At 38.9% G+C, this 144,179-nt stretch overlaps 1 protein-coding gene across 7 annotated transcripts; it reads left to right on the top strand.

The window, feature by feature from the left end:
- The first annotated feature begins 25,653 nt into the window (after positions 1 to 25,653).
- On the top strand, positions 25,654 to 134,422 carry CXXC5 (CXXC finger protein 5). 7 transcript variants are annotated; one of them, XM_087721870.1, is made up of 4 exons: positions 25,654 to 25,872; positions 93,944 to 94,065; positions 104,118 to 105,083; positions 133,345 to 134,422. In XM_087721870.1, the coding sequence occupies exons 3-4, from the start codon at positions 104,304 to 104,306 to the stop codon at positions 133,348 to 133,350; spliced, it is 786 nt and encodes a 261-aa protein (XP_087577996.1). In that variant the 5' UTR covers positions 25,654 to 25,872; positions 93,944 to 94,065; positions 104,118 to 104,303; the 3' UTR covers positions 133,351 to 134,422. The 7 variants fall into 7 exon arrangements, with proteins under 7 accessions (XP_087577996.1, XP_087577991.1, XP_087577993.1 ...); XM_087721865.1 differs by lacking the exon at positions 133,345 to 134,422 and adding an exon at positions 127,476 to 128,414 and having other exon boundaries at positions 25,682 to 25,872; XM_087721867.1 differs by lacking the exons at positions 25,654 to 25,872; positions 133,345 to 134,422 and adding exons at positions 26,599 to 26,782; positions 127,476 to 128,414.
- The last annotated feature ends 9,757 nt before the right edge of the window (positions 134,423 to 144,179 follow it).

The raw sequence follows: 144,179 nt of genomic DNA, 5'->3' as shown, positions 1-144,179 counted from the left end.
ACCTCTACATCAGTCACAATTCTTCAGTGACAATCGCATTAGAGTACCGTATATACTCGAGTATAGGCCGACCCGAATATAAGCCGAGGCACCTAATTTTACCACAAAAAACTGGAAAAGTTATTGACTCGAGTATAAGCCTAGGGTGGGAAATGCAGCAGCTACCGGTAAATTTCAAAAATAAAAATAGATACCAATAATGTTTTTGAATATTTATTTCAAAGAAAAACAGTAAACTAGCGGTGTATTCAATGAAATACTTCACTCACCTCATGATGCTGATGTCCCGCTGTGATGATGATGTCCCGCCTCCTATGACACACGGCACAGTGATTCCTATCATTGGATCACTGTACCAGAGGAGGTGGGACATCGCTATGTGGCTGCTTGCCATAACAAGGAGGAGGTGGGACATCGTTGCAGAGCGGCAGGAGGGGGAGGAAGGGGAATCGTAAGACAGCCCTGCATTACATTAGAATGTGAGGAGGGGGGATGGTGCGGTGCGCGCTGCGCGGCAAACTGACGCGGGGGAGGGGAAACTCACAGGGGCACTGGGCCATTCACGAGTGTCACCCAGCGGCATGGCCCCGCCCCTTTCTCTCCTCCATTTTGGGCAAATTTTTCACTGACTCGAGTATAAGCCGAGGCGGCTTTTTTCAGCCCAAAAAGTGGGCTGAAAAACTAGGCTTATACTTGAGTATATACAGTACCTTCCTTTCTGTTTTTACTTGTGCTGAACTGATGGAAGAAGTCCTTGGAAAAGGGCTAAACTTTCTACAGCCAGCAAGATGAGGGGGTGATGGGAGCTTCAGTCCGACTGGTGGCAGATTATCAGAATTATTATTTTTTTCTTGAATTTTTGGCTGAACTTCTGGAAGAAAGGGCCTGCCTGCTGGATTTCAATTGTCCAAGCTCATAACAGTTCTACCAAAGAATGCATCCTTTTAAGCTGCCTCCATAGCTTTCTACCTCTACATCAGTCACAATTCTTCAGTGACAATCGCATTAGAGTAAAACACTAATGGAAGCTGTTCAGTTCTTTAAATTTACAATAACTGTTGGGTGACAGGTACTTTAGGACAGTGTTTTTCAACCTTGGCCACTTGAAGATGTCTGGACTTCAACTCCCAGAATTCCCCAGCCAGCGAATGCTGGCTGGGGAATTCTGGGAGTTGAAGTCCAGACATCTTCAAGTGGCCAAGGTTGAAAAACACTGCTTTAGGATATATAGGGCTACATTTTCTTTAAAGAGAAAATGTAGAAAACAACTTTAAAAAAAAAAAGAAAATATCAAGGATTGCCCAGAACATCGCAAATAGGTGCCTAGGGGAATCATATAGCTACATTGCACATAAATTGGTTTTAATTATGTGAAAGTTATATTCAACAAGGACTCCTTGGTAATGATGGCATTACACAATGCTATACACAATTTTTACTTTTCTGAGGTAATAAACTGTTACATTCATGACATTTAAAAAAGAGAAAGTATGCTTCACTGAAATACTGCCCCATTAACTCAAATATTAAAGCATACTGCATTTTTACTAATTGCATTTTTACTACTATAAATTGATTACTATTAGTCAACGATCATGGTGGATTTTGGTAACACTCTGCGAAAGCCTGAATCATGAATGTGATTGAGATGTGAAAATGTTCTTCCTAAACTTTAGCTCTGATTGTTACCGTCGATCTTATGGCAATAAGAAATCTTACCTTCAGCTCTTGCTAAAAGAAGAAGAGAGAAACAGAATATTAAATAGTTAGGATGTACAATGGGAGAGCAAGAAATTGATAGCAGTAATAACTGAAGAGTGAAATGTTATCCTCCACTATTAGTGTAATATTATTCCAATGCAGCCCCCGAAATCATGAAATATGTCTGCTGAAAATTATTGTGGGTAGATTAAATTTATGCTTGTAGAAATATTGTAGTTGGAGTTGTTTAGAATAATGCAGTTAGTCAATCTAGTTCAGAAAAGGATTAATATTTCTAAATTGGTGCAATATTTCCTCATAGTTTTCAATATGAGATATCTGACATTCCATCAGCCTTGTGCTCACATTTTGGATATGCATTTGGATAATTCAAGGTTAATTCCCACCTCACCCTCAAGTGGGTGTGGCCTACTGGTTTTCAGAGGGCATTTTAAACCAGCCACTTTAGCAAACTCCATTGTTTAGGTCTGTCTTTGGGGAGTCACTGCTCATTAAGGTTCGGAAATGCCAGGAGTCATCTTAAGCAGCATATCTGGGATATTGGTTTCCAAGCCACTGTAAGCATAGTATCTAATCTCACAGTCCATAGATTCTTCTCAGATGGGTGCGTGCCACTATCCTATCTTTCCTCCATTCTTACTGAAATTTTGTTCATGGCCAGACCTTTACCTCAGATGCACTGACTTCTGCAGTCCTCAAGGGGATAACCCCTGAATTTAAAGCATGCACATTGCACAACTCAGTTTCCTACTAGCAATAGATTGTCATTTTCCTAGTGGCAGGATAAGGTCTTTCAAGATCAAGGTATGACTGCTTGCCCTGTCTGTCTATGTCTGCCTGTCTCTCTCTCTCTCTCTTTCTCCTTCTATCAATCCATCCATCCATCTTTAGGAAAATTCTGCTCTTAGGCATCCCTGACCTGGTACCCTAAGAGCCCATGGTATAGGGTATTCCCTGCATTGCTTTATCTGATGAGTATATCTGATAAAGAAAGTGAAACGTTACATTTTGATTTGATTGATTTGATTTTATTATATTTATATTTTGGATCATGTTTTGTGGTTTCTTCTTGCTTACTATGCAATTCTGCTATTTTAGTTTTGGCTAGTTCCCTATTTCAACAGACTTCTTTCTTTCTTTCTTTCTTTCTTTCTTTCTTTCTCTCTCTCTCTCTCTCTCTCTCCCTCTCTCTCTCTCTCTCTCTCTCTCTCTCTCTCTCTCTCTCTCTCCCCCTCCCTCCCTTACTTTCTTTCTCATAAAATGCACATATTTTGACAGATTAAACAGATATCTCACAGACAAAAGATAGGAAAAAAACCAAAGCAGATACCGACTAACAGAATACAAATAGAAGAATATCAATCCCCCGCCTTTCGGTAACCAATTTCACAATTTCCTTGCATTCATTTCCCTAATCGCTAATCACTACCAGTACCTAAATACTTGTGTTACATTTGGAGCCTTAACGTTGGAAATTATTATTGTTTAAGTCATGTCATCTATTTAATTGCTTTAGTTTGGACAAGACAATATTGTATATATTTCTCTCACAAAGTCTCATTGGGAATAGACTGGGATTCTTCACTGTTTGAGGGCTTGTCCAGGCCATGGATAGAAAACTGTGTTTGAAGAGTATCTTTTGTTCTGTACTTAATATGTAATCTGCCAGTAATAGATTGTCCACATATATACACATATTGCCAGATAGACTGTCTCAATTTTTTAATTGTACTGGAAAACAGAATTCCAATAGTGACTTGGGCTAAATTTCTGTCATTAACAATTAAAGTGAGGAAGTAACACTTCCAGTCCTGCCATTCTTATAATTCTAATACAGTACATTGAAGAAATATACATTCTTACCAAATTCCTTTCTCTGCTCTAAACTACTATATGCTTTTTTAAATAAAGATTTTTATTAACAAACATGTAAAATACACAAACACAAAAGTTAGACGTACATCACATTTATACAATACAGTACGAACAGGAACTTCCTGTTTTTTATAATAGCAATCATCAATCGATACCGCTCATCTTATATTATTTCCCCTTCTATTGTATTTCATTTGGATTTCACCATTCTTAACCCTCTTGTTTTACTCATAACTATTATTTTTGAGTTTTGTTATATTCTTTCATTGATTATTGTTTCTTTCCTCCATCCACCTATACCATTTATCCCATATCTGGTAGAATTCTGATTCTACCTTTCCCTGGATTTCTTTAGTTAGTTTATCCATTTCGGCACAGTCCATAATCTTTCTTATTATTTCATCTTTGCTTGGGATTAATTTGTTTTTCCATTTCTGGGCAAAGGCAATCCTTGCCACCGTAATTATATGTAGTATTAAATACTGGATTTCTTTTTTGTATTTCACAGACATAATTTCTAATAAAAACTTCAGGTTTCCATTCTATTTTAACCCCTGTTATTGCCTCCAGCCAATTTTTGATCCTTTTCCAAAAAATTTTTGCCTCCTCACAGGTCCACCATAAATGGTAATATGTTCCGTGTATTGATTCGCATTTCTATATTCTATTCCTCAAAATTATAGTAGTTATTCCTTGCAAAATTTATTGGATTGGGCATTCACACTCATTATTCTTAATATATTCCAAATTTTGGCATACCTACGTAATCAAAGGTATTACTGTAGTCAATACAACAAAGATGTGCTTACTTTTTTTTCTTGCTCTCTCTTTTATCTATCTATTGTTTGCATGCAATCTGGTAGATCCTTTTCCTGAGACCTGCTTGTTTGTTTATATTTACCCCTCAACATAGGCTCTTATTATTTTAGCAACTTAAACACCACCTTGCTTATTTGAAAATAGGATGAAATTACTTGGTCACTTCAACATGTACGTAATATGCAGTGGTGAAATTCATTTTTTTTACTACTGGTTCTGTGGGCGTGGCTTGGTGGCTATGGCAAAGGAAGAATACTGCAAAATCCCCATTCCCTCCCCACTCCTGGGGGAAGGATATTGCAAAATCTTCATTCCCACCCCACTCTAGGGCCAGCCAGAGGTAGTATTTGCCAGTTCCCCGAACTACTCAAACTTTCCGTTACTGGTTCTTCATAACCTGTCGGAACCTGCTAAATTTCACCCCTGGTAATATGTAAACAAACTTTCCCAATCTGTATGGATTTTGTTCCATATTGCCTGATACAGAACCAATGGCATTTCAGCTACTTCTTTTTCAGCAGGTTTGAACAGCCCAATATATTTTTATTGCTTCTTGTATTTCACTTTCAGGATGATTCCTGAATAGATTCCCTCCTGACATCTGCTTTGTTGTTCTACAATTCCATTTTTAAGACTTTCAGTGTAATGATTCCATCCCCATTTAAAATCATTTGGTTATTGGATCTCTATTATGATTATATAAATAATTTCTACCTTAACTCTAAAATTTGTGGGGATTTCTCCAATTTTCAGAAACATTTTTCATGACAAAAACATCTGTCATTTTCCTTTTCTTGTTATTTTCTTCATTTGTTGAGATCCTTAAGAAACGTTTCATTGTTTTTCATCACTGATATTGAAACCCTGCATTTAATCACTATATGTATTTCTTGCCCAAGGATTTCATCTTCTACCTATTCCTGATTATCATATATTCTCTTTAAATTCCAAACTTTACATATTTAACACCAATAATTTATGTTTTAGAAACCACCAGAAAATAATAGAAAATGCAGCTTACAGTTGGACTTGAGAGTAAAATTCCTGGAAGAATGTAATAGTAAACTACATATGTATTGTTGCAATAAAAAGGGGGGGATATATATGTATGAGGTTATCATGAACATAATTTTATTTACCTTGTGGTAATTTGTTAACATTTAAGTCATTTAACAATAGGAAACAAATCGGAAATTAAATACAAACTAGTATATGCAGTCTGAATTTTAAAATATTCTTCCACTTGTGACTTTGTTGATAAAATGCATGTCTAAATACAGAAATGGATTTCTCAGGCAATTATACAATTGTTAGAGAAATACAAATACTTAACAACTGTTGGTTTAGTGACCATTCAGAGTTATAATAGTACCAGTGGTGGGTTTCAAATTTTTTTAGAACCTCTTCTGTAAGTGTGGCCTGCTTTGTGGGAATGGCTTACCAGCCATGTGACTGGGTGGGAGTGACTTGCCAGCCATGTGACTGAGTGGGAGTGGTTTGGCAGTCATGTGACTGGGTGGGCATGGCCAACTTGTAAAATGTGGTGAAACTCACTTAACAACTTAGCAATCAAAATGTTGGCTCAGAAACTCTGGCATTTGAAGCACGCAAGTCTTAAAGCTGTCAAGTTACAAGACCCTTGGACCCCTAACCCTTTAGAAAAAAACTACCAGGGGTGTTCAAACTTGACAGCTTTAAGGCTTGTGGACTTCAACTCCCAGAATTCCTCCTCTCGCTCTTCATCTTGATGATGGGCGGATGGGCGGGGGGGAGTGAGCTGGAACTGGTTCTAAATGGCACTGTAGATTTGTGGAACCTCTTCTATAGAAGAGGTTAGAACTGGTAGGAACCCACCCCTGAATAGTACTGAAAAGTGACTTGAATTTTTTTTCACATTTGCAACAGTTACAGCATCCTCATGGTTACTTGATCAAAATTTAGATGCTTGGCTTGGCAATGCCTGTATTTATGATAACTGCAGTGTCCTGGGGCCATGTGACCACCTTTTGCAACCTTCTAACAAGCAAAATCAATGGGAGAAGCCAAATTTATTTAACAAATGTGATATTAACAATTACAGAGATTCACTTAACAATTATGGCAAGAAAGATTGCAAAATAGGACAACACTCACTTAGCAACAGTCTTGCTTAGCAATAGAATTTTTGGGCTCCATTGTGGTTGTAAGATAAGAACTATTTGTATCCTGCAATAACAACTTTCTTGTAGCTGTAAAAGTTTAGTTTACGGTATATTGCAATACCAAATTCATAAGTAGTTATCATAGGCATATAAATACTCTAGTACTAACACTACCAACTATAAGTAAATATAAAAATATCTTCAGTTTAAAAGATACTGCCACTCTGCATTTTCCACTTTCCATATTCCACAAATAATATTTGTGTTGCAGTTCTTCAATCTAACCTTATTAACTGCACTTAGATCTATGTCCAGAATTCCCAACAACAATTGCTATGCTATTTTGAAGCTTAGATTGCCCCATATTGTTAATTTAGCATGACAATCCTGGAGTACCGGAGAACTGCCAGAGGACTGCAAAAGAGCTGATGTAGTTTCCATCTTCAAAAAGAGAAAAAAATAGATTCAGGAAACTACAGACCTATCAGCCTGACCTCAATACCAGGAAGATTCTGGAAAAGTTAATGAAGCAACCAATCAGCAAACACCTAGAAGCAAACAAAGTAATAACCAAAAACCAACATGGATTTGTCAAAAATAGATCATGCCAGACTAAACTTATTGCATTCTTTGACAAAGTGACAAAAGTAGTGGACCAGAGGAATGCTGTCAATATAATTTACTTGGACTTCAGTAAGGCATTTGACAAAGTAGACCATAACCTACTACTTGATAAGATAGAAAAATGTGGGTTAGACAGATGGATTCATAACTGGCTGACCAACCACACTCAATGTGTAGTTCTCAATGGAACTGCATCTACATGGAGGGAGGTTTGCAGTGGGGTACCCCAAGGCTCTGTTTTAGGCCCAGTACTCTTCAACATATTCATCAATGATTTGGACGAGGGGATAGATGAGGAACTCATCAAATTTGCAGATGACACCGAGCTAGCAGGAATAGCCAACACTCCAGAAGATAGACTTAAGATATAGAAGGATCTTGACAGACTTGAACATTGGGCGCTATTCAACAAAATGAAATTTAATAGTGAAAAAAGTAAGGTTCTACATTTAGGCAAGAAAAACAAAATGCGCAGGTACAGTATATGTGGTACCTTGCTCAATAGTGGTGACTGTGAGAGGGATCTTGGAGTCCTAGTGGACAATCACTTAAGTATGAGCCAGCAGTGTGCTGCAGCTGCCAAAAAAGCCAACACAGTTCTAGACTGGATAAACAGAGGGATAGAATCAAGATCACGTGAAGTGTTAATACCACTTTATAATGCCTTGGTAAGGCCACACTTGAAATACTGCATTCAGTTTTGGTCACCATGATGTAAAAAAGATGTTGAGACTCTAGAAAGTGCAGAGGAGAGCAACAAAGATGATTAGGGGACTCGAGGATAAAACATATAAAGAACGATGGCAGGAACTGGATATGTCTAGTCTTATGAAAAGAAGGACTAGGGGAGACATGATAGTAGTGTTCCAATATCTCATGGGCTGCCACAAAGAAGAGGGAGTCAAACTATTCTCCAAAGCATCTGAGGGTAGGACAAGAAGCAATGGGTGAAAACTAATCAAGAAGAGAAGCAACTTAGAACTAAGGAGAAATTTCCTGACAGTTAGAACAATTAATCAGTGGAACAACTTGCCTTCAGAAGTTATAAATGCTCCAACACTGGAAGTTTTAAAGAAGAGATTAGATAACCCTTTGTCTGAAGTGGTGTAGGGGGTCTTGCCTAAGCAGGGGATTGGACTAGAAGATCTCTAAGGTCCCTTCCAACTGTTATTCTATTCTATTTACGGTATTCTATATTGGACAATGAGGATCAAACCAGAGATGGTGTGCTTTGGGTAACTAATAAAAGACTAGGAGTGGAAATTTAATATATTCTAAAGTACTTTCCTAACATGATCTACTAGCAATTGCAAAATGGTCCATAAAACAAACTCCCAATAGGCAAAAGATGCCATTCATTAATCTTTGAAAAAAAGCTCAGATACAAACTTAAACGTGGAGAATGAAAACCACCTTCTTTGGCAATTGAACCTGCCTGAGTAAAAATCAAAGACACAATTCTTCAGATAAACACCTATAACCATGCATTACATTTTTGATAATATAGCTTGTGTATATGTGAAGGAATACTACACATGGTATTAATTACCTAGGACAGTTTATTCATTTATAAAATATTAATATTATCCCAAATCCTTGTTTTTATTGAAGCCCATAGTACTACATAATTCCAATTAGTTCCATCTTCCTTTGCATCTAGTGAAGTAATTACAATAGGATTTATTTTAGCATTATTTAAATCTACAAGGTATACTAATCATATATTACACCCTTATGCATGACAAATGTATTCTGCTTGATCAAGAAATGTTAAATTTGCTAGTACAATCGGAAACTGGTAAGGAAGAATCCCAGACAATATTTTAACAGCTACATTCCTATACTACATAGGTTTATGGTTAGCACAATGTCTATAATATTTAATTTTTTGAAGGAGTTAAACAAAAGCTTCAGTAAAGACTCCTGGGCTTTCTTTTTCTGATTCTTTAGCAGTGCACATAATGTTACGTAGCTCCCGTGCAATTATGCTTCCAGAGTCAAAAGTTTGGATTGTAGCATTTCATCAGCTTTTTGTCATGTTTTTATAGCAGTTTCAGAAGCTGTTTATCTTTCAACAAATTGGAAGTTAACTACTGTTTTATCAATTCCAGCTGTAACTGTAACAACAGATGCCTAAAGCACATCCATCAAACCTTTTATTGCTTTAAACGTACTAGCTATTTTTTTAATTCATTCATTTAAAATCCTTAGGTAGATGAAGGCACATGGTGTCCTAACATGGGTTAGACCTTCTTATTTTGGGGCTTTCCTCTCTCTCCTTTCCTTCCTCCCTCTCCCTGCCTCCCTCTTTCTCTCTCTCCCCCCATCTGTGTGTAGCTAGACAAATATGGGGGTCTGCTAGGCTAGGGCAACACATTTTACCTTTATATTACATGCACATATACTCATACCCACCGAAGTATTCCTTGTTGTAGTCTGTAACATTATGCAAACACAGACAAAGAGAAAAATTAGTAACATAAATAAATTAAAAACAGGAGGAAACAGAGAGAGAGGAACAAAAGGACATTTAATTAAAAAAATCATATATTCTCATATTTTCCTTTTCTTCCCTCCTTGAGTACATAAATTTAAATACATGATGAATATGATCAATTCTAGGCATGAGACAAAAGAGAATTTTATAGGATTAGAGGTGATTAGGGATGGAAAAATCTATTTCTTCTGAATAAAAATTGGGACCTGAACTTAGTCATCTTAGAATTTGTTATGGCGTTCATTCCACTAAATTCTGCACTGGCTGCTGTCATTCCGAGCATTTATTCAACATGGTTTCAAGATCTATTTGTGTTTGTACTACACATGTTTGGTTCATACAGTGAAGTTATCAGTCTATGATGCATTGAGGGGTTTTGTTTATCAGCTGCCTTTTTCAGAGCCTGATACTACGTAATTAGGGCCAAGAGAAGAATCCTGTCTGAGGTTATTTAGGTGACTTCTGGGGCTAAGAGAGGTCTAGAACTTGATCTTCCTGTTCCAGGTCAATACTTCAACTACCATATCATACTGGTTGCCTCTACAACTTTAATTCAAATTTGGTGAATTGCATTTTTAAAAATTAATAAAAATAATTCATGAAACGTGTTACATTTGGAATTGCAATTGTATTAATCAGAGTATTTCCAGGTGTTTCCAGGTGTTAGAAGAATTGTAATCAATTTAGTGCATATTAGCCTCATTTGGGACAATCGTCATTGAGATAGTTATTCTGGTGGAAAGGGTTGGAGATAAATTACAATTTTGGTAACTAGAATCATGGATTGGAAGGGACCTGTTCTAGTCCAACAGGATACCTTATATCATCCTGGACAAATGATTGTCCAATTTATTCTTCAAAACCTCCAGTAGTGATGCACTTGCAACTCCAGGAGGCAAACTGTTCCATTGATTCATTGTTCTCACTCTCAGGAAATTTTCCTTACTTCTAGGTTGGATTTTCCTTTAATGAACTTCAACTCATTACTTTTTGTCCTGCTCCTGAGTTGCTTTGGAGAATAAGTTGACCCTCTCTTCTCTGTGATAGCTCCTCAAGTACTGGAAGACAGATTTATTAAACCTTCTCCTTGATAGGCTACACATTCCTAGTTCCCTTAACCTTTCATCACACAGTTTAGATCCCTTATAATCTTTGTTCTTCTCTGCACACTTTCTAGGGTCTCAGTATCTTTTTTGTATTATGGTAACCAGAACTGGACATCATATTCTAAGTGTGTCTCACTAGTGCAATATAAAATAGGACTATCATTTTTTTGTGATCTTGATGCTAGTTCTCTGTTGATGCAGCCTAGGACTGCATTGGCTCCTTTGGCAACTGCAGCACACTCCTGGCTCAAACTTAAGTTATAGCCCACTACCTAGATCCCCCTTGCAATTACTAATGTTGAACCAGGTGATGCCTATTATCTATCTATCTATGCACTTAACTGTAATGTACTTTTATTGGATAGATTTAAAAAATGATGCCACCTAAGAAATCAATTGTTATTGTTATCTTCAAGATTTAGCGTACGGAAACACTCGGAAGTTAAATACGTCTTTCTTTAGATTACTATTATTTAAAACTGTAGGAAATAGCATCGAGTGAAAAGTTTACATAGGAATAAAGAGTTTCAAAGCAAATTTAGGTAATAATTATTTTTACTAATTAGTTTTTATTACAGTTATATTAGAAAAGCATTTTATTATTATTTATTTATACATTTTCTCTTTACATACATAAGTGGTTTGTGAACAGTGTGCTGTCTGGGTTAATTTGCTTACATAATACTACTTTTCCCATTCCTAGTTTCTGCCTCTGTTGTCTAACCATTTGTAAAAAAAGTCCCATGTTTGAAAATAGTCTGTGTCTTCTTTTTCTTTTATCTTCAGTGTCAGTCTGTCCATTTCTGCACAGTCTAATTTTTTTTTATTAGTGCTTCTTTTATAGGTGTTTCCTCATTTTTCCATTTGGGTAGAAATATGGAATACAGATATTTTCATATCTTCCAAAAAGTACAAATGCACTTTTTAATATTTCCAAATTATTTCTGGAAAATGTTTTATTGACACATTTACATAAAATGTAAAAACTGATTAATTTACCCATAACAACTAGAGCAGAGAGAGAAGACAGAAGGGAGGGGGAGGCCTCATTAATAAGAGAGAGGCATGTGGAGGGAACCATTGTACTACACCAATGATAAAAAGGGAGAATAAGGAAGGATAAATGACAGGAAGAGATAGAAGCAAAAGTGAGGTCAAATATAAAATCTGAATTCATTCTGCAGCTGTTAATATTTTAGATCAGGTTTTCTGAGAGAGCCAAAATATGTAGGAGAGTGACATACAAATGGAAAAACCTATGAAGAGGAGTGCAAGAAACAGGAATGTATTATAGTTGAAAATGCAAGTTCAGAACACAGTCTGCAAGAAATATTAGTTTGTTAAGAAGGGAGGAAAGAAAATGATCCAGAAGTAATAGCTCTCTGAAAAAGAGGAAGCAAGAACAGAATGGAGCTGAAACTGAACAACAAAAATATGCAAGATGCCTGCTTTAACTGATGAACATAATCAAGGTAGATAAATGGCAATAATAAAGCAGACATCCACCAAGTAAGATTTGTGCTGACTGATTAATGCAATATGGATGCATACTATCCATTGAGAACTGTGATGGTCATGAGATAATGTGAGAATTGCAAATCCACAAGGGCATTACCTTTATTATGCCAACAATTTTTTTTATATAAAACAGTTGGAAATGTTCAAGTTTATTATCAAGTGAATGCTTTTTAAAACAAGGGAGAGGAGAATTTTGGCTGAGGTTACAAATGTTTGCTACACAAACAGTTGCATTTTTTAAGTGGAGTAAGAAAAAGTTCCAAGGAATTCTGTATAGATATTATCTGGTACAACCAGAGGTGGGTTCCTACCAGTTCGCACCTATTCGTTAGAACCGGTTCGTCAAATCTACCGAACCAGTTAGAAGAGGTTCCACCAGTGGACCCGGAAAGCAGGCCACACCTACAGAAGAGGTTCCAAAAATCTTTGAAACCACCACTGGTGGGTATGTAATGTCCCGCAGTTATCTACGCATTAATAATGATCTAGTAATATTTTCTTATACATTTTAGGGACCTTTCCTTACATAATTGGTGTTTTCTTTCATACTTTTGGATTTCTAATTTCTGTTTCCATTAGTTGGCAATTGCTAAAACCAATCCCACGTGAAAAAGTATTCAAAGCCTTCTTGATTTTAATTGTCAATTTATTTATTCCTGCACATTGTAATATTTATTCTTTTACATATCTCTGTATTTGCAAATGGACAGATTCAAAATAAAACAAAACAAAAATGTACGGCATAAACCTTTAGGGGTTTAGTCCCCTCACTATCATCTAGCTTGGTTGAGCGTCTGGCTCTTCCACCTGTTGCTGAGGGAAAAAGAGAACACCCAGGCACTGAGCAAATGTGGTTGATGGTTGGATTTTCTGTGAATTGTTTTAACTCAGATAAAAGTGTTACAACTAGCAGATTACTTGAATGGGCTCAGAATACTGAAAGTTACACTAAAATGTTTCAGAACTTTGAAGACTTTAATTAAAAATACTTTAGTCTTGTTTTTTGTATGAGCAATCAACTGTACTAAATAGGAAAAGGAAGATGTACTGAACAAATAATATCTAGAGTACAGTATGGTACAGGTAGTCCTTGACTTACAACCACAACTGAGCTGATTTCTGTTGTTAAATGAGACATTTGTTAAGTGAGTTTCACCCATTTTACAATCTTTCTTGCCACAATTGTTAAGTGAATCACTGCAGTTATAAGTTAGTAATCTTAAACCTTGGTTGTTAAGTGTATCTTGCTTCCCTATTGACTTTGCTTGACAGAACGTCACAAAAGGTGATCCATATGACCTTGGGATAAAGCAACGGTCATAAATATGAACCAGTTCCCAAGCATCCAAATTTTGATCACATGATCATAGGGATGCTGCAAAGGTTATAACTTTGAAAACGTATGACATGAATGTTCCCTTGTCAAAGATGATTCTACAGTTTGTCTTATTTTTTTCAAACTTTTTTTTAACTTGCCAAGTCTTTGCACTTGATTTGATTGATAAGGAAGCATGTACCTTTATATACAGTATATATGGTATATGTTCCATCAAGTCACTGGTGACTCCTGGTGACTGCAGTTTTATTTGAAGATTTTTGGAAGTGATTTACCATTACCTTCTTGAAAGAGAATGATTGGCCCAAAGTTACTCAGCAGGTGTCCAAGGCATATCTAAGGCAGCTCTAGAATTCACAGAATTTTGATTTCTAGCTTGGTACCTTAACCAAGCACCAAACTGGCTCTTGTCTTATTGTATACATATATCTTCTTTTAAAATATGTTTATAACTGCATGTGAGTATATTTGTTCTTGATCATTACAATTTACATCTGTATTCTTTTGTCCATGCCACAAAAAGCTTAAGAACTTCTGCTCTTGCTCCCACACAAGATCTCGACATGAAGTTTTACCTTCTGCAAACATTTACAGGTGAAATTAAGTTTTGCTCAGTATTTAATATACCATTGCAGCCACTAGCAATGCCTTTTTGCAAAACCAGGATTCTTTCCTACAATTTGCTTAAAAATTAGACCATTTAGTAAAGATTCCTTGAAACTTTAATTAAAACTTTCCTGCTTATGTATTATTACCTTTATATTGCTTCTGGATGAGCAAGGGAGCAAGATTGCTAATAAATTGCTTGTTCATTTTTCTGTGAATAGATTCTGTTAATTGACTCTTATTGTGAGTTTCTATTCCTGCTAGAGTAGGGGGATTTCATTACTTATTTCATTTTTCTTCACATTTCTAGCCAGCAAAAATATTCCAATATTCTGCTCAGTTGTTCAGTTATTCTGGTTCTTCATGACCCACAGGATAAAATTTCATCAGGATTATCTATTCACTAGCTGCTTCTTCGAGGTCTTCTATATTCATGATTTTTTACTTATTGCCTCTCTGTCTCCTTTGGCTTCTTTTCCAACTGTCTTCTATTTTTTACCAAGCAGTTTCCATCTTTGCATTATGTGTCCAAAATATTAAGATATTAGTTTTGTTATTAGTTCTTTGTGGGGGCGGGGGTGTTCAGATTTTATTTAGTGTAGTACCAATTTGTTCTTTTTGAGATCCAAGGTATTCTCAACATTTTCCCTCAATGCTATAGTTCAAAGGCATCAATTTTTCTTCACCAGAATATATATTAGAAATATTATTACCTTAATCATGAGGAAAAAGGGCAATAATTGCTTTTAATTTAAGATACAGGAAGCCCAAAAAGTCAGAAGTTTTGTTCATTTTGCTGTAGCAGACATGCTGTTATTAAAACTACCGTATTTAAAAATGTTTCTCAAATCACTGCAAATTATATCTAGTGATTAACTGCAAATCTAAATAACACACAATAAGAAGCAAGAATGAAAGTTGTTGCAACACTTTGTATTTCAGGCTACCTCAGAAGATTAGTTGGTACAAAATGTGACACTATATCAAAGCTATACCGAAAGAGTCCCCCCCCCCTTTTCGTTTTAGCGGTGTCCAATTCTCAGAGACTTCCTGGATGAGTCACTGCAATTTCCTTGGCAAGGTTATTCAGAAGTGGTTTGCCATTGCCTCTTTTCTAGAGCTGAAACAGAGTGACTGGCCCAAGGTCACCCAGCTGGCTTTGTGGTGCCTAAGGTGGGACTAGAATCCACAGTCTCCCTGCTTCTCATCTGTTGCCTTAACCATTACACCAAACAGGTTCTAGTACTGAAAGATATACGCTGATTTAAAAAAAATGGTTTCCAAACTCCAAATATTTGTTTTAAATTTTAATGTCCTAAATTTGATGATTAGCTATCTGAAGTATGGAACCATCTGTCTTGTTATGAATATCCAGACATTAAGTTTTACAAGATAGGTTTTCTAAATTTACTTGTTCATTTTCCTATTTACCAATTCTTTCTAAACCAGTTTGAATGAAATTGTCTGCTTATCAGTCTTGAATCATAGAATAGGCATGGAACACCATATTTCAGGAAATGCTCTTCTTCCAACCAATCAGAGAGTGCTCTATCTATATATCAGTGCCCATCTTCAAGCGACTACAGATACTGAGCAAATAATACTGTTTTATGCATCATATATGAGTAACAAATAAACTAGTTTGCCAGTTTTCTTTAGTTAGGAGGAAACATTTACTAAATTTATATAAGAGCACAACCATTAGGTTCTTGATATACAGTTGCAATAAAATTAAAGCCTTGTGTTAGCAATGGTGGTGAAATATGAAGGAGGCATCTGATTTGGGCTGCAAAGATCTGGATAACCATTAAATCATATTAGCAGTGATCAGGTGGGTTTTTGCAGCTTAGATCTCCTAATGTTTATAGAGAAATACTTGTCCCAATAACTGTAACCATGGCTGCAGGCTACTGTGTTGGCTGGAGAGAGGAAGATGATGACAGGGCAAGAAGAGAGAGAGTATGTCATGGAGTAGAAAATTTATCTTTCAAAATGGGGATAGAAAGAAACTGCTCATAGCTCTCCACCACTCACAGTTGTTTAAAAAAAAAGGCAAAGCATGCCAGCTGGTCCCCTGTTGAAAAGAGGAGGCAAAAACAGATGACAATTTACTTCTTCATTACTTAAGCTAGTGCAACTTTCAAAACAATTTAAACAATCTGCTGTAATGCTTGCCTTATATTCTCACCATACTGTCCTTTATCCATAGAGCTCTTTAGGAAATGTTAGAATACACAAGAGACAAGATTCAACCATTCTATAATCATAATTTGTCCTGCTTATGCCAGCAGAGGGGCCTACTTCAGATCCTGGCTATCAGAGAACTCCAACTATCGGGATCCAAAAGAAGAGCCTTCTCTGCTGCAGCCCCCATCCTTTGGAACATCTTATCCTCTAAGGGTAAGATCTTCCCCCACTTTCCTATCCTTCCCTTAAGACCCTGAAGGCCTGGCTGTGCTGGTTTGCCTGGCGACCAGATGGAAGGTGTGTGTGTGATAAACACTGGAGGTGGCTGCTGGATTCATGGCAGACTTCACCTCTTCCCCCTTGCTCCCTAACTCTCCATCCATCCATCCATCCATCCATCCATCCATCCATCCATCCATCCATCCATCTTTTTGAGTACAGTATCTTATTAATGTATTATTCTTGTTGTGTTCATTGCCCTTGTTCTGTTACTTCTGATTCTGGATTTGTTTTTTTACAGAATTGGTGCATTCTTTTCAGATATCTTCTTTTTGGACTTGATTTGTAATAACAGATCATTACTTCTTTGTTTTCAATCTTTGTACACTTGCAAGTCCTTTTTTTCCCCTACAGTCCTGTACCTCCTGGCCAGGGGTGGGTTTCAACCGGTTCGCGGCGGTCCCTGCGAACCGGTTGGTCGGCGAACCCGGAAGTAAGTAACTTCCGGGAACGGCGACTGGCCCACCCGCCCGCCCGCGCTCCTTACCCGGTTTTGACGAGTTCTGCGCTTCCATGCATGCGCAGGACGCATACAGTGCCTGCGCGATCCTCCAGGAGCAGCTGGAGCAGCGCACAGACGCTAGTACGCATGCATGCGCCGCGCGCGTGCACGAGGACGCCGCCGGCCCCGTTCCAACCGAACCGGTTGGAACGGGGTGAGAAACCCACCCCTGCTCCTGGCCCTGGTTGCTCAGCCCACAGTCCTGAATCCTGTAGCCCATTTGTCACCAGATATCTAGGAACTTCAAAACCTAGCATGGTTCTTGTTGACCCAGGCAATAACTGTATGGGTTTCTGTAAATTATATCTTACTATATTATTTATAGAAGAAATACTCTTTGTCTGGCTCCTCTGATGAGATCTGGTTAAACCTCTGGCATAGTTCTCATCTTCCTCAGAGCATACAACTTCACAACCATGTCAAGGTAATATTATTATTATTATTATTATTGTTGTTGTTGTTGTTGTTGTTGTTGTTGTACAATTGTATCACAGCGGCCAGTTGTTTTGCCGGATTTGGCATTGGTTACTAGTCGGGCCCCACCCAGGGGCCTAGGACGTCGTAACGTATTTTCGTAATATGCGTGCAGATCCAAGCAGTGCGGCTTTTTGCATTTGACTGATGGTGATTTTGTCAATTTTTAACTGTTTTAAATGTAATTCCAGTGCTTTTGGAATAGCACCCAGTGTGCCAATTACCACTGGAATTACCACTGCTGGTTTGTGCCATAGTCGTTGAATTTCGATTTTTAAGTCCTGGTATCTTGCGATTTTTTCATGTTCCTTCTCGGCGACCCTGCTATCACCTGGTATTGCGATGTCTATGATTGTGACCTTATTTTTTTCAACCAGTGTGATGTCTGGTGTATTATGCGCCAGTATTTTGTCGGTTTGTATACGGAAATCCCACAAGATCTTGACCATCTGATTTTCGGTGACTTTTTCAGGCTGATGTTCCCACCAGTTTGTTGCTGTTTTAATATTATAATTTTTGCACAAATTCCAATGGATCATTTGTGCTACTGAATTGTGCCGCAATTTATAATCAGTCTGCACGATTTTTTTACAGCAGCTGAGTATGTGATCAACAGTTTCATCAGCTTCTTTGCAAAGTCTGCATTTGGCATCATCAGAGGATTTTTCGATTTTGGCCTTAATGGCATTTGTGCGGATAGCTTGTTCTTGCGCAGCCAGGATTAGTGACTCTGTTTCTTTCTTTAATGTACCTGTTGTTAACCATAACCAAGTTTGTTCACTGTCCACTTTATCTTTTATTTTTTCCAGAAATTGGCCATGCAGTGCTTTGTTCTGCCAACTCTCCATTCTTGATTTTATCACATCTTTTCTGTATTCTTGTTTCGTCTGTTGGGCCTTCAGTAGATTTTTGTTCTTTACTTCGATTAATAGATGTTCTTGACTTTCTTTTAAATAATCAGCCAGTGCATGTTTTTCTTCTTCAACTGTTTGCTTCACTTGTAATAATCCTCTGCCACCTGATTTTCGGGGCAGGTACAGTCTATCAGTATCACCACGTGGATGTAAACTGTAGTGCATTGTCATTAGTTTCCTGGTTTTTCGGTCCAAAAGGTCCAAATCAGCTTGTGTCCAGTTAACTATACCAGCTGTGTATCTTATAACTGGTATTGCCCAGGTATTTATGGCCTTGATTGTATTTCCACCATTCAATTTAGATTTCAAAATTTTCCTAACTCTGTTGGTGTACTCTCGCCTGACAATAGTTTTTACTTCTCCATGCTTGATGTTATCCAACTGCAGAATGCCTAAGTATTTGTAGGCTTCATTTTCTTTGCATTTAATTAATTGGCCATTGGGCATTTCAATTCCCTCACATGCAGTGATTTTGCCCCTTTTTATGGATACAGTGGCACATTTTTCCATGCCAAACTGCATTGAAATATCGGTGCTGAATACTCGGACTGTGTTTGTCAATGATTGGATTTCTATTTCTGACTTTCCATAGAGTTTCAAATCATCCATATATAGTAAATGTGAAATTTTTTCAGCTTCTTTGGCTGTTTGGTAGCCTAATTTCATTTTTTTTAAGATTACTGATAGTGGGATCATTGCGATGATGAAGAGAAGAGGTGAAAGTGAATCACCCTGGAAAATTCCTCGCTTGATATTAACTATTCCGTAGATCTCATTCCCTACTGCCAACTCAGTTCTCCATTGTTTCATCGCCTTTTCAGTAAAGGATGTAATATTTTTGCTAATGCCAGTTGTTTCTAAGCATTTTATGATCCAACTATGTGGCAGTGAGTCAAATGCCTTTTTGTAATCAATCCAGACCATATTCAAGTTCGTTTTTCTGTTCTTACAATTTTCTAATATCATTTTATCAATTAGAAGCTGATCTTTGGTGCCCCTGCTCCTTCTTTTGTTGCCTTTTTGCTCTACTGGCAAGATGTTGTTTGTTTCCAAATAATCCATCATGTTATCTGCAATAATGCCTGTGAGTAATTTGAAGGTTGTTGGCAAGCATGTTATTGGTCTGTAGTTTTCAGGTGTTGTTCCTTTAGTTGCATCTTTCTGAATCAAGTATGTTTTTCCAGTTGTCAACCATTCATCAATTTGGCCCTTTTGTAAAATTTCATTCAGTTGCCTGGCCAATATTGCATGTAAACTGGTCAGATATTTGAGCCAGAAACCATGTAATTGGTCCTTTCCAGGTGATGTCCAATTCTTTACCTTTTTAACTCGATTTTTGACCATCTCAGTTGTTATTTCTAATACTTGCATTTGCTTGTTGCCAATGCTTTTCTCAAAGTCATGTATCCACTTTGCTTCCTTGTTGTAGTCCTTTGCATTTTCCCACAATTCTTTCCAGAATTCAACTGTGGCCTGTTTTTCTGGTTTTTCACTTTTGGTGTCACCATTTACATTAAGACTTTGATAAAAACGCCGTTGGTCTGATCGAAATTGCTGATTTTGTTTATATTGGATGATTCGTGCCTCATATCTTTCAATTTTTCTAGCTGTTGCTGTTATCTGCTGTTTTACAATCTCTACAACTTCATTGATGTTTCTTGTATCCAATCTATATCGTCTGATTAGCCGATCTATGATTTTGTTGTTTTTAAGCCGTTGCTCATGCATGTTCTTTAAGTTACTAGCATCTGCCCTTAATTTTTTGATTTTTTGTTCTAAATGGATTTTCCACTTTGGTTTTGATGCTTTTTCTGTTGTGTGACTAGGTACTTTAATTTTAATGCCTAGTTCATTAGTGACTATTACAGCTGCGCTGTACATTAACTGGTTTGTTTCCAAGATGGATCCCGGTTCAATTGTTGAAAACACTGCATTAACCATTTTCATGATAGGGGCCAAAATTTTCTTAGGCACAGTTTTTAGTGATGGTAAACGTTGCCTTTCCTCATTAAGCAGAAAATGCTCCATGATCTTATCCTTCAATTCTTTTTGTTTTTGAGTTAGTTCATCAGTTGGTTCAGTGATAACTGGTTCTAGTGGTGGTGATGTTATTTCCTCCCCGAGAGCTTCTTCTGGGAGTTCTACTATAATGTCTTTAGTTGTGTCTTGAATATCAGTTATTTCCGCTTGTGATATTGTTTTTTGGGTTTTGCAATTTGCCTGAATTTCCTCATGTTCAACTTCACTAAACACTTTATTCCGTATAATAAATCGCCTTTGATCTGCTAGTCGTTGTTCACTAACATTTGAATCTGGATATTGTTGTTTCCATAATTCATACATTCGCTTTAAATAGCCTCTTTTTTCTGGCTCTGAGTTGTAGTAACAGGCCATTATGGCACGGTTTTCATCTGCACTATATTTTTGTCGTTTTGTTGGCTGGTCCACTTGTAGCCCACTTGTCGACGGATGTCCAGGGACCCCAACATCCGCCGCGGCCCTTGTTAACCCGCGCGACGACCGATGCGGTATGGAATTCTTATTTGTTTTTTTCACCATATTGTATGGGTTGGCGGGGGGTTTTTTACGGGACCAGATGCCAACCTGACCCCAACCCTCCTCCTTTCTCATCCGGGCTTGGGACCGGCAACGGCGGAGTTATTATTATTATTATTATTATACAATTGTATCACAGCGGCCAGTTGTTTCGCCGGATTTGGCATTGGTTACTAGTCGGGCCCCACCCAGGGGCCTAGGACGTCGTAACGTATTTTCGTAATATGCGTGCAGTTCCAAGCAGTGCGGCTTTTTGCATTTGACTGATGGTGATTTTGTCAATTTTTAACTGTTTTAAATGTAATTCCAGTGCTTTTGGAATAGCACCCAGTGTGCCAATTACCACTGGAATTACCACTGCTGGTTTGTGCCATAGTCGTTGAATTTCGATTTTTAAGTCCTGGTATTTTGTGATTTTTTCATGTTCCTTCTCGGCGACCCTGCTATCACCTGGTATTGCGATGTCTATGATTGTGACCTTATTTTTTTCAACCAGTGTGATGTCTGGTGTATTATGCACCAGTATTTTGTCCATTTGTATATGGAAATCCCACAAGATCTTGACCATCTGATTTTCGGTGACTTTTTAAGGCTGATGTTCCCACCAGTTTGTTGCTGTTTTAATATTATAATTTTTGCACAAATGCCAATGGATCATTTGTGCTACTGAATTGTGCCGCAATTTATAATCAGTCTGCGCGATTTTTTTACAGCAGCTGAGTATGTGCTCAACAGTTTCATCAGCTTCTTTGCAAAGTCTGCATTTGGCATCATCAGAGGATTTTTCGATTTTGGCCTTAATGGCGTTTGTGCGAATAGCTTGTTCTTGCGCAGCCAGGATTAGTGACTCTGTTTCTTTCTTTAATGTACCTGTTGTTAACCATAACCAAGTTTGTTCACTGTCCACTTTATCTTTTATTTTTTCCAGAAATTGGCCATGCAGTGCTTTGTTCTGCTAACTCTCCATTCTTGATTTTATCACATCTTTTCTGTATTCTTGTTTCGTCTGTTGGGCCTTCAGTAGATTTTTGTTCTTTACTTCGATTAATAGATGTTCTTGACATTATTATTATTATTATTATTATTATTATTATTATTATTATTATTATTATTATCATCATCATCATCATCATCATCATCCAGGGTGAAAAGATGTTCTCTATAGCAGATATTTGTGGAGACACAAATTATTCATGCTGAGATGCTGATTTGTTAGAGCAAGGTGTATTAAATATAAAGTTATCCTTGCTAAACCTTCCCATTTTGCCCCTAGGCTGAGGACAGGGACTACTCCCTGACTTCATCCATCTGATTTTTAGATATTTGCCCTCTGTCCAGGTTTGTACTTGGATAGGATTAAGTGCTGTCTCCAAGATACAGCTCATCTGATCACACTTACCTGAAAAGCCTTACTGGATGAGTCTTTGTTTTACATTAACTAACCGATGCAGCTGTCTAGAGATACCATGTGGCATACTTGGAAGACTCTTCCAATCCATGAACAGCACTTGAGTGATGTTCACAGAGTATAAGATTTCATGTGAGTCTGTTCTCTGCACTACCATTAATAGTGAAAAGGAAATATGGTGCATGCACACGTGTGCACACGTACACATAAACCATACACATATTTTGGTCATACTATTTTTTATATAAATACAAACACTACTTCTACAGGTGTATTGTGTATGCATGTGTGTTCTGTACGTGTTTTTATAAACTGGTGTTGAGATTCCAGATGCTTTTTGGAAAAACTTTGATGCTATATATGTATATTGACTATGCAAAAAAATGGGAGGACCTTTCAATATACATCTCAGAAATTACTCCTCTTGGCATGAACTAACTAGGATTCATTTTCTGTCTAGCATATATATATATATGCTAGGCATCTATATATCTTAAATTTCCCTTTGCATTCAAGCTGACTCGAATGTCCACATCAGGGCAAATTACTTGTCAAGTTTGTAATTGGGGAGTTCTTAAAAATGTTTTAAAATAATCTTTGTCCATTTTTTCTGCCTTTTTTCTAGCTGTTAGCAGCCTGATTACTAGCTTATCTTGACTTACTACTCTGGAGCATTAAAAAAGAATCAAGGTTTTTTCTATGTTGCTATTACTTGTAACTGGAAAATTTAAAATGCTTTGTGTTCTATTCTGAAGGAAGCGTTTCCAGTTTTATTGTGATAAATTTCTATGTGTTGCATGTTGTTTTGTTCCAAAACAAAATCTTTGCTGTTTTATGTACATCCTTAGAAAATTCCCAAAAGTTAATATTATCCCAAATTAAGTTATATGCTCTCTTTCACATTCCTTCTTTCATTATTGTTATTTTTTAATAATTTATTTTTATATATTGAAAATTTTAAAAAAGCTTTTTTTATTTTCAACACCAACTTTTTAACTTTGGTCCAACATGAATTCTTTAGTATAATCTAGAGAGATATCAAATGCAAATTCTTGTTTTGCTACCTTAACAGAGTGGATGATTTGGGTGGTTATTTATGCTGTCATATATTATTTATATCTATGTCTATAATAACTTTAATTATGTTAATCTGCCTATTATTTCCCCTTCTCAGTTAATTATAATCATCTCTCCATATCATAAATCTGCAGATAAATCCCATAAATAAAATCTAGTTGATACACAGCAATTGGTTCCATGTGATCTGGTACAAATTATTTTAGCTTTAGTGACATCCATGTTTTCCTTTAATACATTCTTATTTTGATGTCTGTATTTTTAATTCCTCCCTGGCTTATGCGTTGCTAGTTTGTCCCAACCCCGCCACCACCACTGGACTACCAGTGAGTGAATGTATATTATTTTCCCTGTTTGCCCTTTGTTAAATGCATGTTCTGCAGTATAAATGAAGGAGTGTGGCTTTTCTTGTGTTACTGAACCACAATTCCTCACTACTGACCAGCTATTGGGAATTGTAGTTTTGTGATATCTATTTTCGAAGCTTCTCACTGCTGTTCTACATTATCCTGTGAAAAAGCATATATGTGATTCTGTCTTTGTCTAGCACCCAAGACATTGTTTCTCTGAATATAATAGGAAAAGGCTCACATAACCTGAAGAGAATTTGGTACATTTTCTTTTTCAGTCAAGTCAATAACTTCTGGCACCAGCCTTTATTGACTATTCCAGGTTTGCTTAGAGGTTTCCCTATGACCTTCTGACCCTACAAAATGAGATGGGAATTTAAAATGTAGTGCTGCAAATAATATTAACTTATTGTAAGAACAATGGGGTGGGGGGAAAGTAAAATTCTGGGTCATCAAATGAATTTAACTGACCTAATTCATGTCAATGGCAGGGCAGGGACATGAATGCTGCATTAGATATTCTTCAAAAGAATGGATGAAGTTTATGCAAGACAAACAACATTCGGTGTTACTCACAACAGCTAAAGGAACTTCCAGTTCAGCAGCAATATGGTTCCAATTATCAGATACTAAGGCAAACCACAGGAAATTGTGGTTTGTGCCTTCCTTGGACAACCCCTTAAAAGTCTCTGGCCAGTCATTCTTGGAAATAACTAGGAGATCTATCTCCACTCCTGTATGTGAATGCTGAGAACTTTGGGTTCTCAACCAAAGCCCTTTTTATTGCTCATCACTATTTGAAGAATGTTGAGTGTTTACTTGTGAAGGTGTATGGGGTCTTTTGGTAACTGCCTTCAGCCTTGGAATTTGCTCCCAGGGAAAGAAACTTGGTATTTTCATTTTAAAAAAACCAGACAAACTGATGGCAGTAATATCAGTCAATTTATTTACGAGCAAAAGGCTCAAATAGCAAGTTGAAACATAATCTAAAATTTGCTATTAAGTAAGACAGTTTAACAAGTGAAATATTTAGTAAGTATTACATAATATACTTAAAACTCTACTTGAGTGTGACATCAAGCGGAATCTGGAAAATCATGGAAGGGCTGTGAGTGAGGACCATCTGAATAGCACCCTTGTTAATATAGCTTGTGCACATCATGGCAACCAGAAAGTCCTGTATTAAAGGAGTATTTTTTTGTAGCACTTAGGTTCGTTTTATTAATGCATTGAACAAATGTTTTATTTATTTATCCAACAGCAGAAATTGGAATCTCTGAAGAGTTTCCAGCGCTTAAACTGAACGACACTGGCTCATTGATATCACTCCGAATTAAATTCACTTTTCGCTCCTGCCATCAACGGGGATTGAAACTAAATTTGGGTGGACTGGCTCCTCATTTCTGCACGCCTGAGATCAGCGGTGATCTCTGAGGCGCTTGTCACACGGCGCGGCACATTGCGGAGAATAAATTGCCCACTTCTGCCTCTCCCTCCTCATCCCACACAGATCCTCGGGCGAATCACGCACTCAATCCACACTGCCCGGAGCCGAGGCGCTGCGAAGGCTTCCGCTCCCCCCTCCCGTGCTCAAAGTTATGTGGGAAAGGGTGTCTGGTTCTTCCGAGCCCACCCATACTGCGCTCATCACGTCCCAGCCTTGAGGGAGGAGCCATGCTATTTGCAGCTTGCCCTGTAGCCTTTTGCGCGAGAGGAAGGAGAGGGTGGAAGGAAGAGAAAATGGCTCAAGTCTTTGGGGGTCACGCGGTTACTGGAATCTAAAGGGATCAAGGGTCCGCCCACGTAGCCGCTATGGAAATATGACAGCTGAGGAGAGTCCAGCCAAAAGCTGCCCAAGCGGTTGGCTCCTGCCTGATTCCGGTACGTAGGGGAGGGTTTGGGTCGCGCCGTGTTCTTATTTTCCTGCCACTCTAAAAAATAGTATTATTCTGAATTGTTGAACTCGCGTTCATATTCAACTGTAAACAAAATTTGATTTCTTCCTAAAGGCCGAAGTGGATGACCCCAAAGCTCACGTTGATCAGGCTTTTTGTTTACATCCGACGCTAATTTATTTGTTTACATCCGTTGTTTACTCCAAGCCTATCCCCTTTTCACCTCTTTCTGTTAGACGTGGCCCTACTTTGTGGCTGAAACCACCCTCCCGGCGAGGATCTGGAAACTTCATCTTTCTCCCAAAACATACTCCCTTTGCTTTGGTGGACTCGAAAACGTCTAAGTGTACCGGGGAACGCTGAATGTGGTGCAATCCAGCCCAGCTCCCTCCCCGCAACACTTCAAAGTTTTGCATCTCTACTTTGGGTCGCGTGCGTTTGCGTGTTTAAAGGGAAAGAACTTGCCACGGTATTGCTATCGGAATTCTCTCAGGATGGGGAAGGAGATTGAACCGCAGAAATAACGTCGGGAAGAAGGTGGCCAAGGAATCGGGTGGGGGAGAGCGGCGTTGTTTGGATTAAGCGATCTTAACCCCCCACATGAACGAACTCCAGGCCAGTGAACCGATGGCTACGAAATTGTCGACTTGTGGCTTTTAGAGAGGCTGGGGGGGGGGGGAGAGATTCACCGTCGGAGCGCTAAAGACAAGGGCAGAGGAAGCGGGAGCTGCAGGAGAAGGGGAGGAGAAATCAGGCAACCGAATGGGAGCCTGCTCTGAGAGTCCGGTCCGGGTTTTGCTTACAGCCCCGGGCATTAGCAATAGCGGCGGCAGCAAGAGGCAGCCCTTTGCAATGTGGTCCGCCTGTCTCGGCACTTGCAGAGCGAGGATGTAGAGGTGGGTTTGTCGTGGAGTTGCTGGCGGGGATCGAGGGAGGGAGGGAGGGAGGGCAAGAACTGTTCTCGTCAGCTATCTTTAGCGCGATCAACTTATTTGCAATTCTGACACTGCCCGCTCCGACCTCTTTCTTAATATTCCCGCCGCCGCCTCCTGCTTTAGCTTCGCTGCCGCTCCCGAATGTGTCCGGCGGGGAGTCCGCTTCGCCGAGGTCCCTTTTTGGGGCGAGGATACCTTGGGGCAGGTGTTAAGATCGCCAGCATCACCATTGGGCACGATCTGGATTTGCTTCTCTAATCCGGCTAGCGCCAGCTCGCGCACAACGCGCACACACGGACTGCCCGGGGTGGCGGGTGCAGCTCTCCTTCCTCCCTCTGCTTCACGGCTGCTATTCTTGTAGCTCCGGACCGCTTAGTTTTCTGGTAGGTGCAACAATCTGAAGAGGCCTTTTCTCTTGGTTCTATATTTTGAGGCAGGGCGGGAGGAGGAAAGTCTTGCGGAAAAGTTTGCGGCGATGAAGTAATTCCTTTCCCTTCGGGTGCTGCCGAGTGGATGGCGTAAGTCCCTCTGGCTTCCTTCCACCTTCCGCGCCGCCTCCCTCCGTCCCTCCCTGCTTTCCTCCTGGGGAGGTGTTGCTGCCGCAGCAGCACATCCACACTGGTCTCAGATCAGTGGCTCCAGACAAAAAGCGAGGGGGGATTTTGGGGTGTGTGCCGCGTGCGATTCTGAGCAGCGCCAGCGGCAAAAGAGCAGCTTCGGGAGGTCCCCTGAAGAGGGCGGGCTCTTCCCTCGATCCCGAAAGCCAACCCGGGGCAGGGACCTCGGCTCCTTTTCTGCTTCAGCAGGAAGAGAAGCGGCCGGAGAGCTGCCCGCCGAGGCTGTGAGTGGAGCCGCCAGAAAGGTTCGGCCGATTCTCGTTTTTTCTTGGTCCTTGGGGCTTTGGGGGGGGAGGTCGTAGGGGGGGGGAGTGAGCGCTTGGTTCTCGGCTGCTGAGCAAAGTTTTGTTTGGAAGATTTAGCGCCCCCCCTCCTTTCCCTGCCTTTAAGGCGACAGCTGCCAGCTTTCAGCGCACGGGATTTATTGCAGGGTCTCTTTCCGTTCTCCCCCCCTCTCGGGTCGGCCACTGCATTGAAGATCGAGAGCTCCTCCCCCCCATCCGCCCCCTGGGCCGCCTAATCGGTGGTTCGTTTCCCAGGTTACAGCCGTAGTGTCTGCAGCTAGCCAGCCAGGCGTTGAAGGCTGCTGGGTCTGGCTGACCCACCACGTCGTCCCTGCTCTGCTTGTGCGAGCAGGCGGCGGATTAGAGAGGCGCCCGAGCCTTGAGGAGCGCCTCTGTAGGGGCTGTCAGCTGTTTTCGCCTCCGCTTCCCCCCGCGAGGTCTTGCCGGACAGTGGGCGAGCCTGGCTGGCGCTTCCATGCCTGCCTCCTGCAGCGCCTGAAGCTGGGGGGGCGGGGGAAGAGGGAGGGAGGGAGCGAGGGAAGGAGGTTGGCTGGCTCTGCTACTGATGACCTTACCCAAAATATGCGGTCGGCAGGAAAGAAGAGACGTCCTAGAAGCTTAATTTCTTCGGCCAGGAAGGCTTCGTTTCACCTCCTCTTACTTGAGGTGGTTTCACGGAATAAGCAGCAAAAAAAGTTAGAAGTCACGGATTCACTTGAAGATTATTTTGTAAACAGCATTTGCTTCTGATTCCTGGTTGGTTTATGGGCTATCCATTTATCGTGGTGGCAGCCACACTTTTTCCTTTTCCTTTGCAGTTCGTTGCTTGGCTTTAAATCTGCAGACTTGGGAGATTGTACAGCTGCACCACTATGCAGCTGCTTGCTATGCCGGCAGCTAGAAGACTTTCCTTCCCCACTAGGACCCCTTTCCCTAACCCCACTAACCCTAAACCAGTGTTTCTCAACCTTGGCCACTTGAAGATGTCCGGACTTCAACTCCCAGAATTCCCCAGCCAGCATTCGCTGGCTGGGGAATTCTGGGAGTTGAAGTCCGGACATCTTCAAGTGGCCAAGGTTGAGAAACACTGCCCTAAACCCTGAGGGGAGAACCAAAGTTGCTGCTCTCTTCCCTGCTTAGTCAGCTTGCTCTGACACCCTTCCCCCCATCCTCACTAAACTGCTCTTTGGCTCCCAGCAGCAGGAAGGAGTTTCCAAAAGGTAACTGGGTTTGTTGGTGGCCAAAAGGATACGGTTCTAAGAAGCAGGAGCAGTTGGAAAAAGCAAGGGCTTGTTGATAGTTTGCCTTAATTAGGAAAATCAACACGGCTAAAAAGCAAACATATATTTTAAAGTAAACTTAATCCAAATTTGTTTCCTAATTGAGCCTGTTCATTTCAGGCTCTATCACGCATCAGCTCATACGTTCATGATGCTTAGTCCTTCCTATATTGTTGTTGGTTACAGGCTATGTGTTCTGATCTTTGCTGGAGTTCACTGCTTTATATGCTTTTTATAATTGACCATTTGGAAATTTCCGTCAGGAGGCGAGAGAACCTTATCAAAGGGCTCCACTGCATTCCATGCCACATCTGTTTGCCTTAAAGGCATGGAGAGTCTTAAGCAGTGATGCTGTCTGATAATATAATGGTAGTACGTGGGAAAGTCTGTGGAGTGGGCCTTTTCAGTTTGAGTGGGTGGGTGGGTGACTATAGTAAAGTCTGTAGGGCGAGAAGGAGAAAGAGCAGAATATATTGGTTTGCTGTGCCCAGAAAGAATCAAACCACCTCAAGGATTTCCTGTTAGCAAGACCTGAATTTAGTGTCAGATAGATGGCAAGTTTGCGCTCACAACTAGTTGTGACTCCAAGAATAGCATTACATTTATGCATGTGGAATGCCCCCCCCCCCACCTTATATTCCTTGTTCCCTTTGCAAGCTGGTTAATAACATGCTAACCACCTTTCTATGCACCAACTCCTATCAACTTTATTGAGTAGCAATGGCCCTTTCAGCTTGTTTGAGAGCGTATTGAAAAGCAAAAGGTTTATTCTATGTTCTGCCTTTCATTTTGTAAGTCTTTCTGACTTCTTGTGGTGTCAGGATCTATTCTGGAAGAGAAAAAGATGGCTGGTGATTAAAAGTGATTTTGCAGTCTGACTCCAAAGGTTTTTGTTTTTTTTGGAGTGTCAGGATCTTAATTCTGTGGATGTGGTTATGTGTCTGCATTCAGTATGGGTAATTCTTGTGTTTAAGCATCCCAGAATTCTGGGAATTACCAATACCAACCTTGCTTATTTTCCTGTATTATAATTGTGAAACAGATTGATCCTCCATTCAGCACCTAAACTTGGGAAATGATTGCGCCCAGGCCTGTGGACTGCATGTGGTATCTTGGCTGTAGCGCCCCATCCATTAGGATTAAATCAGTCATAGTGGTTTGTGGGAACAACTGACAGACTTTAAAAGTATATGTAAATAAATGTGCCTGATCAGTCATCCTGAAAAGTTTCTGCTCTCCGTGATTTGCTTCTGAGAACTGTGATATTAGGAGGCTTGAAATGATGTGCTATACAGCTGAATCTTTTGAGATGAGCTCTTTAGCACCCTCAGTCATTATCAGGTGATACTGCTGTAATTTAGTGAGTTTATTTTTAAAGGGAACTTGCAACAAAAATACAAGCATACTAATCACTCACTTCCCATTTAGGGTAAACAATGTTTTGTGGCATACAAAAAAGTAAAAATTAGTGAATGAAAATAAATTTGCCAACACCATTTATGTATCTTTTTTTTTTACAGTCCTTCTCATCTCTCTCTCTCTCTCTCTCTCTCTCCCTCCTCCCTCCTCCTCCTCTTCTCTCCCCCCCCTCTCTCTCTCTCGCACGCATACAAACACAGACAACCCCCCCCATACATTTCCTTTTTTCCTACTCAACCATAGTTTTTCAGTCTTCTTCCTCTCAATCTGCTTAGTCTTCCTGCATGTAATTGTTTTGCAATTACAATTTGCAGTATGTCGCTATACAGATAGTCCTCAACTTAATGAAAAAGTTCATTTAGTGACTGTTCAAAGTTACAACAGCACTGAGAAAAGTGACGTAAGATAATTTTTCACAGTTACGACCTTTGCAGCATCCTCATGATCAAAATTAAGATGTTTGGTAACTGGTTCATATTTATGACCGTTGCTTTCTCCCAAGATCATGTGATCACCTTTTGTGACCTGACAAACAAAGTCAGTGGGGGAAGCTAGATTCACCTTAACAATGGGGTTATTGACTTTATCAAATGCAGTGAGGGATTCACTTAACAACTGAGGCAAGAAAGGTTGTAAAATGGGGTGGGGCAAAAATCATTTAAATGCCTCACTTAACAGAAATTTTGGGCTCAATTGTAGTTGTAAGTCAAGGACTACCTGTATAACAAGTCATCTCTCTGTGTGTAAATACACATGCATGCACAGGTATATATGGTATATGTGTGCATGTGTACTGGTGAATTCACGTTTTTGTTTAGCTCACATTCATTACCTGTTCATGTTTGGCCTTATCACTTCTTGCTTATTCAGAAATTTATTCTAAGTTTCTCAATAAGAAGCTCAGAAGCTTATTCTTCAGTGATCTATTCCCATGCATTCAACTTCTTTTGTTTTTTTCTCAATTCCCATATTGCTCATTAGCCTGATATGGGATGATATCTAAGCCTGCCTACTAAAAATATTTAAAACTAGGAAAAAATGAATGCAATGTTCTTGGTAATGTTTTATTGCATGTGGTCTTCTCATTGTAATTTTTTTTAATTGTATCCAAATATGATCATGTTCTGGTAGAGATTCAAAAATGTTGTGTTTGTATTTTTAGAGATTCAGATAGATAGAATCTGTAATTCTGTAGCTTGCATGAGGCAAACAGTTGTTTTCAAGACTTCTTTTATTGTGTTCTGTGAGTCATATGCAAACCTTCAACAGTACACTTTGAATTCTTTTGTATTTAATTTGCATATCCGGTTGTGGCTCACTCAATTGTAATTCTTAATTGCAGCTACCATTGGCTGGATTGCTCTGTCCTTCCAGCTCCATTGGGTATCTGACTTAGGTCCATCTGCAAACTTTTGCCTTTTTGTGAGTTGTGCGCTCTTTATTTTATACCAGTTGCATGTATATGCATTACAATTATGTTACCGATCTGTTCATTTAAAGACATTTATGATAGGGTGTTTGTGCTTATATGTGTACACAAAGATGAGAGAGATAGTTTCATATTGCATATTTTATAACCCTCCAAAATCATCTGTTTGTTTCTGCTTGAATACTTTGCTTCTGAGCACTTCAAAATAATTTAAATCTCAATTCCAGAAGAGTCAGAACAGTATAATGTTTTAGTAGATAGTTCCATTCTAATATTATAACACAATTATTCTGATTTTTTTTATATGAGTTGATTTGAATTGTTGTCAAAACTGTTGTGTGCAGTTTGATTTAATTAGATAGGAGATCAACACAGTTCAAATAAGTACGCATACATGGTATACTAGTCGGTTGGATACCCATACTTTGCTATGGAACTGGAACAGCAGTAGGTAGCATTCTTTGCCATCGAGCTCCATTATCCTGTAGATGTCAAAGGCAGCAACAGACTTCTTCTTGAGAGGAACTTTGGTGTTTGGTTCGCACTGAGGTATATTGATGCAATACCATCTTCTTCACTGCAGAACATCAGAGGGTGCTGGAGAGCGTCATAGACATGGTGTGTCTCACTGATTTGTAACAACCTATTGTCTCTGCTGTGGAGAATGATATCTCTCTTCTCAAAATCCTGGCTGACAATGAGAACAGCCACTCCTGTAGTCATGGGGGCACTGAAACGACCTTGGTGCTCTCCAGAAGGCTTCCTATTGGCGTTAATCACCATTTGGAAGTCCTTGTGGCCCTTAGGAACAGAATCAACAGCAACCTTAAGTTCCAGAATATACTTGTGTTCATGCAACAACTTCTAAGTTGCTTAACCAGTTGTGGATTAATGCCTGGGTAGATTCCACAACTGATGTCCCACTCATTGTCATCATCACCAACAAAGTATATCTGGAGAAATGGAGGCCGCTGCTGAGGCCCCGCGATGATACTCCCTATCCTGTGGTAGACCTGCCCCTGCACTTTGAATGTTGGCATAAAATTTCCCTCCTTTACCTCTCTGGCTCCAAAAGATGTCATTTGGAAGCATCCGTTGTATTTCCAGACAGCAGAAAGAAAGTGCTTTGCCATTGGATACAGGTGGGTGAGAAGGCTGTGTAAGCATTCAGAATAGGGCTGAAGGGGAGGGAGGTGGAATTTACTGCCACTGCAGCACATCCCAGGACACTCATCCACAACTTTAGGGCACGGCACCAGGCCCAGGGTAACCGGGGTCCGAGGTCAACAACCTTGTCCCTGGAGTAATCAATCTGAGGTTCATATTTAAAACCAGACAAATACTTATTAGTCCAAGACATTGATCTCTTGTGACTGATTAACATAGGGGTTATTAGATGTATACCTTTTTACAACCTGTCTTCTGACTTGGGGATGAGTGACGATACTTGTGTGCAGCTTCCTTTACATGTGTTTTCCTTTCCCTTGTGTTTTGCATTTGGAACAGATTTCTTTTGAGGGGGGAGGGGGAGTAGAACTCCTTAGCATCAGAGCTGGAACAGATTTCTTTTCAGGTGGGGAGGGGAAGTAGAACTCCTTAGCATCAGAGCATGTTAATAATAATATAGGAAATACTAATACTCTGATGGCCATTTCAAAAAATCCTTTCTTAGTAAGCACCTCGAAGCCAAGAGGAAAATAAGTGGCAAATGTGAAGTTTGTATGCTTTACGGTTCTGGAGATTTTGTGATGATGCATGAGTGGTATTTCACTTATATATAGGTAGATATATTTTTGTAATGTGCTTGAACAGGCTTACACATGTGCCTACTTATTCTTAGTCTTTAAAATTAAGAAAACCCTCAAATTACAAATGGTTTTTATTCACAATGTTATGTTTTCCAATTTTTTAAAGAAAAAAAATTCAAAATATATTTTAACCAAATATTTGAAATCTAATTTCAATAGAAGAAAAAATATCAGTCTTAAAAATTACTGGTTTTGATCCTTGCATCTATCTAACTGAAACACCTGCTTAAGCTCAGTGCCCTGATTTAAGTAACACTTAGCTGTAGTGCCAATGTTTCAATACAATGTGAATAAGAATTTAGGAAGCCAGAGGTCAGTGACTGAAAATGATTGTGTATGGTCTAATTTAAAGTTAAGTAAACCAAAGAAATCAAGAGCTCACAGTGCAGTTAAAGTGTTGTGAGGACTCACCAAATACTAAACAGATTGATGAATTTGTGCTTTAGAAAAATAAATCAAGACCTACTTCATATTGATGAATATCATAATGCCCAAGACACAAAAAGTTGTTTTTCATTTCTTCATTTGTAGGATCAAAAGTCACTTTAAGTAAAGTGTCTTCTGCATCACTGCATTTCCCTTCATATAGCAGGGAAACATCTCAAGCTGCAATTTACAGTCCCCCCTGCCCCCTCCCAATTCAAACCTAGACATTGTAGTGGACAACTTCTAACAAACATTGTTTTGACTACAACATAATTGGATTATCTCTATATGGCCAGTGAGTGAACTTGTTTTAGAGGAGAAAGGGCAGTATAGCAGCTGCAGTTAAATCAAGGACTGGAAATAGTCAAGAGAGCAATAGCACTTAGACTTGTATACTGCTTCATAGTGCTTTGCAGCCCTCTCTAAGCGGTTTACAGAGTCAGCATATTGCCCCCAACAATCTGGGTCCTCATTTTACTGATCTTGGAAGGATGGAAGGCTGAGTCAGCCTTGAGCCTTAGTGAGATTCAAACTGCCAAATTGTAGGCCGCCAGTAAGCCTCAACTTACAATTATTTGTTTAGCAACTGCAGTTACAACTGAAAAAAGAAACATGATCTGTCCTCTCGCATAAAACTCTTCCAGCATCACTACAGCTGTATGGTCAAAATTCGGCTGCTTATATTTATGACAATTGCAGGGGTCATGTGAATACCATTTGCGACCTTCCCAGCTGCCTTACAACAAGCAATGTGGAAAGTGAGATATACTTAACAATTGTGTGAATCACTTGACAGCTGCTTTAAAACTGTGACAAAAAAGGTCATAAAAGCAGGCATGACTCACTTAACAACCCTCTTAACTAGGGAAATTCTGGTCACAATTGTCATAAGCCTATACAGATTATTTTATTGATGCTCTGAGTCTATTCCTTCAGAGATGTTGGAACACTTGAAACAATATTTTATCTCAAATATGAAGCAAAATTCAGAGTATCAGTTAATAAATGGAATAGACTAAAATAGAATTCTTTATTGGCCAAGTATGATTGGACACACAAGGAATTTGTGTTTGGTGCAAATTCCTAGAAACTGTTGTTTCGTAGTTTGGTACGTCTGCCACCTTTTACTTTCCACTATTTCAAAGAAATACTAAAATAATTTTTGATGAATAAATCTATCCATCCATCTATAAATACATCCCTTCCTTTACTGATTAAAAAAAGCTTAAAAGAGAACCAGAAAAAAACTATTTTAAGAAGAAACTCGGGAAAGAAAAAGAGAGTGCAAGAGAGAGGAAGAAAAGAGAAAAATAGAAAAGAAATGTCTTTCTTTGGTACCAATATAAGTAAAAATATATCAAACCCTTTCTCTAAGATCAACATTTGTATAGATTATTTCCATAATCACATTCATTCTAATCTTCAAATCCCAAAATCAGCATTTCATTTCTTTCAATTTCTTTCAAAATCCGAAAATGGTTTCCAAGTAAAAATAAAATCTCTCAAAGTTTTTTCTTTCATCAACACTTTCAATCTTTCCATCTCCACCAATCCTACCACCTTCACCATCCATGTTTTCATTGTAAAGGTATTTGTAATTCCTTGCACTCTTGAACCTGCAAAAGTTCCATTGGCATTAACATATATAAAAACAAAGCCTCATAAGAAGCCCCCATTTGTTTGTCCATTAAAATCTCAAAAGAAAGACCTCTGGTTTCAATTATACATTCACTTGTAGAATCTTCTACGTCAAAATACATACTTGATCCTAGTATTTTCTAGCTTTATTACATGTTCACCAAAGATGATAAAATGTTCCCTCCATATGATTAAATTTCCAACGAATACTGGAAATTCTCTTACATATTTTTGTCAATTTATCTGGCATCGTGTACCAATGACACATTTTATAAAAAATTCTCTTTCAAAATTATAATTAAGAAAATCTAATGTTATGAAACATTAGATTGCTCTAGAACAAACACAATTTCAAGGCTGGGTAGACGCCTTATTTATCGTGCTGCTTTGACTCAAAATTCTTAAGTTGGATATTTTTTGAAAGATGTGGAGTTGTGAAAGAAACAGTGATTTCTTATCTTCCTTTTTTTTTTTTTAGCAGAATATGATTTACACATATACTTACAGATATTGAAGGCAGCCAGGAGGACCCTATATCTTTGTTAAAGAATGTAGGTTTGTTTATGAAACACATCCTGTCATATTTTTTTCAGGACAATCTAGTGTAAAAGTCCACTTTGTTCCAGTCAATGATTTTGTATAAATTTAAGCTGGTAAAGTATATTATGAGAAACTGCCTGCTCAGAATACTGTTAAATAAAATTAATACAGCAAATAAAAACAATTATTTAATTATTTATATATAACTAGAGATGTGAATGGAAATAGCTTTTTGAACAAGTGGTTTGTTTTAAATGTGAAATGTGGTAATGTTCTGTGGTATGTGTTAGATGGTGATGAAACAGTGTTGACATAAGAATGTACAGCATATTTAGTGATGAACCGATATTTTATTTTAGGTAATTGATAGATTATAATCATCTCCAAGAAACCTAGGCATAACACACTCTGCTTGTGTTCCCTTTTAGTGGAGCTGTGAAGAACTTTTGCTTCTGTCTCGATTAATTTCAAATTAATCTAAGTTTGAGCCCATCAATATTATAAATCAAAATTTAAATATCATTAGTTGAACTAGACAGTTTGAACAGTGGTTTGTTCCAAACAACTCTAGTTAGGGTTTTATAGTTCGTTGGATTCTGTGAAACTACACGCTTTGGTGCTAATAAAAGCAGAAAAAGATCTCTATTTATGATATGGTTGCTGTAGGAAGGAGAATATGTGAGCCCAAATCTTGCTATTGATTATCCTTAACATAGGGCTGAAAGCCCTATGAAGCGGTATATAAGTCTAATAAATAAATAAATAAATATATAAATAAACATGTTACAGGTTCTGTACTTTGAAAGTTGACTTTTATTTGCCAAGTGATGTTCCTTTGGCTCAAGAATGGACCCTTGACTGGCAGCCACACTGGCCCATTGCTGTTTTCCCATAAAAATTTCCATAGGAATACTCCTGTATTCCCTTTCTAAACCCTTGTGCTTTACTATTGGAAGTAATTGAACCTAGATAATCCATAATTCAATTCAATGTAGAGAAAAGTTAAGTCTTACATTTAGGCAAGAAAAACCAAAAGTACACATATAGACTGGGTGAAACCAGATTTAATAGCAATAACTGTGAGAGGGATCTTGGCGTCTTAGTGGGCAACCAGTTAAATATGAGCTAGCTGTGTGTGGCGGCAGACAAAAAACCTGATGCAATCCTAAATTGCATTAACAGAGGGATACAGTCAAGTTCAAGGGAGATACTAATACCACTCTACAAAGCCTTAGTAAGACCACATCTATAGTACCGCATCTAGTTTTGGTCACCACACTATAAAAAGATGTTGAGACTCTAGAAAAAGGGCAGAGAAGAGCAATCAAGATGATTAGGGGATTGGAGTCTAAAACATACCATGAACTGTTGCAGGAACTGGGCATGGCTAATGTACTGCAGAGAAGGACCAGGGGAGACAAGATAGCAGTGTTCCAATATTTGAGGGGCTGCCACAGAGAGGAGGGGGGGTCAAGCTATTTTACAAAGCACCTGAAGGCCAGACAAGAAATAATGGATGGAAACTGAAAAAGGAGAGATTCATCCTAGAAATAAGGAGAAATTTTCTGACAGCGAAAACAATAAATCACTGGAACAGCTTGCCTTTAGAAGTTGTGGGAGCTTCATCACTGGAAGCTTTCAAGAAGAGAATGGACTGCCATCAAAAATGGTGTAGGGTCTGTTGGGCAGGGGATTGGACTAGATGACCTACAAGGTCTCTTCCAACTGTTAATCTGTATAAGACTGACAATTGTATTTTGATGGTTATTTAAAAATACAAGAGAGCATATTAATTTTCAGTGCCTCAAATATATTTTTTTACTCCGCCCCTGCCTGACTTTATTCTGCATTAGTTTTGGCACTAGCTATGCTTACAACCTTACACATTTTTCTCTCCTAGCTTTTTTTTTCTTTGCCATATTCTGCCATTTTGGTTTGTGTGCACATCTGTGTGTCTGTAAAATAGATGAAAACTGGGAGAAAATCCAGATAAAACAAAACCAAAAATAGTGACAGAAGATAGGATACACCATTAAAGAACATGGGTTTAGTTTTAAGGCCATAGACATAAAATAATCACAATGCCACCTTTGTATTATGCAGGAAAAGCTTTGTTGATCCAGATGTAGTTGGGTTTAGAGATGATCAGTCAGATTTGGACGAGCAAGAAACTGCAACAATCTGATGAAGATTGTTTTTTTTTTTAATTAGCAGATTTTTTAAATTATTTTTTCCCTTCTACAACACCTTACAATCATTATATCAACATTGTTATGTCATCATACCTGTACATGTATATAATATTTCACTTCTATATTTACACAGTTCTCTATATATTTATATATATTGTTTTTTGGCTTAATTAATTTTATTCTTGTTTTGCAGCCATTTGTACCAATTGTTCCAAATTTCATAATATTCCGACTCTTCTTTATCTTTTAATTTCAGTGTTAATTTGTCCATCTCTGCACAATCCAAAGTTTTTTTAATCACTAATTCATCCGAGGGGGTATTATTTTGTTTCCAGCATTGGGCAAATGCTATTCTAGCTGTAGTTAGCAGATGTGTTAATATGTACTTAATTTTCTTTGTATATTTCCCTTTGATTATTCCCAGTAGAACGATTTCGGGTTTGTATTTTATCTGTTCTCCTGTAATTTCTTGCACCCATTTCCAAATTTTTGTCCAATATTTTTGTGATGAAGGTTGTTGAGGTCTCGGAACCCATCTTGAAAGAATTAAAAATATGAAGACGCCTCAAGATGTTAAATGTGTGCATTTTTGGGCAAGCAGAGATCATAAATAGGTGATGGTTGAATCAAGAGCAGGAAATACGAAAGATGTGGATTTCTTAAACCTTAGAATCAGAACTGATTCTATTGAAGTCCTTACGAGGTTTGAGAAACTTTATTTTTCCTCCCCCCTGGATCAGTTTTATGCAGATCCTATAGTTTGGCAATACTACTGCAGCCCTGACAAATAGAGTAGGAAATACTAAAACTTTCCTTGTCACGATCTTTAACTGGTTGTAATGTGTATTATTGGACAACATTTTTGAACCGAGTTACCTCTAATGGGTTGACTTTTAAGAATATGTCCAAAATTCAGGACCCATGACTTCTGAGGGAATGAAATTTGGGAAAGTTATGGCTACTTCAGTACTACTGGCTGCTTCTAGACTGCTGCTACGGTCACATGCTCTTCATTTTCAACATTCTATGACAATTTTCTCGCAATCCTTCACTTTCTCCCCCACCCAATAGCAGCCACTTACTTGCCTGCTGGGAAGAGAAGGGGGAGAGAGGCAGGAAGGAAAGAATAGGAAGAAAGGGAGGGAGGAGCAAGGAGGAACCTTTACTGGCCCACGCACTCCCCCACGTCATGCTACCCCAACTTATGCAACACTTCTTGTGCACTGCACGCACCCTTTCTAAACCACATTACCTCTCTGTGTGCCTTGCCCAATATAAACCCCTATGCACCCTACTTGACCCACGCCATCCCTTATGCTCTACCCAACCTGTTCTGACCCCCACCTTGTCCGTTCAAAAACTAAAGCCAAACAAAACGTGCAAAGGAATGTTTTTATCAGTCCCTGCTCTTGCTGGCTGCGAGCCCAAAATAAACACAGATAAATGCTCAGGCAAAAGTCCTCACTCATAAACTACTACAAAACAGGATTATATAAATCAAGTCACTTATCCAAGTGCTTTTTCTTGATGGTTGCATACAAACAGAGAGCTTGACTAGAACAGAAACGGAATGGAACCTTGACTTCTGCAACTAGGGCGTGGCACCATCAGTCTTTTATCCGCAGGAGGAGATCTTAACGAGCCACAGCTGCTCGTTATCATCCCCTGTGAGTCCTCAATTGCTCCTTACGTCGGTCAGCCCTTTTTCTGCGTGCATCCCGAAACAACTCACAGGAGGTTTCTGTGTCAGCTTCCCTCACTGATCCAAGGCTCAGTCATTAACTGGGGACCAACTAGTCTCTCTGAGCCCTGCTCTGAGTCAGAACCCTGTCCAGAGCCCTCCGCCTCCTCCAGGCCTGACTCATAGGGTCCCTTGGTGTCAGAGTCTGATAGCAGCTCCAAAGGCTCCTGCCGAGCCACAACACCAACCCATGTGGAATTTTTGTGAATATGCACTCACCTTCCTAATATATGCATTACATTCAAGCACACATCCCTTGTTCCTTCTCCCATTGGGCAGCAGTCACTTACCTAAATGCCGGCCTGGATTCGCAATTTCCTGCTGGCTTCCCCACTTTCTCCTTGCAAGTTTATCACAAGAAGGGTAAATGATGAAGCTAGCAGGAATTCTAGGGAGGAAGGTGAGGAAGGAAGGAAGGTAGGTAGGTTTCTGATGCTTCCTGCCATATTACCACAAGGAAACCCAATGGAGAAGCCAGCAGGAAGTTGAAAGTTGTTCCAGTGCCCACTGCCTTTTTGCCCACTCTGAGTCATTCTGTTAAGGAAATATTTCTGAAATGCTTACTGAATAGGTAATCTTGTTTGGTGTTTCCCTAGAAATCTAAAATGAAGTGACTTTCAACAGTACAGTGGAAGTTGATCAGGTCTGTAACTCTAAACATTATGGAATCTCCTCCAAAATTCTGCAAATGAAAACGGTCATATTTAAGAAATCTAGAGAAAAACAAAACAAAATTCAGTTACAGGCTAGGGGAACGTGCTTCTTCTCAGTTTCGGCGATCTTACTCCCAAGGGTTTGACCAGTCCCAGGACAGGCATTTCTTCAGGGACAGGGGCAGACAACAACCCTATGCCAAGAGGCGTTTCCGAGGATCTGGTAATAGACCCTTCCATAGGTCTAAGTGACTTCCACCATTTATAGTCCTTCCTAGTTACAGTCCTTCATCAGTCAGTGGGAGGACACCACATATACTGACAGCAGACCATCAACTTTCTGGAACTGCGATTTTTCTAGGACTCCTTCACTTTCAAGCGGCAGTCGACAGAAAACACATGTTGATCCTCATGGACAATATCATGGCGAAAGCCCATGTCAACAGACAAGGCGGGACCCGATCCAGACTGCTAATGGCGGAGACCCAGCGACTGGGAAGCTGGGCGTAATTACATCTTCTCTCCATTCGAGCAGAACACATTGCGGGCACCGCCAACATCATGGCTGATTGGTTGAGTCGATCTCACATGGATCAAGCGGAGTGGGAGATCCATGCATCACACTTTGGTGCGCTGACCAGGAGATTCGGAATGCCAATGGTCGACCTTTTTGCTACCAGCAACAACAGAAAAGTTCCTAGGTTCTTCGCAAGGTACACATCTCTGGGTGCAGAAGGGATGGATGCCCTCCGATGTCAGTGGCTGCAGGATCTCCTGTATGCATTCCCGTCACTGCCTTTGATCCACCGGGTCATCAGAAAAATGTTGGAGAAGCAAGCGGAGTTAATTCTCCTAGCACCACACTGGCTGTGCCATCCATGGTTTGCGGACCTTCTATCTGTCTGTCGCTCCTCTGTGGCGGATTCCTCCATCCAAAGCTTCACTCACTCAGGGAGCCGTAGCTCATCCAGATCCACAGTGGATCAAATTGACCTCTTGGCAGCTGAGCGGTGCTCAATGACTGCAGAGGGCCTCTCTCCGGTGGTCATCAGCACAATTCAAGCGGCCAGGAAACCCTCTACAAATCACACCTACGATGCCATGTGGAAAGCCTTTTGTGCTTGGTGCAGGCCCAAGGGCACAGCCCCATCACAAGCTCTGACTTGCCACATTCTCGAATTCCTTCAAAACGGACTAACTGCGGGCCTGTCCCCCAACACTCTTAGAAGACAGATGGTGGCCCTCTCATCAGTGTTGTGCGCCATGTCCAAGCACATGATCTACTGATCAAACAATTCTTGAAGGGAGCCATGAATTTGTATCCACTGACAGTCCATCGATATCCATCTTGGGACTTGCCTCTTATTCTTCAAGCACTCACGGAGGCCCCCTTTGAACCGCTGAGGGACACATCGCTTCTATACTTGTCACAGAAAGTAATATTCTTGGTAGCAATTACATCCACACGTCAGATTTCAGAACTGGCAGCTATTTCTATGTGGCAAGATCTATGTACCTTCTATTCGGATCGTGTGGTCCTAAGAGTGAACCCAACGTTAATTCCAAAGATGATCTTCCACCACTCTCAAGAATTGTTTTTATCAAATTTCTGCCTGGATCTGGTCCACCATCTAGAACGTAGACGGCACTGGATGTTCAAAGTGCCCTTCAAATGTACCTATGCAGAACAGCACCTTTTTGTCACATGGAAGCAATGTTCATTTCATTTCAACTGGACACTATGGGACGTGAGGCGTCGTCTTCATTGTTGGGGCGGTGGATCAGAGCCTGCATCGCAAAGGCTTATTCCTTGCAAGCACATCCTCTCCTAGAGCGCATTACGGCTCATTCCACACATAGGGCAGCCACTTCAGCGGCTTGGAGCACTCTACATGCGGTTTGCGGAGCGGCTACGTGAATGTCACCGTCATCATTTATTAGGCATCAGCTATGCATCAGCGTAGGGAGGAGAGTTTTACAGCAGGTCAGCGGATACCATCCCGGACAGCATTCCACCCGTCATAGTTAGACAAGCTCTGGTACATCCCACTCATGAATGCTATCTCCACCAACATAGGAGAATGGGCATTGGCTTACCAGATATGTGCTTTCTCTGGGAAGGTGGAGATAGCATCCAGCCCCACCCTTGGTGGTCCGGTGTTTGGAAGAACTAATTGGTATGTATAACATAATCTGACTTCTGCTTCCCAAATGAACTTCCAGTATGATGGACATTCCTGTATTCCCATGTTATGCTAGTGTTAAAATTTGACCACCGCTGTAAAGTATTGTTGGATTTTGCATATGCAGTGGAGGTGGGCACTGTTTAGCAAAGATTGGGATTTATTCTAGTTATCTGTATTATACCCAGCCCACTTTGTAGTGCCCATTTAAAATATTTAACTGATAGCTTCCTCTGAAATACATTGTTCTTTGAATGTCATTTTGAAATTGGTTATTCACTATGTAATGTACACATTGAATTTTGCTTTTAAAAAATTGATTTTATATTTACAATGATGTTTTCATTTTACATTGCTTTGTTCAATTTCCTTAGCCTGCAAGTCTCCAGGACAGGGGAAAGCAGACTTCAAGCTTGTGTGTTATGCTTTGATTTAGACAAGAAAACTCAAATTGTACTCATTCTCTATTCCAAAGTGCATAGGATTAAAAATAAAGAATTCTAAACCTTGGAGGTTGTTTTTGTGCTTTAGAGTTGAACAGAAGTAATAAAAGCTAAGCACAGAAACCTGTTTTTAATCTTCTCTATACCAAAACAGGTTTCATTCATATTAGCTGTTTTAAAATGAAGAAGAATCATTTTACTGTTGCTGCTGTGAATTCATTCTTGTTGATCTGTTGCAAATCAGAGGCCTGGTTGATTCCAATCTATCTCCTGTGACCCCTGCTCTAAAAGATAAAGACTGTTTGCCTTTAGCAAAAAGAATCTTGCTGTTAATAATTTTGAACCAGTGCTGCAAAGTAGAGTATAAACAACATTTTAAAATGTATCTTTATAAATTAGCAATAGCAATAGCAGTTAGACTTATATACCGCTTCATAGGGCTTTCAGCCCTCTCTAAGCAGTTTACAGAGTCAGCATATCGCCCCCACAGTCTGGGTCCTCATTTTATACCCACCTCGGAAGGATGGAAGGCTGAGTCAACCTTGAGCCGGTGAGATTAGAACCGCTGAACTGCAGATAACAGTCAGCTGAAGTGGCCTGCAGTACTGCACCCTAACCACTGCGGCACCTCGGCTCTTCAAACATACCTCCCCCCTAAAAAACACTTATATCTGTTTATAACATTCAGTTGGGCAAAATAGGGTGAACAAGGTACTTCTAGTGCGCTGACTTACAGAATGCCAGGACCGATCCCATGGGAATGAAATTTGGGAAAGTTGTAGCTACCCCATCACTGCTATGCTGCTGTTTCAAAAGCTCCTTGCCCAGCTTCTTGTGAGTCTTTGCTGGTGGGAAGCTTGGCAATGGCAGGGGAAGTTGTAAGTTGCTTGAGTAAACCTCCCCCATCTTGCACAACCTCTACAGTCCCTCTCTGACCTGCACAACACCTTTCATGTAACCTTCCCAATGGGTGCTGCATGCTTTCACATCCTCCCCATCAGCCAAACCAGAAACATTGAAGAGTTAATTATATGTGAAGAAAAGGGCCCAGTACAATGTGTGTGCTTACAAATATTCTATTTCCTGTACATAACAGTTCTTGGTTTAGGATTCTGTTGGACTAGTACTTCATCCTGTGCAAAATGTGTTGTTGTTTATAAACTTTATATCATTTAGATATTTCGTTTTGTTGAATGCTATTTTATGTATGATTAATTTCCTGCATCCTTCATGTAGATTGAATCCTTTGAAATTAAGTGGGAATAATATTATTATATCTAGGAGGACTGTTGTTCCATCTCCATATTTCAGAGTTGAAAAAATTGGCTGCTGGCTTTGTGTAAGAGCAGTCTCTGTAAAGTTTGGGAATGGAAGAATATTTCTACTGAATTTTCTGGGGTTGAAGGATATGGGGGAGAAAATATTGCCATATGGTTTCTGCCTCCCATGATCATGAAGATTTGAATATAAGATGCAATTCTCTTGCAGTTTGTGAAAGGTCAGGCCTTTAGGTAATGAATTTGGCATCTTGGGAAACAAATTTGAAATAAAGGCGCTATTGGTTAATACCAATTTCTAGTAAGTGAAGTCTCCTTCAGGTCAAAACGTTTGTGTTCAGTGCTCCATGTATCTTGTCATGAATAGTGAAATAGTTGCTACTGCCTTTTGGATTTTCTTTCCCGCTTAGCTTACATAGCTGGAATTCCTGTTGATCAAGTTTAATCCCCATTATTCCAGTCGCCCCCCTCTACCCCGAATTGAGGGATTACAAGGTTGTAAAAAGGGAATTTTATGAGTGGTATACAAAATGTTTATAAATTCAACACAGCTGTTGTAATCTTATCAAAATAGACTGGTACCTTGGTACTCAACCACTTTGAAACTCATCAAATTTGGTACTCAATGCATTTTGACATGAAAATTTTGTCCCTGTACTCATCATTTGTTTGTTATTCAATGCACAAGCTAAAACCTGCTGATTATTCCTTATGTTTTTGGTACTCATCATGCTTCCTGGAGCCAATTAAAGATGAATACCAAGGTACCACTGTATTTAGTATTCATAAAAGTAATATTTCTTCTGCCGACTCTCCTTTTTGGGCATGTCACAATGCACAAAGAAAAAGAGCAGAGTTTGCATCACAAAGCCAGGACCTTTTGCCTCCTGCTGTTGCAATTATGTATTGCCTCTGACATATTTAGCATTCAGTATTAACTGAAAGTGCTATCTGATTTTTTGAGAGCATGTGTGAGGTGTTTTTCATTTGAGCAATTAAGTTGCACAAATGTGCTTAAAACTAACACACTAGCAGGGGACACCTTTAGCTCCTGAAGTTTCTATTTTGCACATGCGTGACAAGAAGACCAGCTGCTAAGATATAGGACTTATTATTTATTGATCTGCTCTTTTCCATTGCCATTCTATGCATTAAAATCTATTGTTAGCTGGTAAAGAATCTGCATTTCTGATAAGGCAACTTCCACATTTTTTACTTTTTGCAGCAAGTGTGAGAAGAATTCAACTCTTCTTTTTTCTTGGGCAGAACAGCCATAAATTGCAAGGTGATCCTTACTTCCTTTCCAGCTGGGGAAAAATACTGCAGGATGTTTGGACTGGATAAGGTTGAGGTGCTCAGAAATCTTTAGTTTGGCTACTCCGCAGGAAAACTTAGACTTTTGTTACTGCTTTCAGCTTCAAATTTATTCCTGACTTTGCATGATAGTGCAAGAGAAGGTTGGTAGGAAAAAAAGGGCACCATCCTAACAACCTCAAATGGTTCCTTGGCTTATCAAAGCAATGGCAAATCACTTCTGTCATTTACCAAGGAAACTACAAATACTGGTATGTATTTTTTTTAAATAAATTTTTATTTTAAACTCATAAACACATCAACAGAAACAAACACATGACTTAAGACAACATAGGAACAAGAAGTTCCATCATATATCATACAGCAGTTCCGTATCGGTTTCTTTGCAGTTAGTGTTTTCCCTTCTATACTTTTCTATCTTACATTCACTCCTTATTCGTTATCCATTTTTATGTACAATTCTATCTTTATTTATACTTAGCTATTTATAACCAAATATTGTTTACCTATCTTGTGATATATATTCTTACTATCATTTATTCTCTTACATACAATTCTAGGTATACATTCACATGCCTATTCTTTTTCTTTGCCAATCTTACACTATTGTTATTCCATTTAAAAGATTATAAGGTACAGTTTGGATTGTTTTGTTTACCATCCCTAGCGCCTGCTATGACACCACCTTATTTTCTCTTTCTTTTCTCTCTCCCTTCTCTACTTCCTTCCTCCTCTCCTTCCCTTTCTTTCTTCCCTTACCTCTCCCCTACCCTCTCTCTTCCCCTTCCTACCCTCTCTCCTTCTCTTTCTCTCCCATCCTCCCTTCTCTCCTTCTCTTTCTCTCCCTTCCACTCACCTCTCCTTACCTCTTTCTTCTTCCCTTACCTCTCCTCCACTCTTCCTCTTCCTTTCCTGTCTATCTCTCCTTCCCTTTCTCTCCTTTCCACCCTCTTCTCCTACAAATACTGGTATGTAGTCGCAAAAGTTGGGACTAACTTGAGGGAGGCTGTATCTTTTTCTACAAAACAAAAAACTGCGGATTTCTGCTGATCATCTCATTTACAACAGTATATTTGGTAGTAAAAGTGGGTTTCCTTCCGTGCCATTTGCGAGCTATTTTATGTGGGACGTTGCAGGCAGCAAAGCTGCTTAACATTTTTCCCATTAGTTTTCCGTGCAATTCCTTTCTGTACCCAGGATTTCCTCTTGGTTCTATGCTCCAATTTCTCAGCCAAATGTAGAAAGGTCACAGTGATAAGTAAGAGTTCTTTTTCCTATGGTATTGGAAGTTCGGAATTCTAAAGGAGTAATGAATAACTTAAGGCAGTGTTTCTCAACCTTGGCAACTTGAAGATGTCCGGACTTCAACTCCCAGAATTCCCCAGCCAGCATTCGCGAATGCTGGCTGGGGAATTCTGGGAGTTGAAGTCCGGACATCTTCCAAGTTGCCAAGGTTGAGAAACACTGACTTAAGGGGACTATGTCCCAACTGGTTTTTAATGTTTTGCATCAGGCAAGGTAGTCTAGCTCAGACTTTAGAATACAGGTAGTCCTTGCTTAGTAACTGCTTCATACAGTGACTGTTTGCACTTATGACAGTGATGAAAACATAACTTTTCAACCAACCCTTTTATTTATGACCTTTGCAGATGTGGAAAGCTAAAATAAGCTGATCGCACAGTTGCCATTTCGCTTGGCGACCGCTTTAACAACCAAGTTGCTGGCCCCAATTGTGGTCGCTAAATGAGGGTTACCTGTACTACTAAGTTTACTACTAAGTTTATGAATCTGTTCTCACTTGCTTCCTTTTCTTATGATCCAGCGAAAACCTTACATTCCTGAAAGTGTTTTGTTATATAATTTTTGAAAAGGATATTTATGTTTGCGATTTATTTTACAAAAAGTTTAAATCGATCCATTTCCTCAAAACAGTAACAATTTTTTTAAAATATAGGTAATCCTTGCTTACCAACCACACATTTCAGCAATCTTGTGAAGTTCCCTAAAGCCACATTAGGACTGCAGGGACACTTCGGCTCCCTATACCAGCCTATCTCCCCTCTTCCATGTCTATCCTTTTGGCTGACTTGGACTTAATCTTCGTAAATGTCAACGTCCATAAGGCAGTGACCGTTGCATTGTGAAGGCCAGGGGCAGGACGTCACGGATTACAGCACGCCATTGATTCCGATTTAGGGCGGCTTGTTGGGCATCGGTTATCGAGAAATGGAGTGGTTGAAGAGCGTGAGCCACTTGGGATATCCACGTTTTCTTTGGGGCATTGTAAATCCTTGTCATAGATGGTCGTCTGGATGCTTCAATTATCCAAATCACTCTGAAGGAAAGATTAGCTTCCCTCAGAAGATCCCTTGTTAGGTAAGCTCCCCGTTGGGAGAGTGAGCATGTTCAGCGAAGCATTGTGAGAGTTGTGTTGGAGTACACACAAACCAGCATACAGAGAAACTGCAGTTTAAATAGGCTTTACTTTCGTGGAAATAGAGGTATCTGAGTCCATCAAACAGTCCAAGTCATACACGGATAAGACAGTCAGTCATCAACATCTTTCAGTTAAGGAATAATCCAAATAACAGTCCAGTATCATATAATCAGTTCAGTACTCAAAGTTTGCTAGCAGTTGCAAAACTTACAATAGCTCACGGCACTTTCTAACAGCCAGCTTCCAAAAACACTCAGGTCAGATCAGCCCAGCATCTAACGAACAGAAAGCTAACAGTCATTTTGGCTCCCTCTTATGGCCAATTGAGGAAAACAGCAACCAATCACAGTTTACAGTATGATTTAAAGAAACAGGTATAGCATTGCTACATGATTTATATATTGCCGACCAACTGTTAGATTATATTCCTAACATTCTCCCCTTTGGGTAGGACAATATATAAATCTTACAATCTTAATCTGTATTCCTCGCAACAATGTTTATGCTTTATATTACCTTGGGCTTTGGTAAAGTGATCTGTGATGTTATCTTCAGACATACAATACTCCAGTGAAACTAATTTACTATTCACACTTTCCCTTACATTCAGATATCTTATATCAGTGTATTTTGACCTAGTTTTTACAGCAAGATTGGATGCCATCTGAATTGCTGCTTGATTGTCTTCGTAAACAGCAATAGGCTCTTGTATGTCAATTCCCATATCCAGTAGGAGTTGTTTGTAACAAACTACATCTGTACATAATAATGACAAACATGAGAACTCAGCCTCCATAGTTGATAGACTTAAATGTTTTTGTCTAATAGACCGCCATCCAATTAGTTCTTTTCCCAGGAATACAACAAATCCTGATGTTGATTTCTGTGTAGACACATCTGTAGCAAAATTTGCATCAGCATATGCAGTTAAGCTCAGATCATCTTTAGGTTCTAAATACAATGCATAATGCATCATTTGCTTAAGATATCTTAATATCCTCTTAGCAGCTTGCCAGTGCCTTTCAGTAGGTTCAGCATTAAACCTGGCTAATTGATTTACACTATATGCTATGTCGGGCCTTGACCAATTACTCAGATATGATAAGCTACCAATCAAAGATTGATAAATACCTTTATCAAACACAGGGCTTTTTACATCATCATTGCTAAATTCCTGACCCATTGGAGTTTTAGCTGGTTCCATCCTAAACGTTCTGAGTAACTGGTTAATCTTCTCAGTTTGTGAGATTTTGTATCCTCCCCTAGTTTTATCTATCTTTAACCCAAGATATTGCCTAATCTCAACAAGATGTTTTATACTGAACTTCATCCTTAACAGTGTTATAATCCCCATAGCTTCTTGCTCAGTTTTAGTGATTAATGCTATGTCATCAGTGAACAATAGCAACAATGAAATCACACCATCACTTTTTTTCTTAAACAGGATCAGCCATGCCAGCTTTAAAACCTGTCTTAGTTAACTCTTTCACTATACATTGATTCCATTCATATCCTGATTGCTTCAAGCCACATAGACTCTTTTTCAACCTCCAGCAATCAGTTTTACTATCAGTTTTAAATCCTGCAGGCTTCTGTAAATATATAGTATGTTGCAACGGTGCATGAAGATATGCTGTCTCTACATCTAAATGATTAACTTATATATTCATTCTTAGCTGCCCACACTAATGCTTCACGTAACGTTATAGCCTTTAAACTAGGTGCAAAGATCTCATCATAATCATTGGCTGACTGAACAAATCCTTGTGCAACTAACCTGGCTTTACGGGTTACAGTCCCATCTACACTATTTTAAGTTTGAAAATCCATTTACAACCAATGGCATGTTTACCTGGTGGTAACTTTACATTTTCATACACTTTTAGCTTATGCAATGATTTTAATTCCTTTTCCATTGCATCTTTCCAAGCTTTCTGTTCCTCAGTTGGATATAGAGTTAATTCTTGGTAATTTGCAGGAACCTTATTTGCCTGACATGCTATAGATGCCTGATATCTGTCAGGTGGTCTAGTTACACGGGTTGAATGTCTAGGTATTTCAGGACTTACCAGTGGACTCTCCTGTATAACCTGCTTTTGTACTTCTGGTTCGTCATGTACTTCTTTCTTAATTTCTTTAATTACTGGTTTTCCTACCTCATCATTAGGGGCTACTTGGGTGTCGATAATTACATTATCATTTGTTTTTAATTTATTCCACCCCACGTGTTCTATAAACTTGGCACTAGCGCTACAGTAAATCTTAGCTGTGCCTTTCTCCCAAACCCTAAATGATCTATGGTTAACCTCATATCCTACAAAAAATAACTGTCGAGCTCTTTGTTGCCCTTTCAGTCTCCCTTGTGATGGTATATGCACCCATGCTGGGGCTCTGAATATATGTAGGTAACTCAGATCTGGTTTTCTGCCATGCCACCTAGTGAATGGCAATTCATCGTTTGTTGTATTCACCACATTATTTAAAACATGGTTACTACACATCATAGCTTCACTCCACAGTGTTTCTGGCAAACCTGAATCAGCTATCATAGTTCGAGCCATGGCCTGTAATGTTTGCCCCCTTCATTCTACAAACGAGTTATGTTGTGGCTTATAAGGAGCAGAACGTTTGTGCTCGATTCCAGCTGTTCTTAACATTGGAATTTATAATTGGTAAACTCTGCCCCATTATCAGTAACTACAGTAATAACCTTGGTTTTCATCTTTCTCTCCGCAAACCTCAGCCAATTAAAGAAATTCTGAAACGTTTCTGTTTTGTTTTTCATTAAGTAACAGAAACCGTATTGGGAATAATGATCCATGATACTCAAAACATAACAGGCATCTCCCAAACTGGGTTTCTTAGGTCCTATTATATCAGCAAAAACAACCTCCAGAGGTTCCTTTGTTTTAAAACCGTTCAGTCTGTTTGCTGGAGTAACTTTGCTTTTCTCCTGATTGCAAACATTGCAGTTTAAATATTTTCCGCATGGTTTTAGTTTTACTCCCTCTGCCAATTTGTTTGTTGCAGAATCTTGAAGTTAATGTGCCCCATGCGTCTATGTAGTAAATGTATGCATTCGTCATGGGGTTTAACATTATGATAAGCTGTGTTAGCCATCTGGCCATCTGGTATAACATACAAACCGTTTTTTAAAGTAGCAGTAACCCTGTTACCCTCCTTTTCAATAATACAGATGTCTCCCCTAAAAGTTACCACATAGCCAATGTTAACCAGAGCCCTAACTGATAGTAAGTTGAATTTCAGGTTAGGTACATATAACATTGGTAACTGCTCATTTAGGAATGAACAATATGCATTACCTTCACCAGACGCCCTCACCTTCCATCCATTTGCCAAAAATACATGTTCCTTGCTCATGGTCATTTTTATAAACCTTTTCCTATCTCTAGCGATGCACTGTGATGCTCCACTGTCAACAACCCACAAATCATGGTTTACTGGTGCATTGCTAGACATCGCCAAAGTAGACATAGCTAAGTTCACATTAGCATTTTTTCTAGCTCTTCCGGCATTCTGTTGTTTTGCCTTTTTACAGAACCTAGCTATATGTCCCTTAGCCCCACAAGAATAACATTTTCGAACAGTATAGGCAGTAGAATGTGACTCCTCATGTTGTGGTGGTTTCTCTTTCAGTTGTTCCCTCTCCATCCTTCTTCTTGACTCTTCCAACAGTCGTGCAGTAATGTCAGTCAGTGTTCATTCATTTTGGGTAAGGACTTCAAGAAAAGATACAAAAACATCATAACTCTCATCCAGGTTTCATAGACCAAGAAACATAGTTTGTTCCATCCAACCGGGTTATCATCGATAGACTTGTTGATGGGTCGCTCGTCATCTTCTTCAGGATAGTAACAATCACTATAATAAACAGCTGTCTGTATGTGGTATTGCGTATCAACACCAACTCTCCTTTAGCTACGTCTGGTACACTCTGGGCCCATAATCAGAGAGAGCGAGTAAAATAAGGCAGGATTGCTCAGAAAAGGTTGTATCAAAAGTTGAGTTAAGTGAATACAATTTCCTGTTTTCTCTTTTTTAAAATGCCCCAATTAGTTTGTGCAATGTAGACAAATAGGATTAGGAATTCTGCTGCATCAATTTAATTTCAACTCTTATTTTTAATACACTGAGTTTTGTCTCTTGTTACAGAGATGTGGGGGTAAAAAATTGTCAGTACAGGTAGTCCTCGACTTACAACAGTTCACTTAATGACAATTCAAAGTTATAACGGCATTGAAAAGAATGACTTATGACCGTTTTTCCTACGACCGTTGCAGAATCCACATAGTCATATGATAGAAAATTGGATGCTTAGCGACTGATGCATATTTATGATGGTTGTAGTGTCCCAGGGTCATGTGTTCACTTTTTGTGATCTCTTGACAAGCTAAGTCAATGGGGAAGCCAGATTCACTTAACAACCAGGTCACTTAACAATAATTGCAGTGATTCACAACTTGAGATACAAAAGATCATAAAATGGGGCAAAATTCACTTAATTTTAGCAACAAAAATGTTGGGCTCAACTGTGGGTTGTAAGTTGAGGACGACCTAGATTTGATTTTGTAAAAATGTTCTCAATTTTTTGTCTAGGTTATGTTTTTTTAAAAAAAAATATGGGAGAATTTTAAAAGGAGCTCTGCAAAGAAAATGCTAAATCCAAGGTAGATTCTTTTGTGAATTCTTGCCGTTGTATTGTTGGCGCTTTACGGCCACCGTACGCTTACTTGAAATTTTGGGAGTTATCTCATTTCCTGTCCACCTCTAGGAGTGTATGCAAGAGGAAACAGATCTGCAGGATGCCTAAGAAGCAAGTTTCTCAAAAATGAGCAATTTGGATAGCTTTATAAAACATAATTCACGCATGGTTTGGTGTCTGGTTGACTGACTTCCTCTCAGTTTCTCTTTGTAGAATTGGCCCAGGATACAACTTTTCATCACTACAAACTCAGGTGCTTAAAAGATGCTTTTGCATCTTAAAAGACCTTTGTCCAAGAGGATTTAGTTCCCCTTATTGACAGTCATACGTGGTCTTTAAGGGTGGGCTTACATTGCCCCTGCATTTTCCTCCCAGCATTCTTGGGATTGCTATTCAGTTACTTTCTGTGCTGAGAAGTACCAGAATTTCCTGTCAGCAGCAGGTTTTCTTGTTTTGTCTGACTGCCATTTCATCACATGCTTTAATCACCACATCCAGGCTTACAATGAGTAAGCTGGAAACAGCTGCCCCCCTCCCCCTCCCAACCTGACCTCTCAGGATATATACTAGCTACCTCTGAGGTTGCTACGGTCTGTTGATCTGCTTTATTCCCTGGCAGTTGTTCTGACCTCAGCTAGCTTTATTTGCCTGCATCTCCTCTCCCTTTTCTAATGGCCAGCTTGGGAGTCAAAAGCAGCTCAGGAGTGCATGTGCGTACACACGTGTGTAACAATTACCTGGCCGTTTCTTGATGATACATGCTGTCAAGATGAAATTGGTTTCACACATTGATCATAAAACTTGGCTGGGCACCATGATTCCATTATTATCCTTAATTCTGCAACAGTTTTAGGTTCAGCTTCAAACATTTTTTTTTTAAAAAAAATTATAAGTGCTTTAAAAATAGATAGCAGCAAAAGAACCTTTGGAACATAAGGGAAGGAGATGGAGACAATGTGAGACCTACTATTGTATTCACCATAAGCCGCAAATGTGGGAATAAACTGTCCTTACCCCATGGGAAGAAAAATTGTTGAATGCTTTTTTAATGTACATTTGTGCACATCCCAAGTGCATTAACAGTTAAACTTTCAGCTCATAGCTTAAACTCATCAGACCACGAAAAGCCTCCATTAGTTACTCATGCTCCATTGCTCAACTAGAATATCATGCGGGAATGTTTTATTTTTTCCCCTCTTGCTTCAACTTCAGTGATGTGTTTTAGGATGTAGATCCCAAGTTCTTATTTTGCCTTCCTGGAAAAAAAAAGCAGCCTTGTTCCGGAACAGAAAATATGTTTTTTGGTTCAATGGAACACTTTTCTTTTATAGCCATTTCCTCTAAAAAATGCTATGCTATCACAATAGCATTGTAATAATTGCAGTATGCTTTTTAACACTATTAATAGATGTGCAAATGATCACCTTCACAAAAACATCCCTTTATCCTTCTTGATTTCTCTAGCCCAGAGTCCTCCAAATATCATGTTCTTTTGTTAACCCATCCAGCATAAATATCAGGATTATGATAATTATAATTGAAGACACCCAATTTGGTATAGAGGTTAAAGTATTGGGCTAGAAACAGGGAGGCCAGGTGTTCTAATCCTGCTTTAGGCCCAAGGTCAGTTACTCACATTCTCACAGCTCAAAGAAGGAGGCAATGGCAAATTACTTTTGAAAAAACATTGCTGTAAAAGTAAATGTAAATGTAAGGTTGTCCTTAAGAATTGGACATGATTTAACAGAAGAAGAAAAAATACAATTCAGCATAGCTGAAGGACAACTTGTCCGTATAATAGAGCTGGATGTAGCCCCACATCAAGAATCATAATATTCTGTATATTTCTGCCACCGGCAACCAGTAATATACTTTTTGGGAAAGATCTATGGAACAATGTGACATCACTGATTTTGCAGAGAAAAAGTTAGATATACGCCTCCTTTTTTGAGTAGCAGATGCTTGCTTTTCATGATTGATAGGCATAAGTCTGGAAGATTCTCACAGTGCAGTTTCAGTTTCATTCTCTTTTTTGTGAAGTGGATTTTATAAATATTATAAATATTTAGACAAATATATGCTTTTTTAAGCTGTTTGATGTAACAAAGTAAAAGTTATACATAGGACAAGCAGTATTAAAGGGGAATAGAGGAATATAGAATAAAAGTACAACTTAAACACCATATAGATTTACATTAGTAATAATTATCTTTTAAAATCTCTGCTTGAATGTGATACCGAAAGACTGGAGAATGATCAGTATGTATGGAGATATTTTATGTATCACATACATGGAAATATAATATACTTTCTTAAATTGATATTTTTCAAAGCGAAAAATAGCAAATTAATTCAATTTACCGATAAAGAATATTGTAGCTCATGGTTGAAATGAGGGATCCTTGGTGCTTTCCGAATTTGACTGTTTTCATGCATAGATTTCATTTACCCAAACTAGGTAATGTCATTATCACTAATACTAAGGATGTTACTTACTTTGGATAATGAAACGCTTGCAAGAAAACAACCAAGCTCAGAGGGCACCAAGAAATGTAATTTATTTACACAAATATATAACTATATTTATGTGTGTTCATTATATACAAATACAAACATCCATATTTATTTGTAAGATTCATAATTCACCAAAGGTTCTTAATATAGCTATATTATTTTCTTCACAGAACATCCTGTAATCTTACAGTAAACATAGGGGATCAAGTTATGTTGAAATGCTGCAGTGACTTTCCGTTCATGGGGCTTTCAAATATACACTATGTTTAGAGTCTTATGGAAACCATTTGAAATATAAAATACGGAGAAAAGTTGAAGTGCTGTATGTCACAATTTGTTTTTTTCTGTGGTTCAAACATAGGGTCTCCTGCTTAAGCATAATCTTCTGGACTAGAAAATCGCTGCCATCCCTTCCTATTATTCTATGTTCTAGTTAAATGAGAAGGAAATCTGGTCTCAGATTTCAGCAGTTCCCAATACTATAATTTATTTCCCCTTGTGCCCCCCATGTTTCTTCCTTACATTGAATTCAGATTTCTCAAGGGTATCATCAAGAAATGGTATTTTGCATCTGGAATATTCCATGTTTATGCAAAAATCAATTTTAAAAAATAGGAAAGAAATTCGAGATCTGATGAGAACTCACAGAAAATAGATTATGATTGAAGAATATTGACAAAATGTTGGTTGTATTAGTTAACCGGAGTCCTTTGTTCCTTACATCATTTGAGGAATTGTCATGAGGCAGAAGAGTTTCCTCCAGTTAAGTATGTCTGAAATACCCAAGATTTCTCATCTTACCTCACATACTACACGCTGAAATTCTCTTTCATTTTCTTCCTGCATGTATAATTTGACTGGCCAGGGATTAAGATCATAAGTAGGGGCTGTACTTTGAGTTCTCTGCAAGTTTAAGATAGGGTAGGTAGGAACATAAGCAGTGACTTTTTCAGAGTGCCCCTATCCTGTTTTCATCTGCTGCCAGGTTCCATGGATTTGGAACAAATCCATTTTGTTGCATGGGCTGTTAAAACTAATGCGAGCCCCTATATTTTTATATGGATTGGTTTTAACTATAATAGCTTTCTGTTTTATATTTGCTTTTATTTGTAGACTTAAATATTTGCATTTCACGATTTTGCACTTCTTTTAAATATATTCTGTACATTACCTAGAGAACAAGCGTTTTTTCCGGAGTGAGGGACAGGAGGCTCCAGTGGATAGTATTGACACACCCATTTGGCCACGAGACTGGGATGAAGCTGAAGACACGTCTCTGTGCTCCACCCATTCTTCTCCATCGAAGTGAGTCCAGCCAAAGAATGAGTCATATTTTTAACTTCTCCTGCGATTTCTATCTCTACTGGAACCTCCTTTCCTCTGCAGCCACCGTAGCTAGCTCTCTGCTCTAGCCTGTAAGTAGCTCTACGTGGTTTTCCTTCCTAACCACCAGGGAGTGTTACTTTATATACTTGGGAGCTGAGAGAGCGCTGAGGTCGTGGCAGCCATTTCCGGCTTAGCCAAGCATGTGGCGCCGATTCCTGGGGTTTTTTATGCGATCGGGAGGCTAGAGGCTAGGGATTCCCAGCCCAGAGGTGCCCCCATCGCACCAATTTACTCGCTTTGGTGGTTGGATTCAAGCCGCGGAGAGAACGGAGCACTGGGAACAGCGCGAAGAAGTTTTTTTGAACTGAGTGTGCCGCGGAGCAGAGGAGAGCGCGCAAAGTGACACTGGCTAAGGCACTCCTCGGCGGCAGCCCCCATATACACCATTCTCGATGCTGAGGCAGGGGGTGCCCAAAAGGGGAGAAAGCAGCATTCATTCAGTTTGTTTTCTCCTTAACTGTTGCAGCGGAAGAGAGGGAGAGCCAGGAGGCTGCCCAAGGAGGGTGGGCAGTTTTTTCTTTATTTTCCTTATTTCCCCAAGCGGCCAAGATGGTGGAGGAGGCGGGGGGGGTCTCCTCCCCCCTACTGCCCTGGGGGGGACCTTAAACCAGGCAGCGACCCACTGCTTCTGCCAGTGCCCTTAAGGCTGCAAACCCCCGCCCCTCTCGTGCCACCCAGAGAGACGAACTGAGGAGGCACAAGGCCCTCTCAAAGACCTTTTCCAGGAAAACTGAGGGCCTTGCAAGGTAGGCTTACCGCAAGCCCTCGTACCGGCCCCCGGAACAGGAGGCTCAGCAGAGCAGGTACTCTTTTCCCAGGTCAGAGAGGACATCTGACTGCAACTTCAGTAGGGACAGATCCTGCTTCCAGCCTCAGAGTAAGCGGCCCTTTCGAGGGGAGGTAGGCCCCCCCTACCGCTGGGGCAAATAGGTCCACCCATTGGTGGTTGCCTGGCACTCTTCTCTGAGGTCTGGGCGAGGATTTCCTCCGATGCCTGGGTAATCAGCACTGTCTCATGCGGCTTTGGCTAGAGTTCCTCTCCATCCCCCTGAACCACATTTCCCCTGGCGCAAAATCTAGACCAACACAGACGGATGCGTCAGGCCATTAAGCATCTGCTTGACATTGCTGCAATAGAACCGGTCCCCTTGGACCAGATGGGCCAGGGGTTCTACTCAAATCTGTACCTCATACTGAAAGCTTCACGGGGTTGGAGAGTATTCTCGACTTGAAGCTCTTGAACCAACATCTTGTGTACCGCAAGTTCAAGATGGCCTCACTTAAATCCATTCTAGCAGTCATATGGGAGGGGGATTACATGGCTTCTATAGACCTCACAGAGGCTTATCTCCATATTCTCATCCTCCTATTCCGCAGGCAGTATCTATGGTTCTCCTATCTGGACCGCCACTTCCAATTCAGGGCCCTTCCCTTTGGGTTATCCTCTGCACCTAGGTCATTCACCAAGGTGGTGGCAGCCTACCTAAGGGGCTTTCCCATTAGGCTACATTGCTAACTGGATGACGTCCTTGTCCAAGGGGCATCCCCAGGTCAGACGAGGGCGGGCCTCTGGCAGGTCATGGACACCCTTTAAGGGCTTGGGTTCTCCGTCAACTTTGAAAAGAGTTCCCTCACCCCATCAACTAGAATTCTCCATTTAGGGGCGGTCATAGACTCCTGTGCAGGAAAGGTTTTTCTCTCCCCGGACCGCAGGACCAGTTTGGTTAAGATGATTAAGTAGGTCCATAGGGACTGTTATGTTCCCATAGCCCTTCTATCCAGCTTGTTGGGGAAACTCATATCCTGCATCGAGGTAGTACTGTGGGCACGGTTGCATGCCAGCACTCTGCAGTGCTGACTCCTACTGTTCCAGAGAGCCAACACCAGCAGCTCACTGGCCAAGGTTGAAGCCATCCCTCAGGTACTGATTTCCCTCAAGTGGTGGCTGTCTCCATCCTTGCTTAAGGGGTGTGAGTTCAGGGACCAGGAGTGCCTTGTTCTCACCATGGATGCCAGCCTGTTTGGCTGGGGGGGGGGGGCGACCCTGGGTCCCAGTTGGCGCAGGGCCTGTGGTCCTGGCAGGAGCATCATCAACTGGCTGGAGCTCCGGGCAATCCATCTGGTGCTTCAATATTTCTGGACTGCTGTTGAGGGTCATCACATCCTGGTCCTCACCGACAATGTGGCGGCCAAGGCCCACATCAATTGACAGGGCGGAACGCGCTCCAGGGCACTGCACACTGAAGTGATGTCGCTGGGCAGCTGGGCAGAGAGACATCTGCAGTCAATCCGGGCGGAGCACATCACGGGGATCGACAATTATCAGGCCAACTGGCTCAGTCGAGAGATGCTGGACAACGGAGAGTGGAGCCTGTCCCAGGAGCTGTTCCAGAGCATCTGCCGGATGTTCGGATGGCCAGTAGTGGACATCTTCACCACTCCGGCCAACACCCATACTCATCTGTGGGTGATTAGAACCATAGCGGCCTCTCGCAGAAATGCCACTTCGGGGATCACGGCACATTCGAGGAGTGCTGCCACCTCGGCGGCTTGGGCCTCCCAGGCCCCCATAGAGGACATTTGCAGAGTGGCTACATGGGCATCCCCATCGCCGTTTATCCAACATTACAGGTTGGACACGTTCGCATCGGCTGATGCGGCGTTTGGGCGCAGGGTGCTACAGCAGATTATTGCAGAGGATGAGTTCCCCGCCCATGGGACTCAGCTTTGGTAGGTCCCATACACTGGAGCCTCCTGTCCCTCGCTCCGGAAAATGGCTGTTGGTCTTACCTGACCTGCTATTTTCAGGGCTCGGATAGGAGGCTCCAGTTCCTGCCCTAGGTAATATGATAGCTGGGTGGTGGGAGTTCTCCTTTGTGCCTTGTTGTCAGGTCTGAGGGGAGCTCACTTCGATGGAGAAGAAAGAGTGGAGCACAGAGACATGTCTTCAGCTTCATCCCAATCTCTTGGCCAAATGGGCAGTCAATACCATCCACTGGAGCCTCCTGTCCGAGCCCCAAAAATAGCAGTTCAGGTAAGACCAATTGCCAATTGAATGGTAAAGTAAAGGTAAACATAAAAAAACCATAAATTAAATTAACATTTCTATTGTGATTTTCTTGTGATCTTCAAAAATATTATATGTCAGTGCTTATTTGTATAAGGCCATGATTGTTTATGGAATTGTATAAGGGAACGTAGACCTGCCTTCAAGGAATGTACCATGGAAAGGAATGTACTTTCATCATAATGAAAGAAAAATAAACAACAACAGGTAGGAACAATGAAAAACAGAATGTTGGAATGTCATCCCATCTCTTTTTATGATGATCTTTTCTACTTCTTTCACTTCCTATTCACTTCCTAGTGTATAGCTGAGCTATACACTAAATAACTAATATTAGCAGAGAAAAGGCATCACATTTTTGTATGCTGCCTATAATCAAGAAAGAATATTAGGCCAAAGGTTTGCTATAAAGATTTTGAGAGAACATTTAAAGGAAAATAGTTGGTTTATTACTTTTTACTTTGGTAATGTGTAATGTTGGTGAGATAAAAGTTGGATTTGGTACAGGAAAGAAAGGAGATGGATATAATGTCCCAGTGTTTTCATTTTCAAACGGGGGCTTTCTCCCTGAATAAAAAGGAAACCTTTTGAAAAGTTTCATACTCTGCTTCCATCCATGTCATTTACACATCAAGAGTGAGTTCATCTACCTACCTTCCTCCCCTTGGTGTGGCAATCAACTTATACTCTTCAGTTCATTCACAAACAATAGTCTTTTTCAGTTGAGCAAAATTATCTTCTGAATACTGTCCCCCACCCAATCCCTGAAATGATCGCTTTTTTCCTTCCAGAAATGTCTTTAGCTTGCTCAAATGCAGCAAGGTGCTTGTTATACAAATGCAGGGATTTTTAAGCCAAACCTTTGTACTGTGACAAAATGTTTCTATTTCATGAAGTTATTTAGAATAGCTAACAAATAATCGTGCTAAATGCCATGTTCCTCTCAGCATTTTAGAGAGGAAATCCAAAAGAAGATTGAATTTGGTCCACAGCATGCAGCTGACATGTTTTTAAACCTCATGTTTCTTGTTATATAAACCATTTCCTTGTCGCATCAAGTTAAGACTTCATATTCCTTACTGTATGAAGTTAAGACTTCATATTCCTTACTGCATGAAGTTAAGACTTCATATTCCTTACTGCATGAAGTTAAGACTTCATATTCCTTACTGCATGAAGTTAAGACTTCATATTCCTTACTGCATGAAGTTAAGACTTCATATTCCTTACTGTATGAAGTTAAGACTTCATACAGTGAATCACAACTCTTTATTATACCTGAGAGCTACTGACCTAAATAGTTCTGTTTAAAAATTATACAATTGACAACATTTCTAAATATGACTGCTGGTGATATCTAGTTTCAGTTATGACTGGTTTCTTAGGCAAAACACACTTTTTCAGTAAACAGATAAATACTGTCATTTTTACTGAAACAGTATGATCAGCTTATGTGAGGGGCAAAATTTTGGTAGGTTCCTTTTCATGGTCCATTTATTTAGTGGAATAGAAAGTCCTAATCAGTGGGTGGGGGGAGCCAATAGCTTGAGGTAAGGTAAGAAAGAATAGACATAGGACTGAGCTGGAGAGGGAAACTTTCTGCTAGAAAAGCAGATTAAGGATTGTAACCAGTTTATATTTCTTAGTTATTGTCAATGTACTGTAAATAAGTTATTGAGCAGATCAAAGTCTCAAGCCATTTCATATAGAACAGGGGTGTCAAACTCACATCAACATCATGTGACGTATCACAACTTTCTTCTCCTTCACTAAACTGGGCATAGCCAGTGTGTGATGCATCTGGCCCGCGGATTGCGAGTTTGACACTCCTGATATAGAATAATACTAGGAGAGACACATTAGTTAACCTTCTGCTTTTTATATTGCTAATGTATGCACCTGTATAGGGAAAGGAGATGGATCTGATGGGCAGTAACTAAAACTCTAATTTCTGTATAGCATATTAACACCATTTCAAACTACTTTAGGGAATTTATCAGAGAACCCAAAGTAGCAATCATATGGTACTTCACAACTGAAACAAACAAGAGTAACTTCTTATCTTTCATCATATCATCTCCATATATTCATAACCTTTCATATATTCCTTGTTTTCAACATGGAGCTCTAATCTAGAAAAGGAAGTAAAGGCAAGAATCTATTTTAATTCAAAACAAAACAAAGGCAGAAAATATAGGACAAGATCCAGCAATAAGCTGTCTTGGGAAAATTTGCCTTTTAAAAATATAAAATAGGTAAGGGGTGGTCAGGTGTCCTATTGAAGAACTGATCTGTTTCTTCTTAAAATTTTAGGAAATAGTTTATCTTAATCATTTCATATGTTTTGGCAGGTGATCACATTTTTTAAGGCTGAGTCCCCATATACTTGGTTAAGATCAGACTTATTAAATCAAATGGAAGCTAATTGAGAATAGTTATATATGGGGATGTGCTATGTAAGGATTACTTTACTTCAATGGCATGGTCAATATTTGCTTTTACTAAAGTGATAAAAACCTACTTTAATCTACATGTTAATTATATGAACAAATCAATCTGTGAAGACATTAAGTTAAATATGGTAATGATTAATTATAACTTTAAATAGGATAGGTAAGCTAAAAAAAATATGAGTTTGAGTTGAGTTTGAGTTTCATTTTATTTATATGCCGCCCTATTCCCTGCGGGACTCAGGGCGGCGCACAAACCCAAGGAGGGAAAGGGAAACACAAAAACTACAAATACAAGGCATTTAAAAACAACCAACAGCCACACGATTCGAGAAGGGAAGGGAACTCATCAACCCCAGGCCTGCCGACACAGCCAGGTTTTAACGGCTTTTCGGAAGGCCTGGAGAGAGGTGAGGGTCTGAATCTCTGCGGGGAGTTCGTTCCAAAGGGTCGGAGTTGCCACAGAGAAGGCCCTCCCCCGGGTAGTAGCCAGATGACATTGGCTGGTAGACGGAACCCGGAGGAGGCCTGCTGTGTGTGATCTAATGGGTCTTTGGGAGGTGATTGGCAGCAGGCGGTCTCTCAATATGGACAATTCATTGAGATTACTGCCTACGTTTTATGTGGTGGCATATCAAGGCCAGCCTAGTTATAAAATTAAGAAAAATATCAATTTTATTAATAAAACAAAGCCAGTTTTAAACTTTTGTGTAGACAAATCCAGCTTTGGTTTTCATTTGGTTGGGTATGTTCTGTGGTTCGGGCTTTTAAGTAAGTTGGGCAGTCCAGAGAAGTGACTTCAGCATTAGTAAAATGCTTGTGTTGCTGCTAGCTGTAGCAGTGCCTAATTGACCTTGGCTAATCTCAAAAAGGAAACTGCATGGTTGTGTCTATGAAATCATTAACAGTCAAGCTGCAAAGTGACTTTGCCTTGCCTACATTGTTTATTAGAGATCCCTGCAGTCAAAGCAAGGAAATATAGGTGTTGCCTTGGCAAGAGGGGCGGCTGTATGCGTAGAAAGAAACAAACAAGCAGTAAAATAAGCTGCTGGGTTTGGCTGCAGAAGTCAAGAGTAAGGGGGCAAATAAATGTAGCCATGATGAATTTGAAAGAATTTTTAAAAGTTGCTCTTTGCACAGTCATTTTTACCTTAATAGAATATTTGGCAATATGTAGTTGCAGCCAGGAATAGTTAGCTGCTGTTATGTCATCAGTCAGTTGACCTGACATGCCCAATCCCATAAAGAATATCTGAGCAAAACTAGAGCAAGGCTGGTTATCCACAGTGCAAAACTCCTAACAGCAGCACTTCTTTTACTAGGATACCGCAGAGATTCCAGGGCTAAATTTTCATTCTCAGTCCTTTCCCCATCATTTAGACTGTTAGGGCTAAAATAAATTTGATGTGAGCCACATATAAAGTGATTATGCATCCAGGCATGTCCTGCAACACTTAGATGTACTTTTGATATATGTGTTCTAATAGTACAAGCAAATAGATTAGTACCTGGGGTATACACATTTACATTTATTAGCACTTTACATCTAATTTACATCATAATCTTGAGGTTTTTTTTAGGTGTGAGTAGAACTAGCTAACTGCTGGTCTGACCTGTATCTTGGATTTTTATTTTTTATTTTTGCTCAACCTGTGCACGATATTTTCCATTTTTTAAAACATTAAGTTACCGAAATCTGTAAATTCTTAATATTGACTATAAATATACATTAATGAATAGATTCATTTTGTATTGTATTTTATGTTCATTATTCATCTCCATAGCCCTAGTAAGCACGAGTGCTCAGAGATTCTAAAATTTGCTCAGTGAAGTTCTAATTTAAAAAAAAAATACGGATATCCACTTGCCCAACATGTAATCTTGCTGGGGGCTTTTGCAGGGCCTCTCTGGTCACCTTTTACTTTTAAGCACTGTTTGCACATCTGCGTGGTCCCATTTCTTACCTTCGTAAGATGAAAATACAGAAATCTCTGTGCTGACCAGCTTCAGCCTGCAGGCACTAACTGCGTTGGATTACAACTCGCAATATTCTTAAACCAGGATGGGCATTGTATGCTTCGAGGGGATGCTCCAGGAGTTATAACTTAAGATGTCCAATGTTGTGTCATTCTGCAGCATAACCTGATGCAGATTTTAATAACAGTCTACTAGATGATTTACTAAATGATTTGCAAGAATTGGATCAGGCTGAAGGTCTGTCTAAGATCTTCTCTATTTGAAGGTTATAGCATCCCTGTGCTGTTTGCCCCCCATCATCTGGTAATCACCATCTTTCTCTTAATCTTAAGGTTACTTATAAGTATCATTATAACTAGATTCCAGTTAGTTTTGCCTCCAGATGTTGGAATAATTGAATTTCATGCTAGTTACTACAATAGCTCTTCGCGTTAGTAAATGCTATAATGGAATTTTATTTGTGACATATTCTTTTTTGGTATTTTGTGTCTTCAATTTATTGCTGGAAATTTGTAATAAATCTATTAGTTTTTGACAAATCACAGAATTTGTCAATTTTGCTGCAACATTTTCTTTTTCTCCTTATTTGATGCAGGAACTTTCAGCAGTGGCAGAAATTTTCTACTCTAAATTGTGCACAGTGTGTTTAGACTGGCACTTCTTCTCTTTGTCCTCCACTATCCCTCCATTTTTTGGACAAAATAACTTTTTCATATAAACCTGAGAAACTGTTGCTTTTGTTCTTTATTTTCTTCTGAGTCTATGGCACAATAGGCATCCATTTGATTTGGCCAGGATTTTCTGTCAGTAATAGCAATAGCAATAGCAGTTAGACTTATATACCGCTTCATAGGGCTTTCAGCCCCCTCTAAGCGGTTTACAGAGTCAGCATATTGCCCCCAACAACAATCCGAGTCCTCATTTTACCCACCTCGGAAGGATGGAAGGCTGAGTCAACCCTGAGCCGGTGAGATTTGAACAGCCGAACTGCAGAACTGCAGTCAGCTGAAGTAGCCTGCAGTGCTGCATTTAACCACTGCGCCACCTCGGCTCTTAACCGCTTCTTTTGAGTTTGTTTAAGTGCTTAAGTCCATGCTGTTGTTAACAACAACAATATCTAGTCACCTTGTTTTCTATCATCAATTTATATTGCCTTTGAGTTAATTTGGCATAGGGTAATTGTCATGCAAGCAAAAAAAAAATTAAATGAATAAATTATGGATAAGTAAGCTGTCAATCTGTGAGACATAAGATATAGCTTAGAGATGAAACATTTGTGTGGACTCTAGTTTTCACTTAAAATTTCGTTTGATTAAAATAAATTACTAGAAATGATGATCCCATGTCCAGCACTATAGAAAGCCTAAAGAAAAAGAAATATATACATTTAACAGTCTTGATTGTATGTGGAGCAGCTAAAATGCAAAAACATTAAAATTGCTCAGATGGATATATTTCAGCTGGAGATTAAGTCCTGAAATTGTTTTAAATTATAACTTTGGGAGGTTTTTTTTGAACTTATATTTTAGCTTTTCTTCAGGAACTTAAGGTCACTTGCCTTAGTTTATGCATACAAACATTTGTATGTTACCTACTTAATGTGTTCTATGTCACTTGCAGTACTAAAAATTACAATGAAAACATTCGTACAATTAATTTCCCTCCATCTGTCTGGAAAACTCTGAATGATTGCTAACCTTTTATCTATTTGCTGCAGTCTAGTGGAGATTTGGATTTTTTGAGCTATACATCATGGTCCCCATTTCCTCTGTATTTTGAGCTCACTGATTATGACTTAGTCTGATATGCAAATATAGATGTTATTTGTAAATAACATGAGTTTTACTCCCTTGCAGACAAGTCATCATAAATTGTTTATACAAAATTGGTTTGGTTTTCCTCCTTTTTCAATCTGTTCTTCTCATATACTATTGCATTGGTTAGAGCAGTGTTTGTCAACCTTGGCAACTTGAAGATGTCCGGACTTCAACTCCCAGAATTCCCCAGCCAGCATTTGCTGGCTGGGGAATTCTGGGAGTTGAAGTCCGGACATCTTCAAGTTGCCAAGGTTGACAAACACTGGGTTAGAGATTTCAGTGGGGCACATCACAGATAAAAAGTCAGGAAATCTCAAACAAAGAAGTTCATGGTTGCAATTTGTTGTCTGAATAGAAGCCATAATTTCACAATGGTTCACTTTCCTGAAACCGTATGTTTTTTTCCTATCCTCATGTCCAAAAACAGGTTTGCATGATGTATCCAACTAGTGAAGTTTGTCTCACCAGCTGTACTGTATATTCAAAGATTTGTTTAGACACAATTGGGAGCCTATTAGGTTGATGGGTAACCAGAAGTCTACAAATATTTCATTAATACGTCTATCTGCTCCTGAAGGACAAAAGTAAGAGGGTTTATATCTATCTATATTCTGGTATATTGGTGCTTTGTAAGTAGCTAGGATTTCCTGTGCCAGCCATTTTACACCAACAGGCGTGCATCTTCCACTGCTCACAAACTGAATTCATTATGTAGGAGGACCCATGTTGATCAAAATATAATTAACTTGGATGGTTTTGATCAGCAAGCACTAATTTAAGTACTGTTCTTTTTTCCCCCTCTTCATTATAGATGATTATTATCTGAGACTTGATTTTTTTGTTAATTGTAAGGGAATTGGGTGGCTAGATCTGTTGATGAAATTGAGAAAGTACGGTACTTTCTCCATGTTTTTCTGGAATTTGGGCCATCAGCCAATCTCATCATGCTAGCAGAGTTGAGTAATCTAACACAATGCTGGGCATGCTTAAATCCATTAATTTTAATTGAGTTTAAACATGTCTAATTCGCTGTTGGATTGTGACTACCTCATTACCTGTTGGTTTTCATAATTACTATTTTTTTAGATTCTTGTTTTTTGCGTAGCTTGTAGAATCTACCGGGGTGTGTGGGTAAAAAGCGGGAATAGCAACTGCAACTACATGATTGAAATCCCCTCCCTCATTTATGTGCATTCTGACGCATTTAAAAAAGGAGTAGGTTTAAGTCACATGGTTGTGGTTACTATGTTGACCTGTGGATATCCCTGGTTGCAGCGCTGCAGAGCACATAACTACATTAAGACACTTTTCCTTGTTGGCCAAACATAATGTCAGATCCAGCCACTTTGGTTAGTTCAGCAAGTCATGGTTTAGCAATCTTGGTTTAATATTATGTGTGGAGTCGGCCATATTTATTGATTATAGACTTTTTAAAGAGCAAGGGTTGGGCCGTCATATAGATACCTAGATCAAAGTTTGATACCCCATCCTGAAAGATTTAGAGACAAACAGAAACTTTAGATTCTTTACAGAGGAAATTAATCATCTATGTATTGAGCACAATTTATTGCAATTCAGTTTAGTCAGGTAGGATAAATAATCATGAAGTACAGTAAATTAATTAGGTATGTAACTTATGGAAAATGGAAATTTAAATATTTGTCCACTGTTTGGGTCCCATTATCCATATATTTTGAAATTGGTCTTTGCATAAAGGCTATCATTTGCATAAGGGCTAGATTTTTTTCCTCAGAGTTGACGTAGTAGGATGATTTAGATATGTAATTATCATAATTTTTATTGATCATTATTATCTAGGAAGCCAGGTTCTATAGCAAAAACACATTTTGGTCTTACAAAGAATTGAAAATTCATATAACACTACTCATGTGTAGCATGTGTTAGTGAGTTAGTCCAGAATGAATTCAATCTTTCTATCCCTGAAAATTGATCAGTTTTAGAAGTCTCTGAGTCTCAGTAATCTTAGCTATTGAAGATACCCAGTTTTTGCTTAGCACAATGAGTTGTTCCTGTGCCAGCAACTGTTACTTTGCTGAACTAGGCATGTAATAATGGATAAAACACAGATCTGTTAAGGGATATTTGGAAGAGCCAAGGGGTTCTTCATGATAGTGGTGGAACAATGTCTTTCAAATGGTTAAATGCTACTATAATTTTTGATAGATATCATATGGAAGCCAAAATGAAATAGGGATATGAAATAGTTGACAGGGTTGATTAAATAACTTTGTGAGTGAACGAACATAGAATAAGTATTGGTAAACATGTACATAGCTATCTGATTAGGTCCTTTTTTCTCCATACAAATAAACACCTATTGGAAATACTACCCTGTTTTCCCCAAAATAAGTCCTCCCCAGATAATAAGCCCAATTGGACTTTTGAGTGCATGCATGAAAATAAGGACTAGACAAGTACCTATCCCCTAACACAGCGCGCAGACAGATGGCAGCCTTAGCTTCTGAACTATCATGTGAAAACCTAGATTCCCTGGCACAGCATCCAGTAGTATGCAGGCTCATCAGAAGCGCAACAAACCTGAAAACCCCAGTAATGCACAGTTACCCCACATGGGACCTGGGCAAGATGCTAGAAGCCCTCTCCTCGAGACTGTTCGAGCCGTTAAGTTCATGTAACGTAGCCTTGTTTGTGGCCATCACCTCGGCCAAATGGATATCAGCAGGCAGCCCTTTCTATAAGAGAGGACCTGTGTATAATCCACACAACAGAGTGGTTCTATGCTTAGATCCATCTTTCCATCTGAAGGGGAACTCCTCTTTTCACCGAAGGCAGGAATTAATATTGTTGGATTTTTGTCCAAACACTAGTCATCTTCAAAAGAGGAAATGGCACACCCTGGATGTGAGGAGAGCACTCACAACCTATATCAAGAGAACAGCCTTGATCAGGAAGACGGAGGGCCTCTTCATATCAGTTAAGCCCTCCGCCCTGGGCAACAGAGTGACACCATTGACTATAGGTTGATGGCTGAGGTTCTGCATAGCCAAAGCGTAAGACAGCCAGGGGCTACCACAGCCTGGCCGAGTGACAGCACATTCAACAAGAAGCACAGCTACAACTGTGGCATGGAACACGCAGGCTTCCATCGAAGAAATCTGTAGGGCAGAAACATAGTCTTCTCCATCTCCATTCATTAGACACTACAAAATGGACATCTTCGCCTCAACTGAAGCGGCATTTGGCAGGAGGGTGCTTCAGAAGATGCATATGGAAAGGGTGGGGGGACTCGGAGCCAGAGCCAATCCTTAGGACTGCTGGCTTTGGTATGTCCAATTCCATTGGACTCTCTTCCATTCACCGTGAAGAAGGGGCAATGGTCTTACCTGGCACGCTCCTTCTCAGGGTGACGGGGAGAGACTCCAACCCCACCCTGGCAGCCGTCGGGCCTGAGTCCAGGGTCATCAGATACCAGCACTGTAAAGCATCAAGTCAATCGCTATGCCTTCATCAAAACTGAGATATGCACAGTCAAGGTGGGCGTGACTAAAGAAAGATTAACTCAGTGTAAAGAGGAGCGAAGAACAAGAACCCATTCCATTGGGCTCTCTCCCTGTCACACTGAGAAGGAGCGTGTCAGGTAAGACCAACGCCCCTTCTCATAGGGTACAAAAGGTACATAAGGTACAAAATGACAGTATGGAGATTTGGGGGGGAAGGATTAATTTCAATGCTATGGGCTAGTAATGTTGTTTGGAAGGCTACCTTCAGTCTTTTCAAGCAGCAAGGCAGAAACGGCTGTTTTTGTCTCCAGAAGTTAGGCTAATGACAATGTACGTCATGGATACATAAGTTCCTTCAGGCCCCAATCTTGCTTGCCTTTGGTAATATGCCTGAAATTGACCTCTGAAAAATAGATAGGCAGGAGAAAGAAATGGACACAGCTAGGAGTAAAATTACACTAAATTAATTATATCTGTTTCATATGATTAGTTTCCATGTGCTATTAATAATTTCTTATTATACTTTACCTAAAGTTTTCACCTGGCAGAATATGACACCTTTTGCATTCTGGTTAATATGAATTGAGTAGTAGTTGTGCAGTGTGATAACACCTATTGAGCTTCTTAAAAATCCAGTGTTCGTCAGCACTAAGAAAAGTGTAGCACTCTGATTGACTTTGGATTCCCATTTATGCCTACTATTATGGGAGAATTCTAGAGACTTTTCTTCATATATCCCTCATATATATTTATCTACATAGGCTGAATAATTTAAAAGTCTATAGTTTTCAAATTGTCTTCTGTAGTAACTGCTCTATGAATGTTCCTCTGTGCACTCAATTAAGCTTGTTCAGTTCCTCAGAAATGATCATGCTACATGCAGGTAGTTCTCGAGCCTGCTCATTACAGTTGTACATTATGATGGTTGTAAAGCGAGTCGCCCATATGACCAACCTGATTTTACAATCTTTTTAATAGTGATCATTAAGCAATACTGCAATTGTTAAGTGAATTCATTGTTGATTGTGGAATAGTTCGGGACACTACAAACAGCTGTTAATGCAGGCTGCTTGCCCAAAATGTAGTCCCATGGCTGCAGGAAAGGGCCCTGGTTTTTGGACCTTCGAACCTTGATCATAAGTACCTTTTGGAGGCTCCGTTATAACATTTAAGAGACCAGTTTGTAAACTGAGGACTACCTGTTCTATTTATGCTTCGTGTGAATTTTGTCACGTTTGTTTGTGGGTCCCCTTTTTCTTTTTCTCTTGCACAAAAATGCAATCTCAGTTGAAGCCTACATTTCAAATATTTCCATTCTAAATGTAATAAGTCTACCGTCATAAATACAAGTAGTCTTTGACTTCTGACTGTTCACTTAGTGACCAAAGTTACAACTGACCACAAAAAAGGAGGCTTACGTCCCGCATTCGAAGTTCCAATAGTCATCCCTCCTCCATGATCATGTGAATGAACTTCAGGTACTCAGCAAGACAACTGCATTTATGACCATTTGTAGCATCCTGCAGTCAAATGATCACATTTTATGACAGTTTTGTTGAAAACCAGCACTTAACCGTTTTTGGCAAAACTGCAGTTGTATATCAAGGACAGCACATATACCAGGATCAAGATCCAGATTTTCAGACTTATCATTCAAGCACAGCTAGTTGTATTTACTGGGAAGTAAATTATTTTGCATGCAGGTAAGTGAGCATCAGCTATCTTGCCTTGTAAATTGTTCTTCCATTGTTTAATCAAAATTTGTTTGTTTCATGCCTGTCAGTCCCATTGATGATTTTCTGTTGTAATTTACAATATTTTCTGACTTTTAAAGAAATGTGTGCGTGTTCTAAATTAACTAATGTAATAACTTCTGTGCAGATAAGTGGGATAGTATATTTAGTGGCTGTTATGGAGACGGGATTACACAAGCAGAACCAGACTTTGAGATTAAAGGGGAGGGTATGGAGTTTTCTGTTATAATAGTTTTGTTATATTGAGGACTATATTTTGTTTGTTGTTTACAAGTTTCACATGTTCCTATACCTAGCACTCTTTTTTTGTTGTATAAGTTTTATTTGTTTATACCTAGCACTTTTGAACAAATTCCTACAACATTAATAATTATTGCTTTGTTTTTCTTATTCTTTGTTTTTTTTTAAAAAAACACCTTTGATCTGTAAAAATGTGTATCCTACTTTTTTAATGCTGAAATGTAGGTATGTATTTTTTCATTTCAAATTAAAATATGGATCTAAAGTTCAACCTAGATGAACAGTTTATTCGCAATGTAGCCAATATCCTTAAAGATACCTTATTGACTGATACAAATAATTGATTACTTCTTAAATTGAAATATGATACTTTTTATAATTTTAATGGAGATGTGGCTTTTTGTAGTAAATCATTGACTTATTTTTTAAGAAATAGTAATGAACAAAGATGGGGCAGAAAAAATAAAATTATTTGTCTATGCACAACGAGGGAATGGCTGAACTCGTTTCACTTGAAGCAAAGTTGAAATTTATGATAAATCTGTTTGGAAAATTCATTACAATTGCTATCCATAATAAAACTTCAAATACTCTCAACCTTACTTCCTAGTCCTTCTGACAGCCCTCCCAGATAAACCAGACAGGAAACACAATTAGATGAACTGATTCTTCTGTTAGGTTACATTAATAGAATTTTGCAATTTTGAAAGCACAAATTTCCCACTGCCACTTTTAACTGCTTTATCCATTATGGGGAACCTTCCTAAGTTTTTTTTCCCTGACCATTAAGCCACTGGGTGCTCCTACCTCTCTTGTCAGTTTGTTTCCTAAGTGGCATCTCTTCTCCTTGGTTCTTCTGTTGAATTATTTTCTCAGTTTAAGACAAAAGGATGTTTGAGGAATGACAGGAATCAGAGATCAGAAATCAAAGGTTCTTTCCACTTTTCTAAATGTGTAATTTATGGGTTTTGAAAATAGATACTAACATGGAGTCCAAACTTAAGTTATTATAACTGAATTCAGTTATTACCTTTGAATATCTAACTATGTTGTCTTAATTGAAATAGATTGTTTCAAATTTGGTCTTAACCTCCAATGTGCTTTTAATTATAATGTCTAAGTTTTTAATGGTTGTGTTTAAGTGAAGAGAAAATTTTCATGTGCACTTAAAACGTTGAAATGAAAATAGATTTCAGGAAAAATAATGTATTTTACCAGCTGTTTATAATGAAAGATGCTAGTGGGATTTGAATCCTAATTTTGTGAAAGTATATTAAACTACTTAATTGGTCCAGTCCTTTGTAATAATTATTTGGAAATAACTAAATTCACCTGGAATGAGAGTTCAGTTCCTTCTGTAAGTCCTCTTTGTGATCTGGGTTGATGAGCAAAGCAGACAACCAAAACCAATCCAAAACTTGCTCTACTGCATTCAGGTTTCATTTGAAATATATTATGATTTTGAAGAAAAAAATGTTATCATTTTGCAAACAGATCTATTACATGACACTTTTTTATATTAAGATTGCATATTCTACTTCTTCCTAATACTTTGTGATAGTCTATCATGAAGCCAAATAAAATAGAATTTATAATGCAAAATTTCCCAGATACAAAAACAAAATAGCAATTGTGAACAGCTCATAAAAGATTTCAGTTGAGTAGGATAAAGTAAATTAAAAGTGTATAATTAGTAATTTCTCAGATCTATACTGAAGAGGTTAACAATGAGGGTGATAGCTTGAAAATAGAGAAAAGCTGCTGTAATCATAATACCCTGTATGTTTAAAAGCTTCTTTGCGGGGTAGGTCTTGATTAAAAAGTTCCCTGTGATTAATCGGGCACAATATCACCTTTAAATTAACCCACCTCAGCTTTCCTTCCATGGCTCACTTGCTTTAGCTGGGTACTGTTTTCAACAGAAGTAGAGTATCATTCCAGATAGCCCAAAGAATTAAATGGGCATTTGGAGATTATTTTCAGTTGGAAGTGAGGCTAAAAAGGAAGCATCAGAGCTGTGTTCCCTTATCTTCATGCATATATGATAAAAGCATGCTTGCTTTTAGATCAGACATAGCAATAGCAGTTAGACATATACCGCTTCATAGGGCTTTCAGCCCCCTCTAAGCGGTTTACAAAGCCAGCATATCGTCCCCACAGTCTGGGTCCTCATTTCACCCACCTCGGAAGGATGGAAGGCTGAGTCAACCTTGAGCCGGTGAGATTAGAACCGCTGAACTGCAGATAACAGTCAGCTGAAGTGGCCTGCAGTACTGCACCCTAACCAATGCGCCACCTTGACATAAAACCATTAGCCAACAAAAGTTACGTGGAAGGAAGGCTAGCAGGGCCCAACTCCTTTTTTCCTCTATTTATCACACTGCCTAATGTGGAAAATACATTTTCTTTGTAGTTGGGTTCCTATTCAAAAATAGATCATCCAGAAGTCCATGCAGTGTTAGAACCTTTATAAAAAAAAATTCCAATTTCCTGGTTTTATGAATGGCATATGCACCATTATTAAAACTCTTTTATTTAAGACCATAACTTGATAGTAAGTACCTACTCTATAGACAATAGTAGAAACCTAATCATTTATTGAAGCATTGAGAGGCAAAATTAAGTGCATATTCAAAGATTTGAAATAATTTTGACCACAAGAAAAATATTGAAATTGAAAAAATGAAAACTTTCTGCTTTATTAATTATCTTTTGCAGTGGGAGTTTGATGTAGCACAGCCTGCCCTATGTATATGTTCTTGTTCAGTCAGGTTCTCAAGTGCAAAATGCTGTATTGCTCATATGCATTGCTGGTAGGATTATTAGATGTTGAGTTTTTGGCTGTTAAATACAGAAATACAGTTCTGTACATGGAGCTTTGCAGGCAGATTGTTAAATACAGGAGTTGAATATATAAATTAGGAAGAGGTTTCAACCAAATAGAAATTTATATTTGCTATTGTCTAGCTATTCACAGGCTGTGTTGAAAAGGATCCATTGGTTGGTTTTCTTTAGCTGTTTTTGTGGATCCTTGCTGCAAAAGGACAAAGTATGCCTTAACTTTTGTTATTAGAATTTATCCTGGTGACATTTTTTGTTGAAAAAAATATTCAGTGTTCTGGATGGCAGGACACTCACAATATTTATACTTTTGTTCTGTCAGAACACCAGACCTTCACAACTTTCTGACATAATTGCTGAAATGTTTGTTTTGATCTCATCGTTTCTTATTTGATGTATATACATACTTGTTCATTAATTTTTTCTATTTTTAAAAAAGGTTTTTTTAAAAGATCTCAGTTCGTAAGGCAATTAGTTTGCTATTCTATGCCTGCTAAATTTAATCAATAGCCTTTGGAAAGGAACTTAATTAAAAAAAACAGAATGAAGCAAGATAGAAATTTGACATATATTTTTAAGGTTGCTTCAGTCTTTATCACATTTTATTTACTTACCATATTTTTCGGAGTATAAGACGCACCGGAGTATAAGACACACCAAGATTTTCAAGAGATAAATAAAAGAAAAAGGGTTTTGCCCTCCCCGGCTGTCAGGAGCCCATGGGGCATGCAGAAGGTTTGGGAGGACTGCAAAGTGCTTCTGGGGGCCGGGGAGGGCAGAAATGCGACACGTGGGGGCTTGATCTTCTTAAAGAGTAAGGCTTTTATCGATCTCAAATCCACTTTTCTCTACCCCTCCCACGGCAGGGCAGGACTAAACATGTCTCTCGGCGCTTTATTTCCCCCCCTTCCCTCGGACTGGTGGTGACGGTGAGCTGCTTGGCCCAAGGAGCAGCAGTCAGCTCGCTTCTTCTCTACAGCAAGGAGGAAACGACATGTGGGGGCTGCTGAATGCCTGCTGCTGTGCTTGACTGGGAACAGCCCATTGGATGAGGAGGGGTGGAGTTCCCTTCCATTTGGATTAGTGGTTCCTTGCAGCAGCACCTGAATGGCAAAAGGGAAGCATAAAGGAAATGAGGCTGCCTTGTCACATTCCCCCCCCCCCCCCCCAAATCCGTCTGGATCTGTTGTGCAACAAAGAGATATGGTAGCTGGGCTCAATAGCTGCAGTAGCAATAAGCACTGCATGACAGATCCAGAGGGATTGGGGTGGGGGGGTGGAGCAAGGGAAGAGAACCAATCTCCTCTGCACGAAGGCTTTTCTCAGGACCCTAGATCTCCTCTTTCTTGCCAGAAAAAGCTATTTTCATTGTCGGGATTTTGGCTAATGGAAAAAGCGCAGGAAACTTTGGAATGCAGGAGCGCCGGGGTGGGAGTCTCCCTGGAGCCTGGCACCTGCTGCATTCTGAGGTCCATTGGGTCCACACAAGAGAATTGGTCCTCTTCTATCCACCTCTCCCCACAAATCTGCCCAGATCTGTCATGCAGCAAAGAGATATGGTAGCTGGGTTCAATAGCAGCAGTAGCAATAAGCACTGCATGACAGATCTGGGGGATTGGGGGGATTGCAGCGACCTCTTCACCCGCCCCTTTTCAGGTGGTTCCGGGTGGCAGAGAGTGCAGTAACAGCATTTTCAGGTGGCAGCGCGGTGATCTTGGCTGCCTGGAACCATCTGAGAAGGGACAGGTGAAGTGGGTGCTGTGTGAGAGGTGTAAGGCAAGGTGGCTGGGTGCTCGGCCTCCCCCTTCTCCAGACAACCCAGTTAGAGGGCAGTCAGCTTCTGCTCCTGGCCTGGGAGATGGATCTGGCTAAGAGGAATGCAAGCACCATTTTTGCAATCGGGGAGGAAAAAGCATTTCAGACAGCGGGAGGTTCCAGGCTGCAGGGATCGCCCGACATCTGAAACGCTCTCTTTTCCTCCCTGATTGCAAAAATGGGGCTTGTATTCCTCCTGGCCAGATCCATCTCCCAGGCCAGGAGCAGAAACCAATGACTAGGTCGTCTGGAGAAGCGGGACTCCGAGCAGCAAGCCACCTTGTCTTACGCCTCGTTTGCTGCACAGTGCCCACTTCACCTCCCCCTTCTCCAGACGACCCAGGCAGCTAAGTAATATAAGACGCAACCAGATTTTCACCCTCTCTTTGGGGGGGAAAAGGTGCATCTTATACTCCGAAAAATACGGTACATAATTTATATCTGACCTTTACAATGAAACAGAATCCTTGTGACACTTTAGAAGTCTTAGGAAAATGCCAAGTATGTATTATCAAAAACAAACACATAAAAGCATCATAAGCATTACAAAATTATGGGTGCCTCTAAAACTTTCAGTTGACTTGGGTTGTAACTGTTGGCTGGTTTTCTTTGCATTGAGAAGATTATTAACTTTGAGGATTGTTGTGAGGTGCTTCCCTGTGTTTATGTTCCACATATTCATAGCAGTTCAGTCAATAGTTGAACAGTTAACTCTGCTGAAATGAAGATAAAATTATTCTTTTCCATTGAAATTTGGCAAATTTGTGATCACTTTAGTGCTGTTGCATGGCTACCCAGAGGTTCAGTAGGCCAGTCTTGGCCTAGCCCTCTGGTGACTGGGTAGACTGGTCCCATCATGAGCTACCAAAGGGCGGTCAGCCCAATCAAACTGGGAGGAAGTTGTTCTTGCTCCCACGTCTTTGTTCACTCTTTCTCTGAAATAATTCAAGGTGGTGAACATAACAAATACTCTTTCCACCTATTTTCCCTGCAGCAATCAAATCTGTATGGTGAGTTGTGCTTAGAGAGAGTGATTGGCCCTTAGTCGCCAAACCAGCCATGAGTAATCTCGAATAATTCTAAAAGATGTATGTATGTATGTATGTATGTATGTAGATGTATATGTACATATACTGTGTCTGTGTGTGCGTGTGTATGTATGTATGTATACACACACACACACACACACATACATATAGTGTTTACTAAGAGCTTCCTTTCTTAGCAAGCAATTGATTTTCTTAGCCTTCACAGTGATTTATACTAATACTTACGTGAGATGCTATAGATTCATAATCTTGTAATTTTCTTACTTTTTAAAAAAAAGTTGGTATTGCTTTGACTAATATGTAGGCCTCTGAAATGAAAGCCAGTATTAGGGAGATTAGTGAGCTACTTCTGAATTCTCAGGAGTATACTATAGACACTTCATGCCTTATTAACTTTTAATTTGTCATTTTTTCTACAATTTAATTTATTAGAATTTTGTTAGGCTTTAGGCTTTCAAAGCTGTGCCTGAAAATGTCTCTATTATCTTTAGCAGCATGCTGGTCTATATTTGTCAGAAAACTATTATTCACTATGAAGACCATTGCCAAGAATCCATTCTGCTCCTTGCCAGTCTTCTTATTTTCCATCAGGAATTTAAAAATCCTAAGTTTTCAAAGAGTAAAAAGTTCTACACATAATTGTGGGAATCGAATCAAGTCAGGCCTCCAGGAACTTTGTAAAGGAAGTTGTCAATTATAAAGCCATTCATTTAGTGACTGTTTGAATATAAGACCGGCCCGTGCACTTAACTGCCATGTGGTCATGTGATCAAAATTTGAGCAATTGGCAACTGGCATGTATTTAGACAGATGCAACAGCCTGGGGGCATGTGATTGTCAATTGTGACTTCCCCAGTTGGCTTCCAACAAGCCATGTGAGTCCCATAAGAACTCCATTCTTCAAAAAGCATGCTTAGCTGTTGCACTGCTGTTTCAAGTAATGTTTTTTTTTTATTTTTTTTATTTTAATTGAACAAAAACACAAAAAAGAATCATCCTTCATTACATCTTGTGGAAAGCGTGTCGATTGGTTACAGATAACTTTCATGCATTTCTTCCACAGTCATTACTTATAGTTCATATTAGATTAATAAAGTTTCTAAGCCTCCCCCCCCCTTTTTTTCCAACTCACTGACTAAAATTTATATCCAAGTTACTTTAAATATATGTGTGTGTGTGTGTGTGTGTGTGTGTGTGTGTGTGTGTGTGTATATATATATATATATATATATATATATATATATATATATATATAGTTAAATAATGTCCATTAACATTTCCTTGTTATTATAATTGGCTAAAATCATTTACTATTTATGCCCCATCTCCTCTCATCAGCCCCCCCCAAAAACCCTTACACCTTTATAATAGGATCCAAATGAAAAGTTATTAATAAAATGTATCTTTTTCCCAAGTCACAATTTACAATTTATATCCAAATTGCTTTTACTAAATTGTACGTACATACATACATACATACATACATACATACATACATACATACATACATCATTACACTGTATCCATTATCATTTCATTATTATTATTTATAGTTAATTGTTAGCAAGTAAACATTTAATAACAATCTAAAACAATCTAGGAGTTACAAAATTCCTACTTATTAATCACCAATAATAAAAAAACCTACTGTTTATTACCAACTTTCATTGTCAACCTGTATCTTTCCAGTAACAAAACAGTCTTATCTCTCTTGCCATTTGTGGAGTCAGTCTTCTTTTTATCTCCTTTATAAGGTTTTTATAGGCTTCTCTCCACACTTTGTTGCTTGAAGGGTCTCTCAGATAATCTCCTTGCCCACCAGTTGCTACTAAAGTTAAATTGTCTTTGTCACTCTTGCTTCTGAAAAAATTTCTCTTCTTCTATCTATTATCATTAGTATTATTTTCTCTTCTGTATCCTGGAATCTGGGGTAAAGCTCCAATTCGTCAAATTCCCTTTTCCATATCCCGTTCTTTCTATTTTCACCCACGTTTGCTCCATTAATAAATTCATCTATTGTCTTATCTTTATCTTCTATATCTTCATTCTCCCCTTTAATTTTTGGGGCTCCAACCCCATCATCTTTTGCTGTGAGGAAGACTAGTCATTCCAACCTTCTCAATTCTCCCATATCCTTCCAATAGATTTTGAATTCCAGCCAAGATATTTTGGAATTTTAAGGTTTCCTCATCTAAGTATTGACCCATGTTTCCAAAACAGGAGAGAGAAAGAAAAAGGGGAAAAACTAATAATGACTGCAACTCTAGTCTTCCAGGCATCTCTTACTTTTATTTTAAATTGATTTGAACACAAGTTCTTTTGTACTCTTCAAAGGGGAAGGGTTCTGTTCCCCTCTTTCTTTCTTTCTTTCTTTCTTTCTTTCTTTCTTTCTTTCTTTCTTTCTTTCTTTCTTTCTTTCCTTCCTTCCTTCCTTCCTTCCTTCCTTCCTTCCTTCCTTCCTTCCTTCCTTCCTTCCTTCCTTTCTTTCCCTGCCAAAATAATTCTCAGAGGCACCTGTGAAAACAGTTTGTGCCCTTGGTTCTTTATCAGTTTCTGTAAACAAGTTGCAAACCCTTCAGCTGCAAAGTTAGTGAAGTCAAGTAGGAAGAAAGATACCTTGTTTCAAAAAAACCTCCAAGTCGCTGTTAATTTTCACTTTCTGTAGGAAACAAAGTTCTTTAGATTTCTTTTAGTGTGGTTTAATAACAAGTAGTAGGAAGAATTGTTAAAATAAAAAGGAAGGTTTTAATCCAGAAGTCAAAAAATAAAGCAACAAGAAGCAGAAGAAAAAAAATCCGTTCACTTAAAGAGGAGAGATGAAGAATGTTACCAGCATTTCAATCCACAAAAAATAGTTAGAAAGACAAAGGAAAAAAAACTTTCCACAGTGATCCCATTAGGATTATTTTCGCCGCTCAGTTCTTTTGTTTAAGGATCTAATTTGGCTTTAAAGAAACATTTCTTTGGGCAGTCTTTAGCAAAATAGAAAAAATACCTCACCAGATGGACTCACTTTCTCTTTTCAATTCCTTCCTTCCGGAGCGTCCCGATTTCATCAGCCTAGGGGCTGCCTGTTTACTGTGGGCTTGAAGCACTTCCCTTGGGTCTGTCAGGGATTTTGCGATATTCCTGAGACCAGCAAGGCTTTGTCTTCCTGATCACCATCTCTATGTGATAGTTTAGGTCTCAATGGACACCCCCCCCCAGCGGCAAAAGTATCAACGGTGGTCTCAGAGAATCGAGACCGCACGTTGTAACATCACGACGTGGCTCCTCCTTCCTTTCAAGTAATGTTTTAATGACTTTTCAGTAGGTAGAATTTGGTATGACTTACCATGTTATCTGCTTGTTGCCCTAGTCAAAAACTGAGGAAGCAAGAGATTAGTTTCAAGTTCATTTTACTATAATTGTAAAGTACTATAGCATATATTGTCATCCCTCTGAGATAATACAGGTCAATAAGCAACAAAGCAAAGTATTCAAGAAGGCTACTTTACTGTCGTATAATAACATCTTAAAAAAACTCCCAGAGTATCTCTCTACCCCCTTACACCAAACATAGAATAAAGGCTTTTCTATTATGAGTTCCTTCTCATGTCTTCCATTTTCCCAGGACTGAGTTATTGTTCACTTTCTCTTAATGTTTATGCATTCTTTGATCACTGTACTCCTCTACACATATATTGGGAGTTTATTTAGCATAGTGAGAACTTTTACACTATATTAGAGCTGGCAAGTCATTGTGCATCAACAGGAGAAGGAAAATATGAGCATTGGGTGGAACTTAATTTTTTAGAGCTGATTTTGTTGTTATGTTGACTTTGTTGTCTAGACTACCATTGCATTATCTCATTCATATTTATGCTGAAATTTAAAAGAACTATAACGAACTGACTCTTCACCCAGATGCCATATATGCCATCTCTTATTTTTATCTGTCATTTTTCATTGATTTCATTTTAATATTTTTGTTTGATTGTGTTGAGTTGCCCAGAGTTGGGTAGCATAGAAATAATAATAAAAATGGCGCCTGAGACTTAACAATCATCTGTAAGAAAAATAAATAAAGGTCTAGATAGTGGATTTTGTAATACCTGGAGACAGCAGAACAGAAGAGAAGGAATTGGTAAAAACACAAAATGCAAAGACCTACAAATAAAAGTAGAATAACTGTGCCACAAGAAAGCAAAGATAGCAACAATAGCAATATGCACCTTAGGTGCAGTCCCAAAACTTCTCAAATACTGCTTGAACACAACTGGCATTGACAAAATCACCATTAGTCAATTGCAAAAGGCAGCTTTATTTGGAAGAGTTTACATCCTGCAACAATACCTTTAAAACCACAACAACAACAACATCTGCCTCTCCCAGGTTTAACAGATTAACAGAATTGGAAGGGACCTTATAGGTCATCTAGTCCAATCCCCCCCCCACTCAAGCAGAAAACCCTACGCAATTTCTGACAAATGGCCAATCTTTCTTGAAAGTCTCAAATGATGAAGCTCCCACAACTTGGATATGGATAAAATGGATAAAATATGGATAAAATGAATAAAAATGCCAAAACCAATCTAAACAATTGGCTGACAGATCAACCATAATGATAATAAATTAGGAGACAAAGCAGACATCCAAAAGGCTTGGCAATGGCTAAGAGCAGAAAAGTTGAAGAAAGAGATAGACGGTCTAATTCTTATAGTCTGTAGAGATTCTTAGTCATCCAGGTCATGGTTGTCCCAAAGATGCTTTTTCAGGAGGCAACTGGACTTTCTTGTTTTTTCTTTGAAGACATTTTGCTTCAAATCCATCTCACTTACCTCCTGAAAAAGCACCTTTGGGACAATCATGACCTGGATGACTGAGAAACTCTACAGACTTTTAGCTATACAATTTGGGATGAACACCCTTGAATGGTGTGGGAATAGGAATGGATTTCCAGAGAACAAAACTGCAGACTACAGGAATCGGAGGACTACTCAGGTGACCCTGAGGACACAGATAAACTTCCAAGTGCCTTAACAACCCTCTAAAAGGATGCAAATGATCATCTGTCTGCAAGGAATATAAATCCTTCCATTCTCCACTAACCTGTTAAAGCTGAAGAAGCTTCTTGGATGAGAAGCGAAATGTCTTCAAAGAAAAAACAAAGTCCAGTTGCCTCCTGAAAAAGCACCTTTGGGTCTAATTCTTTATCTGCACATGACCAGGTCTGTTCTGATCCAGGTTTCATAGGCAGATGCAGACACTAAGTCTTTTATTGCACTGCTAATCCACAACAGTTGGCCCTCCACGGGTGTTGGTAAAACTCTACTTTCCCCCACAAAACAACCACCCAGTCAATGTAACCCAGTCCCACTAACTGGGTCCACTAGTTAACAGAACCAAACAGGAAGAAAGTCTTTTAAGTCCACAAGCCAATCAGTTACCCACCCTTAGGACAGCTGCTTTTTGGTATGTCCCAATCCTGGACCCTCCTGCAATATCAACTGGAGAAGTAGCGTTGGTCCTACCTGACACGTTGCTTCTCAGTGAATGGCAGGAGGGTCCAGGCCCTGCCCTGATAGGTTAGGTCTGTAGTTCACTCTGGGCTCGTCAGCTGCGGAGTAGAGGCCGCTCTTCTATTTCATCTCCAAATATGGCTATGGCTTCGTCGGAACTGGAGCCAAGCAAGAGAGGGCTGGAGGCGTGGCTTCAATTATGACTCAATCTCTGGGCAGATAAAGATGAAACAACCCAATCCTGGACCCTCCTGCAATCCACTGAGAAGTAACGTGTCAGGTAGGACCAACGTTAACTTCTACCCTGCATTCATGAAGGCAGGCAGTTCCCAATCCAGTTGACCACTTCTCCCAATGCCAGAAGAGTCTGGGCAGGGTTGTTTTGTTTTAAATCAAGGCAATTTAAATCATGATTTAAATCGCTAGTAAAAACACTTGATTTAAATCAACTCGATTTAAATCATAATTTTTAAAGAGCAACTGTCATCTCTGTCCCGCAGTGGCTCCTCCTCTGATCCGCTGTTGACTCACTGACCATCCCATTCACTTTAATGGGACTGCTGGTGATGTGGCAGTGACACAACAAGGTGAGGGACGTGGCAGGCAGCAGGTGAGTGGATGCCCGCTAACATCCGTTGCCATGATGGGATCTGAAATGACAGGTACTCTTTAATATATTTATGAGCTGCTTAGAAGGTTTCACTTTCACTTTTACTACTTGCCCTTCCTCCTCATTCTTAGAGCCTGATGGTACAGATGCATTTCTCTTCAAACAGTTGTAGTGTACATAGATTTGCAAAACAATGGGATTAAGGAATATTCCTGAACTTTGTTTTATGATTTATCTCATGGTTAGTATGAAATTATGTGAATGCATCAATGCAGTGCATGTTATCTCAGCTTGCGGAGTTTGGATTCATTGAATGAGTTAACCAAAATGTAAATATTGCAGAATATATAGCCTCATGCTAGATAATTAAGCTCCATTTCATGCTGAATAAACTAAATTATTGAAGTATCTTAAATAGAAAACTATCTTTAGATAGATTTTTTTACTCCAAAAGCATTTTATTAAAATAAGCTTGATTAAAAAATGCAATTTAAATTAAAAAATCAATTTTAAATTTTAAAAACCTGATTTTTTTAAAAAAAAAACCCATCAATTTTTATTTACTGTGGGTCTGGGACAGCATCATCCTCAGCTCCTCGACTCTGGATCTTCCAGGAGATATGTGCCATCTCCGGCGGATGGTCCTGGTTCCGACTCCTCTTCCTCCTCTGAATCAAGATCCAACAGGATCACGACAAAACCTTAATTGAGAAAACAACCTCTGCAAAGAAGTTGAAGAAATAATGGACTACCCAGTTAGCTGCTGCAAATCAATAATACAAGACAGACTACAAACAACAGTAAAATAACAAAAATGAAGCATTGAAATATTTGTAAGAAATACCGTTTGCCTGCAAGCAGGAACTAATAAGACCACAAAATAGATAAAGTAATACAAAATGAAACTAAAGTGCCCTGGGACTTTATTATTCAATCAAACAAATATCTGCCATACAAAATGTCAGACTTTATTGAAAAGAAAGATTAAAAAAATTCTGGATGGTGGATATAGCGGTACCTGGAGATAGCATAACAGAAGACAAAGAACTGGAGAAAATCACAAATTAGAAAGACCTGCAAATAGAAGTAGAAGGATTGTGGCAAAAGAAAGCAAAGATAGTACTGATAGTAATAGATGCCTTGGGTGCAATTCCAAAATGTCTGGAGCACCACTTGAACAGCATCCATATTGGTAAAATCACCATCAGTCAATTGCAAAAAGCAGCTTTAGTTGAAAGAGCTTACATCCTGTGACTTTTCACACAGTCAAGCACCAACATCTGACTCCCAGGTCTTTGGGAAGAACTCAGTAGGTAGATAAAAATGTCAAATCGTCTAAACATGTGGCTGATTATTAACCATAACTGTATTCTGTTCTAAATTGTGAACTGGCCAGAGTTGCTCTGGCGTCGGACCGTGCCAAAATAAAATAAATAAACAGCATTATTTTTGTTTTCACTGTTTGCCCTCAAGTAGCTGTTTACACTAAAAATCTGGTGTTGGGGATAAACCTAGAATAATAGGTTTATCCTATTATTCTAGGTTCATTCTAAACTCCTATTTAGCCCACTTCAAACAAGAATGTTTTTTAAAATTCTATTTTTTTTGTTCCTGTATAGAAAAAGGATCACGGGATGTGATACTATTAATTTGTAATGTGTATATGTGTTGAAAAGTATTCATAAGCATCAATCACGTGTCAACCTATATGCTTTGTCAACTACATTCTAATCCTACCAGATTTGAAAGAAGGCCTATTTTCTCATCTCTCTTGCCGGGGTGTAAACTGCCTGGGGTTTCACAAACAAGGCCACCTTAATACCATAACAATAGAGTATCACTACTTGAAGACTAAGTTGGAGTACCTTACTCAGTTCATCATGATGGCCTGAAATGTCTCATTGTGTATTTTCCATGTTATAAAGGACAATTGAAGGATTATCTCCTCTTTAGTAGGACATGTTTTCATAACCATTTATCTAGAAACAAACTTGTCGGGCCTTTCAGCAGGATAGGATTCCAGTGTCTAAAGAAGTGGGCTGTGAATTAGTATTCTCGGAAAAGGGATTATGTTTGAGAGTAGCAGCCAATAAATAGATTCTGGACTAACAGGAAGAATTTCTCCTTGCATACCCATGAAATACATTTACTGTCCTTCAGCACCTATGCCCAGCTGGAAGAAATATAATGCTGTTGGCAGCCAATTGCCAGCATGCCAGTCCATTGGCTGCATTCAGAATTGTTTTGACTCTGAGTGCCCACTCCAATTCTGATGTCACTCAGCATTTAGCAGAATAGAAAGTGTCACAATTAGGAAATTGGCTATTTCTTCAAAAGTTACCATTTGAAATGTCCCCCTTGAATGAGTTCAGTGTTTTCTTGAGGTAGCACATAACAATTTCTTCTACCATGTGAACTTCAAGAAGTATCAGTAACAATAGCAGCTGGTATCACAGCTGGGAGACAGGAAGATGCCAGTGTGGCGATATCAAAAGACTACTGACTTATGGCTATTGAACAAAAATCATATAGGAGGTAGAATGAGGATTAGCTTATCCATAAATATGCATTCAGGGGTTCTGGATTTGTGGAGTGTCAGGAAAAAAAGTTCAGCTGAGTTTAAAGAGAGAAGTTGAGAACAATAAAATGGCTTGTGAATATGTTAAGAGTAAAAGAGGGAAAAGAAACAAGGGGAACTGAGTAACAAACAACAAAAATGATTAAGATTTAAACTTAAGTCTTGAATTCTTCAATATTTCTATTGATTTTGATAAAATAATTTGGAAAAAAACTTGGGATGAAATAAAATTACAAGTGAAGTAAATGTTCAGCTGGGTCATTTATAGAACTAAAGATAGAAATATTATAAATGGTGACGTATGCAAAGGCTTTTTCAGAAAGAGAAAAGTATTTTTTTGCTATTACAGAATCAACACTCCCAAAAAACCCCATTCAAATGCAATTATCATAGTACCTAGTAGTAATAGTCTCTGGGAATCCTAATAGGCACAACTACAATATTTTTACGGTTTTCTAAGGTCTGTAGTGTTTGTTAGTGCCTCTTCACAAATGTTGTATTAGGTCTGAATTCTGCCATAATTTTGTGGAGGAAAATTTTTATCCTGTTGTAGGGTTGCTCAATGCAACACATCTGCCTTTAGTTTAGGTGTTTGAAAGAAGAATAATTGTGCCTTAACGAATTATAGAGCTTAATATATAATTTATGTATTTTTTGCACTATAAGATGCTCTAGACCAGCGAAGGCGAACCTTTTTTGGCTCATGTGCCATAAGCAGGGGGAGCGCAGGGGGGTCATGCGTGGGCGTGCCGCACGCATAATGCAATGCATGACACACACACCCAGCACGCATGCGTGCATGACAGGCATTTCCCCCCATTTTTTGCATGCTTTTTTTGCCCTCCCAGGCTTTTGAGGCTTTATAGGAGCCTGGGGAGGGCAAAAACAGCCTCTCCCGCCCCCTTGGAGGCCCTCCGAAGGCTTCAGGAACTTTACTGAAGCCTCCGGAGCACAAAAAACCAGTCCTACGGGCAAACCAGAAGTTCGGGAACGGACTTCCAGTTTGCTCGTAGGGCCGGTTTAAGCCCTCCAGAGCCTTCAGGATGCTTCCCTGAAGGCTCCGGAGGGCTTAAACCGGCCCTACGAGCAAACCAGAAGTCTGTTATCAAACTTCCTGTTTGCCCGTAGGGCCGGTTTTTTGCACTCCGGAGGCTTCAGTGAAGCTCCAGAGGGTGTCCGGAGGGTCGGGTGGCTGTTTTCACCTTCCCTAGGCTCCTATAAAGCCTCTGGAGCCTGGGGAGGGCGAAAAATGGCTTTTCAAAAGCCTGAACTCAGCTGGCCAGTGCGTGCATGCATGCTGGCCAGCTGATAGGGCAACTCCTCTCATGCCCTGACAAATGGCTCTTTGTGCCACACCATCCCGGCTCTAGACCATAAGATGCACCTAGATTTTGGGGAGGAAAACAAGAAAAAAGAATCTGCCTCTTCCTCCCAGCAATTTGCCTCCTTGCAGCAAACAGCAAACAGCCTGATTTAACATAAGCCTGATTTAGCACAAGGAGCCGATTTAGTGGTTGGATCAACCTCTTGGAATACCACCGATCGGCTTTTTCAGGCTGCGGAGCTAGCTGAATGCTGCCTATGCGTGCCCCATTTTTGGCCTCCACGTGGCCCATTTTCGGCCCATTACAGGCAGCGTGGTTCGCAGCCGCTGCTGATCACTGCCACTGCCACCACCATTTGGCAGTGATCGGCAGCGGCGATGGATGGCGGTGATCCCTGCAACCTGGAACAGTTGATTGACAGTATTCCCGGAGGTCGATCCAACCACCAATTAGCCACTCGTACTAAATCATGCTGTGCTGAAGCTGACTATGCTGTTTGCTGTAAAGAGGCAAATTGCTGGGAGGCAGAGGCCTGAAGGGTGGGGGCCGGCAGGTGGGTGGGGCTTTGGCATCATTCCCTCTATAAGATGCACAGACATTTTCACCCACTTTTTTTGGGAGGGGGAGGGAAAGTGCATCTTATAGTGCGAAAAATAGGGTACTTCAGAGGAGCCTTTCACTGGATTTGAGCAACTTATAAATATGATTGGAATTAATACCTCAAATCTTAGCTATTGCAGTTACAATATTATTACCAGCAGTACAATCATACAGGAATAAAATTTATAGTGGTTTTAAGACAAATCCTTCAGTTTTAATAGGTTAAGTACTGAATGGAGTAGAATACAATTGCTGCCGTATTAGTATAAAATCTTGGCGGGTTTCATGTATTATAATGAAAATTCTTGTTAGCAAAGGTATGCTTTGTAAGCCATAATAACAGTAATCAAATCAAAATTTATTATAGTCGTAAACCTCTATAGATAATAACAGTAATCCCCTAAAGGTTGGCTTCTCAAGCTGTCATAGTTTAAAATATTTTAATTAACATATAATTATTGAAAATAGTATATCTATTTCTTGTACCACCCTAACCCTAACCTGAATGAAATAATTAGTTTTATTCAAAGGATTAATTACCCAATTGATTTTAGCGAGATACAATACCATAAGGAATTGCAGCTCTAAGTCTACTATATAAAATCCATGTTTATTTGTGAATTATCACATCAATAGAATGCTGCATCCAGATCCAAACTAATGTTGATTCAAAACTCAAGGTTTTTTCCCCTGTTATATGTGATTTATGTATACAGCAATTAATACAGAAAACTCAACTTTTGCTTTTCTCCTTAAAACAAAATGAGCCTTTTCTGTAGTGATTCACTACTCCCAAATGTTTCATTTTTAAATAATGCAAGTTGATTTCAAGGTGCTGAACTGGTATAAATAGCAAATTACATCAGAATCTATTAAATCAAATTAAATGGCTTGTCCTTTCTTCTGTCTCCTCCCCCCCCCCTTTCCTCACCTTCTTTGGTTAAGCTATTCAAGTAATGATCATTTGAACTGGTGAGGAAGAACTGTCCAATAACTCAATTCAGATTCAGCTGAAACTCTACTAAGAGCTGCCTACATGGGTCCTTCTAAGTCAGGGGTGTCAAACTGGCAGTCTGTGGGCCGGATGTGTCATGTGCGGGCCACGCCCACCCCAGCTCCACAAAGAGGAAAAGTCATGAAACGTCACATGACAGCAATGTGACGCTGCAAGTTTGACCCCTGTGTTCTAAGTGGTCTCTTTGGCCTGATGCAGTTCTTCCCTTTCTTCTGAAGCAGCAGCTGCCGCTCCTCTATAAAATTATCACTCAGAATGGTCAATAATTAACTCTTGGTTTCAAAGCAATGGTGGGTTCCGGATCCCGTTGCAACCGGTATGATTGCAACAGGACCCGGTGTCCACTACATGAATGTGTGCAGCGCGCACATGCATCCCTACCTCTTGCGATGCCTCCGTGATGCTCCAGCTGCTCTGCGGAGCGTCGCACAGGCACCGTGCGCTCCATGTGCGGAAGCGCTGAAGAACTCAAATACAGGTAAGGAGCTTGGGCGGGCAGGTGGGCCCTCCAGAGCACTGGAGGGCTCACCTGCCGGTACCCGGTGCTCCGGGTACCCGGTGCTCCGGGCAGGAACCGGTACCCGGTGCTCCGGGCAGGAACCGGTACCCGGTGCTCCGGGCAGGAACCGGTACACTCGTACCGGGGTGTACTGCCTGCAACCCACCACTGTTTCAAAGGTATTTTACCTTAGATTAGAAGGATAGACTAGAGTCTGGAGAGAGAATGAAGGATAGACACCAGACTGAAATCAGGCAGATTTAGAGTATGGCCTGTATAACTGTTGTGGCCTAGCAGGATCCGGTTGAGCTGCTGATGGACTCAGATAGCGAGGAACCATGAGTCTGCCAGGGAAGATGTGGAGGACCCTGGGCAGAGTTCAGACAGAGCAGGGACCACAGAGGCTGGTTGGCCACTGGGAGGTGCCTGAGGCATGGAGCAGTGGGGAGGATCGAAGGCAGTTTGTCCCTGATGCAAGATTAAGAAGGGCGGAGAAACGGAAGCAGCAGCTCCGGAGGCAGACTCAGAGATGATCGTTAAGCCCAGGTGGTTGTGGCTTGGCCCCTCCCAAAAGAGTATATAAGTGGAGAAGTTGGGAGGGAACATTTGCAGGACACAACCGTTTGAAACAGTATTGGAAAACTCTGTCTGTCTTGTATCCGTGCCTGTTGGATTTTGGGTTGCTGCCAACTATTCTTGCATGTGAGTCTTGTCTGGGCCTTCAGCCAAAGGAGTCGATAACTCCGTGATTAAAGAGTGGCAAACAGCCAAGCCTGTGTCTGGGTGATTCGCAGGTTGGAGGGGGGAGGTCAGAAAAGTTAACCATGACTTAATCAGGATGGAAACCTAACATTGGGTATAATAAGTTATTTGGTATTAAGCAGCCAAACATCTTTTTTCAGTCTAGCTCTGAATTTATTCTCTTTCGCAACCCATTTGTGGTTATGTATGCAAATCTGGTGAGAGCAGCAAGATAATGTCTTTGAGCCTATTTAGGTGGCCTTTTGCATGAAGCTGATTATATTGAGTGGGACCATTAGCATATGTATCTGTTTTTAAGAATGATTATTATATATATCTCACATCAATAATCCTGTGAAATGTCTTGCAAGTAATACATAATGGAACTATAAATACCTGGTATCTCTTAGATTTGTAAATTTGGTTTAAAAAAGTTTAAGCAGAAGAAAAGAGAGCAGGCACGCATATTCTGCTCTTAGATATTATATTTAAAAATGCTGAAGATAGCCAGGAACAATAGATTGCCTTCCGATTTTGTTCAGTCTCATTTTCTGAACTCATGCTAACTCTCCCTCATGTTTCTGAGACTTGTGGAGACTGAAGGTTTGTTTGGGATGAGACGTCTTTCAAATGTTATTCCTTGATGTAAAGCAGGGGTGTCAAACTAGATTTCATTGAGGGCTGCATCCGGGTTATGTTTGACCTTGAGGGGCTGGAGTGGGCATGGCCAGCTTAACCTCACTTGTGTTGGGGAGCCTATGGTTGCCTGAGGTTTCTGCCACTAAAAAGGGGCTGTCGAGCTGTTTTTGGCTGTGCGGGCCTCCTGCAACCCTCTGCCACCCATGGCCCCCACAAGCCTTCTTTTTGGACTGGGATGGCCTCCTTCAACCTTCTGGCAGCGAAAACGGAGCTCAATTTCCGCTAGCAGAGGTACTATGGGCCAGTCTGTTGCTGTTTCCAGGGCAGCCCCGCGGGCCAGATCTAAGCACCCCCCAGGCTTAATCTGGGCCCCGAGCCTTGAGTTTGACACCCCTGATGTAGTGGATCAGTTATAGGATACAATGCATAAATGTATTACTAAGTAATCAAAGGCTTTTGTGAGGACTAAAACAGTGTATGAGGACTAGGGTCTTAAATTATTATTCTAAAATAAAGCATTTAGAGCAGTGGTTCTCAACATGGGCCCATGCCCCATAGGGGAGCAATTTTATTTTTAATGGGGGCAATTTGAATCTTGTTTAAATCAAGTTAATGGCCTTTTAGGCTTCCACATGAGTAGAGTTAACTTTTTGAGTAAAGTAAGTATAATATGCCATGAGGTGGGGGGGATCAGGAATTTAGAGATGCTTAGGTGGGGCATGACCAAAGAAAGGTTGGGAACCACTGATTTAGAGGTTTTCAACTTTTTCAATTTTTTTTCCTAATCTCTATTCCAGTATGGTACAAACTTTCTTTTTCTTTTCTTTTTTCTTTTTACAAATGAAGCCGAATATATGTGTCCCATGATAATGTTGCAGGATCCAATTTAGGTCGGTCGCCAGGACCAGAAGTTTAGTCTTCTGAGTTTTTGGAGTTATGCTGGAGTAAAACAAAAACCTCTGGTCCTGGTGATCTACCCAGATTGGATCCTGCAAACTTTTTTAACCGTAGCCACGAAAATCGGCTGGGTGATTTTGGGTCAGTCTCTCTCTCTCTCTCTCAGCCCAAATCACCTTACAGGCTTCTTGTTGCTGTTGTTGGGAAAATAGGAGGAGGAAGGTAGGTTGGATATGTTCGTCCCTTGAGCTATGTGTAAAAGTAATAAAGATAGGATACAATAAATCACTTATTTTGTTTTGTGTTTAAGCTGATTTAGAAACTTTCCCCAGAAAAACATGAATATTAGCAATATGTACAAAAAGTAGGAGCTCTACATTCAACCTGTCATATTTTTCTTAACCATAGTATGGAAGTGGTATGCCATTGCCACCTTCTAGGATCTTTTTCAATTCACCAATCTCTTTTATTGTGATAGTCTCCCATCCTAATACTAACCATGCTTAGTCTTGGTTAACTTTTAGGCCCAGGCAAGATATTCAAATTGCTGCCACCTGCTGGTGGACTCTAAAGATATATATATTTTACTATATGCACATTTAATTGCTCTTCGAAGTTTCTGGCTGTGATGCCTAGAGCTAGAACATTTGCTATTTTTCATTAATCAGAAATAATTCAGTACTATCTTTTCTAAGTAACAAATTTTACTAAAATCCATAACGTTTTATGCTATAGCTCACAAGCTAAAGATACTATGGATAAATATTCATCCATTTTCTAGAAAAACTATAGGCAACAAACTGGAAAAAAACAAACTGCTGAAAAATTTAGCAAAATCAAAAATATATTAAGACTCATCGGAATTCATTCCAACATTTATTCTAATTAGCATTCTGGGGAGATAGTGGAATTCAATATGTGTAAGTACAATGTGGCTCTTCATTGTCTTATTAAAGTTAATATATATATTAAGCTCTCATTAATGAACAAACAAAATCAGTAGGCTTATTTTTTAAATTTTCTTGTTGAGAAACATTGTGAACAAAGCCTACAAACAACTATGCACTTCAAACTTCAACTAATGTATTATTTAAACTTGTATATTACTTTTTGTTTGGAATTAGGATATAAAGATGCCTCATTACAGTGTTTAAACAGTTCTAGCTATCACCGCCATTGGTAATGAAATTTGAGTGGGTAATCTAATTGGTTCAGTGATCTGTTAGATTTACAAGGGAAATCTTTTAAAAGGGTGTAATGCAGCAGGCTTTCTTTCCTGAGTAATTTAGACATTCTCCTAAATCTCACGACATACTGTCCCTGTGATGTCCAAAGACTTTCGTGGGTGCTCAGGTGCATATCTGTCAAAAAACTCTAAATTATAGCCATTTTTCAGTGGGTACAAGGCTTTTGGATGGGATGAACAGTTAACTTGTTAACTTACTTTGTTTGCTTATTGGATTATTATCATTGCTCCCTATTTTTTTCCTCCTCCTCTTCTTCCTCCTCTTCCTCTTCCTCTTCTTCCTCCTCTTCCTCCTCCTCCTCCAACACTATTGACCCAAAAATAAATTACTTTTTGGTTTTGTACGTTATCTAAATTGCTGCTGGAAAGGTCTGTAATATGGCAGTATTTGGGTCATAATACTGATAGGACAACATCTTGTATACAATTTGTAACATTATTTTAACTGACTAAGGAGAAATTATCATTAACATATATTGTCACCATAATGTTTAACAAACTATTAATAAACGATAGCCGTAAATGTTGGGCCCAAAATTAACAGTTTTAAAGAGGGAGAACTTTTAGCTGATAAACAATGGGAACTGAACTAATTATGTACTGTAGATAAGAAGCATATGTTTCCATTAAATGATTGATGCATAATAATATTTTTTTCTGTGTTTCATTATCCAGGGAGGAATCTGAAGATTTGTGGATGGATTTCATATGGAATATCATTTAATGTGCTGAGATAAATAGAAGAATAGGCCACACACCTTTCTGCTTCTGTTTACATTTCAGGTTCAAATACTAAGGTAGATCATTGCTTCAATTAATTTACCAAATTAAATCACTTTAAAATAAATCAGAGAACTGAAGTTGTGTTTGGTTGCCTCTACTGAACTAATTACAATGTTTTTACAGCTGTTTTTTCTAAAATAAAACCATTTGATTTAGATGTATTCAGTACATCTAGGAGAAGAGTTGAAGGTTGAAGAATACTGAAACCATCAACAATCTAAAAAATCATTTTCTTATTTCATCTTGTGGGAAACCAATGACATATTGTATAAGTAGCAAAAAAACATATGGTTCCCTGGTATATGATCGCAGTTATACTATTGAGCCCCATGGGATAGAAACTTACCTGTGATTGTGTAAGGCAATTAGCCTAGATACTAGAGGTGAGATTCAGCAGGTTCTGACCAGTCCTGGAGAACAGGTAGCGGAAATTTTGAGTAGTTTGGTAAATACCACCTCTGACTGGCCCCGCCCCCATCTATTCTCTGCCTCCCGAGTCCCAGCTGATCAGGAGGAAATGGTAGTATCGTTCCCCTGGAGTGAGGTGGGAATGGAGATTTTATAGTATGCTTCCCCTGCCACGCCCACCAAGCCATGTCCATAGAACCTGTAGTAAAAAAACTTTGAATCCCATCACTGCTAGATATGTGGTTGCAGTATTCTGGAAGTTTTCAAGTTTTGTAGTCCTATGCTTGCAGACTCAAATTGTAACACTAGGATTTGAAATTCTGAGCTGCAGGATTTTTTCTAGTGTTGTCATAATTTGGTTAGAGGAGGAGGAGTACAATGAATGCTTTTTGTTTGAACTGCATCCCATTTAACGGACCAATGTATATTGCGTTAAGATTTGTCCATTATATCAAGATTTTACTGCCCAAATGCTTCCATTTATGACAGTTATGTAATTATGCAAATTATATAAATTGGCACAAACAGTATACGTGTGCATTTAACATTCTTCCCCCTGAAATGTCTGAAAGCTCAGGACTTTACTATTCTCAAATCTCATCCACAAGTAAATAATATTTGACCTCCTGTAGGTTAGTCTGTTTTCCATTCTTAAAGCTCACCATTTACCTAAATAGCAAATTCTATTAACACCAATAGCAGTGAGGCACTTAAGTAGCTAAATCATACCATATTTATTGGAGTATAAGATGCACCTTTCCCCCCCCCCCCAAAGAGCGTGGAAATGTTAGTGCATCTTATACACTGAATACAGCCATTTTTGGCCTCCTGAAGCCCCGCCTCTGCATCCCATTTTTCCCAAAATGGGCCGTTTCCCCCCAAACAGAGGCATTTTTGCCTTCCCCCTGCCCCAAGAAGCACTCTGCAGGCTTCAGCAGGGCTGGGGGAAGGCATATATGCTCCCGTTTTTGTGAAAAATGGCCCATTTTTCATAAAAACGGGGGCATTTTTGCCTTCCCCCTGCCGTGCTGAAGCCTGCAAAGTGCTCCTGGGAGCTGGGGAGGACAAAAACTTTTTTCTTACTTATCTCTTCTAAATCTTGGTGCGTCTTATACACTGGTGCATCTTATAGCCCAAAAAATACAGTAGTTGCTTTTCAAATGTCTCTATGACTATGAACATTTGGTGCAAGAATGAGGTTTGTAGTCATATTGAAGATTTCCTTTATTTCAAATAAAATTGTCACTGTAGCTGTTTATTATATTATAAAACTGTCCCTATTTCTACTTTGGCTTTTGATGAGATTTAGCCATGTTTCTTAATACAGCAGGAGTTATTCACTAAGTAGAGTTACAAAAAGAATCTATTTGCTATAGAGCTTGTCTACTGATGGAAATTTTGGTCATGGTAGAGTAATTTTGGAATTGGGTGGCCTTAACAAATCCAATAAATGAACACATACATGTTGCTACTGTAAAGTTCCCAAGGGATGACCTAATTAATTTACGAGCCTCGAGACAAAGTTTTTTTTAAAAAACCCATTCATTTATTAGGATCAACATCTTAGCATGATCTTCTATGGAGCTGTAACTGGCTTCCTCTATCTCCTCCCTTCTGTCATGTGTCATAAATAATACTCACGATCTTACTCAACATATGGCACTGCATGGAGTATTGATGGAGAAAGCTACCAGCATGGCTACATATCTGATGGAGTAGATGACAGCATCCAATATGGTGGCAACAGATTCGGCTTCATAGTAATGACCTTTGATTTGCTTGTATTGTCAGTACTTTTCCTAATGAACGGTTGGCACTGTTTTGCTTTCTTATTAGAGAGCCCTTTGTAACTTTTCTGCAATTAAAGCCTATGTCTTCTTTATTCACATATAAAGAAGACATATAAATATGTCCATACGCGACGTCTGGTTAGGTCGTTGATCTTGATCCATAACCTGGTTAAATTAAAGTTGCTTTCTTTGGGAATCCCATTGTCTATTTTATCATGTGCAGACATTTGTAAACCACTCCAAGAGTGCTATAAAGCATGTGAAGTGATTATAAGTAAGTGCTATTGCTAATGTTGCATGAAGGCCAGTAGAGGAACTGGATATGTAAGATTATTAGAAGTGGAATTTTTTCATGCAAATTTTCTCTCAACATGTTTTTTATTCTCTTTGTGTAAGTTGAAGAGATGCAGATGTTTCTCTTTTTTGCATCATCATCATCATCATCATCATCATCATCATCATCATTATTATTATTATTATTATTATTATTATTATTATTATGTTACAAATTTCAAAACCTCTTTAGAAACTGTGTGTTGACCGGGGTTTTCCCCCTTTTTCCATTTTCTCTTATACATAATTAATTTGACATCACATCATTTCTAATTTCGGCCCCACATTTTCTTTCAAAATTATCAACTTACATTTAATTTTTCTTAACAAATAGACAATCTTTTTCGCCCTTCCGTAAATAATATATCAACTTTATCGTTTCATTTTCCAGTTGTTATTTCTAGTTTCTATATGCAGCATATACCGTCAAATTTCATTTTAATATAACAAGTATTTCACTTAATTGGTTATCCACACTTGACAATAATATTCTATTTAGCTATATATCATCAACAATACCCATATATTTCATTTTCTACCAATATCTCTCATTTTCATTTTCTTCCTTTCCTAATCATTTTCTCTCAACTTATCTCTTGCTCTCTTTGATGTTCTATTTTTCTTCCGCTTTCTTTTTCTTCTCCTATCTCCTACTCTTTGGAATGAACTCCCCACGGAGATTCGGACCCTCACCTCTCTCCAGGCCTTCCAGAAAGCCGTCAAAACCTGGCTGTGCCGGCAGGCCTGGGGTTGATGAGTTCCCCTCCCCTCTCGACTTGTATGGTTGTATGACTCTTGTGTATTTTAATTACGTCTATTGTGTTTGTATCCCCTTTTCCCCTTTTGAGTTGTTTGCCGCCCTGAGTCCCTCCCGGAGAAGGGCGGCATACAAATTAACTAAATCTTAATCTTAATCTTAGATTATAGCAATAGCAATAGCAGTTAGGCTTATATACCGCTTCATAGGGCTTTCAGCCCTCTCTAAGCGGTTTACAGAGTCAGCATATCGCCCCCAACAACAATCCGGGTCCTCAAAAGATTATCTTTTTTCTTCTTTTTTTTCCCTTTTGTATATCTCCTGGCTTTCCCCTATCATTCTTCTTTGATTTATTTGAGTAACCTTCCCTTGGATTCCTCTTTTTTGCTCTTCACTGTTTCTTTCTTTACTTTTAGGTTGTTCTTTACTTGGATAGTATTTTCTTTTTTCTCTCCCTGCTCTTCCTGTGTCTCTATAAATCTCAGTATGATTGCCTAGCTGACTTTTATTTTCAGATTTTTTCCCCACCCTATTAGTCTTTTGTCTCTCTTTTATGTTTCCCTTTATCAGTTCTTCTCCAACCTCCTGTTCTATATCTTTCAATGCTTTTTCTGGTTCTTTAGTACCTTTTAGTGTTGAATGTGCATCTTTCAACATTTCAAGTATTTCTTCAAACATCCCACATTCCATGTTCAAATTTAACAAGTTTAACAAATTTTTGATATTTTATATTTTACCACATTTAATTGAGTCTCCTTATTTCCAAATTTTCCAGCTGTAGTATCCAGTCCCAGGGTAAATCATTCTATTTCAAAGCTTTTAATTTTCTTTCTCCCCCGTTGCAAAACAAAGTCAAAACAACCAAGACAAGTTGTATACTCCTTAGAACTTTTTCACTTATCTTTTCTGTGCTCAAGATTAAAATTTTCCACTGTCATTTCTTGCCAGATGTTGTTGTACTCCCTTCCTTCCAGTAGATGCCATTTGTGCTCTCCCAATCAGTCAAATCAATAAATTGTTGATATTTTCAAGAGTCCAAAAATTCCAAATCCATTCAATATAGATTTTTCTATTTTCTCTGTCCTCCCCCCCTTTTTTAAAGAAATTTAATCCAAATATTTTAGCCACAAACTTCTTGGGCAGTCACCATTTTTTTTCTCCTTCTCTTCCCCTCTTCATTTCCAAAAGCCACTTAGCCACTGTTTTAGATCGCCGAAAAAATTTTTAAGTTCCAAATGAAAGATTTTTTACCCTTGGGTCGGCCAGCCTTCTTCCCGGTCTCCACACTTCGACTGATCACCACTTCTGCTCTAAACTTGATCCGGATTGCCCCGACTTCAGAGTGGTGGGTCATTGAAGATGGCCGCCACCCCCACCGCCGGACTAGAGAGCTTATTTCAGACCTGCCAAGGAGCTTCCCTTGTTCCTTGCAGTCACAAAAACGCCTCTCTTTCTTCACCGTCCTTTCAAGATGGATTCTGGCCCAAAGAGCCTCTTGACGACAGTTCGCTGGCTGGGGTTTTAACGAGTCCCCTCAGATCTCGCTATTTCCCCTGCCGTTCCGGTGTGACGCTTCCGGGTTTCTCATAGAAGTAGATGTTTCTTGTGGACCTAGTAAATATCAGTGGTAGGAAAGATCAATCTTGGAAATAATTGTGTGAAGTATACAGTGGCAAAGAGAGGGTTGAACTTGAGAAAAGAAGACTAGAATTAAATGATTTTGTTATTGATTGTTTGATGGCTTTAGGGCTTTGTTTCTGTCCTGAAACTTAACTTTCAAGATTCTTGTCTGGACACAAGATATTGAGATATATCAAAACCATTTAATTCTATAGGGTTGAATGGGATGTAAAATATTCACCATTGGCCAGAGGAAGTCATAGGTATGACTTGGTAGGAATGAATTGGTACTGTTGTAAGAATTACTTTAAATTTACTAGCCACTGTCCTACATTTTAAGAACTACATCTTTTTCTTAATGTATATTGCTGTTTTGAAGGAATCTTAACAATAGTGAAACCTGAGGATGAAACTCAAATACTTTGGCCACCTAATGAGAAGGAAGGACTCACTGGAGAAGAGCCTAATGCTGGGAAAGATTGAGGGCAAAAGAAGAAGGGGACGACAGAGAATGAGGTGGCTGGATGGAGTCACTGAAGGAATAGGAGTGAGCTTAAATCGATTCCAGAGGTACAGGACAGGAAGGCCTGTAGGAACATTGTCCACGGGGTCATGATGGGTCGGATGTGATTTTGCAACTAACAACATCAAAACAGTAGTACTTGGAGAAACTATAATTTATTTATCAGTTGATAGTAATTTTTTTGTTTTTTACTGTGATCACAAAGAGTTTGTGCCTGTTTGGGAACCTTTGGAACAGTGGTGGGTTTTATATTTTTTTAGAACCTATTCTGTAGGTGTGGCCTATTTTGTGGGAGTGGCTTGGTGGTCATGTGATGGGGTGGCAGTGGATTGGTGGTCATGTGACTGGGTGGGAATGGCCAAGTCGATGTCACTGAATTCTTTGCTCCAAAGAACGACCTACAAAAAGAAGATATTAAAAAAGGAAATTTATTATTTTGTGCACTTACTATTTAAATAAGAATAAAATAAGTACACAAAACAATAAAACAGCTACTTTCAGAGGAAATATGGCTGTCCTTGCTGGTCTTCAACATTACTGACCACCTTACACACACACTTCCAGCCCCTCTGCCTCTTCCCTCTTCCTGGATTCACTCAGACATTTTTAAAAGAGTTGAAGAGTATGTGCATGTGCACAGGCTGTGAGTTTTAAAAACGTCTGAGTGAATCCAGGAAGAGGGAAGACGCAGAAGGGCTGGAAGTGTGTATGCTATGCACAGGCTGTGAGTTTTAAAAACCTCTAAGTGAATCCAGGAAGAGGGAAGAGGCAGAGGGGCTGGAAGCATGTGTTCCTATAGTATCTTCCAGCCCCTCTGCCTCTTCCCTCTTCCTGGATTCACTCAGACGTTTTTTAAAACCCACAGCCTGTGCACATTCTTCTAGCAGCCCCTCTGCCTCTTCCCTCTTCCCCAACATCCCCCCCCCCCCAGCCACTCACCAGTTCTTTCTTCTTCTGGTTCTTCTTCTGAGAACTTTTCGTCAGCATGGTGAAGATGGGTGGGGCGAGAGAAAGAGGGAATGAGGGGAGGGAGCGTTCTGGTATGGGGCCAACGGGTACGGGAAGGCACGCTAAATTTCACCATCCAGTACAGCTGTACTGGTCCATACTGGTTGAAACTCATCCCTGCTTTGGAACTTACAAGATTCTTTGATGGGAGAATTCTACCATTCCAGCAGACATGTTTTTCCCCCCCCAAAAATACTTCAATTCCTGAAATGATATAACAGGTCCAAAGAAACAGTCAGATCACCAGAAACCAAATGGGATAGGAAAGCTATTCCCCAGCATTAATGTTACATTCCTTCAAAACATAGCAATATACAGTGCAATATGTTAAATGTAACTCCTCTTTTCTAGAGGCTCCTGATTCTTGAGGCTACAGTGTAAAGGAGAACCTTGATATCTTTGTTAGTCACATTTGTACAATTTAGATTATGAAATAGAAGCTGAAATTACATGAGTGTTGGTTCCTGGATGCTCCATACTTTTTTCTCTCTAATGAAGTGCCAATGAAGATGAAATGTAATCTCAGTGGAAAGGGAGATAGTGATGCTGTTATCCTGGTTTTCCAGCTTTCATGTCTGACAAGCTGGACTTGCCAAGCCATAATTTTACGTTTGCCATTTATTATATCTGTCTTTTGAGATTTTTGCATATGTTAGAAAATTGGTAGCAGAAACATTGTTTATATCACACTGAAATATAACTTGGCAGAAGGAGAAAGTATTTTGTACTACTTTTCTGAAGTTCAACAACACATCACAAGGAACAGCTCTGTTGGCTAGGAGAAATATAGAGCAAGTTAATAATTTCAGGCTGAAATTTGAAGCTTGCTTGCAGAAACATTTCCTTTCAAAGGTATCAGGAAAATATTCTGCTCTTGTCACACACACTTTTAGCAGATGAGAAAAAGAAAAGGATAAACACTTTCATTATAAAAAAATTGAAAGAAAGATCCTTTATGTAGAAACTATTCTGATTGTATATATTTTGTAGCATTTTGCCATTTTTTTCAGGATCAAAAAATTTCAATTTAAGCAAGCTTGGCAGTTTCAAAAGTTGTTTTATTTTTTAGTGTTTATTTCTCAATATAGTTTCTATAGTGCCAGTAAAAATATTTTTTCCACATAGAAAATCTTTTCATTTGCTTGTTCTATAGGCTAGATTTAATTTTTTATCCATTTTTTTGAAATAATGTATCTCAACTATCAGTGCATACAGTGGTATGGATATGGTGATTGTTGTGGCCCAGCAGAAGCCGTTGGAGCTGCCACCAGACTCCGACAGCGAGGGGCCCTATGAGTCGGCTCTGGAGGATGTGGAGGACCCTGGACAGGGTTCTGACTCCAAGCAGGGCGCAGAGAGACTGGTTGGCCACCAGGTGGCACCAGAGCCTTGGACCAGTAGGGAGGAGACAAGGGAGAGTGATCCAGAAGCCAGCAGTGAGTTGTTTCTGGATGCCCGGAATTGAAGAGCTAATAGGAACAGTTACGCAAGTACAGGAGGTAATTGCACTCAGCTGGTGGTCATTAGGCTCCTCTCCAGACTATAAAAAAGACTGCTTGTGCACACACCCCTTTTGCAGAAGTCAACGCATTGACTAAAGAGAACTGTTGTAACTAACTTGGCAGGCTGGATTGCTGCCAAGGTTTGTCTGAGTTGCTGCCAAGGTCCTTATTTGTTTGTTTGCTTGGCTTTCAGCCACCAAGATGTTGGTTTCTTGCTATTAAAGTACATTCCAGTTAAGCTCGTCTCGGCTTTCGTTACTGGACGCAGGAGGGGGTCAGAACAGGTGATGATACAATAATATGAGTAAGAAAACCTATTGGAAAACTGACATCTCTGTGTTTCACTTTTGGATTTGTGACTATTCCTTTTCACAATGTGACAATGTCACAGTTAAATAAAGTAAAAAGTTCTTTTCTCTGTATTACTGTGGTTGACAGTGAGAGACTGCCATTGTGCCTTGGCTATGAGATTTCCTGTTACAGAATATTTATGCTTTACTTTCAGTCCCATTCAAAAATTCAGCAAACCTTTTACCGTTTACAAATGCTTTAGGGCCCTCTGAGGAGAAATTAAAGAAAGCAGGCCTTATCCATGAGTCAAATGACTGAATTTTACCTTTGAAATTGCATTATCTCAGTTATCACTTCAGACTGCAATACCAATTTGTCAAGTAGCTGGAAAGATAAATTAAGTTTCAAGAGACTTTTTGCACAGTTTCTATTTGTGACTTCATAGTATGGTTTATTTGCATATAATAGAAATAAAGCTGACTCAGATTGAGATCTAAGATATATTGAAGTTTTCACTGGGTTAGTTGGCCTTTTTTTGCTTTAACCTTTGCTGAATTCTTTTCCCATTATTATAGCCTCTGAAAAGATATCTTTTGTCTTGCATCCTTCTTGCAAACTCATTGCTGCCTTTCATGTGACTGAATGTCTTAACTGCAAGTCTGATTTCCTATTCAAAGACATAAACTGGACATTATGAAAATCTGAAACATTGTTGTGTATTTTCTCCTTCATAGATTCAATGCTGCAGCCTGAAAGCCAGATATCTGAGGTTTCACACACTTTTGTTTGAGAGTTAAAAACTCAAGTTTTTTGTGACATTTATATTTAGAAGTAGAGAATATCTATGTTATTAGGAACTTTTATATACATTGAGCTTTCATTCATTCTGGCATATTCTTCCAGTACCTTAAGATTACATTCTTGCCAACTATACATTTTCATTCTAGCTTTGTTTTTTTTTGAATAAATAAGATATCTCATCTCTCTTACCGTAGAACAACATGTCTAATACAGTAAGAGTACTTGTTCAACTAACTTGTCTACTCATAACAGCTCCCAGGCAGGAGTTTTTCCCAGACCTATGTAAAATGCTGGAACTGGATTTGCACACAGATTCTTTCCTTCTCAGGTATAAAAATTATTTATCATTTAAAAATAAATGGGCAATAATAAATAGCAAATTAACAATTGCCGTTTAATTCAGCACTGGTTTCCCAATTTAGAATTTATGTTTTTAATAATAGAAGCTGACTTCTTCCTAAATTAATATGGAATGGCTGATTCGTAACTATCCTGCTCGGTCACATAAAGGACAACGCCTGTAGGAGAAATGATCTTTTGAGTACCCTTAAAGCAGTGGTTCCCAAACTTGGCAACTTTAAGACTTGTGGACTTCAACTCCCAGAATTCTCCAGCAGAGCTGGAGCTGGAGAATTCTGGGAGTTGAAGTCCACAAGTCTTAAAGTTGCCAAGTTTGGGAACCACTTCCTTAAAGGAAGAAAAGCTGTAGAGCCAAGAAGTTTACAAATAAAGAATTCAATTAGTTTCTTGTTACTCATGTACATGTATTGTACTGTTGCAGTCTGCTACCTATATTTACAAGAAATGTCAGATCACAGGGTAAGTCATCCAACGAAGGTCTGTAAAATCTAGGTTAATGATACAAATCACATGGAAATACCTGCTCTGACTATGTGATATGTCCTAACTTTATTATAAGGGAAATTTTAAGTGAACACTAATACAGACACTACTTGTTTTAGCAGTTTCTAACTTTTAGCAGTTTGCTAACGTCTCTCCTCTCTGTTCTGTTTTTTTCCCCCTTTACTTTCAGAGCTGCGTTTGATATATGAAACCTGCAGGAGATGTTGTAATGACTGTGAAATTACACTGAGGACAGATCTTGCTTCTTCCATTTTTTTTGTGATTACTGCTCTTACTATTGTGATTGATTATTTTCTACAGTAAGTGAGCTGGTTGCTTTGTCTGGTCCTTTTGTTTAAAAAAGCGAGAGAGAAAGATGTCTAATCCTGACGCCCATCAAGATGCTGGTATCAAGCCAGGCTTGTTGGAAAAGAGCAACAATTCTGGTGATTCTCAACCCTCGATCAATTTGGAAAGAAGGAACAAAAGTGGGATAATTAGTGAACCTTTGAACAAAAGTCTTAAGAAGTCTCGGCCACTGTCCCATTACTCTGCTTTTGGTAGCGGCAGCTCGTTAAGTGAACATTCAGAGAAATGTGTCCCCATGGCCAACAGCAGTGAGGCAATCGTGGAAAAAAGCAATTCTACCTCAAAGCACAAAACCATCTCTGACATGTTGAGCAAATCAGATATTTCTTTGGAAGGACAGAACATCTTGCAACAGTTTGCTCAGTCTACAGAGTTGCTCAAAAGAGTTGTCCAGGAGCACATCCCTCTGCCTAATGACCATGGGACGGGCATCTCAGACATAGAAGCTGTCTCAACTGCTGAAACAATGAACAACCCATCTGATTTCCCTTACCTGGGGGCTTTCCCCATCAACCCTGGCCTTTTCATTATGACCCCTGCTGGTGTATTTTTGGCAGAAAGTGCACTCCATATGGCTGGCTTAGCAGAGTACCCAATGCAGAATGAATTGGCGTCTGCCATCAATTCAGGGAAAAAGAAACGAAAACGATGCGGCATGTGTCCCCCTTGCAGAAGACGGATAAACTGTGAGCAGTGCAGCAGTTGTAGGAACCGTAAAACTGGACATCAGATTTGCAAATTCCGAAAATGTGAAGAACTTAAAAAGAAGCCTTCTGCTGCACTGGAGGTAATTGCCTTTGCTGAGACAGCTTAATAATTCCCTCTCAACTGTCCTTTGTGGAATCAAATGAGGACGATGTGGAAAAGTCAGAAGTTTGAATCCAGTAATGATTTATACCTTTATATTTTATACAGCCCAGGCTTTTCACAGATAAAGACAGACACAGTTAATAATAATAACACTTAAAAGAGAGGGTGTTTTGCATTAGTTTCCTTCATGAGATACAATGAGCTAGAACCTTATATAGCAAGTTAAGAAAGCTGATGTGGCAGTCATTGACTCCTTCATCCCAGACTGCTTCCCTGGGTTCAGATTGCTGAGTATTTCTCCAAGGAAAGATAATAAGTGGGAGAAATTCCTGTACATTAAAGAAAGAGGATCTATTGTGTCATCCCAGGATAAATTTCTTGTTTAATAGTATAGTGCTTTTCAGTGTTCACAATATTTTTACATGTGTTATTTTGATTTAAATATTTCAGCAATGGTGTAAGGTAAGCTTATATTAGAACAGTGTTTCTCAACCTTGGGCGACTTTAAGTCCTGTGGACTTCAACTCCCAGAATCCCCCAGCCAGCACAGCTGGCTGGGGTATTCTGGGAGTTGAAGTCCACAGGACTTAAAGTCGCCAAGGTTGAGAAACACTGTATTAGAAGAAGGGCCAAGGGTAGAAGAAGGTATAGGTATAGCTTATTACTTTTACAGCTGGAGGGATACTTATGACAACAATTGAACCCAAAATTTATGTTGCTAAGCAAGACAGTTAAGTGTGTTTTGCTTATTTTACCTTTCTTGTCACAATTGTTTTAAATGAATCATTACAGTTGTTATGTTAACAACATGGCTAAGTGAATTTGGCTTCGCCACTGATTTTGTTTGTCAGAAGGTCGCTAAATGTGATCACATGACCCCGGGATACTGTCATAAATATGAGTCGGTTGCCAAGCATCCACTTTTTGGTAATATGGTCATTGTGGTGCTGCTAATGGTTGTGTTGCAGAAAATAACAGGACCTAGATGTTTCAGGATCGAGGATAAGTTTATTTGGCAGCCAGGTTCAGAAACGCTAGTCAAAGCAAGCATGTAACTTCTTAACAACTCTTCTAATGGAAGCACACATTCTTATACTTTGTCAAAAGCAGCACAACACGGAAATACTTAATCCATTTCTTATTGGTTACCTTGAGGAAAGAAGCCGTATAATGTCTTGCTTCCCCTTTTGTCTGGGCCGCAGGTATTCGAGCATGGAGCGCTTAGTCTCATAATGGCTATGTGGCTTTGTAAGAACTTTAGCTGAACTTTGTGGCTTTGGCATTCACGCTTCCTGTTCTTCCACAATCTTCAAACTCCCATCTTTTACTTTATAATAACAAGATGAAAGGTACCCCGAGAGGCTATCCAGCCTGACCCCATATGTTCACTCTTAATGTCCAAATCTCACTTTACGTCCTACTTCAGTTGTAAGGGTGAAAAACTGTCAGGAATCACTTGTTTCAGTGCCATTGTCACCAAAGAAATTATTGTAAGTCAAAGACTATCCCTATTTGCATTTAGAGTTTGTAGCTTAGGTGGTGCAACTGTGTATTCACGCTTCTTTGAGCTAGAAGTGAAGATGTAGGGTTTTTACCCTCTTCATGGAAGTTATTAAGTGATGCAAACATTTACCACTTTGTACTGTTTATGAGGAAGTTGTTTATATCCATGCCCCTTTCAAGATGTGATCATCCATTAATCCATACTAGTTTCAAACTAATGAAGCTTGATATAGCATAATGTTTCGTTCTCAAAGAATCAGAGCTGGGCCACTTAACTTCCTCTCTCCCTCCCTTGGTCGTATTGCAGCATACTACTCTTTACTTAGTTCAATACTGCTTTTGATTACATCTCTTCAAGGTCCCAACGGTCTTGATTTACCCAGCTATACAAGATTCTTATAACTTGGAAACATAAGGAGATAAGATGAGCACATATGTCTATATTCTAGAATACTATATTCCTAAACTCTTGTTTCTGGGAAGTTAACTTGTTATAAAGATTACATTCATTCCTTCATTTTATTTCAACCAACCCTTGGGATAGTGTCAATTTTCTCTCAGATGTTTATCTGTCTGAACTTTGTCCAGTAATTGACAGTCTTGAAAGTCCATGCCCGGAACCTTTATTAAACTTTTCACGTCAATAGAATTTGATTTAGTAAAGCTCATTGATGTTTGGCTAAGCATAGAGTTCCAAACCTTTGTAATTTGAAAGAACGGGTGCTTCAATATAGTAAACATGAGCTCTCAAATGAAAGAATAAAGATTAGGCAATAAGGATTAGGATTATAATTGAGATATAAGCACAGCAAAATAAAGACATAAATAATTCCATCATGTGAAAAAAATCCAGTAATATTTAGATTTAACTTTGCTAACCTGCAAGCAAAGAAAAATGTGTAAATGTGTTCATTTCTCAAGCTGCATTAATGACTTAAAAGATCAATTTATTTGAATTTGGGGAGTGACCTTAATTAAACAGTTTACTCCCATTTTACTTAAAAATGTACATACATACATTTTGATAGGCAAAAACATTGGTGCTTCTTCAGTATAGTTGCAAAAAGGTAAGACAAGGGCAAATCACTTCCATGCTGTTATGAAGAAAATTGCATGGATATGATCAGCAATTCATCAGGAGTTGAACTTGATTCAAATGAGTTGTTTCAAGAAAGCAAATTAGAAATTAAATCTGTTGCATATAAATGATACAGGTTTGATTTATTATTTGGGTCATTGCTGATTCCTGAATTACAGAATTGTCAGATTGCATCCAAAGCCCGTACATTCTAGCCTATTATATTATGTGGAGAGGTGCCAAAATTTAAACCCTGATTTTATTTGGCTCTGCAGGATGGATAGCAGTCTTCTGGAATTCTTTTGCTGTGGAGGTCATTAACTAATAATAAATCTACTTACTGGAATTTGGTGTCCTTGGAAGTTTGGTCCTTCAGTTTCTTGCTTAGCTGACTGGAAGCCATTTGATAGCCAGTATGTTAAAATGCAGCCTTGATAAGATAGAAATACCATGAGATGGAGATAGGTTGTCTCCCTAAGTGAATGATATTCAATCTGGGATGGACTTTCTCTGAAATGTCAGTTATGCTGTTTGGGACTACTCTAGTCATTGCCGAGGTGGCGCAGTGGTTAGGGTGCAGTACTGCAGGCCACTTCAGCTGACTATTATCTGCAGTTCAGCGGTTCTAATCTCACCGGCTCAAGGTTGACTCAGCCTTCCATCCTTCCGAGGTGGGTGAAATGAGGACCCAGACTGTGGGGGCAATATGCTGACTCTGTAAACCGCTTAGAGAGGGCTGAAAGCCCTATGAAGCAGTATATAAGTCTAACTGCTATTGCTATTACTATTGCCAGTGGAGGCTATCTGAGTGGTTAAATGGTGTATTACCAACTAACCAGTACTAAATGTACAAATAGTCTTGTCTGGATTCAGGTATAATACTTCATTCACTCAGATTACTCCTATTGTTCTAATTAGAGTTATTTTTTGAAAATAACCTAGTAATCCAGAATTGTACTTCTATTGTACTAATTAGGATAGGTCGACAGAATATTAAGGTATCAGCTATATTGGGTTCTAAACCATTTCAGGGTTCCATTGCTGTCCTTTTAAACCTTTAAACCTTTCTCCATCTGAGGCCAGCCATCTTTCTTCCATCTAGGACAGCGGCCCCCTATCTTTTGGAGTGCCAGGGACTGGTTCTGTGGAGGGTGGTTTTTCCATGGATCGGTGGTGGGGGTGGTTTTCCATACTGCTTGGATATCACATGTACACAGATGGGGCTTTGCTCACTTGTGGCAGTCCGTGGTCTAAGTGTTGTGGACTCCTGATTTAGGAAACATCGCAGTGCCCTTCTTGTACTAGGCTAAGATATTTCTCTTCTAGGCATTTTAGAATTTGATAAAATCCAGAATGCAGGTGTCTTTATTCTATTAGAAGTATGGCATTTATTTACTATCCAAGCAATTTAGTTTTACTATTTTATCATTTTCATTTCTTCAGACAGTATTAAAATTTATTAAGAGAAATATCATCATTGGTGGATTAAAACATATTCGTGTTTGAAAGACAGTCATGCAAACAAAGAATCAGAGTAGTTCTCTGGGTCCAGAAAGAAAAGGCTATAATGAATGGATGAAATTGAAAAAAGCACTAAGAACCTTCTAAGTGGTGAGGATTGTTTTGTTTTGGAGATCCTAGTTTTGTTGGCGATACCTCAGCAGAGTCTGGGCAGTAAGCTATTGTGTATTTTATAGTAATGTGTTGCATTGCAGTTCCTGCTTTGGATAAAAAAAAATGGAATGGCAATATTTCCAAAATAACTTCTAACACAATTGCATGATTTTATACTTTTAATGGCAAAGAACAATACGTTTAGATCCAGGAGTAAGAAATAATGTAGACCGCCTTCCCCAACCTGGTACACTCTGGATACATTGGAATCATCACTTCCATAATTAATGAGAATCACAGAAATTGTAGGATAGCACTTCTGCTATCACTCCTGGAGAGCTCCAAAGTCTAGAAAGCTGCTGCTACCTCCCAAGAATAATATGATTTGTCCACAGAATTTATCATATATAAATTGAATATATATCAATTGTATAGAAATATTACATTTGAAAGAAGTAGAACATATAGAAATAGTACTTCGGGATCGTGACCCGTCAAAACCGCGGTCCACTAAAGCGCGCCCGATTAAAGCGCGTACCTGACATCATCAGCAGCGCGACAAATAAAATTAAAAATAAATTAAATTAAAATTAAATTAAAGCAAGCCGATTCACGTAAAGGTAAGGGTTAGGGTTAGGTTAAGGGTTAGGGTTAGGTTTAGGGTTACGTTAAGCGTTAGGGTTAGGGTTAGGGTTAGGTTAAGGGTTAGCGTTAGGTTTAGCGTTAGGTTAAGGGTTAAGGTTAGGTTTAGGGTTAGGCTTAGGGTTAGGTTTAGGGTTAGGTTTGGGGGGGTTAGGTTTAGATTTACGCGTTAATTTTAAGTTTACCGCTCACAGCGTGCTGTTTTTGTCGCACTGTGATGACGTCATGTATGCGCTTTCGTCGAGCGCGCTTTATTCTACCACGGTTTTGTGGTGGAACCCTTCGGGATAACAGTATGCACACAGGGAACTGTCATAAAGGGGTAGATATTTTCTTCTTTTTTATTTGCATCCTGCCTATATTATTTTTGCAAGTTATTCAAGGCTGTGAACATATTTAAAACATCATCCTTTTCCTATTTTCAACACAACAACAATCCTGTGAGGTGGGCTGTACTGAACAAGTGAGTGGCCCAAAATTACCCAGCTGGCTTTTATGACTAAAGCAGAACTAGAACATACAATCTCCTGATTTCTAGCCAATGCCTTAACTGCTAGATCCAAACTGGCTTTATTAACATGTCACACTTTACTTCTGTAAACTAGGAGAGGGAAGGTGATCTGTGCATGGTTGTTTGTGGGATTGAATAGGCAGGCTATCTTCATAATATCGATGAAATCTAGCCTAATAATCTGTATGTAGCTGGGGATTTTTGAGGCTCCTAAACATCTAAAGTGAGGACAGTGTTTCTTCTCTCTCCTAGTCCCTTCAGAATCTTTCATGCCTTCTCAACGGAAACTTAGAACTGTTGCCGATTTGGATTTTTGTAGGCATTCTTTTCCTTGTAGTTCCTTTTACTTTTTTGTAAGAATGGGAAACGAATCACCAGGATAATGAAGAATGAAGACTACAATAGGCAACATGGAAGCTAGCTTTCTGCTTTGTGTGAAAGTATAATAATATGGCAAACAGGTTTCACCACAAGAAGTTGCAAAAGTGCTTCAAAAATATTTCTTGAGGGGTTACGGTGTGGATAGCATTTGGATAAAAAGGAAAGAGTCAGTAGGAAAACCATATGGATATTCCTATATTTATCAAACCAGATAAAAGAGAGAATCATAATGTAGTCTCTTAAGGACCTTAATCTTACCTTTTATCATGAAGATGAGTCTCTCTATGGAGTTATAACTCAGTAGAAAAATTGCCCACAAAGCCTTGAGTTTGATCGTGGGCTCCTAGAGATAAAGATTGAAAAGAAGTACAGTATATTAGAATACAATACAGTAGGTAATGGAGATAGTATGTGGATCAACAGTGTGAACCATCTCAGTTGGCACATTCTAAAAAAAGAAGGTCCTGGCCCAATTAGTTCAGCAAGAGTAAGACTTTATTGAAATCCATCTAGGTACAGCAGAAGCAAAGTCAGTTCTGAGGTTTTCCCGCGAAAACCTGCATAGGTAAAACCAGTTACACGCAGTGCTTTTGTTTTGGGAAAACAGTCTGCGCTGTTTGAACAGACTGGAACCTGACCTTGATGGGTATCTCTTCTCCGGCAGCAGAAGGTGCTCCTAAATTCCTTAGACCTCCCCCTCCCTAGGAATTTACCAACTCTCCTTCCATTTCTGTTTGGCAAACTGTGAGCTGAAATCAGATACAAGTAATGGTGAAGCCAAGTCAGTTTTGACAGACAGCTTCCTTCAGTTGCCAGATTTGTGTATGTCTTATTTGATCCTGTTTCTTTTTGTTATATTTCATGGTGCAGGTATGTATTCATACATATACTTTATTCATTAAAGCAATGGTCAGTTTCTGTAATTATTTCCCAGTATGCCTTTGTATCCACCATATTGAGACAATTTCTTTGGTTGTATTTAAATCAGATTTTTTTAAAAGCATCCATACTGAGTAGAAAATCCAATAGGTCCTTCCTCTGTCTAATTAATACAGGACACAGTGGATTGTGGTCCCTGATTGTTCAGAGCTGCCTGACTTCTGATTTGCAAGAGCTGTCATCATCTCACAGTAAGGATTTCTTCACTTCACTCCCATCCTAGGACTTCTTACAGGTAGTCCTTGACTTATGACCACAACTGAGACCAAAATTTATGTTGCTAAGTGAGACATTTGTTAAATGAGTTTTGCCCCATTTTATCACCTTTCTTGCCACAGTTGTCAATGTGAATCACTGCAGTTATTAAGTTAGTAACATGGTTAATTGAATCTGGCTTCCCCATTGACTCTGCTTGTCAGAAGGTTGCAAAGGGGGATGACATGACTTTGGGACATTGCAATCGTCATAAATATTAGTCAGTTGACAAGTGTCTAAATTTTGATCCCGTGGGGGAGCTGCAGTGGTTTTAAGTATGAAAAGTGGTCATAAGTCCTTCGTTTCAGTGCTGTTGTAACTTTGAACAGTCACTAAGTAAACTGTTGTAAGTCGAGGACTACCAGTATTTTGATTCATAATTTGTTAGCGAGAAATGCAGAAAATGGTATTTCTCTGCCTAAAACAGGCCAAACATTGCATACACGTCCTGCGGAAATTTAGAACCTCTGTTCTTTCCTAACTAATCTTATTAAGAGTCTGCTTAAAACAAATTCTAAGTGTGTTGAGGCAGCGTATTTCTGCAGTTCTAAATTTCAACTTGGAGGGATTGTATACATGATCCAAGGACTTTTAAAAAGATGTAGAGAGTGGAGTGTAAACTCTGGTACAATGCATCAAGTGAAGGAAAACACTGGAAAGAAAATTCCAGTATGGATCAGTAATATACAAAACATTTCAAATTTCAATTATTTGACAACTGCTTTATATTTGAAATATACTTACCAAAGCTCAAAATGCCTATCAAAGCTTTGCTTTGAGCTCAAAATCACTTTGTTTTAATATCAAAACACTGATTTCGGCACAAAACATTTCCTAAGTAATCAATTCTTTCAAAAAGGGCATTTCAAATTTGAATAGTTTAAAAAAAACTTTATGAATTTGAAGTGGCTCAAATATGAAGAGTTTTATTCATAATATGATCACTCACTCCGTTAAGAAATAAATAGAATGACTGAATTGTACAGATGCAGCTGTTTAAAATTAATTAATGATTTGTTCTTTATTTACTAAAAAAATTCTTTACCTGTTATTGAATGAGATATCTGATTCTGTTCTATAATTGGCAAAATAAACTCTCTTTTAAAGAAACTGGAAGCTAATGTCATAGAAATATGTAAAAAAGTGTTTGTGGGTCTTCAGAAATTTTTTAAATCTATACTTACATTTTTTTTAATCTAGGGAGAGGAAGGATTGCCTCTTTGTAATTCTTAATTAATAGACTGTATCACAATGATAAATCTATAGAATGTTCAAGAAAAATATAATTAATTTCATGCAAAGATTAGAAGACTGTATAGTTACAAACTAGCACACTCTTAATATTGCAATAAATATATGAACTTTATAAAGATCAGATAGAACCTCAATTAATATCAGGAGATTAGTATATATTAATGTAGTATGAATAAATATTTCAATCCAGATAGTCTTGTTTCTCTGCTTTGAAGCTTTTTCATGTCTACTCCAAATTGATTTAGCAAAAATGTTTATCTACTTCCTCAAACTAGACTGCTTTCATTTTCAAATTTGTACCTTTGGAGCCAATTCCTATTTTTGAGATGGGGAACACAACAAATCACATACAGATAGTTCTATATACATATAAAATGTGTATTAACTATGCTAAACCTATTAGCATGTCTCATTAGATGAAATCCGTATTGACTATTAGAGAAAACATTTTTCTAAAATGTTTACTTTTGATCAAAATGTATAAAATGTAACCTAGGTCTTTGACTGAGAAATCACTAAAACCTTCCCAGCAATATTATTGTTTATTGTATGCCCTGATTTTCTATTTAGGGAGTACTCAAGGTGCTATTATCCTATGCTGATTCTGCTGTTAGACAAATAAAAACATGCAAAGAAAATGCTGAACTCTGCAATTCTACAATAAGTTACAAATATGCAACATATATCTAGTTCCCCGTGAATCATTAATTTAGCCACAGGTAGAAAGATAATGTAAAAGAAGACACTGAAATACTTACTTTTCTAGAAACTCCAAATACTAGTTTCTGTGGTTTGTAGGATCAAACGGAGCCAGTGGACAATGCAAAATTATATATGCAGCAAGTATGATAACATCCAGTTGTGGTTATCATATTTGTCTGAGAAAGATTCAGAAGGCCCAGAATTCTTTGAAAGTAATTTTGGTTTTATCTTGCAAGGCAGATTTATTTCTGTATCCAGCTCTTTACTCAGGCTTTGTTTTTCCTGAATTGTTCCTTCTTTCAGTATAATAGCTCTGTGTGGAAAGAACTTGCACCCTTTTGTACAATTGGGGTGAAATAGAGTACAGAGTAGACATTGTTAAATTTAAAGGTTCACCGACAAAAGCGCGCTGAGAAAACCGCGCCGAGAAAACCGCGCCGAGAAAACCACAATGTCGAAATCGCGCCCACATAGGCGTGCCAACAAAAGAACGCCGACAGAAGCGCGCCATCAACAAACAACACGAAAACAACCCTAAACCTAACCCTTAACCTAACCCTTACCTTAACCCTAATCGCGCTTCTGTTGGCGCTCTTGTCGGCGCACCTTTGTCGGTGCGCTGTCGACATCGCAGTTTTATCGCTGCAGTTTTGGCGGCGTGCTGTTATCGGGCGCGCATTTGTCGGGTCACGAAATTTAAATACTGAAAAAATCAACATCTCCAGTTAAAGAAAGTTAAAATATAAAATGCATGAATTCTTGGGAGTGCTGGGACCCTTTGGCTGGATCCACATATTGCATTTAATTCTTAATCTGTTTTGTGTGCTTTTGAGTTAGTGTGCTATATGAAGCTTATAACTTAAATGTTTTAAATCATAGCTTATGGTTTACTTTCATATAAACTCCTATCACTATGGCTTAATTTAATTAGCCATGGTTAAAAAGAATCCTGTAAAATGTGTGCTATATTTTCCTGTGCATACTTACCTGCTTTTTGCCACTTGATCACTGATAATAAGGTTTATTTTAATTGGCAATTTATGTTGAGCTGAAAAGAATGAAAAACACTACACTTCTGTGTTTCATGCATCTATGAACAAATTACAATGCTGCATGATGAACTTGTTGTAAAGAATATCCAGTGGAGGAGGATATTAAACTACCCTGGTAATATTATATTGCTTATCAAGCAATTTGTCCTTTGAAAGCATTAATCATACCCAAATAGAAGAGAATAAGATGAAGTTCCACAATGTTCATTGATTGCAACAAATAACCTGCTATATCTCTTATTCTTGAGCCCCTCTTCTTGAGCTGAGGCATAGTTGTCCTATTCCTGAGCTGTTCCATACTAAATATTTTGCCCTTGAAAATGCAAATAATCTAAATGGAAAGCATTTTGTAATTGAGAATGCTTTTGATATTTACAACTTAATGGATACCTATTTAGTGAATGGAAAGAAGCATAGAAGAGAAGTTTTTTTCAAAGACAGAGACCATGCTCTTCCCCACTTCTTGCCACAAAATAAAGCTATTTTACTCTCAACCTTAGGAGTAATAAATGCAAAGATTAATTAACTACTGATTGTTTTTTATTATGTAATCTCTCTCACACTCTTTTTCCATCCCCCCCCCCCCAATCTGGTTTGCAAGACCAAACCAAAACACAAGCAGATGCCTTTGGAATCTCAAAAATAGGGCATCAAGATATTTAGGACATCTGCTATTCAGAGGTTTTCTGCCTCTATCTATGATTATATGTTTACAGATGACTTCTAAATCTTTTGAATAAACAGCCCTTTTATCTTTGAAGTATACTAGATTTGTCCAACTGTTGACTCTCAGATGCTTGAACTCATACTTAGGATCATATTTCAGTGTTGACCATTCTGAGAATCCAAACATTGAGCAGGACCCAAGTATGGGAAACATTGTACTAGGGGTTAGCTAGCTAGTATATTAAATGAAAATGCAAACAATTGAATGCACTTAATTACCCTTATCTGGGTATTGTATATATTTGGCAAATATATGTATGTATGTATGTATGTATGTATGTTTGTTGTATTTGTACTGATAAATAAAGGGAGACTAGTATAGATCTATTTCAAGCTATTTAGCTCTCAAATGGTTAATGGTTAACACATCTGCCTAAAATGCAATACAGCAGGGGTTCGAATCCCAGTAAGGGTATGGCTAGCTCATGAGAGCTAAATAACTTGAAATAGATCTATACTAGTCTCCCTTTATTTATTTATGAACTCATACTTAGGATCATATTTCAGTGTTGACCATTCTGAGAATCCAAACATTGAGCAGGACCCAAGTATGGGAAACATTGTACTAGGGGTTAGCTAGCTAGTATATTAAATGAAAATGCAAACAATTGAATGCACTTAATTACCCTTATCTGGGTATTGTATATATTTGGCAAATATATGTATGTATGTATGTATGTATGTATGTATGTATGTATGTATGTATGTATGTTTGTTTGTTGTATTTGTACTGATAAATAAAGGGAGACTAGTATAGATCTATTTCAAGCTATTTAGCTCTCAAATGGTTAATGGTTAACACATCTGCCTAAAATGCAATACAGCAGGGGTTCGAATCCCAGTAAGGGTATGGCTAGCTCATGAGAGCTAAATAACTTGAAATAGATCTATACTAGTCTCCCTTTATTTATTTATCAGCACAAATACAACACAAAATGTAACAAAGGCAACAGTAAAAATATTGGGTTTCTGTCTGGATGGTCTCTTGTGACGAGCCGATGGACAGAGAATGGAAGTAGTGAACTTCCTCCCATATTTGGGTATATCAGGGGTTGTAACTCTAAATATATATATATATATATATATATATATATATATATATATATATATATATATATATATATATATATATATATATATATATATATATATATATATATATATATATATATATATATATATATTCATATATATATGCATATATATATATATGCATATATATATATATATGCATATATATATATATGCATATATATATATATATATATGCATATATATATATATATATATGCATATATATATATATATGCATATATATATATATATGCATATATATATATATATATATATGTTTTCTGAGGTTTTCGCGGGTGTTAGTATGTAGGTCTCTAGTTGTTCGGGTTTTCTCCTGCGTAGAATTGGAGGTGTCTTGGCGACGTTTCGACGAAGTCTCATTCGTCATCTTCAGGCTGCTTCAGACTACTTCAGACTACTTCAGGTTTGGTTTTTCCAGGACTACTACTCCTGGAAACACCAAACCTGAAGTAGTCTGAAGCAGCCTGAAGATGACGAATGAGACTTCGTCGAAACGTCGCCAAGACACCTCCAATTCTACGCGGGAGAAAACCCGAACAACTAGAGACCTACATACTAACACCCGCGAAAACCTCAGAAAACATATATATATGTATATACACACACACACATACATACATACATACACGCACGCACGCACACATACATACATACACACACATATACATACGTGTGTGTGTGTGTGTGTGTGTGTGTGTGTTTTGCATTTGTGCTGATAACAAACTGTAACAAAGGCAATATAAAAAATGGCTTTCTGCCTGGATGGCTCCTAGGGTGAGCCGAAAGACAGAAAAGGGAAGTAGTATGCTCCCTCCCATATTTGGGCATACCAGGGGTTGTGACACAATACATACATATATTCATGAAAAGAAAAAGGAGGCCACTCTCAAAAAGAAGTTGGAGTTTTGCCAGTAAACTTAGTACATTTATATATTTATATTTGATTCATCTGATGCATAAAAGAGGGAGTGGATATTTTGTTCACATTACATTGAAAATGTAGAGAGGGAGAGAATAGGTAAATGGTTTAGAAACTGCAGTGCCTCATGTTAAACCTCATTTAAGGAAATTCTAGTCAGAAATATTTACATTGCTGACTAAATTGGGAGGTGTTTTTTTTCAGCAAAGAGCTGTTTGTCATAATTGTTCACTCAGCTAATTTGAATTCTTTTTTTCTTTCTAGATTTATCCCAATTTGGATAGCATTTATGATATATAAAATGCTTATTCAAAGTTAGAACTATAATTAATAGATAACATTTGACCCCTTTAGGGATGTCCTTAGAAATGAAAGAAATCTGAATGTTGGGGCAATTGAGTTCTCAACAAAAGTTTTAAATAAGACAAAGTTAAGCCAGATTTTAACTTTCTTAATGTTGTCTTATTTATGAGTAAACTTCACTAAATTCAGTGGAATTTATTTTTAAGGTTATATGTGCATACAGTTAGGCTACAGGCATATCAGATCAAAATCATTACAATATTTGTCCGTATATGTTTGAATAGATAATGGTGCTTCCTTGTTGACAGTGCAAAAGGACAAAGCCAGATATTTTACCTGTGAAGAACTGTTTTTAGGCAATCCATGCATGTGGTGTGGGGTTTTGGGGGCACTAAAATTTTTATTCTTTTAATTTATGAAAACAATTCAGAATTTATTTTTGGCCCACTTTTAAATTTTTGAAATAGCGTATGGTCATCTCTAGATGCTACATAATTATTTGTACAATTAGTATGTCATGCTGTAACCATATTCTATAAATATTCCTATAAGATTTGATACGTGAGAAATTATGCAAAATAGAATGCACTGGGTTCATGCAAACAAAATTATTGAGATCGTTCCTCTTTATGCCAAATGAAATAGCAAGCATCTGGTTAATTCCTTGAGACAGGAATGCCACAATCCAAGTAAGGGCCTGGAGGATAATGAATATTGGTTGAGAAATCAGTTCATTTGAGCTGAACTGACTGTGCTATTTTTATGGGCAATTCCCGTAAGTCTTAGAACAGAGCTGGGTGTTACACATGCTTTCCACACTTTCCTAATTTCTCTAAGATATGACGACGCTGAATATCTGATTGCCTAGTTCCAGGCTGAAGTTAGTAGATTGCTTTCTACATGCAATACTGCATTCTGAATTTCTTATTAAGAATAATATATACTGTATTTAGGATAAGCTCCTTCCCCCCCCCCCCCCAATATTTCAAACAAAGGGGATTCTATGCCTTATTATCAGAATATTTCCAGCTGAGTAAGATAAAGGCACTTCTTCCATCTTCCTGTATACATGCTTGGGAAGTGCTGTTTACTATCTCATTTCCTTTTGACATCCACAGCAATATTGTGATCAATCATTTGGAGACGTGATTCCTTGTTTTGTATTTTTCCATCATTTATGTCTTTTTCCAGTTTGTGTAATCATTGTTATTTTATCACATCCAATCACCTTTTTGGTGCCTGCAGCCAGCAGGCCCACAACATTGACAAGAATTTTGATGCAATTGACAATCAGGTTTTACCATGAAATTCCTCACTTGCTTGAAGTACAAAGAGTTGGCTCTGATGAGGCGTGGCACGACAAAACCACGCTCGACTAAAGCGCGCCCGATTAAACCGCGTCGCTGACGTCATCAGCAGGGCGACAACAGCGAGCGCGGAGAAAGAAGGGTGCTTTAAATAGCACTTTGAAAGCAAGCCGATTCAAGTTAAGGTAAGGGTTAGGGTTAGGGTTAGGTTAAGGGTTAGGTTTAGGATTAGGTTTAGGGGGGTTAGGTTTAGGTTTAGGGGTTAATTTTAGGTTTAGCGTTTACAGCGTGCTTTTTTCTCCATGCTGTTGTTGCACTGTGATGACATCAGCTACGCGGTTTCGTTGAGCGCCCTTTAGTCGAATGCGGTTTTGTGGTGGAACCCTGATGAGGAGCGTCACGAGAACAAGAGGAAAAAAAATTTTTTTTAGAGTGCAGTCATTCCTATTACAGTAGTGTTATGATAACACCAATGTTGGTCCTGGCTCTTCACCACTTTCCATTTCTTTGCTATTCTGAAGGACTTGCTTTTAAAGGACATGGTTTTTGGGGATTGTAATCATGGAAGATTAGATCCAAGAGGGGTTTGCAGGCTTGCTATACTGCTGGTCTGTCCCCTTCATTCAATAAAGAAGTGTATAGATTTGACATGTTGCTATTTTGTAATCTCTTCCTCATTTACACAGATGACATGGATTCCTAAGCCCGGAGGTTTCTTGTTCTTGCATCCATGGATCAAAATATGAAACTAGTTCCTTCTGTTGCACATTTTCACCTAGTTCTCCTCACTCTTGCAAACTATTCTTGTTATAATGAGAATGATTCAGAATATATTCACCATTATACTTATTCTAAATCTTGTTACCTTGTCTCATCTTTTGACTGGGTGTTTGCTGACCTTGTGGCAAATTTGTTTATTTCCTAACATGACTGGCTTCTGAGATGGATCTGATGGTGGCCCAAATTTAACTTTTGTGGCTGTAAATTGACAACTATTTATATACTATTTGTGCTGCAAATAATAATACCAAGTTGTATAACAGAGCTTCCTCTTCCACCTGTTTGTTTTGGTAGCTCAGTAACAGACAACAATTGAATATCATGGAGCAAGAACTTTTTCTATGAGAGCAATTTCTTTTCAGATCACTAGCAACCACATGTGCATAGCCGAGTACCATATTTTTTTATGGGAAAAGGTTGTATCTTTCTACCTACTTGACAGCCAGTTTGGTGTAATGGTTAAGGCTGCTAGAAACTCTTGGTCCAGTAGTAACTCTTTTTCAGTGTTAGGAAGGAGGCACTCCTGAAAAACCTTATCTAAAGTTTAAAAAAATTGACTTGAAGGCATAAAATAATAAACAAATGAACGAATTATACCTACTTATCCTAAGTCATCCAGACTGGTCTGTTGACAACTTAACTATATCTAAATATCTAACAGATTGCTTGGTGAAGGGTGTTTCATGAATCATAATTTTGTCAATACATATGGTGCTTTTTCTTGTGGTTCGTTGAAGGATGCATGTTTTATCAGGACCGTGCTTTAAATGCATAAGGCCTTTTCAATGAGAAAAAATGAAGAAATGCCTGGGTGAAAAAAAGAGAATTACTGCTTAGTTAGGAATTACTCCCAATTCCTTGTTCTACTTAATACTCTACCCTTAGCACTGAAACTTTTATCTATAAATCACACCACAGTCTTCTAGATCAAATCAGCCTACAGGTTCTAATGTTTATAGATCATGTTCAGCGTTGATCCTATCTTTAGCATCACCAGAGGGTTTCTAACTAAGGAAGGCAGTGTTTTTAACTCACTGCCATCTGCTGCCATCAGATGGAAAACACTTTTTAGATTGTAATCTTATAATTTTTTGCACGGATTGGAATTCCATCATCAATTATTTCATCTGTGATGATTTCAGCATCCATTTTTTCACTTGAAGAGATTGGTATACCCGAATTGATATCCAGGAATTTTTAAGTATTATCCTCACATTTCTGTTCTCTTCTATTATTGCTGGGACAAGTTGTTCATAATAGGAAATTACTTTTTAAAAAAGTTTGGGTGCATCCTTAGGGCTTTCTGCTGTGCTTGAAGTTTCATGAAATGCAAGGTTCTCATCGCTGTTCATCTAAACTTCCAGTGGGTTTTTATTTCCCCCTGTATTAATGATTAGACATCCTCATTATTACATAAGCATCAGTGGTGGGTTTCAAAAAAATTTCGAACCTACTCTGTGGGTGTGGCCTCCTTTGTGGGAGTGGCTTGCCAGCCATGTGACCTGATGGGAGTGGCTTGCCGGCCATGTGTTCTCTCTCTCTTTCTCTCTCTCTCTCTCTCTCTCCTTCCTTTTGTCTCTGTCCCTTTTTCCTTTTTTCCTGTCATCTCTCTCTCACTTTTTCTTTCTTTTTTCTTTTTTTCTTTCTTCCTTTCTTTCTCTTTCTCTCTCTGTGTGAGTCTGTCTCTGTGTGTGTGTGTATGTGTGTGTGTGTCAGTGGTGGGTTTCAAAAATTTTTTGAACCTCTTCTGTAGATGTGGCCTGCTTTCTGGTGGAACCTGTTCTAACCGGTTCGGTAGATTTGACGAATCGGTTCTACCGAACTGGTGCGAACTGGTAGGAACCCACCTCTGATAAGCATCTATAAAAACTCATTGACCTATGAATGGTAAGCAGTTGCAGTCTTACCACGTTTCTCCATTTCCAAATTTTAGGCCTCTGTTAACAAGCAGAACATTTCCAACTTGAAATGCTCAGTTTATTGCATAGTGAAATGATCTTGCTATAACATCTACAGATATTTGAAGCGCCGTATGGAAGTGACAGCAACAAGGGACAATGTCTGTTTCCGTATCTGGACCCTTCAGTTCTAGTATACCTTCAGATTTGGTGTACAATTTGGAGTTTTTCCTAGATTCTCAGGTCCTGTTTGAGCAAATAGCAGTACAGTTAGGAAGGGCTTTGATAAGAGACATCTTACATGTCACTTGCACCCATTCATTGACCCAGAAGCATTATTTGCTGTTACTTAATCTTTGGTCACCTTGTATTTGTTTATTAGTGCATTTTAAATGTGGCTGCCTTTGAAGATTACTTGAAAGCTACAGCTGGTCCATAGTGTATGGCACTGGTAGTTCTTAGCTTATCTCTGTACACCTATGTAACTAACACTATACTAGGAACCTCTGTGTGCAGTTCAAGGGCCTCATTATTATCTGTAAGGCTTTTCATGGCCCAGGCTAGGCTTATTTATAGAACCACGTATCTCCAGTTATTTCTGCTTGTCCCCACAAAGTCTGAGGAGGTTGGTAAGGTCCTCTATCAAACAAAGTTGTTTAATGGGAACCCAAAAATATGGCTACTCTTACGATACCTGCCCTAAGAGCAGATACCATACTCCCTGAGATTCATTTGGTTCCTACCTGGCCAGACCTTCAGAAGGCACTAAAGACCCTAGGGCTCTTTAATACGTCCTTAATTGAACTGCACCTACATAGAGGGAAGAATGCAGTGGGGTAATCAAACACGCTGCCTTAGTCCCAGTACTCTTCAATATCATCATCAGTGATTTGGATGATGGGATAGAATGGAACTCATCAACCTATTTGTAGATAACACCAAACTGGTAGGAATAGCCAACACTCCAGAAGATAAGCTCAAGGAAGTATCTGCTCTGTAGGCAGGTGCCATATGAGAAGAAAATGAAATGCACAGGTACAGAATAGGTGGTATCTGGCTCAATAGTAATAACTGCAAGAGGGATTTTGGAGTCCTACTGGACAGGCATTTAAATATGAGCCAGCAGTGTGCTGAAGCTGCGAAAAAAGCCAATGCTGCTTTCACAGAGGAATGGAATCAAGTTCATTTGAAGTGTTACTACCACGTTATACTGCACTGGTAAGACCACACTTGGAATATTCCACCATGATTTTAAAAAGATATTGAGATAATAGAAAGAGTATAAAAGTTGTTTAGGGGGCTGGAGGCTTAAACATATGAAGAACAGTTGCAGGAAATGGGTATGTGTAGTTTGATGGAAAGAAGTATTAGGAGTGACATGATAGGTGTGTTCCAATATCTAAGGGGCTACCACAAAGAAGAGGGAAATCAACCTATTCTCAAAAGCACAAGGCACAACAAGAAGCAATAGATGGAAACTAATCAAGGAGAGAAGCAACCTAGAACTAAGGAGAAATTTCCTGACAATTAATCAGTGGAACAACTTGCCCCTCTAGAAGTTGTGCATGCTCCAACTCTGGAAGGTTTTAAAGAAGAGATTGGACAACCATTTCTCTGAAATGGTAGGGTTTCCTGCTTGAGCAGGGAGTTGGACTGGAAGACTTCCAAGGTCCTTCCAACTCTCTTATTTTGTTAGACCTGATTCTTCCCTTAGACGCTGAGCCTGACTTGATTATGTGGTTCTATCTTAAGTTATCCTGGGCTTGATTTTGTTGTTGTTAATTATTTTTGGGAGCTTTTAATGGATTATTAGTACATTTCAAGTGGGATAAATCAAGTAAGTCTCACTGTATTTCTGGCATGGCAGGCTCAGTTTCTATGTCAAATTCTGCAATGTTGGCAATTTTTTTTGAATATTTCCATCCTTTAGGATTTCAATGATAACTGCATCTTTTAAAAAAAATATGTAGCAAATTGCCACTAGTTTTGGATCTGCTGAATTGGTATAGAATAGAAAAGATTTGGCATGTCTCTCCCTTCAAATCTTTAACTATTTTCAGACCTAAAGACTTTTAAATCAAATAATTTAGGGATTCGTGGATTTGAATCTCCCAAATGTATTTTAGTCACCATGGAAGTTAAACTTCATTGGGACCAGTATTGCATTAGTAACATGGTAGATGATTAAAATAACCAAAATGAGGCCAGGAGCCAAATTGCAGTTTTTCCTTTTCTTGACTGTTCTGGATACTGGAGCAATTTATAATTTAATATCTGTACACCTTTTGATTACAGAGAATATCCCATTTTCCAGATAATGTTTGCTGCTGTAATAATGTACATCAACCAGAGGATATTCCTTGTTTCACTTAGTTAATACATGCCTTCTTTGAGTGAATAACGTATAACTTTCTTCAGTACTAGTATCCACTTTGTGGACAAGTCAATGCTATCTACTTAGATAGTGTGGGATGTGAAGAGAACCTCTCTGAGGCTACAGGGGTATCTTTGCTCATTGATGAAAGTAGCTGCTTTGATTGTTAGGTTTCTCAGTGCTAATAATTTGCTAACTTGCATGGCATTTCCTCATTCTATTTCAGAAAATTTAAAATACAGCATACATTACATTACATTATGTATATTACATATGTAGCAATACACATACATTATATATGCATGTATATTATATATGTACATAATATATTAATGGTGTACTGTATTTTAAATTATGTTACTTGAACTTGGACCCTAAATAAATAGTTTTAATGTCTTTTATGCCTATCCTGTCTTGAGTCTGAGCTTTATGTGAGCCAGGATGCTTTACTATCATTTATATTTCTCCCATATCCCTTTATGCTTTGGGAAGCATCTCTACTTTGCCTTGATGGCCCAGCAAGTCTTAGCTTGTTGAATTCAACACATGCCACTTTTAAAAAACTGCAGAATGGGGCTCTCTTGCTGCTTAAAGAAACATTTCTTCTCTCTGCCCAAAGTAGAGCACTGTGAGTTGTGAGCACCATGCTTTTTTTCTATCAAAGTGAAATTCCCTGATTCCTGAGTTGGACCTCTCACTCTTTTTTTTTAATTTTATTTTATTTTATCAATTTCATATATACATTCACAATTATATGATCTCATAACTGTTATTAATAATATGTATTTATAACAATTTTTCCCTACTGTTAACAATATACTTGAAGATTGCTTTTTTAATATCCCATAGATCCATCTTATCTTACAACGGTCCTACTTCTTCTTCCCTCCCTCCCTCTTTCCTTCCCTCGTTTCTTCTCTCCTACTCCCCTTCCTTCCCTCCCTCCTTCCCCTTCCCTCCTTCTCTCCTTCCCTCCTTCCTTCCTTCCCTCCTTTCTTTTCTCCTTCTCTCCTTCCTTTCCCCCTTCCTTTCCCCCTTCCTTCCCCCCTTCTTTCTCTCCTACATTCCCTCCTTCCTTCCCTCCTTTCTTCTCTCCTTCTCTTCTTCCTTCCCTCCTTCCTTCCCTCCTTTCTTCTCTCCTTCTCCTTCCTTCCCTCCTTCCTTCCCTCCTTCCTTCCCTCCTTGCTTCCCTCCCTCCTTCCCTCCTTCCTACCCCCCTTTCTTCTCTTTTTTCTCTCCTTCCTTCCTTCCTCCTCTCCTTTCCCTTCTCTCCTTCCCCTTCCTCCCCTTTACCCTTCCCCTCTTCTTCCCATTCCTCCCCTCTTTCCTCTCATTCTTGACAGAGTATCATCAAGAGCTTTTCTGGTGGGCACTTTTCTTTGAGAGATCTGCACATTAGTGACATCATTGGCCACTTTTCTATGGATGTTTGAGAAAGAACAGGTGCCTCATTCAGCCAGGTGGTTTTCTGTTTTAACCTGACAACCTGCCTTGCCTTTAGTATAACTTACAAGTTTGCTATTCTACTTGTTGTGTAAAGCACAGAAAACTCTTAACAACAATAGGTTACTTAAACCCATATTCCATCCACCTGAAATCTTGGCTCTTTGTTCTTATGGGCTTAGGTCTTACCTGCGTTGTGGAGCTGTGGGAAAAACTTCATTGCGTATGTATAGAGAAGAGCTTTTTTCATGCCCAAAAGCTCCAGAAAGAACATTTTGCATAGGCAGAGAAACTTATTTGCTTGAAAGTTTACCTAAATAAGCCAAATAGATTCAGAGATAAAGTTTGTTCTTAAAATTGAGGTTTTTCTGTCTTAATTTTTGTACAGGAGTTTTGAGAAGGAAATAAAAAGCATACACATAACATTTTCATACAGCAAATTATCCTCTCCCAGTCTACTTAAAGGTATGCTAAATTCTGAGCTCTGCTATCTAACCATAAGGCTTCTTCAGTCATTGAAGGAAGCTACGTATTTCCTAAATCACAGGATTGTGTAGTGGGCATAAAAGCCTGAATGCCTGAGGAGTTTCTCTGACAGCATGGAAACTGATTAAATTGGATCACTTAAACACCTTTTGTTTGTCACAAGATTTGATAAAGTTATTGTAGTTTCCAGATTAGCTGCCCAAATTATGTAGTTTCCCAGAGTTGCACTAAGAATTAGGATACTATATAATAGGACGAATTTAGTTTTGTCTTGTTATTTTTGATGTGTGTCATTAACTAAGTCACATATAGTATATATGTTGGTAGAATGTTCCAAATGGCATCCCTTGTAATCTTGGAAACCTCATGATCTAAAATTGAGTATTGGTAAATATTTTTAAGAATTTATCCTTTTCTCATTACTTTCTCACTGCTGTCCTGTGAATTGAATTGCCTTCATTTTCTAAGGACAGATTTCCAAACCTGATGCTGACTTTCAACAGTTTTACCAACCAAGTTGATTTGAAGAGAAATACATTATTCTTTATTCATGAGAAATACATTCCACCGTAAAAGAGGACTAACACATGCGGTGGGTAGCAAGATTTAAATGATACAAATCTCAGAAGTCTTAACTAAATATAGTAAATTCTTCTCAAGGCTATGTGAATGACAACTTCTTATTTTGGGGTCAAACAAGAAATACCATTTTTTTTTTCCTATTCCATCCTTTAACAGTTCTTGAAGATTTTGAAATAGAGTTTAAGGGCAATTTGCATGTGGATTAGTGGTTCTTTTAAAGAAGAATAGATCGTGGAATAAATTACGGGTTTTCATGAGGTGCAGAAACTAAGGGTAGGAAAAGAGTACTAAGAAAAATTATCAAGAAAACTTGGACAGGAGCAGAAAGCAAAAACAATTAAATATGGGAGGCAGTTATGAACCCTGTCTCAAGCTTCAAGTGAAACTGCAGGGAACACTGCAGTCGGAAAATGGCACTTCCTGTTCTAGTGCACTGGATGTCACAAAATTAAACTCTGTCCTGGGCTGGTTTTTCTCATTCTTGCTTATCATGTATCCCTCTTCTGTTCTCTTCTGTCTCTACAGAAAGTGATGCTTCCTACAGGTGCTGCATTCCGATGGTTTCAATAGGAACAAGAATCCCAAAGCTCTGTCCTCCAGTGCAATGCCACTGCTTGCTTGTGTTGTCTCAGGCAAGGAATTTTTTGACGGAAATAAATGGATGCACCTATGTCTTCTTTAGAACCAAAAATATTTTCTTGCAGATTTCATTCCTTTTTTTTAAATATAATTTTTGGCATTTGTTTAACATCTTTTAAGTACTAGTAAAGCATTAATGTTTTCAAATAATTTTTTTTAAAGAATCCATAAAGTATCAAGATGTAATAGAGTATGGACAATCAATCAATTTGTTTTCCTGTGTTTTGATGTTGATGTTGTTTATGTGTGGAAGATGCAGTTCTTGTGTAGAGAATGTAAATTTACAGTAACCTTTTAAATCTAGTTACTAATACGCACTACTGTAATTAGCACAGCAGTTTCTTCATTTATCTGATTGATTTCCATCATTAAAGAAAAATAGTGTGGCTAGTTTCTAGAATGCCTCAATTCATGTTTATAAATGAACATATATTTAAAATAAGGTAGTTTCTTTTCCCTAATTCTACAAATAAGACGAGATTTAATCAGCAAGATGTCTGGTCTTATAAAATGGAAATAAATATATTGAAAACTGGCATTTTTTTTAAAAAGAAAAGCAAAAACAATAAAATTTAGAACAAATAAAATTGCATACTATAGTAAACCCAGAACTAATTGCAGTGATTCACTTTTAGAGACCATTTGGAAATATTGCTGGAATTCCAATGTAAGCTGTTGCAGAACCTGTGCTGAAAAAATAGAGAAGTCCTTTTTTATGTTGAAAAACCCTCATCTCCTGCTTTCTTACCATCTCTAATTGAAAGCCTGTTTGTAATGTTCTAGCAATTCAAGCTAAGCTGTTTTGTGAATAAAAATGAAAGCATGTTTTGTCTCATGGTTTTCATCTTCATTATTCTGTCCATCTTGGGTGCATGTCAGGTTGCTTGGTGGGGGTACCAAGTCTAAAGTGACCTGTTACATGTTGTTTTTTTCCTATAACATTTTCCAATGTTGGCCTTTCTTGGTCTCAAAAAATTTAAACTGAGTGGGTTTGATAATACTTAAGCATTTTGGTTCTTATTTTTAATGTAAGGTATACATGTTTAATAGTACGAATATCATAATTTTATGTTTCCTTCTGCAGTCTACATATACGATTGATTATCTAATCTGATCATATTCCACAAATATATGATGTACTGAATCTGGGTTTGGTATAACCTTATTAACCGTTTGGTTAGACAAACAATTAAACATTCAATGAATAAAATTATGTTTTAATCAAGCTACTCAATTTTAGAATTAGAAATCTACGTAGCATTTATGTTGGCAAATTTATAAGAATAGAAGATATCTTGGGCCTTAAATCTCATGATATGCACGAGGCTTCTGAGACAATTCAGCATTTGCTTGAATTATGCTGCCAGCTGCAGGGTTCACAATCCCACTGAGGCAGCCAAAATACAGAATGGTCCAACTTGCACTGTAAGTCGCTGGCAATGAGTTCCCCAACTGATTTGGATGTTTTGGGAAACCTTTCACTTTTGTCTTTCCTTGTAACTCCTTTAATAAAGGGGTCCACAACCCCTGGGCCATGGCCTGTTTGAAATTGGGGTGCGCGATCAGTGAGCAAGCAGCATGCACGTAAAACTCCACTCGTGCGAGTGGCGGGTGCTTGCACACAAAGCTTCATTCAAATGAGTGGACCTTTGTGCACAAGCTCATCCACCCTAGCTCATGCAACTGGAGCTTCATGCGCAAGTGCAAAGGCCCACAGTTTGCGCGAGTGGAGCTTTGTGTGCGAGCACAAACACCCTCTACTTGTGCATGAAACTTCATTTGCGCATGTGACTGCCACTTGCCAGGCTGCCAAAGTTGAAAGATTGGGGACTGCTGCTTTAATAAAGCAATCCCTATTTTTAATTTAGAAAGCACAGGTCACTAGTCACTCAAAGTTGCTAGTCACTCAAAGGATCAGTGCATAATGTTGCATTTTAACTTTTTTTTAATTTTGTAGAAGCAATCATTAATAAATTTTACATTACATGAAGCAATGTCAATATGCAACAAACAATTGTATTTAAATTTGTTTTGTCAATAAAAATATTAGGTGAATGTTTAGAGATGAAACATACTGCTTTTGAAAAAGAGAATATTGACAATAAAGGAACATGCTATCTCAAGTTCATACAATTTGGGCAAACATTTTAGTGGAATTAAAAATTGAAGCCAGAGGACAGCTAATACTGAATTCCAAGATAGCCAAGAATGCTTTTCATGTTTAGTGGTTTTGGCTACAATATCCTTCCTAATTTTCTCTTCCTTCATGGTATAAGAGCAACAAGTAATTTTATTGCTGGCAGATGGGGAGAGAGATCCCCATTATTGTGCAAGTTTAACCAGGTTTTGCCCCAAACTCCCCTAACTCAACTTTGGTGAATAAACAAGAATATGTTGCCACTTTCATGTACAACTACCATGAATCACAAATGTACATATAAGCATGAAGATACAGACAATGCAAAGTAAAATTTTATGGGGTATCTGATAGGCTTTTGTGAGCTACAATTCAGTGTTCCTCCACATTTTTAATTCTGTCTGGATTGTAAAAGAATATGAATAAAAGCTACAGTATCCTAGCTATTGGGATGGACAATTGGCAAACTAGGGTATGAAATGGTCCTGTACCATCAAATTAGATAACTCTATGAATTCTAGCCTGAATGTTTAACCCTGCTCCAAAATATTTAAACATTAAAGAAACATCTAACTGGTACAAACAGTTTAAAAATAAACTTATAATCAGACAAATTGATATACTCTTTCTACAATTAATGCCAATTAACAGGCTCCTTGAACTGATAGATAAGCTATTGTGAACAAATGAACATTGAGTATAAATAGTTGCAAAATGCTTTGTAAATCAGCACTTAATGAATTCTTATACTTTTCTGCTCTGACTTTTCAGTGGTTCTGGGCTTCTTGGTACCCTTTTCAGAAAGATCATTTAACTTTATACTGCTTCTCATCAGATTGTATTCATTTTCTAGTTTTTAGAGGAATATAATAGCTCATTCATGATCTCCTACAACCCAGAGAATAGGTCAGAAGAGAAATCATTATTTGTCTCTAGTGCATAAGCTCTCAGTATACATGTGAGCAACAAATAATAAATCATAAATATAAAATAATAATCATAAATCATAATTTTATAGGGGCCCTATCCATTGAGTGGATAGTAACCCTCCTTTTTGATAAATATATAAAGAATGTTATAGCATTTTATAGGGGCCCTATCCATTGAGTGGATAGTAACCCTCCTTTTTTGATAAATATATATAGAATGTCATAGCATATGTCAGCAGAGACTCCCAATTTCATTTTGAAAGATACATGGATTCTTTGGAACATTGGTGAGACCTGTCTTCTTGCCTCTAATGCAAATCTTCCCCTTCTATCCATCTATAGGTAGAACTCTGAGAGAAAAAGATACACACTTTTTCTAAAAGTAAGTGTAATGGGACACCCAGATTTCATTTGCGATACAGAATACAGGATGGATTTTTGCCTACAGGAAAATAGATTCTGCAACTTAGCAAATTTACATGGAGTATATCTGGTTGGCTCTGACTTTAGCATTACCTTGCAGAATTGCAATGTTTATTCCTTATCAGTTTATCGTATAAATAGTTTAAAAAGAAAGCCAAATAGTCATGCTTCCAATCCCTACTTTAGTTAATAATGTTTACTTAAATTTGAGCTCATGCAAGTCCATTTCCAATAAAACCTCTTTCTTCTGATAAGCAGAGCCATGATGACATTGGAGATTGATATAGGTTAGCTAGTTAGGATGTATCTGATACAGAACAGAAAAAAATATCTATTCTCCAGACCTAGGTGACAAAGTTTTATTCTGGTGAGGATCAGTGTTGGAGAAAAGTCACTGGAACAGCTTTAAATATGGTCACTGCTCTGAAATCTTATTAAAAGGAATCATATATTTGCTTAAAATGCTCAGATTTGTTCACCAGCTAAAATGATTTTTTCTCTCTCTAAATAAATAATCTGAGAACTATGCATGATGCACATGTACTTGCTTGTTGATCTCAGGCTGTTTAGAGAAATACGGATATCCAAAAATGGAAAATTGAAACAAGAAAAGTATCATTTGAACCTACTTCCTATTTTCTGCATAGTCATGGATGGTTTTACTAGATATCTCAAAATAAAATGGATACTGTCAACCACTTGGAAGTGCACGTTGTTTTCTCCAATAATTTTGCACAAAAACCATAAAGTCAAAAATACATTATTGAAGTGCCCAGCATCTTATATGTAGAGATCATATGTAGAGATCTGCAACCTTAGTCATTTAATCATTTTCAGTTTTAAATGCTTTCATGTGAGGTTATGTTGCTGTTACTTATTATATAATTTTTCTTAAATGTGAACAAATTAAACATAAAGTGTCTTTCCAGGTGAGTACTCAAAACACTGGAAATGTTCTTGAATAAGACCTTAAACCATCTGACGTCCTTCTGAGGTTCAATGTACAATACTTAAAAATGGTGCTAGTAGGGGAATAAGAGTAACACTTTAATGGCAGACACCTAAGCAGCAACTGGATGTTTCATGCTTGGATCCCCATGCCTGATACCTATTAAATTCTGTCTCCTCATTTTATTACTAAATATTTTTAATAAAAAGAAAAGGGGAAGCAAAGCAAAATACCAGCCTCATGCAGGCTTTATTTCCAGGAATGCTCAAGTCTGGAACAGTTGAGCGATATTTTAGAATTGCCTGTTTCTCAGGAAATAAAAAAGGTAAGTTGGAATGGAAAAGCTTGTCCTATGGAAGTAATGGGGTTAATCACACCAATTTATCTTCTGGTAAATGGTGCCTTATGACCACCCAGGCTTTTGATGGTAGTTATTTTGTGAGAGTTCTTGTGACAAGTAAATATTCTAAATGTAATCAATTGCTGATTTGACAAAATATAGGAACCTTTCATTTATTGAATGAGATGGGGAGATGAAATCACAATATGTGTCAAGATATGCTTGGGATAAACTAGTCTATAATCTACTTTTCAGATTGGTTTTATTCCAGATGTTTGTGTTACAAAAAGTTTTGTGTTATTTGTTGAATTCTTACTAAAGGTTTATTCCTATTTAATGGGATAAATTAACCTATTAGAAAACAATGATGCCCTTTACCAAATTACATAGTTGGATCATTTAATTCAGGATTAATTGCTCAGAGAGAAGTTTTCTAGGCTATCATAGAAGTTTTCCATCACTGCCTAACAAAACCTTATAACTGAAGATGCCTGGCCTGAAATTTAGACTACTGAAATAAAAATTGGACATTCTGCTGCTAAAGTAAATCCCTTTTTAAGGTTTTTTTTTAAACATTGAGGCATTTGAGAGTCTTAATAAGCTAAGGGTCTGTCCTCAGTTTTCTTATATTTGGAATAAGCAGCACAACTAAGGAAATGGGTGATTGTGTTTTGTTTTAATTTCCACTTTTTTTGAAATTAATTCAGGATAACATTAGTATTCCAAATTACAGGGAGAACAAGACAGTAATCGGATAAAAGGACATTTGTAATAAGATTTCCTAGATTTATTGATTTAGTGAATTTTTGTAGCTTTCCTTTTTGTCCAGCAGGGCCCTTATCTAAAACAATAAGCCTTCAATTAATATTACAGTATGTTGCATCTAACAAAGGTATATACTGTAGCTTGCTTAGTGATAGTGATTGCTTGATGTAAGAAACAAGTTTGCTTTCATCTTTTGCCTTTTTCTCTTTCAGCAATAAGAATACCTGGTGATAAGTCTGCATGAAAGGTTGAGCACTGATGGTGCAATAGGATCCAGATTTTGCATGGAAAATGCATCATTAATCTCTTAACAGATGAAGACTTTGTAATCTGTAGACTATAAGGGTTTGGGAGAACCCCACTTCATTATTTTTATCAGCATAGAATGTTCAGTGATGCAGGAATTTTATGTATGGAGATAGAAAGAAATCAAAATGATCAAAATGCAGAGAGGGCAGTAACAATTACTTATATAATTAATAAAATAGCTGAGGGTACAAACTACCAAGATCTGTAAACAATTGCAGGATGCAAGAGAAGCTCTGAGTCATCCTCCTGTTTCTACATAGTTGCCTTGTTCTCAAAAATGTTTACATATACAAGTTTTGTAGAAAAGGTGGTTTTTCATCTTCCAATACCGTATTATCTGTATGTAAAATATATATTTGCTGTTCTTTCAGTTTATTCATATGACTGAAGATACCTGGAACTCCATCTCTTATCATTCATAGACTGTGTTTCTACTTTCCAAAAATCTAGGACCTTTGGTTTATTCCAAGAATCCCTCCTCCCAAATTTACCAAAAGGTCAATCCCACATAAAATGGCTTCAACATCTGTACCATCTGTATAATTGCAGAGGTGGAAAGACCTAAGCTGTGAAGAATCCAAAGACTCAAAAAGAATCCTTTGAGTCATCTTTACACCCTGTCACACTTGTCTTGATGACTTAGTATAGTGCTTCAGAAGACTTCAAGTAATATTTACTTACAATACTTACTTACAGTGAGTATTGCAGAACGTTCCATTTGTTTAGAGGACTAGTGCTATAGATCACCCTATTTTGGAGTGGTTCTGTCTGTAGCTATTCAGTCAATAGACACTCCAGTTCTATTTTCAGTGCTTAAGAGTACAAGAAGCTCCTGAGCAAAGTTTATGATACACAGATATTTTACATACCTACTGTAGCTACATACCTACATACATACCACACTTTCAAGTGGTCTTTTAATATGAAAGCAACAGCTATACCATTTAATGTGACTGTAGACTAAAAAATGTGGCCATCATAGAGGCACTCCAGGTTTTTTGGGGTGTGCGTGTGTGTGTTCTTGTGAGCCCAGAGCACTCATTTAGATTGGAGCACATGTTTGAAGATTGGGAGGTTTTGGTATGAAGATGGATTACAGCTGAAGTTACAGACTTATTCCCTGCTGATCAAAAAAGCTATGAAGTTCAGAGGTTCTGACACTCAAGACATTTCATTATCCTCAAAGAGGGATGAAGCTTATGATCTATCTTGGACCTTTAACAAGTAAACATACCCATGTAGGCTATACACTTTTAGGTGGCTCCTTTAAGTTCCCTCATTCGCTTCTCAAAAGCAGGAAGCTGATTGGCCTCAAGGGATACAGCCAACATCTACTCTCCCTTCTCAATCGTGCCAGAATACTGTATGTATGTATCTTCATGTTTCTTTTGGGAACTGATATTAGCACTCAACTTTGTGGGCACTATGAAGACTCTTGGAAATAAAGATAATGTCAGAGGGTAGTGCTTTACTTCCTAATGTGCTAGGTTATTTATTTTTTTAATTAGAAGAGTATATTGGAAAATTTAAGAAATTAAGCTACTTAACCATTAAAGCCGTGACACAACAGACATACCATTACTGCTTTCTAAAGACAGAGAATGAGGCCAAATACAGTTCCCAAGGGAGGGCATTCCACAGCCTTGGGAGAAATACAGACAAAGCCATCTTTGCCAAGCCATATAAATGAGCTTCTAAAAGCAATGTCTTCAGAAGGTCATCTGCAGATCAGATTCATAATGAAAAAAGATGTCCCTTAGACAGATCTTATGTTGTTTAGCTTTCTTACGTTATGGATAATAATTTAAATGGAGTTCAGAAATGCATTTGGCAAGCAATACAAATATTTGAGTTCAGTACAGTATTTTGCGCTCTAGCAGCCCAGTTCTCACATTTTTACTACATTTTGCCCCAGTGACAACTTCTGGACACTTTTCATGTCGGTCCTATGCAACTATCAAGGCACAGTTATGCTGGCACACTTAGTTATGGTGTGGATGCACTTGGTACTATAATTGCCACTTATCATTACAACTGAAAAACAGATCTCCAGTAGATCGATTTGTTCTTTCTTTGGGAGTCCAATTCCAAATTCAGTTTCATATTGGTTAACAGTGGTCACTGGATTATTTTCTGTATCTGCATTCAGTGGTGCTAATTACTTCCTTAATTAATACTGGAGTTTACTACTTAACTGGATGGCTACAAGTAGTAGAACCAGTGAATTTCAGCATTCTGATGGCATCCTATTCCAAAGCTCTCAGTAGTTTTATATAGATGTTGAAGTGCGTAAAATATAAGATGGAATACCGTGAGTCAACAGTCAAGGTGTGGAACAATAGTACCCTTATCGACTGTACGGAATCATTACAAAACAGGGTTTCCAAGGTTCAGCCAGGCCAAATGGTGCTAAGGAATACCACAACCGGGTATCAAAAGCCATCAAGAGGCTATGAGAACTTACAGAGCTGTACTTCTCCATCCAGTTTCCAGCATGTTTTCCATCCAGATGATTTAGCAATACAATATTGCAACAAAACCCCTGGCTGAAATAGGTCCACATAATATTCTCCAGAAATGTAATGGTATTCCTTTGGCCTTTTGAAGGCTGTATTGTGCACTTGAGGATGTTGTGCACTATATTGATCCGCAAATACTGTGTGCTACTGTGTTCTATGTGCCTGCCAAGCAAAAAGAGGTTATTCGAGTCACTAGCCTGTGGAACTCACAAAGGGATTTATTACAGAAAGAGGCAATCAGCCCAATGGCCCCCATATGGTAGTGCCCTTTTCACATGACAATTATGCTGTGGGAAGTGCTTTTTCTACAGCACTGCTAGTGTGCTATTTAAAAGCCTGCAACCATGTCACTGGATTTTTGCCACAGAAACAGCCCGCTGGGTTCTACAGCAAGGTCTTAATTCACAATGACTTCATCATAATGATCCTAGGGAGGAGTGCAGAGAAGATAGGAGGAAAATCTCTGCAATGCAGGGCATTGCATACAAAAGGAATTTGCACAGAGTGGAAGCAAAGGGGAACCCCCCTGGCTATTCCACTCCTGCCCTTGATGCTGATCATACTTTGGCTAGGATTTACTGCTTTACTGAAAATGGTGGCTTTGACTGAGCAATTAAAATCACTTTCTAAAGTTAAGTTCATTATTCCTTAACTCTGCAATTTGCTGCCCTTTTGCCAAAAAGGATTCAGGTATGTTCTTTAGTTATGTTGAATACTTTCTATCAGGCACAATTCTTATCACTACTGACAAGGTTCTCAAATACGGTAAGCTGGCTCTAACAGTCATTAGATTGCTTAATTCATCTATTTGCTCCTTTTTCTGGTGTCAGAAGGATCAGCTGAACATTACTTTGGATTCATGAAGGATCAAACTGCCATTATATCCTACCTTCTCATAGATACATTGGTCCCTAGATTAGATACATTGGCCCACTAGACCAGTGTTTCTCAACCTTGGCAACTTGAAGATGCCTGGACTTCAACTCCCAGAATTCCCCAGCCAGCATTCGCGAATGCTGGCTGGGGAATTCTGGGAGTTGAAGTCCAGGCATCTTCAAGTTGCCAAGGTTGAGAAACACTGCACTAGACTAGCCACACAAAAGTATATAGAATCTCCACATCCCCAAAGTTTACTTTAGTATACATCTCTTAGCTATCTGAAGTCTTTGTGGGTTTTGCTGCATCAGACTGACAGTTCTGCAACCCTCAAGAAAGTGTGTCAATCTGCAGGTTACTAAGACCTGAATTACTAAATCTGGACTCTTGGAGGAGTGAAATGAATAAACCAGAAGACAGTTTATTCTTTCACATATTTGCCTACGAAATAACATAAGAAAACCCAGCATTTCCTTTTTAAATCCCCAGATTCCTTTTGGGTAGCTTCTATTATTACAGTGAAATCAAGGAAATACTTATTCAATATAGAATTTAATTTCTGCAAAAACTTCATAAAAACTGAGTTCTTTATCAATATACAGATTTTTAGAAATTCCTTGCAATATTCAAGGAATGTGGAGCTGGTCATTCCATTTCCATTCTATTCTTAGAGCTTTTCTACACTAGCAATTTATAGCATGGCCAGCAATTGCTGTGGCAATCAGTCAGTAATGAAGACAAGCTTTGTGTCACTATAGCAATGGCAGGGTGAAACTATAAATGGCTAATGCGGAAATGCTCTTAATAAGGAAATAATTTTGCCAAAATACCTGGTTTTGAAAAAAGCTAGTGATTTCAAATAATGGAAGGATTGCCTAAATCCCAGTGGACATAGTCCTTAGAAAAGTTGAGGTTGTTCTCTCCACTCACCACTAATCCAAACAGCAAAATGCATAATGCCATACTGTAATTATAATTATTAATACATTTATTCATAGTTTATTCATTTGTGAAATATAAAGAAACAAGTCATAATGTGTAGCATTCTTTTAGATTATACACTTAGGCTGAATGGCATGTGTAAATTCAAACTGAATAGACAAAATCCCAGATCATTAGGGACGGTATATGTCGCTGAATTGGTTTATGATTGTGAGTTAATTTTTTGATGTTTTTTCTTTACTATCACTTGAGTTCCACCCCCAAAGCATAAAACAGCATTCTAACATTCCTTGATTTAAGCTGTTACGAATTTCCACTGTGAAAACCTACTCCTTTTTTAGTATGTGTTTTATCTGCTGTATTTGATGTATTTTTAAGGATCGGTCTTAGATTGTAAATAAACTTCAAACTCTTCTTCTCCATTATTAGTTGAGTATTTTTCTAAGTGCACTCCTATCTTGTATTATTATATTTCTACTGGAAATGTGAAGAGAGCTGAGAAAAGGAGGCTTGCCTAAGGATCCATAAAGGCTAATACATTTAATTTATTTTATTTGAATATATGGATTCTGTTCTTCCCTACCCCAAACAATTTTGGACTATTTTTTTTATTAAGGAAGCAATGTGAATACAGAAGTGAGCAAGGAGGAGTGGGCAACCATCAGACAGATTTGACATCATAGAGGTTAAATCATAAGGTAATCCAAAATACACAGTGTTTTTACAGTTTTGTTGATTTGATCATTTCTCCTAGTTTGGGTTCCTGAGGCCATAACTTAACTCAGATAAATACAGTGGCAGCAATGAAATTTCAGTGGGATTCCCAAAACATGCAAAATGAAGACTCGTGTATCTTGGGAATTGCATCAGCAGTATTTTTTTTATGTCAAAAGAACCTGTTAATGTCTGGCTTTAAATATTTTCTTCCCCTTCCTTCTTTTATCCTTCCTTGTACTTGTTCAGGGTCTCTTTTGAGTAAGAGATCACCTTGTAACTCTTGAAATATAAAAACATTTTTTAAAACAACAAAATGATTTGCTCCTATGTTTATGATTTTTATAACTACAGAAAAATACTACAGAAAAATAAAAGCATACACTAGGAAGACTGATACAGAAAAAAACAGTTCCAGTTCATTTATGGATCTCCAGGACTATGATTAAATTGGATGTTTTTTTTAAAGCACTTTAAGAAGCTGGTGCATTTTGGAGCAAAGCGACCACATTTTGTGTGAGCTGAAGTTTCTGAACTACATCAAAAATAAACTGGGAGTGAACAACCTGCAATCTTACGAGCACCTGGGCAGCCTTAGACTAAATTCATGTGGCCCTCTACCATATTTCAGAAAAAAGTGATTGGTTGTGACTTACTTTTTTTTTTTTGCTGTTCAGGAAAGAAGAAAGGGGAGGGAGGGAGGGAGAGAGAAGGAGGGGACAGAGAAAATAGGTAAGCCATACCAGTTGTTGCTCAGCCTTGAGTGTACTAATGTGTCAGTAAAAATGAGCAAACGTGGGGATTCCTTGCCACAATTGTTCTTTAACATAAAAAAGCAGACAAAAGTGTTAAGATTGAGCAGCCCTCTCAACAAAGAAAGGGAAAAGACACCAGCTATCCCCAACTTATAACACAGTCCTATTGGCTGTTCCAAGAAAATTCCAAACATCTGACTCAGGTGATCCTGAGGTCACAGAGAAAACCCCAAGTAACCACAACAGCTCTCAGAGAGTGTTAAGACCAGTTGACTGCAAAGAACATACAATCTTTCCATTTCCATGACCACCACTGTCCTGTCAGATCCTATCACCCACCCCAAAAAACTAATCTCAGCTGTCAATAACTGTCCTTCCATCTCCCACAGCATCCAAGATAACTAATGAAGCTTCTGGGATAGGAAGCAAAATGGCGTCTTCTTCCTAAAAAAAGTTAGTCCAGTCACCTTTTCAAAAATAAAAGCCACTTTTGATACAACTATGACCTGGATGACTGAAAAGGTTCATAGAAATTCAGATAAAACTGCTTCCTGTCGGAAGAATTGGACCTTAAGGAGGCTGTGAATCCAGCCCTTATGATGATGTTCTTGTTAAACCCATTTCAACTGAAAGAAGGAATAGTCTTGTACAGTTGCTATGATGTATGTTTATGTGGAGTAAAGCCCACCGTTTCTTCATAACGTCATGAATCTTAACCCAAATCATCCAGGACAGGAAGCGCCACAACAGATCTATTATTTTTCAAGATGTCACAAGTCTCCCTTCACATCACACTTATTTGAAATGCCAGTCGAACCTCTTTCTACATGGGGCTACCCTTGAAAAGCGTTCGGAGACTGCAGCTAGTCCAGAATGCAGCCACGCGAGCGATATTGGGTGCACCGAGGTACACCCACGTTACACCTATCCTCCGCGAGCTGCACTGGCTACCAATTGGTCTCCAGACGCAATTCAAGGTGTTGGTTATTACCTTTAAAGCCCTACATGGCTTAGGGCCAGCGTGCCTTCGAGACTGCCTACTGCCACATACCTCCCAGTGTCCAGTAAGATCCCACAGATTGGGCCTCCTTTGGATGCCATCAGCCAGACAAGGTCGGCTGGCGGGCCACCGGAGGAGAGCCTTCTCTGTGGCTGCTCCGACTTTTTGGAATCAGCTACCCCCAGAGATCCGGACCATACCCACCCTCATGGCCTTCAGGAAAGCTGTAAAAACCTGGCTGTTCCGGCAGGCCTGGGGCTGTTGACCTCATTGTTGAGGTCCAGCTCCGATTAGAATGAATGCATGTAGTTTTATAATTTTAAACTGTCTTTTTTCTTTTTTTCTTTTTTTCTTCTTTTTTGTAAGCCGCCCGGAGTCATTCAGGATTGGGCGGCATATAAATTTTGATAATTAAATTAAATTAAATTAAATCTTCTAGTCAGGAATACTTTGGAACCTGTTTCCTGTTTTTTTAAAATTACTATGAAATGGTTAATTTCTACAGCACAACAAAACACACACAAAATAAAACACCTCCTTCCCCCCAAGATATAAAACAAATAGAAGAGCAAATAAATGTCTCGGTCAGTTATGGTGAGCTAAGTTCACATTATTCTTAGGTCACACCAAGATAGGTATTCCAAATATTGAAGACGTGCTCCAAATTTTGCTGTACTGAAAGAGAGGTCAAAATATATGTCACAATCATTTTCCCTGATCAGGATATATTGCATTGCAGGAACTAGGTAGTCAAGCAAAGAGAAGGACTAGGAGTGAAATTATAGAGGTCTTCCAAAACTCGAGGGGCTGTCACAGACAAATGGGTCAGCTGATTGACTTACTTTCCAAAGCACTTGAAAGGAGGACAAGAAGTAATGATTGGAAGATCATTGAAGAGAGATCAAATCTAGATGTAAGGAGAAATTTCCTGGCAGTGAGAATAATTGATGGAAAAGCTTACTTCCTGCAACTAGGAGCTCCATTGCTGGAGATTTTTATTAAGAGATTGGACAACCATTTGTTGAGAATGGCATGGAGTCTTCTGCTCAAGCAGTGGGTTGGACTAAAAGACCTGCAAGTCCCTTCTAACTATTGTTCTATGATTCTATGAAACCTGGAGAATGTGTTCACCAGAAAAACTGAATAGCAGAACATTAGTATTTCATCTCCCCCCTTCAGTTTTCTCCTTCAAGGGTGTTAATGCTGTGGTCAACCTGCCATTTTTTTAAACCCCGCCTTTTTGAGGTTATTTATTTAAACTACACTTGTTGTGTAAAGGAGGAAATAGTGACATACATAAACCTCTTTTCTGAAGTCACAAAGGTGCTTTTTCAAGAGGTTTTTCTGTGAAGATTTTCACTTCTCATCCAAGAAGCTTCTTCAACTGACTGGATGGTGGGGAATGGAAGGATTTGTATTTGCAGACAGCTGGTCATTTGCAATTTTAGAGAGTCGTTGAGGCCACCTGGAAGTTTACCTGTGTCATCAGGGTCACCTGAGTCATGCAAATGAGAGTGGGGCCTTCTTGGAACTGTTAAAATGACTTCTGTAGACTGGAGATAGAGGATGTTATATCCCTCCCCCTCTGTTGAGAGAAGGCTGTTCAATTTTGACATAGATGGCCTGTTTGACCCCTCTTTCAAACCAGCGCTCCTCTCTGTCCAAAATGTGGACTTTGCTGTCTTCAAAAGAGTGACCTTTGTCTTTTAAATGCAGATGGACTGCTGAATCTTGTTCTGATGGGTTTGTTCTCCTATGTTGTGCCATGCATTTATGAAGTGGTTGTTTTGTGTCCCCAATGTACAGATCTATACATGGCTCATTGCATTATACTGCATATATCACATTGCTCAGTTTGTGTCTGGGTAGTTATCCTTGGGGTGGACAAGCTTCTGTCTTAGTGTATTCTTCAGTTTGAAGTGTGTATGTATGTTGTATTGGCTCAAGATCCTCCTGAGATTTTCCAATATTTCTACAACGTATAAAATGACAACATTACTTCATTTATTTCCCCCCCCCCATGGAGGATACCTCAGGAGGACATCGCCCTGTGCCTGGGGGTCCTGATCCACCTGGAGTACCAGTGGCTCCACTTGACCGCCTGGCACTTGAGCGGCATCTCCTGAGGAACGCTAACCTGTCCTCCAAGGTCATAGCAACCATCGAGGCCTCGAGGCTCCTGTCAACCACTCGGATCTACAACTCCACGTGGTCAGCGTTTGTCAAGTGGTGCGAACGGCTAGGTATCTGCCCAACCGAAGCCTCGGTGGCCCAGATTCTCAAGTTCCTAGAGAAGGGATTAGATGGGGGCCTCTCCCATAACACCTTATGTCGCCAAGTGGCTGCATTGTCCCCTGTTCTCAGGAGGGAGGATAACTCCACTCTCTCTTACCTCCCCTTGATAAAGCAGTTCCTAAAGGGGGCGGCAAATCTCAGGCATCCCCCAGTACATAGATTTCCCACTTGGGACCTGTCCCTTGTCCTCAGGGCATTGATGGGAGTGCCATTTGAACCCTTGCGAAGAGTCCACCTTAGATTGCTATCCCTAAAGGTGGCTTTCCTGGTTGCAGTTACGTCGGCCAGACACATATCTGAACTGGGCGCTCCGTTGTCCAGGGACGATCTTTGCCAATTCCATCAGGATAGGGTGGTCCTTCATCTGGATCCTACATTTCTTCCAAAAGTAAACACTCCATTACACAGGGCACAAGAACTCATTTTGCCTAATTTTTGTCCTGCCCCTTCTCACAAAAGGGAGTGTCTCTGGCACCGACTGGACGTCTGCCGCGCCTTGTGCATCTACTTCAGGCTAACGTCAGGGCTACACAGATCAAAGGCTCTCTTTATTTCATTTCAGCCCGGGTCCTTAGGGGCCAGGGTGGCTTCGGCCACTATTGGCAGGTGGCTGAGGCAGGCCATTGTGACGGCCTATGAAGCATCCGGTCAGACCCCTCCTGCAGGGATCACGGCCCATTCCACTCGGAGCGCCGCCACCACAGCGGCATGGGCCACCAGGGCCCCATTCGAGGACATTTGCTGGGCAGCTGCTTGGTTGTCTCCGCCCCCCTTTATCCACCAATATTGACTAGATGTATTTGCATCCGCGGAGGTGTCTTTTGGATGCAGGGTCTTACAGCAGGTGGCAGCCATCCCTTCCAATGGGTCCTAACCTTTCCCTCCCTTGGACTAAGCTTGGGTATGTCCCATGCGTAACCCCTCCCTCGATTCTACTGGAAAAAGACCGTTGGTTCTTACCTGAATGTGTCTTTTCAGTAGAATAGAGGGAGGGGTTATGACTCGCCCTAGTTAGCGTTAGGGATGGGCCAGGTGGAGGGCCGGGAGGTCCCGTGGTCTGCTTGTATTTTGCAGGTGTAGTCCTTCGACATTGAGGAAACTGGGAGCCAATGGGAAATGGAAGAATGTTATAGAAATTTCCCTCAGTCTATGGACCAATCAGGCCATGACAAAACCCACTCGTAACCCCTCCCTCTATTCTACTGAAAAGACACGTTCAGGTAAGAACCAACATTCTTTCTCTTTGTTGTCAGTTATGGAGGAGCTCCTGTAAGGACTTTTTGATATTTGATGACCTATTTGCACTATTCTATCAGACTATTGCAGGGTCAGCTGACCCTGACAACACAGATAAATCTCCAGCTGACCTTAACAACGCTCTAAAAGAATGCATATACTCCTATCTGCAAGGAGTATAAATCCTTCTATTCTCCACCATCCAGCCAGAGTTGAAGAAACAAAACATTTTCAAAGAAAAACCAGAAAGTTCAGTTGCCTCTTGAAAAAGCACTTTTGAGACAACCATGACCTGGATGAGTGAGAATCTCCGTACACTCTTTTCTGAACAGAACTATACGTGTCCACATTGTTCCATTAGGGGAAAAACTGTGAAAAGATATTTAATTCACAATAGTATC

This window comes from Thamnophis sirtalis, unplaced genomic scaffold (assembly GCF_051295495.1).
Source record: "Thamnophis sirtalis isolate CommonGarterSnake01/CBP01778 unplaced genomic scaffold, rThaSir2_p1.2 scaffold_8, whole genome shotgun sequence".
Lineage (NCBI taxonomy): Eukaryota > Metazoa > Chordata > Lepidosauria > Squamata > Natricidae > Thamnophis > Thamnophis sirtalis.
The sequence above is the reverse complement of the archived record's forward strand: the minus strand, read 5'-3'. Positions and strand labels throughout refer to the sequence as shown.

What these genes read in the sequence shown, in the direction of transcription:
- CXXC5 (XM_087721865.1), top strand. Translation starts at nt 104,304, where the DNA reads ATGTCTAATCCTGACGCCCATCAAGATGCTGGTATCAAGCCAGGCTTG. An exon ending in AGCCTTCTGCTGCACTGGAG is followed by an intron (nt 105,084 to 127,475) that starts GTAATTGCCTTT and finishes CTGTCTCTACAG; the next exon opens with AAAGTGATGCTTCCTACAGG.